Source organism: Canis lupus, chromosome 20 (assembly GCF_048164855.1).
Source record: "Canis lupus baileyi chromosome 20, mCanLup2.hap1, whole genome shotgun sequence".
NCBI classification, from domain to species: Eukaryota; Metazoa; Chordata; class Mammalia; order Carnivora; family Canidae; genus Canis; species Canis lupus.
Genome location: NC_132857.1, coordinates 43,001,184 through 43,124,072, shown reverse-complemented (window position 1 = coordinate 43,124,072; position 122,889 = coordinate 43,001,184). Strand labels below are relative to the sequence as shown.

Sequence of the window (122,889 nt, the reverse complement as noted above, 5' to 3'; positions counted from 1 at the left end):
ACTCAGTCATTTCACTCATATTTTCTTCAAGTTTGCTTCTTTTTCCAACTCAAATCTGCTTTTGATTCCTCTAGAAAATTTTCTTTCAGTTATTGTACTTTTCAGCTCCAGAATTACTTGTCAATTCTTTGTTACCTATCTCTTGATATTCTCATTTATTAATACATTATTTTTTCGAATTTGTCCTCAGTTTTTTGAGCATCTATAAGATAATTGTTGTGAGGGACGCCTGGGTGGATCAGTGGTTGAGTGTCTGCCTTCGGCTCAGGATGTGATCCCAGGGTCGCCAGATCAAGTCCCACATTGGGCTCCCCACAGGGAGCCTGCTTTTCCCTCTGCCTCTGTCTCTGCCCCCCCCCCTCTGTGTCTCTCATGAATAAATAAAATCTTAAAAAAAAAAAAGATAGTTGTTGTGATCTCTGTAATATATCCACCTCTGGACTTTCTCAGGGATGGTTTATGTTGGCTTAATTTCTGTACTTTGAATTGGTCCTTTCTATGTCTTAGGATTTTTTGTTGAAAGCTGGATATTTATTTAAGATTTTATTTTTAAGTAATCTCTATATCCAACATCAAATGCACAATCCTGAGATCAAGAGTCACATGTTCTACCAACTGAGCCAGCCAGGAGCCCCCAAAACTGGATATTTATTATACTGTGTTAATCCTGGAAATCAGCTTCTCTACCTGCCCTAGTGTTCGCTGATTTTGTGATTGTTACTTTAAAGCTTCTCTGTGCTTAGGACCAGAGAGATACAAACTTAAGATCTTCCCAGGTCTTTTCTAAGCAGTGACTTTCTAAATTCCCTGTCTCTGCAATTGATTTTGAATGACCTAGTCCTTAAATGTCTCGCTGCCAACAAGGGAAAAAGGGGAAAATGAATGGGGAAAGAAAAATAACTCTGGGTCTTTAAATCTCCTGGAAACCACTTGAGATGGTGGGTTTGGAACAATGAATGTTCACCACTGTGTTAACACCTCTGCAATCACAACAATAATCAGAACACAGACCCCTGATATCCTAGAAGACAGGGTCCTTATCACTCACTCTGGCTCCCACAAGCTGTGCACAAGCTACTCTGGGTTCATGTGCATGGCTGCCTTATCTTGGCAGTGAGAATGGGGCATAGGTAGCCAACTAATGTGCTAGGAGCTGAAATGTCAAAAGTTAACCACAATTTACGGTCTAAAATTTGCCCTGGAAGTTTCAAGTCTTTGAAGAGTCTGCAGTGCTCCAAAGTAATTACATCAGACAGACTGTGCTGGTACAATTATCTAGGTAGGAAGACAGATTCCTGGTTCTTCCTACTTTACCATCTTCCCTGACGTTGTGCCACATATGTATTTTTACTTTTTTTACCCTGAATTTTTATTTTTTTTGTATGTTTTTTTATTGGAGTTCAATTTGCCAACATATAGCATAACACCCAGTGCTCATCCCGTCAAGTGCCCCCTTCAGTACCCATCACCCAGTCACCCCATCCCCCCACCCGCCTCCCTTTCCACCACCCTTTGTTCGTTTCCCAGAGTTAGGAGTCTCTCATCTTCTGCCTCCCTTACTGATATTTCCCATTCATTTTCCCTCCTTTCCCCTTTAATCCCTTTCACTATTTTTTATATTCCCCAAATGAATGAGACCATATAATGCTTGTCCTTCTCCGACTGACTCACTTCACTCAGCATAATACATTCCAGTTCTATTCACATTGAACCAAATGGTGGGTATTTGTTGTTTCTAATGGCTGAGTAACATTCCACTGTATACATAGACCATAGCTTATTTATTCGTTCATCTATCGATGAACACCGAGGCTCCTTCCACAGTTTGGCTATTGTGGACATTGCTGCTAGAAACATCGGGGTGCAGGTGTCCCAGCGTTTCATTGCATCTGTATCTTTGGGGTAAATCCCCAGCAGTGCAATTGCTGGCGTGTAGGGCAGATCTATTTTTAACTCTTTGAGGAACCTCCACACAGTTTTCCAGAGTGGCTGCACCAGTTCACATTCCCACCAACAGTGTAAGAGGGTTCCCTTTTCTCCGCATCCTCTCCAACATTTGTGGTTTCCTGCCTTGTTAATGTTCCCCATTCTCACTGGTGTGAGGTGGTATCACATTGTGGTTTGATTTGTATTTCCCTGATGGCAAGTGATGCAGAGCATTTTCTCATGTGCATGTTGGCCATGTCTATGTCTTCCTCGGTGAGATTTCTGTTCATGTCTTTTGCCCATTTCATGATTGGATTGTTTCTTTGGTGTTGAGTTTAATAAGTTCTTTATAGATCTTGGAAACTAGCCCTTTATCTGATAGGTCATTTGCAAGTATCTTCTCCCATTCTGTAGGTTGTCTTTTAGCTTTGTTGACTGTTTCTTTTGCTGTGCAGAAGCTTTTTATCTTGATTAAGTCCTGAATGTTCATTTTGCTTTTGTTTCCCTTGTCTTCATAGATGTATCTTGCAAGAAGTTGCTGTGGCCAAGCTCAAAAAGGATGTTGCCTGTGTTCTGCTCGAGGATTTAGATGGAATCTTGTCTCACATTTAGATCTTTCATCCATTTTCAGTTTATCTTTGTGTAAGGTGTAAGAGAATGGTCCAGTTTCATTCTTCTGCACGTGGCTGTCCAATTTTCCCAGCACCACTGATTGAAGAGACTGTTTTTTCCAGTGGATAGTCTTTCCTGCTGTGTCGAATATTAGTTGGCCAGAGAGTTGAGGGCCCATTTCTGGATTCTCTATCCTGTTCCATTGATCTATGTGTCTGTTTTTGTGCCAGTACCACTGTCTTGATGATCACAGCTTTGTAGTGCAACCGAAATCTGGCATTGTGATGCTCCCGGCTCTTTTTTTCTTTTTCAATATTCCCCTGGCTATTCGGGGTCTTTTCTGATTCCACACAAATCTTAAGATTATTTGTTCCAACTCTCTGAAGAAAGTCCATGGTATTTTGATAGGGATGGCATTAAATGTATAAATTGCCCTGGGGAGCATTGACATTTTCACAATATTTATTCTTCTAATCCATAAGCATGGAATATTTTTCCATCTCTTTGTGTCTTCCTCAATTTCTTTCAGAAGTGTTCTGTAGTTTTTAGGGTATAGATCCTTTACCTCTTTGGTTAGGTTTATTCCTAGGTATCTTATGCTTTTGGGTGCAATTGTGAATGGGATTGACTCCTTAATTTCTTTCTTCAGCCTCATTGTTAGTATATAGAAATGCCACTGATTTCTGGGCATTGATTTTGTATCCTGCCACACTGCCGAATTGCTGTATGAGTTCTTGCAATGTTGGGGTGGACTCTTGGGTTTTCTATGTACAGTATCATGTCATCTGTGAGGAGGGAGAGTTTGACTTCTTCTTTGCCAATTTGAATGCCTTTTATTTCTTTCTGTTGCCTGATTGCTGAGGCTAGGACTTCCAGTACTGTGTTGAATAGCAGTGGTGAGAGTGGACATCCCTGTCTTGTTCCTGATCTTAGGGTAAAGGCTCCCAGTGTTTCCCCATTGAGAATGATATTTGCTGTGGGCTTTTTGTGGATGGCTTTTAAGATGCTGAGGAATGCTCTCTCTATCCCTACACTCTGGACCAGAGTTTTGATCAGGAATGGATGCTGTATTTTGTCAAATGCTTTCTCTGCATCGATTGAGAGGATCATATGGTTGTTTTTTCTCTTGTTGATATGATCTATCATGTTGATTGCTTTATGAGTGTTGAACCAGCCTTGCATCCCGGGGATAAACCCCACTTGGTTATGGTGAATAATCTTCTTAATGTACTTTTGCATCCTATTGGCTAGTATCTTGTTGAGAATTTTTGCATCTGTGTTCAACAGGGATATTGGTCTATAATTCTCCTTTTTGGTGGAGTCTTTGTCTGATTTTGGAATTAAGGTGATGCTGGCCTCAAAAATGAGTTTGGAAGTATTCCATCCCTTTCTATCTTTCGGAACAGCTTAAGTAGAATAGGTATTGTTTCTTTAAATGTTAGATAGAATTCCCCTGGGAAGCCATCCGGCCCTGGACTTTAGTGTTTTGGGAGGTTTTTGATGACTGCTTCAATTTCCTCCCTGGTTATTGGCCTGTTCAGGTTTTCTATTTCTTCCTGTTCCAGTTTTGGTAGTTTGTGGTTTTCCAGAAATGCGTCCATTTCTTCTAGATTGCCTAATTTATTGGTGTATAGCTGCTCCTAATATGTGTTTAAAATTATTACATATGTACTTTTAAATGTTAAATAAATAAATGTTATAGTAACCATTTTTAAAAGCAAAAAGAAATGCATAAAACCTCTAATAATATTTAATTTTTTTTACTATCTTCAAAATTGTGTATTTTATACTTAAGGAATGTATCAACTCAGTAATTTTCAGTGGTTGAAGTAAAATGTTGTACTGCCAAAACAATAACACATTTAAGAAAAAAATATTTTATATTGCTTTTGTTTTATAATTAACCTTAGTCATAATTAAACAAAATGGAAAATCTAATTCCCCAAGTGCAGTAGCCACATTTCACTTGCTCAGCAGCCACATGTGGCAATGGCAGCTCTAGACTCCTATCTCCAAAAAATGAGATTTATGAAGTGAAGTTTGGTTTGGTCTACCTTCTATCCTTTACCAACGGGCTTTCTATTATTTACTTTTTCAGAATGCTCACTGGATTAGGTTAGACACTTACCTTGTTAGACAGTCATGTGCAGAAGGCTGGCAGGCTGTAGCTCTCTTAAAGACCACCATGTAGCATAGGAATGAGTGGTTATATCTTCCAGGCATGAGTTTCCAGAAGGCATGGGAGATGTGTGAGTCATTTGATACTTGTCCTCCATTCTAGAAGTACCAGTGCATTCATAATCCAGGAAAAAAACCACCATTTCTTTTTTTTTCTTTTTTTTTTTTAAGATTTTACTTATTTAAAAAAAAAAAAAAAGATTTTACTTATTTATTCATGAGAGACACAGAGAGAAAAAGGCAGAGAGAGGCAGAGACATAAGCAGAGGGAGAAGCTGGCTGTCTGCAGGAGGCCGATGGGGACTTGATCCTGGACCCTAGGATCATGCCCTGAGTCAAAGGCAGACGCTCCACCGCTGAGCCTCCCAGACATCCCCAAACCCACCAGTTCTGAAGCGAGTAACAGGGCTGGCAGGAGCTTCAGCTTCATTTTACAACCCTGAGGAAGTTCCACTGTTTGTGGAGATCATGCTGTGAACATCCAGTGGTGGATACCAGCTGCTTGAGGGAAAACTGTTTTCAATATTGCTGAATGAGTGTGACAAAAAGAACTTCAGCATTTTTCAATTTTTCAGGTTTTTTTTAAATTTCAGATAACACAGGAAGGTGAGTGTCAGCAAACACAGGTTAAAACTATAAGAAGATGCCATTTCACACACATCAAATTGTTTAAAAAAAAATTCTTTGTCAATATCAAGAGCTGGCAAGAATAGGAAGTAAAAGGAACTCCCATCCAGAACTAGTGGGAATGTAAATTATTTCAGCCACTTTGGAAAAACAATTTGCCATCATCCAATCAAGCTGAAGGCACAGATCCCTCACCAGTACATGCAGAAGTCCCCACTTATCCATGGGGAATATTTTCCAAGACCCACAGTGGATGCCTGAAACTGTGGATAGTACTAAATCCCCTATATACTATGTTTTTTCCTACATGCATACCATTATAAAGTTAAATTTATAAATTAGGCACGGTAAATTAGCAACAAGAATAAAATAGAACAATTATAACAATATACTGTAATATAAAGATGTGATTGTGGTCTCTCTCTCATACTCTTTTTTTTTCCTATACAGACCTATCTATGATCAACTTTAATTGTTAAATCAGGTAGATTACTAAAAGATTAACGGTAATAATAAAACAGAACATTTTAATGCACTGTAATGAAAGTTTTGTGAATGTTGTCTCTCTCTCACAATATTTTATTATGCCGTACTCACTCTTCTTATGATGATGCTGTGAGATAATAAAATGCCTACGTGATGAGATGAAGTGAAGGGAGTGACACAGGTTCTGTGACATAGTGTTTGGGTACTACTGACCTTCTGAAGCTATATCAGGAAGATCATCTGCTTCTGGACCACAGTTGACCATGGGTACCTAAAACCATGGAAAGTGGACTTGTGGATAAGGGGAGACAATGTAATAATAAATGCACTTTTGTATCAACTCTTCTACTTGTTCACTTAATAGTCATAGATAGTGCAAGAACTTGATGGGTTAGAGGAAAAATGTAATGGTCCCCACCCTGCAAGACTGTATGATCTAGCAAATTCAAAGAGCTTATGTGCTTGTTGCTAATGTATCCTGACAATCACAACTGGCCTCCTTTATTCTAGCATGAAGTAATTCATTAGATTAGCAAAAAGGCTTGGAAGGGGTTGGGTAAACGTATTGATGGGTGGGATACAGAGGGGGGTATATAAAGAGTGGGACCAACCAGGTGGCAAACTGGATGACTAGTTTAGAGAGAAGGGTAAGATTCTCCAATAGAATTTTAAATATATGCTTCACCTATTATATAGTTTTGCTGAAAATCAGCCCTAAATCTTAAGAATTCTATGTCAAGGAAAAGACAGGTATCATCTTCTCATTTACCACTGGGAGAATTGACATTTTCCTGCTTACCTTGTTCAGATAAAATACATAGGTAGTATTTAGCCAGACTAATCAAGAAAGAAAACAGAGTAGTCAGATAAATGAAAGGAGATATGAAAGAGAAGTTACAAATGATACCACAGAAATATAAAAGGTCATAAAAGACTACCATGAGCAATTGTATACCATCAAATTGGACAACCTAGAAGAAATGAAAAAATTCTAGAAACAGAGGGGGACACCTAAGTGGCTCAGTGGATGAGGTCTACCTTCAGCTCAGGGCATGATCCCGGGTTTGGGGATCAAGTCCCACATCAGGCTCCCTGCGGGGAGCCTGCTTCTCCCTCGGCCTATACTATACTCTGCCTCTCTTCAAAAAAAAAATTCTAGAAACATAGTCTTCTGAGACTGAATCAGGAAGAAACAGAAACCGGAACAGACTGATTACTATTAATGAAATTGAATCTATAATCAAGAAACTCCCAACAAACCAAAGTCTATGACCAGATGGTTTCACAGGTAAATTCTACCAAAATTTTAAAGAGTTAATACCTATTCATCTCAAACTACTGAGAAAAATAGAAGAGGAAGGAATGCTTCCAAAATCATTCTATGAGGCCAGCATTACCTAGATATGAAAACAAGACAAAGAGACTATAAAAAAGAAAATTACAGACTAATATCCCTGATAAACAGAGATGCAAAATTCCTCAAAATGTTAGCAAACAATTAAAAAATATAATAAAATGATCATTCACCATGAGCAAGTGGGACCTATTCCAGGGAAACAAGGATGGTTCAATATACACAAATTAATATGACATAATCCATTAACAAAATGAAGGATAAAAATCACACTAGCATCTCAGTAGATACAGAAAAAGCATTTCACAAAATGCAAAAACTATTCATGATTATAACTCTCAACAAAGTAGGTACAGAAGAAACATACCTCTTTTGCCATATATGACAAACTTGCAGCTAACACTCTACTCAGTGGTGAAACCTGAAAGCTAATTCTCAGGAAATGCAGGTCTCCCTGGGTAGGGCTGGCTCCCTGGGGACATCATTATTTTATTTTATTTTATTTTTAAAGATTTTATTCATTTATTCGTGAGAATACACAGAGAGGAGAGAGAGAGAGGGAGAGACACAGGTAGAGGGAGAAACAGGCCCCATGCAGGGGGCCCGATGTGGGACTCGATTCCAGGTCTCCAGGATCAGGCCCTGGGCTGAAGGCAGGTGCTAAACTGCCTAGCCACCCGGGCTGCCCTGAGCCCATTATTTTATTGGTAACTTTTTCATCTAGCACCCTACTTCCTACCTTCCCTGACCCTCCCTGATTCTGAGGAGCTGTGGACCAGGCCCTTGCACCTAACATTTCCATTTTAATAGGTATATTGCTGAAAAGGCTCATGAGTACATGGATCTTGAAAGGAAGCAGTCAGGACAACTGAAGAACAAAACACCCAATTCCAGTGCTCGGCAAATGCAATTTATAAAATTCCTACTAATCCATATAAGCAGCATAAGCAGATGCTATATGGATTGTTCCATTGATCTGAATTAATAGCAACCAAATGAATCATCACAGTTAATTGACATGACTTGTCTTCTTTTGTTATTTTTATAAACGTTTTACTTAGAAACAGCCTATTGTTCATAGTAAACTTAATGGATGGTGAATATCAACTCAACAACTCAGGGTGTTTTCCCAAAGAGTCTTCCAATTGTTCCTTTGAAGAGTGAGGGGGCATTTGATTGTGCTAAGCCAAGAACTATCAGAATAGGTATAAATGTCTTACAGCTGATTAAATGGTGTCCTGGCAAAAGGAGATTTGTTCTGGTGTAATTTCTTGGACACTCTTCCAAAGAATGCTCTTTTTTTTTTTTTTAATTTTTTTTTTTTTCATTTATTTATGATAGTCACACACAGAGAGAGAGAGAGGCAGAGACATAGGCAGAGGGAGAAGCAGGCTCCATGCACCGGGAGCCTGACGTGGGATTCGATCCCGGGTCTCCAGGATCGCGCCCTGGGCCAAAGGCAGGCGCTAAACCGCTGCACCACCCAGGCAGGGATCCCAAGAATGCTCTTTCTACATGAGAACCCAATGACATTTTCCATTCTTTGAGAGGAGGGTAACAAAGGAATCATCTTCCTGCAGAAATACGAATGAGCCAGACTGCAGTCCCAGGTTGGAATTTGGCACTTTCTTCAGCAGCATGCTTAAAGCAGTCGAGCCCACGCAGAATGAACCTTGAGATACAATTAATCTTCAGACTTAAGGCCAGCAACGTAGAGTCTATTCCCATCCCCTCTCCAAATCAGTGAAAGTCCCCAAAGCTAGATATTAGGATGATTTGAACTAACAATCCTCATTCCTTGCTGAGAACATTCCCATCAGGTAGGAGCTGGGAGCTGTGGCTGAGTCGGAGGAAATAGCCTACACGTGTGGCCCCTTTCACTCTTCTGGGTGCTCTGCTTCTCATCCTGACCCCACACTCAGGTCTGTACCCACAGAACTTCCCTGCCATTTTTCTACTTCCATCGTGACCCTTCTGTGAAAGAATGCCTGGCTGGGGTTTGCCTGAGAAGCCTGCTCCTCCCCAGGAGAAGACTTCTGCTAGTGGCAAGCCTGACTTGTTTGTCAGACACGGAGATCTGCTAACAGCCTAGTTAGCTCATCTCTTCACATTGGAAGAGGATGCTAAGGAAGGTCTTTATGGAGACCTTCGCACCATGTTCCACCACAGTCCCCACATAAATAGTTTTTTTGGATGTTGTCCAGGAAGGGTGGCTCTATCCTGAAAGGAGGGCAAACTGTTCCGAGCTCCAAAAGACTTGCAGCTTTTTGACAAACTCCACAGCTTCAACCTGAGCTCCAAGCAATATCTAATATCCTCCATGAGAAACAAGACCACGGTAGATTTTTTGCAACACTTGCTTGCCTGTGGCTCTCAGAGACAGGTAGCATCCATTTACTTGGACAGTAATACCCCCCAGAAAGACAGTCCCCCACGCCCCCAGCCTTGCCCTCCTCTATCCCATCTGCACACGGCTGCCTGAGTAGTCATTATGAAACAGCAGTATGACCCGTTCTCTGCTCTCCATTAGTAATCATCTTGGGATACTCAATACTAGCTGCCACATCAGAAGAAAATCCAATTCTCAATAGCTTAACAAAACAAGGTTTATCCCTCAACTTTTGGAAGGCCCAAAGAGGCCAGGCAACCGTCCTCCACTTAGACCTACCTACACCACTTACACCTGGGATCCTCCCAGGCAGTCATGCAAGGAAAGAGATGGAGGAGGCCTGGGGCCCCTGCCTGCCTCCTCCCTTGGCTCACAGACCACCGGCCTAAACGCCCTGATCACCAGAGGAAGTTTTCATGAGCTCTAACTCCCTGCCTTGTTCATGGAGTATCTTGTCAACTTTTCTACCCTAGTACAGTACCTATAATGGCAGAGCAACATGAACAATGTACAATGTACGGTCAGGAAGTCTGAGAGGGTAGCCTCACAGGACCCAACCACCACACACTTTCTTTAAAGTGTTTTAAAACACCATGCATATTTGCACCCTGCTCCTTGTTACATCCAGGTTCATTTCCATATGATAGTCTTTTCTGACTTCAGAAAAATACTGCCTCTCAATTTTGCAATCCTACATCTTACATAACTGAAATGTAGTTCCTACTCAATATACCATTTTTTAATAGTAAAATGAACAGCAATATATCCACCACCTAGTTTTTTAAAAAGGATCTCTCCAGTACATTTAATGCGTGTATGCTGCTCCCCAATTGTATCCTCTTGCCTTCCCCATAAATAGAACTACTGTTCTGAATTGTGTATAAATCATTCCCTTGCTTTTCTTTATAGGAATACTACATATATACATATCCTAAATAGCTAATATATTGTTCAGAGTTGCCAGTTTTTTTACTTTTAAATAAATGAAAATCATTACTGCATATATGCCTCTGTGACAAGCTTTTTTCTGTTAAAGATTTTATTTATTTACTCATGAGAGACAGAGAGAAAGAGGCAGAGACATAGGCAGAGGGGGAAGCAGGCTCCCTGCGAGGAGCCCGATGCAGGACTCAATCCCAAGACCCCGGGATCACGACCTGAGCCAAAGGCAAATGCTCAACCACTGAGCCACCCAGGTGTCCCTGTGACAAGCTTTTTATATTCATTTTGTGTCATCCATGCTAGTAAGTGTCACAATAGATTGTTTATTTTCATTGCTCTATGGTCATACTCTAATATGATTATCCTTTCTACTGTTCAAGGGAATCAGGGCTTCCAGTCTGTGGATTTTATATAAAACGCTGCTCTGAACACTCCTGCTCATGTCTCCTGGTATAAACATGCACAAACGTTTCTTGAAAGCAGTGATTCCAAGATTAGAATGTGCTTCAGGATCACCTGGAAGGTTTGCTCAAGCATGTATTGCTGGCTGCAATCCCAGTCTCTGGTTCAGCAGGTCTGGGTGGCTGGAGAATGTACATCTTTAACAAGTTACCAGGAGATGCTGATGCTGCGGTCTGGGGATCACACTGTGAGCACCACTCCCTAAAGCAAATATCCAGGGACAAGTTACTATACTGTAGGTGATGCATGTGTTGAAGTTTTTTAGGAAACGCAAATTACATTTCCAAAACTGTACCAATTTACACTGTTGCCAGCAATGGATGAGACCCTGTTGCTCGAAATCCTTGTCAACACTTGAATACTGTCAAACTTTAAGATTTATGCCCACCGGATATGTGTGAAATGGTACCTCACTATGATTTAAAATTTTTTTTTAATTTTTATTTATGATAGTCACAGAGAGAGGGGAGGGGAGGGGAGGGGAGGGGAGGGGAGGGGAGGGGAGGGGAGGGGAGGGGAGGGGAGGGGAGGGGAGGGGAGGGGAGGGGAGGGGAGGGGAGGGGAGGGGAGGAGAGGAGAGGAGAGGAGAGGAGAGGAGAGGAGAGGAGAGGAGAGGAGAGGAGAGGAGAGGAGAGGCAGAGACACAGGCAAAGGGAGAAGCAGGCTCCATGCACCAGAAGCCCGACGTGAGACTCGATCCCGGATCTCCAGGATCGCGCCCTGGGCCAAAGGCAGGCGCTAAACCGCTGCGCCACCTCACTATGATTTTAATCTGCATTTCTCAATTTACTAAGGAGGATAAACATCTCATAAATGCTTTGCTCATTCTTTTTTCTTCTTCCCTGACTTGTTTATGTCTTTTTTTCTGACTATTTTGCTAATATGTTTTCAACCCTAAATGGTAAATTTACCTAAATGGAATTAGGTAAATCCTAATTCATGGAGGTGGAGTGGGGAAGATTTTTAAATGTTTTGGACACTAATTCATGTTGATTGTGTGCAAGTCCCATTTTCCAGCTTATAGTTTCTCTTCTCATATTCTTTATGGTGTTTGATGAAAAGTAGTTTTTAATATTAATGTAGCCAAATTAATCAATCTTTTCCTTTATGGTTCGTATTGTGTCTTTACTAAGATCTCCTTACACTAAAAATCCAGGTGTCCTTCCTTACTCTAAAATTTTAAAGCTACTTTCCCACATAGCAATCCAAAGAACTCAAGTAAATTCCACTAACCAACAAGTTTTCCTATGAAACTGAAGAATGTGCAACCTTTAATGATTTTGTAAATAGAAGCCCAAAGTCATATACAAAGTTCCGCCACTAAATACTATATTATATTCATTGTATATAACTACGTCACTAACCAAAGCCATTCTACCTTGGTCAGCTAGGGCTGTTGTAATAAAATACCATAAACTGGATGACTTGTCAACAACAGACATCTGTATCTCATGGTTCTGCAAGCTGGAAGCCTCCGATCATGGTGCCAGCATGGTCAGGTTCTAGTGAAGGCCCTCTTCTGGGTTGCTGACTGCTGATTTATCATTGTGTCTTCATACGGCGGAAAGAAAGAGAGCTCTCTGGGGTCTCTTGGATAAGGAGACAAATCCTGTTCATGAAGGCTCTATCCTCATGACCTACTCATGCCCCAAAGGCCCTACCTCCTAAAACCACCACACCAGGGTTTAGGACTTCAACATGAATTGGGGGGGGGGGGGGGGGGCACAAACATTCAGTCATCCTTTTTTTAACTTTTTTCTTTTTCCTCTCTGGCTTTCTTCCTTTACAGGGCCAATATTTCACACAGAACCTATGTGAACACAGAAAGTAAGGCAGATGCTGGGTAGCCAGCCAGAGTTATTCACTAGCCTTCTTGCCTCTAGGCATAATTCAAACCCCAGCACCAGAAAAATGACAAGTAAATACATGTCATGGCCACCACATGCTACATCCAAGACCTGAATGAAGTGAACCTCTGACCTTCCCATGCATCTGTCCAGGCCCTTATGTATGCTGCTCTCACAGCCTGGTGGGTTTCCACCACTTCAGCTCCTCCCATCATGAACCCCAAAGAGCACATTGGATGGCACAAACTTAGAACTGTCTTCTCCACAGAGTTGGAGGAGGGCTAGCAGAACACCTGCACCCATGGGCCCATGCCCATTCCTTCACAAGCAGGGAGCACCTTATGTGCAGTAAACTCTTGAAATGGATGTATAAAGTTTCAGCTCGGTGTTGTCCATTTAATACAGGATTGTGATTAAGCTAACATGCTGGGTTTCTACCTGGAAGTAGCTCTCTACCACATCTGACAGGTTCCATAGACCTTTATCACACCACAGGGTCTTTTGGGTTCTGTGATCCTTCTTAAAAGTGTTACTATTTTGTTGTTTTGTTTTGTTTTCATTTCACTGATAGGCTGAGCAATGACTACCAGCTATTCTGACTCACATGAAGACTGGGGTGCACACATTTGCAGTTGAAATTCCTACCACAGCGTTGCTGAATGATCTGAAGATAAATGCCAGGGTCTGTAAGAAGCTGTTCCTTTAAGATACACCATACATGACTTGTGCTTGAGAAACTCTGGATTCACTTATTTAATTGTGGGACAACTGCCTGATTTGAGGTCATATATGATTTGACTGTTTGCAAAAGTTTCAGATGAAATCTTCAATGATGAGGATTACCTATACCCTGACCTTCTCACCAGGCTTGCTGAGCTGACCTGTCCCCGTTAGGACAGTACAGCAGTCCTTGGGCTGCCTCCAGCAGCCCCTATGCTTAGCGGCAGGTCAGCTTTTCCCACAGGTTGGTCATACAACAGCTTCCCGAAACAGTTTCCAACCAGGATACTCTTGGGGAATTCCCTAAACCCATGAAGGAAATGTGTCTGGCTCTCAAGCCAGATGGCATGAGATAAACTACTGGGCTCTTTGGACGGATTTGGTTTTTTTATAGACCTTCAATGGCTCAGCCGAGACACATCCAGTTGGGACTGAGCAACAGACCCATTCCAAGGAAGCTGCCTTCTTATGCCGTATCCAATGAAGCTACACAAGCCTCCTGATGGCCAGCTGGGAACAAGCTTTGCTTTCCTATTTTGACCCCCTATAGGGGTTCAACCTATCACTAGACTGCTTAAGAAGAGCGTTTCATTTGCTTGTGGTCATTTTTGTCACTGATCTTTGGAATATCCTGAAGCAACATAAATGAAAAACAACAATTAAGAGTATTCCTAGGCACGTGAGTCAGCTGCTGAAAATGTAAAACTGTGCAGAGAGGAGCTCTTGCCGTTTGGCCAGGGAGAGCAGGGCATGCAGGACATTTCCCGCCAGCTTCCAAGGACCAGGTTTCAGCCTCAGCTGAGGAAGACTGGGCCCTCTCCCCGGCTGTAGTCCTCCCTCCATGACGTTATGCCTTCAGGCCCAGAATAGTTGAGAACGTTTGGGAAATTCACACTCCAGAAATACTTCCTTTTTTCATGTAGGCAAGATAACACAGGAGTGACAGTGGGTTACTAAGAATGCAGTTCCCTCATTATGTAACATGGACAAAAATAAAGAGTGTTCTGGGCCAAAAATAGGGCTGAGAAAGAAGAATGTGAATAAATAGCACCGAGAAGTCATTATTTACTCAAACTGTCAAATGGCTGAAGAACTTAAGAAAAGTTTTGATCTGTGTCCCATCACTTGTTCATCAGCTCTGACTAGCCGTGGAGGGAGCCGATGGCACTTTCCTGACAAAGGCTTAACACAAGCAGGTGTGTGTGTGTTCAGAGGAGGCTGCTTAAGGAAAGGTGAGTGGCACTGGGCTCATTCTCCTTCCAGGTCATTAGCAAACTGGTAAGACTGAGGACTCCTGGATGCTGTACATAATGGACATTTCCTCAGACATCGTTTTACCATGGGTCATGTAACAGAAAGGATGCAGATCTCCCTAGAGTGTGGACAGAGCAGTTTTCCTGGAGGTGTTGGGACAGGGCTACACTGCATGTGGCTGTGCTTGGGCTGATGACGTACCCCTCAGGTCAGAGCTGGGCATGCAAGACACGTCAGCCTTCACTAACCACCTCCCGAGCTTCACCAAGTCCTGTCGGTGTCACCTGCTGAATCTCTTACTCCATCATAACCATACAACTCAAGGCCACTGCCATCCCTTGTGGGTATCACTGCAGCTCGTATAGGTCCGAGTCCAATCCTGCTCCTCTCTCACTAAAAAATCTTTTTAATTCCTCCACTGTCACTCGACAAGGTCCAAGTTCTCACAGGGAAGGAAGACTCTGGAACCTACCACCACTTCCTCTGCTACCTTGCCTCTCTTTCATCTCACTCTTTGCCCTGGCCACACCAACACCGGCACCATGTCTGCAAGACTCAGATAAGCCCCTCAGCCTGGAATGTGTCTCAACTCTTTCCAACTTCCCACCCTAGTCCTCTGTCTTGACACGGTGTACTCAGCTATTAAATATGGAGCCTGTGACCCAAGGAGGGAGAAAGGGGATTAAAAGCAATCAGTTCATTTGATAAGATGGTAGGTGATTTTGGAGTCACTCCGTGCAACGGGGCTATTTGGGCCATCATCTCTAGGAACACTGGCTGGGTAGGTGTGTCCTCGCGTTAAACAATAGTTAACCAACCATTCATTCACCCCTAGTTGTACCACTTTAAAGTACAGTTCCTTTAAAGAGCTTGTCTCTATTAAATAACTACCTATACCATGCTGGGCATTTTTTAGATAGTATCTTGTTTAACTCTGTTACAATGTGTTGGGATACTTATTTTTGTCCCCATTTTGGCAGAGGAAGACTTTAGGTACCAGCCCAGTGTCTTCCGGGTGATCAAAGGTGGCAGAGAATAAAACTCATTTCTCTGGAGGGAGGCCTATGCTTTTACACATCATGCTCCGTGGCCCACCACAAACTAGAGATGGGCATCTGTCCCACTGGATGGCTTCTGAACGCTTTTATGTGTTGAATTATGACCCTGCCCCCTTCCAAAAAAGAAAGGCATGCTGAAGTCCTAAAACTCTAGTACTTCAGAGTGTGAGGTTTGGAAACAGGGTCACTGCAGATGTAATAAGTTCAGACGAGGTCATACTGGTGTCATAGGAAGAGGACAAAGACACACAAGAGAGAGGGCCATGTGACAACACGGGCACAGACTGAAGTTCTACAGCTGCCAGCCAAGGAAGAGCAAGGATGGCCAGCAACCACCAGAAGCTAGGAAAACGCAAGAAAGGATTCTCCCCTACAGGTTTCAGAGGGAGCCTGGTCCTGCCAGCACCTTGATCCCAAACTTGTAGCCTCCAGAACTGTAAGACAATGAATTTCTGCTGTTTTAAGCTGCCAGTTTGTGATACGTTGTTACAGAAGCCTTAGGAAACAAATATAGTGACTAATTCTGTTTCTCTTCCCTGGGGAATACTTCTTATCACAAGCTTAGAACTGCAGAGTCTCAACTTACCAGCTTTGAACCCAATTAGCGGCTCCTCCAGCATGAGCCAGCCCAGCCTGCACATCTCCCTCACAAGCCATTCATCCACTTTATTCTGGGACATGATGAAGACAAACCTGCAAACTTAAACAAAGGATATTCTATCATGGTTTTACCTGGGAAAAAATTCTAGCTTTTTATCAACTGGAGAGGGAAGAAATGTAGTTCCTTAGAAAGGCTCATCCAATTGGAAAGCAGCAGAGGGATGTGTGCCTCTGAGCTGAAATCAAGGTTTCTGTCAATAACTGTCAGAGGCCCCCACTACCGAGAAGGGCCACACAGAGGGGACAAGAGGAGTGCTCCCCACAGATCCATCACACTGGGCCACGGTCTGTCTTCTCTGACGAGGGGCCAAGTAGGGCCTTTTACTCAACCACCTTCCTTGGCTGGTAAGCTCACCCCAGGAATGCTCCCTGCAACAGATGAGTGTTCATTTGAGGAAGATATATCCGTGACCACCTGTCAGACATCACAAGCTGCCAAGGGAAAACTGCTGGCAAAGAAGGCATGCTAAAATGAACTAGCTTTATTCTGTATTTCAAGAATTAGCCAAGCCCATTTATATAGGCTGATGCCATGTCCCACTTCTCAGAGTTAGAGAAATGCTGGCAGCAGTCCTCTGACTTCCAAGAGCTCACGTTCTGAAATATTCTGGTTTCACAGTGCCCAATGGCCAAAAATTAGAGTCCAGATGATTCAAACATAACGTTGGGGCCTCCCTTGCCATCAAGAAGCATTCATCCATTCAGCATTTGTTGAGTGCTAAAAGCCCTATCCATACCCTGTGTGCCAGAGGAGAGGAGCTGGCAACAAGAGTGAGGCAGGGAAGACGGTTACAGTTGGCTTGGAACAGTGGCTTCATGCTCTTGCCCTCTATCCTACCCTACGTAACACTCTACCCCAGATACCCCATGCCCTCAAGCTCCCAGCAATGAACAGTGCACAGCAACCACAACCCCATCTGGTTTGAGTAGGAGTGCTAAATGCACCCAGCTTCCCTCCAGCCAATCGCTTCTCTACTCTTCCCAGTAAGAACTGGATTCCTTTCTGCATGCAATTGCTACTCTGCACCCACAGGTATGCAACAATCAATTCTGAGCTCTCATCTTATTTGACATCTCAATGGCATTTGACACAGTTGATCAACACCCACCACCTTCAAATATTTTCCTTCCTAGCTTCTGGAACATCACACTTAAGGTTTTCTTTCCATCTCAACACCTGCTCCTTTCTTAGTCTCCTCTGGCAGTCCTCCTCCTTCTTCCTGATCTCTGGTTCAATCTCCAGACCTCTTCCCAATGTCTGTGCTTAAGTACTGTCTATATCTAAATTTCTCACTTTACTGCAGAAGTTCTAATCTTTTCTTGAAACCCCAAAATGACATAATCACTTGGGTATTTTGTTATTTTGCTGTGAAACAAGCTGTTCCCAAACTTAGTTTAAAATAAAATCATCATCTCACCCCATTTCTGAGGGTCAGCAATCCAGGAGCAGCACAGCTGGGTACTTCTGGTGCCAGGTGCCTCAGGAGGCTGCAGTTCCTGAGACTGAGGAGAATCCACTTCCAAGCTCACTCACAAGGCTGTTGGCAGGAGCCCTCAATTCCTCCCCATGTGAGCTCTCAGGGTTGTTTCTGATATGTAAGTGGACTTCCCCCCCCCCCCCCAGAGCAAGGGATGAGGGGGGGGGGGGGGAGAGAGAGAGAGAGAGAGAGCATGCACACAAGAACAAGCAGCCAGAACAGGAGTTGCAACAGCTTTTATAACCTCATCTTAGAGATCAATCACGTATCAACACTTCCTCCATGTTCACTGGTCAAATGTGGGGGGTGGGGATTCACATTAGGGTGTGAATACCAGGAGGCAAGGATCAGTGGGAGCCATCTTAACGGCTGGCTCCACCACAAGGATCTAGATGCTCTATCAAAATTAACATATCCTAACTCAGAACCTTACACCACCCCCCAAAATGCTCTTGCCTCAGTCTTCCACATCTGAGTAAACGACTGCATCATTCACTCAGTTACTCAGGCCACAAACCTTCAAGTCATCCTTGGCTTTCTCATACCCTCATGCATTCCATCAGCAAATTTTGTGCATTGTTTTGAAAATATACAGCATACCTGCTTACGTTTTAGCCCCTCCACTGTGACCATCCCAGTCCAAACCACCAGCTCTCCTAAGGAGTTTCACTACTTCTACCCGTCTCTACAGTGTATTCATTCTGCAGCCAGGGTAAGAATTCTATAAATGTCAGATCATAATACCCCCTGCTGAAAATCTCCACTGGCTTCCTTTTCAATCAAGAAGCAAACCCAAATTCCTAATTGTGTAATTTGGTCCTTGAACCTTTGTCCTGACTTTCTTTCCTCCACTTCCTACCTTTTGCTTATTACTCTAACCACACTGGCCTTTCATCTGTATCTTCAACTTACCACGTTTACTCCCACTCCCACTTCAGGGCTTTACATGTACCATTCTCTGTCTGGAATCATCTCCCAGACTCTCACAAGGCCTGTTCACTCACTTCCTTCAGGTCTCTACTCAAATGCCACCATCTCATGGATGTTTCCTTATCACCTGTCTAAAAAACACTGCTGGGCAGCCCGGATGGCTCAGTAGTTTAGCACCGCCTTCAGCCCAAGGCATGATCCTGGAGACCCTGGATCGAGTCCCACGTCAGGCTCCCTGTGTGGAGCCTGTTTCTCCCTCTGCCTGTGTCTCTGCCTCTCTGTGTCTCTCATGAGTAAATAAATAAAAATCTTTAAATAAATAAATAAATAAATAAAATAAAAAAGCACTCTGCCTCCCCTTAGATAATTCGTTTATAGTTGGTGTCCCTAAAAATAGTATAAATAGTATCTATGAGGGTCTTTTATCTGCCATTTACTGCTGTATCCCCATTCCCAGGACAGTAAGTACCTGGCACATAGTTGGCACTCAACAAACATTTGCTGAACTCATGAATATAAATATAAATACATAGAATATCTGAATTATTATGGTGCTATAGGAATTTATAGGTGTGGGAGGGTCCCAGCGTGAGGACGCTTCCTGTTGATTCCACAAGCATTTGTCAGGCTATTTACAGCACATTACAAAGCACAGAGGATTTAAAAACAAAAAAACAGGGATCCTTGGGTGGCGCAGCAGTTTAGTGCCTGCCTTTGGCCCAGGGCGCGATTCTGGAGACCCAGGATCGAGTCCCACGTCGGGCTCCCGGTGCATGGAGCCTGCTTCTCCCTCTGCCTGTGTCTCTGCCTCTCTCTCTCTCTCTCTCTGTGTGTGACTATCATAAATAAATAAAATTTAAAAAACAAACAAAAAACAAAAACAAAAAAACCCAAGACACTGATATAACTGTGACTTTCCAATTTCTCATGAGATCCAGGATGTGTATATGGTCTCTTAGCCTCTCCAATCCATTTGCCCTGCTACAGTGCGGTCTGAAACCCACCATGTCACTCCTTTGCTTAAAACTCTTCAATGACTGGGGTGCCTTGGTCGGTTAAGTGACTGACTCCTGGCTTTGGCTCATGTCATGACCTCAGGGTTGTGAGATGGAGCCCCAGGCTGGACTCCCAGCTCAGGGCAGAGTCTGCTTAAGACTCCTCTCCCTCTGCCCCTCCCCTTTCCCCCATTCTCTTATGTTATTTCTCTAAAAATCAATCTTTAAAACAAACACACACACAAACCTCTTCAATGAGTCACGACCTAGCCCTGAAGATAAGGCCCAAACTTGTGGTAGTGCTGAACACAGAACTTCTCAGTTTCATGTCAGGTGACCTAACAAACATCATTTCTTCTCTTTTCACTCCCAGCAAATTGAAAGGCTGGCCATTCTCCAAAGATATGTTTCCTTATGTCTCTGAGTTTCTGCCCATTCTGTTTTCCCTACCTGTGACACTCTTCCCATCCCCTGCAGCATCAGGTCATATTTGCTACATAACAAACCACCTAACTCTCTCTTCCCTCATCAGGCTTCTTTGCAAATCTCAGGGTTCCCAGAGGAAGAGAGGGAAACCCTGAGGCACAAGTACTTTTCAAGTCTCCACCTGTGTCACACTTGCTAATACTCCAGTGACCAAAGAGGCATGGCTAACTCCAGACAAGTAATGTCCAAATATACAAAGTAAATTCCACTTCATGGGGGAGCAGCGGCAATATCACATTAAATTATCCACAAGTGGACAGGGTATAGTTCTTCTTTGCAAGCAATTTACAATATTTTCCCAACTCTTCATCAGCTCCTACGCATCTTCTGGTCCCAACCTAGAAATTACCTCTATGAAGATATTCCTGATCCCTAAGCCTGAGTAAAAAAACCTCTCTTATAATACCTTATTATTAGACACATTATTCACTAATAATGCATGTATTACTCTCTGTTGCTACTGAATGAATTTATACAATAAATGCTGGACCTCCAGTTCACAGATGAGTTGACTATACTCTCCATTTTATGGCAATGTAGCATCAACCTTCCCTACATGACAGAAAGGTCACTGAAAAGGAAGGAGTGTACTGCTATGTTTTATCTTTACTGCCTAGTATAGTGCCTGAAAGCAGGTGCTTAAAAATATCTGTGAAATAAACATAACTATAATAAAAGTAAAGTGGGGTAACTGCCACTAAAAAAGAAGGCACAGAGAGCGTTCTTGAGACCCCTGCAAGACTCAGCAGGCTGCAAATATTTAGGAAGATGTGAGACAGCATAAAACTAACTGAAATAAGACCAAAGCGCCCACCAGAGGAGAGAAAAGAAAAGTAGCCAGAGAAAGCAAGACTTTTCTTTTTATTAGATTTACAATGACATTTTAAAGTCCAACCTCTCTTTAAAAAACGTTTCTTTGCTTTAACTTCCTCACCGGAAAGCAGACAAATCCTGTCCTTGAAAGATCCATTTTCTACTTGATACAGTGCTCAGTACTCAGGCCTGATCTGTATGGTTTACCAGCAGCAGTCAAGTCCAGCATCTCAGAGAAAAGCACTGTGAAGGCTGGGAGGCAAATCAGGACCAATCAGGACCTCCCCTACTTCATATATACATATATACATATATATGTGCACACAGACATATATATGTACACTTTTTATTACAAAAATAATATAATTAGGTTTACACAGCTCTATTAATTATTTAAATTACAGAGGCAAAGTCTATGCTTCAGATAATCATTTTTTGTTTTGGATTAAAATGGGAAGTTTAGGCCTAAAAATAGATTTCAGACTGAACAGAGGCCAAATAGCAACAGAGACTTAATAAATCTTGATCACCACATAACTAGAAATATGTTGCTCTTATTCTTCTATTGGGTGCTATATATCCCCAACGATTATTTTCATTTTAACTAAAACACAAAAGCAAAATAGTTCACTGAAATAATCTTATATTCATTACATTAGCACATACACCAAATTATACTAACGACATGATAATCTCTATGTTCCAAAGTTATATTTGTAGCATGTGCTCATCTCTACTCCATTAAATATAGTATCTAGCCAACAATCACAAAAGGAATGCATGCTGTACCGCAAGAGATGGGAACAGTTTGCAGGTTGGCATCTTACTGCAACCAAAAACAAAACAAGAGAAACAAACCTTACAAGGTAAGGTATAAAACTAATTTGCAGTGACATTTAATATATAGTTATATCAGAAGGAATACATTTAGGTCATAGTTAACATGGAAAAACACATAAACTATGAAATTCTAGGTTTTCTCCTAGAATATTCAAAATACTCATCAAAAGTTAATTAGTACAATTAAATGGCCACTAGATGATTGAATAAACAATGTCATTTAGTATTTCAAAAACACAGATTCTGGGAAAAGAAGCTACCACCAAAATATCCAGAAATCCCAATTAATAGATACTCTGTTTTGCATACCTGATACTAACACATGTAACAAATGTGTTTATACAGACTGTGAATGCAAGGCGACAGCCTAAGAGATAGTCACGGGAAAGAATAAATGAGCACAAGCACAAGATAGTCACGGGAAAGAATAAATGAGCACAAGCCCACTTTTCCCATGGGAAAGAATAAATGAGTGAGTACAGAGAGCTCGTGTTGCTTTTCTGGTCCCTGCACATCCCCCCAACTCCTACCTAAGATCCCTAGTCAAACAAGGGCCATCTCTTTGGGGAACATATCTTTCAATAGCTCAAGCTCATTCTCTCTGACCCAACCAAGATACAAAAAAGCCCAAGCACGGTGCTGGAAAGTCTTTCAGATGCTGGTATGATTCCTGATCATGAGACTGGACAGGTCCTCTTCATGGCCTCTCAAGTTCTGACTGGCACAACCTTGCTCCCACAGGAGTGGTCAGCACAGTCTCTGAAGCCATAAATGAGGTTGCTCTAGAAGAATTAGAAGAAGGTGGTATCTGATGAAAAGGCACCTGCAAGTCTGAAATCCTCTTTGGTGAGAACACTGTACATGCGCTGAGGCAGAGCACGGGAGTATGGAGCCGGGCGTGGCACAGTGGTGCGCAAAATGAGTTCCCGGCCAGCAGGAGGGGGGAAGTCTGACACCGAGTTGTGCCTTCTCTCTTCTGGAGAGCCCATTCTCTTCAGTTCCTCCTCTGGTGGAGCCACGGCTGCAGCCTTGAACAGAATCAAATGCTAAATTCAAGAGCAAGTCCAATGCTAAACTTCGATCATTTTGAAGGACAGATGAATAAACATGACATATACATAAAAAAATGTTCTACATTACTCAGTAATGCAGTCAGCCATGTTATGATTACTCAAAAACACAGAAAAAGCAAGAAGCTTGAAACACTGCATGAGCAGCCAGAGATTACAAATAAACTGGTGACAGAGACAAAGAGATAATGACTGCCAAGCAATCTGCTTTGAAAAGTGAGGGCCATATTCCGACATCTGATGAAGAGGGAAAGTGTAGTACTGGTTTCTACACGTTTCTTCTAGCAACAACCCAAGTTCAAGTCTGATGTCCTCAGTCCAGTAAGGAGCTGCTTCTCCCCAGAGTCTGGGAAAATGGTTTTTATCTCCACTCTTTCATTTCTTTTTAAGGTTCACTTGACAAATTAAAACTGGGGACACTGGTTTTGTTTGCTGAGCGGCTAAGGTGATAAAGAAGTGATACAGGTCCATGTAATACAGCAATGGCCACAAAAGAGAAGTTCTTAGTATTAAAGGCATCTATTTTTTGCATTAAAATTGCATTAAAAAATCCAATTAGAGCTTTCATTTCAACCTTGATCAATATACTTTTTTCATTTCTCTAATTACTTGATTTCTTTCATAACACCATCAATATAAAAAAAAGAGTATTGTTTTGGCAATGGAAATACGAAATCATGTTATACTAAACATCAGCATGAAAGGTATGCCAAATTAGACTGTTAAAGAGGTGGTTAGTCTTAATGACCTTATGAAGTTAGAGGGATGGGAAGGAACAAGGAACTATGAGGGACAAAAGCTATTTTGTTACCTCATCAGAAGATTCAGTCAGCTTGAGAAAAGGTGAGAAAAGAAACAGTGATGAAAAGGAAACGAGCAAGATGGTTTTAAAAGAGCTAGACAAGAGATTTCAAGATCATTTCAGAGACAGCATGCACTACATTAAGGAACATGATCCTATCAAAAGAATATCAAGACAAATACACACCACATAAAACACACCTAGCTGTTATATTGAGCAGACATATCCTACTTCTCATGCATCTGATGGTTCAACAGGCAACGTACAGTGTCATTTAATGGGCAAAACTGATAAAACTGAGGCAAAATCCAATCTGTGGTTTATTTGCTGAATTCCAGTGGAATACACCACCAATTACAAATGTAATCAGAATGAAGTTTATTAAAATGTATAATTTTTTAAATGTATAATTTTAAGCAAAAAGTTCTAAGCATGTAAAATTGCTGTATGCTATACAAAATTCTCATTGAAATTTCATAATGTTCTAAAAGAGTTAAAATCTTGATTAATTAGTAAAATTGATATAAAGTGTCAGTTAATTACGAAAAGAAAAGTTATGTAAATAAACTTGAATGGTTTACATCAACCAGACTTTTAAGATCTGAGTTCAGAAATGTACCAACCAGGGATCCCTGGGTGGCTCAGCGGTTTAGCCTCTGCCTTTGGCCTAGGGTGTGATCCTGGAGTCCTGGGATCGAGTCCCACATCAGGCTCCTGGCATGGGCCTGCTTCTCCCTCCTCCTGTGTCTCTGCCTCTCTATGTCTATCATAAATAAATAAATCTTAAAAAAAAAATGTACCAACAAGGTGCTTGTTATTTGGATTAAAGTCTGCCAATTTCCTAAAAACATTCCCTACAAGGTTTGACAATTTGAAATCTTTTATAATTACATAATGTGGGAAAAATGTACAATTTCAGTATCCCTTAAAGGGGATTAGCTATACAAGGCCATTGAAAAGATTATACACTCCTGCATTTACTAAAGGAATAAGATAATTAACAGGAAAACAAGAATAACAAAGTAAATCACAGAATATAATCCTGTTTTTATAAAATATAGATGTATTTATATACACTACATGTCAAATGTTGACAGTGATCAGAGGGTAGTGAGATTAATGTGATTAAGTTTTCCTTTATAATCTTCTGTATTATTCTACATTTTACAATGAGCCTTTAGTGACATTCTGGTGGGGGGGGCACTATCTCCATTCTGGGGAAGATAATTTTGCTTAAATATTCACAAGTAATACTCTCAGCATTAAAAATAAAAATGCTTTAAAAAACAAAAAATAAAAATAAATAAATAAAAATGCTTTAATTTCAAGTTCTCTTAACATAGAAGCTTTTAAAAATGAGGACAGAGGAAAGAATTTCTGCAATAAGAGGGAAAATTCATATTGGTGGTGACAAGGAAATGTGGTTATTAGCTTCTGGCTAGTGAGCTGGTGAAAGATATATAGGAAGCAGAAACAAACTTGGTTCCTGATTTCATGCCAGAGACAAAAACAAATAAATCAAAGTAAGCATCTATTGTTTTCTAGAACTCTAATTTATAAGGAAATAAAATACTTGGTTTTAACTTGAAATTCTTAAAGTTAGGGAACAATCCCATAAATAATCACAGGTTTCAATTCCTGTTAAAAATTCAGGTCAGTACATCTGGCTATGAAACTGAATATATTAACTAGATATACTCCACACAGACTCCAAGGAGATTTTACAGTTTTTATTTCATATGTAAACCCATGAAAATTCTTGATTCTGATAATCACACTTTCAAAAGTGGGTCATTCTCAAGTCATCACAGTTCCAGACAAAGGGCAGCCTTATATTTACATATCTTCCTTGACTTAGAATTGGGTTACACCCCAATAAGCCCATCCTAAGTAGAAAATATCCTAAGTTGAAAATATATTTACTGAGGATCTCTGGGTGGCTCAGAGGTTTAGCGCCTGCCTTCAGCCTGGAGCGTGATTCTGGAATCCCAGGATCAAGTCCCGCATCAGGCTCCCTGCTTGGAGCCTGCTTCTCCCTCTGCCTGTGTCTCTGCCTCTCTCTCTTTCTCTGTATGTCTCTCATGAATGAATAAATAAAATCTTAAAAAAAAAAAAAAAAAAAAGGAAATACATTTACTATACCTAGCCTACCAAACATTGTAACTCAGCCTAGCCTACCATACCCAAGTCCAGAACACTCACTTAAGCCTACAGTTGGACAAAATCATCTAACACAAAGCCTATTTTATAATAAAATGTTAACTACCTCATATAATTTATTAATTATTGTACAGAGAGTGAGAAACAGAATGGCTATCTGGGTAGAGTAGTTATATTAACTGCTTGTCCTCGAGATCTCATAGCTTAGTGGGATATGCTGCTGTCCCTGCCCAGCATCACAAGAGGATTGTGCTGCATATACTACTAGCCTGAAAAAGGACCAAAATCCAAAATTCAAATGATGCTTTCTACTAAACACCCTTTTTTTTCCCCACCATCATAAAGCCGAAAATCCTAAGTAAAATCATCGTAAGTCAGAGACTGTCTGTAGTACACTCTTTAACACTTTTATCATAATCTTCCATATTAATGAGCCCTGACATGAAAATCATCTTAACCAGTAAACATGATCAGTACAGACAGTATCCACACAAAGTGTAACTAGCATCACCTTCATAAAAATTCAAATTTTAAGGGTTTCAAGATGTCAGAAAGTACTACATATTTTTTTGAACCTTTACTTTTAGTAGTAGCGGTAATAGCTAAAATAATCTTTGAAACTGGGCTTCCTTTCTGTGCTAAAGCCTGTTTCCGTAGTCCTAAACATCTGAAATCTTGCTCTTCCTTAGATCAATTCACCATGACGAAAATAGATAAACTAACTTCACAAGTGAAACTGTGAATCCATTTGTAGTACAAGGCATTTATAATTGGTAAAACTGATCTCTATTCTAATTTGAAAGTAGTCTACATTTTTTCCTACCACACAGCACTGGCCATTGCTAACCGAGTCCTTATGATATTCCGTAATAATGGATTTCAGACTCTTCTAACTTTGGAAAATTATATCCTAAAATATACTTATAATTTTGCTTACACATGTAAGAAAGCAAGCGGATTTCAAAGACTTAGAAGTCACTGTTGACAGTCATTGTTTTTTTTTAATGTTCGAACCCAATGCTCAGACTTCCACTCAGCAGCTATAAGAATCAGTCATGTGTGGGAATCAAAACAGCACCTTACTGAGTAGAGGTCTGGAGAGATCACGATCAGCCAATAAGGAAATTCACATACCCTTTGAGCATTCACAAACAGCTTGTGAATGATTTTGCCGGCATGTCCTCTTCCTGCACCCACGACTAAAACTTCAGGCTGCTCCAAAAGGCAACTCACAAACCTAGGGGAGAGAGGTAATGACAGGACAGAAGCAAGCTGCTTGGTTCACATGGTCAGTCCTCCCAATTATTTTTGTGGACAAATTCTCAAACTGATACTGGATAAACCTACTAAGGCTAGAGTGGAACTTTTATAACAAACAGAGCGACATTTGGAATTAAAACAGACAAATGATGATCTTACTGCTTTTCAAATGTTTTCATAACATTTTCAAAAAATTCATCTCTGGGGCTGGCTGGGTGGCTCAGTGGGTTAAGCCCTGGACTCGATTTTGGCTCAGGTCATGACTTCAGGGTCATGAGATGGAGCCCATGTTAGGCTCCATGTTCAGTGGGAATCTGCTTGGATATTCTCTCCTCTGTCCCTTCCTTACTCTCATGCACATTCTCCCTCTCAAATAAATAAATAAATACATACATACATATTTATAAAAACAAAAACCTCACCTCTGTCAAAGGGTAAAAAGAAACACTGCATCTATTCCTTTCAGACTAGAAACTTAGAAAATACTACAGTAAATAAAAAATTAAAACAATATTTGGGGGGTGCCTGGGTGGCCTCAGTAGGTTAAGCATCTGACTCTTGGTTTCAGCTCAGGTCATCTCAGGGTTGTGAGATCAAGCCCCACACTCAGCTCCACACTGTGTATGGAGTATGAGATTCTCTCCCTCTCCCTCTGCCTCTTCCCCCACTCCCACTTGCGCTTGTGCATGCTCTCTCAAAACAAAACAGTATTTTTGGACAACAAAAAACAAGTTATATGCATACAGCAGAACAATAATCCATATTTCTCATTTCTATTCTTTTAAAGTGGGTGTGTATATGTGTGTGCATGCATGTCTGCTTAAAATACACATTTTGCGGGCAAAGCCTCAACTATGCCATTATGTGTGGAAACACTACACCTCCAAATACATCACAGATAACATATGTGAAGCTATCACAGTCAAAGGCACCATGCCTGCACCACTAATTCATACTGCTATTTTAGAAACAATTCCCTTGGTTATTGCTTATTCTTCTCTTTTATTTATTTTTTTTTTATTATTCTTCTCTTTTAAAAATGAAGTTTTCAAGAGCAAAGATAGCTAAGAGAAAATTTCACTCCACAGAAGGTATAAAATTCCAACAAGAACTTGTTAAGAGTGATAGCACATGCCTTGTCATATTCTATTAATTATTCAGCATCAATAATGCCATTTCATTTCTGAAAAGGCTGATAAAGAATTTAAAGTTAATTCAATTGAATTCAATTTGCTAAAGTAACAAATTTGGAAACACTTTATCACAATTAAAACAACATTGTTCTTTCAACTACCACAGGTAAAAATGGACAGGAACTCATACGGACAGGTAATGATGCCAAGTCTCTCTCAGGAGGAAGACAAGATTGACCCGGTCATCTGTAACATCCTGGTGAGGCCATCTGGTCACTCTTTCAAAACATGTCCACAAGGTACACAGGATATGCACATTTGCTTTCAAAATTCTTGTTTAAAATTAAATAAATAACTAGGAATACTGAGCAGAAATATTTCAGAACATCTCAGACTGTGGTAATGGAAAAGTGAGAGCTGAAAGCAAAGCTCTGGTGCATTTCAAGTAACAAAGAGCGGCTAGCAGCTCTTCCACGGGAACTGCAGGCGTATCTCCAAGAGCAAACAAGGACATTAGTAGAAAGAAGACCTGGTAGACTTATTTCTAAATGTGGAAGGAGGGGAAATGCCTGGCAAATACCCAGAAATACAGGGGAGGTCAAAGTCTATGATAACCAAATATTTCTCTGTCTCTGGCTGATGCTTGTTACAAATAATACAAATAATATAGGGGTACCAAAAAAGAATCCCAATATTCTATTAAAATGTTCTAAAGAGAATGATGGCTTTTCCTATTGCAGACAAACGTTACTCAAATACCAATTACCTTTCAAGATCTTCTTTTTCCTCCTCTTGTTCACATTTCTCAGTTCCAAACTTGGCTTTCAGTGAGCGGGCTCTGGCAATTATAGCTTCTACATTAGTAATTTGATGGATGATTTCCTGATAGTGCAAAAGGGAGAGACATACATTGGAAAATAGCAAAAAGAAAGCAGCCTTTTAAAAATGTATCTTTAAAACAATCATTGCCAACTAGGGAGAACGCTTGGCAAGATCCTGACACTACAGCAAACTTACTTCCAGTTTCTTGTCTTCTGGATTGGGGAAGTGCAAAACTTTACTGGAATGGGTTATTATCTGCTTTATAATCTTCTTAACTGAAGAAATGTTTTCCAGATTTTCTATTTTTAAAAAGATCAAAGCCATTATTAAATAAGTCAGCAAAATATACTTTCATTTTGGAAATGAACTAATGACTAATCAAGTAAGACATTTACCTTCTTCCTTTACCTTGAGTACAGCTGCATGAATTACACAAGGTAACAGGTGCCGAGCGAGGTCTGCAGGTTTCTGTACTGCCAGATAGTGCAGCACCTGAAGGAGGCACAAAGTTACACAAATGATCAATGTAATTGTCAAAGAACTGAGTAGCCATTTATGAAAGAAGAAAAAATCCTCTGCACCACTGAACTCACATCTATAACAAGAGTTGACAAGAGCTCTCTTCTCTTAGTATCTTGCCCTACTCATCCAGGTAAGTAGCTACTACCCGCAATGGCAAGAACAACATTACTGAAAACAATTCAGTCTTTAATAAATATTCTCTCATTTTTTTCCTTGTTTCCAATATGTAATACATGCAAATTAGGAAAATACAAAGAAAATAAAAACAATCTGTAAATTATAGCATCTAGAGATAATAACAACTGTTAATGGTAGAGCATTTTCATTCCAGAATTTTTAAAGATGCTGATACACATATTAAGTAAACTAATATTAAGCATGTAAATACTGTTTTGTAACTTGGTTTTCTCACCTAACATTTCTAAATATTGATAGGGACCTTCCAGTAATTTGTTTATTTTACTGTTTTCCCAAAATGGAAATTGTTTTATTATTTTTCTAATTAAAAAAAAATACAGAATATAACACATGGACCCTAACCTTAAAGTCCTTTATTCAACAGGAGTAAAGATAAAAGAAATATAATTTCATAGCATGAATCTGGATAATAAATGCTCACAGATTTCAGAAATAGATAGATAGAAATATAATGGAAAAGTTTCCATATAATGGAAAAGTGTTTATATTCTGACTTATTTCTCTGTCCATTTAAACACAAAGATAGAAGCATATGCAATTTCTTAACAAAAATAATAATATACATACTATTTTATAACTTGCTTTGTTCATTTAATGACTTATAACCTTTATTTTTTGGCTTGGAGAATTTTGTGTGATCATTTTTTTGAATTAAGAAATAATACAAACCAGAGTATTTATAAGCAGTCTAAAGACAACATGAACACTTGTTTACACACCAAACAGCTTAAGATAAACAAAACATCACCAGCACTTTCCCAATTCCCATGTGCCTCCCTGATCATGCCTCTCCTTCTCTCATGCACCCCACCCATCAAGTAGCTACTAATTCTTTTGCTTGTCTACGTAGTTTTCTCACATATGTGTCTAGCCCCAAACAATATATTGCTTAGTTTAGCCTGGTTTTAATCTTCAGACAAATGAAATGTTTCTGGTTCAGCCCCTCAGTGACTTGTTCTTTATTCGGCATTCTTTCTGAGATTCATATGCTGATACATGCTGTAGTTTATTCATTTTCACTGCTGTATTAAAACGCTTCTCCACTGATAGACACCCCCCATCATTTCTGGCTATTACATACAAGGTTCCTGTTATATTATTGGGTATGTTTCCTGATGCAATGTAGAGGAATTTTTTGAGGGCATATACCTAAAAACAGAATCAGGATATGTACAATACCAATTGACTATTTTTTTGAAGTTATATTCCAAATTATTTTACAAAGTTTTCAAAAGATTTATATCTTTACCTAGAGTAATAATAGTTCCCAATGTTATACATCTTTGTTAACACTTACCATTCAACTTTGGTTTTCCGTAACTTATAGCAAAACAAACTTTCAAGAATACAAAATATATCTATACCCTTTGCCAAAACTCACCTTTTACCTCATCACACCCATCTCTTTCCTCTGTATATGTATACAATAAATATACACACACATTTTTTCTGAATAGTGTGAAAACATGTTACATACACCATGTCCTTTATCCCCAAAGATCTGTATTTCCTGAAATTAAGAAATGTTTTCTTATATAATCAAAAGTCAAACTATTCTGATTACATAAACTGCCTTTAACACTGATCAAATTACTTTTAATCTAGCCAACTATCCTTATTACAATTTCATCAATGGACCAAATAATGACTTTTATAACCTTTTCCCATCACCATACACAATCTAGTCAAGGATCTAGTCAAGGATCACACACAGCCTTTAGTTTCCATACCTCTTTAATCTCAACAAATCTTGAAGTTTTCCAGTCTGTCTTTTAGAACATGGACATTTTGAGTATAGTGCCCTCCCCTCCCCTTTCTGAATAACTGAATTTCATATTTTATTCCTTAGTTTTATATTTTTATTTCCTTAGTTTTAAAAAAATTAGATGCAATAATTTACATACCATAAAACTCACCACTTTAAAATGTACACTGCAGTGGTCTTTAGCATACTTACAAGTTATACATCACCATTATCTAACTGCAGAACATTTTAATCACCCCCAAAAGAAACTCATTACCCAACAGCAGTTATTCACTCATTTCTCCCATCTCCTAGACCCTGGTAACTACTAAACTAACTTTGTTTTCATGAATTTGAATTTTTTCTGTTTTCATGAATTTTTATTCTGGTATTTCATATAAATGGTATCATGTAACATGTGGCCTATTTTTGGATTCTTTCACTAAGCATAACACTTTTTAGGTTCATTTGTGTTATACCATGTATCAGAAATTCATTTGTTTTTATGGCTTAATAATATTCCATTGTATGAATTTGTCATACTTATCCATTCATCAGCTGATATTTAGCTTGGTTCCACTTTTTTGCTATTATGAATCATCCTGTCAGTATCTGTATATTCAATTTCCTCAGTTTTTATTTAATGTCCTTTTCCTATTCCAGGAGCCAATCCAGGATACATTATATTTAGTAGTCATATTTCTAGGCTCCTCTCACATGTGACACTTTCTTAAGACTTTCCTTGTCTAAGGAAAAAAATTTTTTTAAGATTTTCCTTACTCGTTTGAGAGAGTGAGCGTGTGCAAGCAGGGGGATGGAGAAGGGGACAGCAGACTGCACAGAGTGTGAAGCCCAAAACAGGGACCCTAAGATCATGACTTGAGCTGAAACCAAGATTCAGACATTTAACCAACGGAGCCACCAAGATACCCCTGACCTTGACATTTTTAAAGAATTCTAGTCAGGTTATTTTGTAAAAAGTGTCTCAATTGGAACTTCCTTGATGTTTTTCTCATGATCAAACTGGGGTTAGGGATTTTAGGAAGAAAGATGAGTTATAAAGTGCTACTTTCATCACCTCATATCAAGAATACATGAAACTTATCAATATGACTTATCCCTGTTGTTAACCTTGCTCACCTGGCTAAGATAGTATCTGTCAAGCTTCTGCACTGTAAAGTTACTCATTTTCCCAAATTTGCATACTGCACTCTTTGGAAGGCTGTCACTATGCACATCCCATGCTTATACAGTGGAGAGTTCTGCCCCATCTCCTTGTGGGCACAGTAGATTTGGAGTTCTGCATAGATTTGTCTCCTCTCCAATTCATTCAATCATTTATTTGTAACATCACAGACTCAAAGACGTTTATCTTATACTCTGAGTAGTCCAACAGTACTTTATTTTGTTGCTCAAATTGTTCAAGTATTGGCCACTGGGAAATGTTTTAGTTGGTCCCTGTGTCCCTTTAATATACACCAGAATTAAGTGTAACAGATTTTTTTTTTTTCTCTTTTTAGAACAGAAAGTTTCTCATTTGGGGTTTACCTAATTTTCCTCACGATTAGATGCAGAATATGTATTCATGGATCAATGTCTAAACGCTGTTGGATCCTTCAGAGTATCACATTTTGATATAGGCAATCTGCATCCACCCCTTATTAGTAATATTAATTTTGACCACCCACTCAAAGTATTGTCCCATTTCTCTACTATGTAGTTATTATTTCCTTGCAATTCTCCATTTGTCTTGGAGAGACACTTTTAATATATCTGCTGCTGAAGTGAGCACGGAGAGACACTTTAAAAACCATGCAAGTATGATACTCTTTACCCAAATTTCCACCTAGACATCTACTGAGGAGTGTCACTGGAACCAATCTTTACTATGAATATGGTTGTAAAATGAAGAGTTTCCTACTACAATGTATCCTCCATCTTTATGAAATGCCTCCCCTCTCTCCCATTTCTTTATCTACAAATTGCCAATGTGGACCCAGGGGTTCCAATTTTTTCCCAATGGTTTATAATTCATTACTGTCTTTAGTTATTTGCTATTCAAATTGTCCAGACTTGGCCAGTAAGAGTCTCTTCAAACTACCTCATGATACACCCCTATCTTTTCTTAAGCCACTCTTTATTTTCTGGTAACATATGATGTTCCACACTCATCTTATACCTTCCTTGTCCCAATTCTGAAACCTACCATTTCTCTGACGAAAGCATGGTTCCTTTTAATGAGTAATGCTCTAGAAAACAATATATATGTGTGCTCACTGCTACTGAGATGTCATTGATTCCAGACCCTTTAAGACAAAAAAACTAGGAATATATATATATACACACATATGTACATACCCACATACCTATCCATACTTTAGAAATCTATGGGTCCTTGCAATACCTCCAATCCCAATGCGCTGCCCTTTGGTCTTCCTTGCTTTCCTCAATTCTATGTTTGCATCTCATTTCCACAGTGAGAATACAAACTTCCAATAATATCAACACATTTAATTACTAATTTGCTCCAACAATAATCTACTTAAAAGTTTCAGAATTGCTTACCCACATCACTAAAAAAAAAAAAAATCTAGAAATAGAGTTCAAGATTTGTTTGCAATGCTCTCCCACCTTTCCCCCTACCTGAGTGTATACAATCAAACCTAACAATGTGATCAGAAATTATTGAATTAGATTCTCGTCCTAACCCTGACCCCATTTCAGTGTAGTTATTCATTTCAAATACACTTGGGATTAATCTATCTCAGCTTGCTTTCAGTTTTGGTCATTTCCCCTCTTTCCATTCTTGTTGATTCATTTTAATTTTGAATATATAAACAAGTAACATTTTTCCAGAAGTCAAAAGTATACAGAAGTATACACTTACCTAAATGTCACTCCCTCCCATATTCCTTTTACTCTATTTTTTCCTCCCCTTTCAACCATTCTGGGTAACTAATTTCACTGTTTTCTATTTTGTGAAGATAAATTTCTTTTTGTGAAGATAAAGAGACACGTTTTCTTAATCTTTTTACAGAAAATGAAGCATACTATGTATTCATCTGCACTTTACTTTTCTCTTAAAAACATATCCTAGACATTCCTATCACTTAATAGATTTTTTTCTTTTCTTTTCTTTTTTTTTTACCAGCTGCAGTCATCAGTTATGTAGATGAACCAATAAAGCTCCTAAGTTTGGGCATGTAGAGTTTCCAGTATTTTCTAATTAATGCAGGAATGAACAACTTAGTGCTTCTTTATTTTTGTACTGTTGAAAATATTAGGGTAAATTCCTAGAAGTGGGATTACTTTTGGGTGAAAGGGTAAATGAATATGTAAATTTTATTAACTACTGCCAAATTCCCCTCCACAGGGGGTTGTACCATCCTGTCTCTTACCAGTAATGTAGGAGAGCTGTTGCCTCAGGGCCTCATTGAGTATTTATTAAGCTGTTAAATTTTTACCAATAGATGTGTGAGAAATGGTTATCTCAGTGAAGTTTTTTAATTTGCGCTTTTCTCATTATGAATGAAGTTGAACATCTTTTGAAAGATTTAAGGGTAATTATCTTTTGGGGGGATGAGTAATCTCCTCATAATCTCTTACCCATATTTCTAAAGTATTTGGCCCTTTACCTGTTATATATATATATATATTATATATATATATATATATATATATAATATATATATATTTAGCTCTCCCAGTTTACAAATATTTTTCCCAGTTTATCATTTGTCTTCTGATTTTTTTTTAATCCATTCTTATGGGTGGTATGAAAAACAGATCTGGTTATTCATTTATCCCAAAACAATTTATTAAAAGGGCCATCTAGGGGCACCTTGCTGGCTCAATCAGCTAAGGATCCAACTCTTGATTTTGGCTCAGGTCATGATCTCAGGGTTGTGAAATGGAGCCCCCTCGTCAAGCCCTGAGTCAGGCTCCAAGCACAGCTTAAGATTCTCTCTCCCTCCCCCTCTGCCCCTCTACCCACCTCTAAAACATAAAGTAAAATAAATAAAAGCTCCATCTATACCAGTGATTTGAGAGGCTATCTTTATCATATACTAGATTTCTATATATATCTATGGACTTTCTCTTCTGTATCACTGGGCTGTCTAGTTATGCACCATTATCACATTATTTAAATAGTAAGGATGTGTACTATGCTTTAGTATATGGTTGAGTTAGTTGCCCTTCCTCTTCCCCTCATTCACTTACCTTATTGCTCTTTTCTACCTGTTTTTAGCTACTCTTGCATGTTTTTAAAATAATGCACCCATTTAAAGTGTACAGAGTTGTACAACCAATACCACAATCAGTTTTACAATATTTCCATCACCTCAAAAAGAAACCCACTAACAGTCACTCTTCAAACTCCTGAGTCCTAAGCCTGCATGTTTATTTTTACAAATAAATTTGAGTATCAACTTGTCTGGCTCCATAGTAAGGACTTTTGGTAACTTACTGGGACTGCATTAAATTTATAAATTAGAGAACTGACTTTAATGATGCTGAAACTTCCTAAATAAGAACAAGCAGTATCTATTTGTTCAAGTGTGTTTTTCAAGAGTATTGTGTTTTCTTTAATCATATTTCTAACATTTCTGGTTAAGTTTATTTCTAGGTATTTACCATTTTTTTCTCTTATAGTAAAGAGAAAATGTCATTTACATCTTCAGAATGGTTATTATTTGTGTATACGAATGCTGCTAGATATATATTAACCTTAAATCCTACTACCTTGCTGAATTCTTCTGTCTGAATTACTTTTATCACGAACTTTCGATTTTTTCTAGATATACTGTCACACCACCTATAAATAGTTCTTCTTTTCAAGTCCTATGCCTCTGCTTTCTCTATGCCTCTTCTAATTATAGAAGCTAACACCTTCAGAATAACATAAAAAGGAAGGGGAGATAGTAGGCACCACTGCCTCATTGCTGACCTTAGTGAGAATACCTCTAGGGTTCCTCCCACTAAGACACTGTGTTTAGGACTGAGGTCTATATATATTTTTCATTTTAAGAAAGTATCCACCTAACCTTATTTCTCAATTTCATTAGGAATGAGTATTAAATTTTATCAAAGACTTTTTCAGTATATATGGAAATGATATATTTTCTGTTTAAATCTATTAATGAAATTACTGTCGATTCCTTTTTTATAAATACTTTATTTAAATTCAATCTGCCAACATATAACACCCAGTGCTCATCTTATCGTGTGCCCTCCTTAATGTGTCACCCTCAATTTCGAAATAATTGTTGTTCCACTCAGTTGACATGTACTTTTTTTTTTTTTTACAGTGGCAAGAATCTGTTCACTTAGGATTTTGCATTCAATTTCTTAAGTATTACTGTTCTGTATGTTTTTTTTTTATATGCTACTTTTATCAGACTTAGGGATCAATGTTATAGTCAACATTTCTAATAAAAGATGGGGTGGGCAGCCTGGCTGGCTCAATGGTTTAGCCTCGGCTTTAGCCCAGGGCATGATCCTGGAGACCTGGGATCGAGTCCTACATCGGGCTTCCTGCATGGAGCCTACTTCTCTCTCTGCCTGTGTCTCTGCCTCTCTCTCTCTCTCTCTCTCTCTCTCTCTGTCATGAATAAATAAATTTAAAAAAGAAAGATGTTGGGAAATTTCCTCCAACTGCTATATACTGAAACAATTTAAGCAGCACTGGGAATATCTGGTCTCTCAACATTTAGATGAATTCCTCTGTAGGCCTGGTGGTTTTTTATGGGGTCATTTCTTGATAACTGTGTCTATTTCTTCTATGGAAACTGGTCTGTTTACATTTTCTGTCTTTAGGCATTTTTGATATACTGCATTTTTCTAAGCATCCATTTCATTTGGTTTTCAAATTTATACAAATTTATATACAGAATCATACAAAGTATTGGTTTTCTTTTCTTTTTTTTTTTTTTTTTTTACTATTTCCTCCATATTAGTAGTTATTGGCACTTTTTGTCATTTCTTATTTGGTATACACATGCTTTTCCCTCTCTGATTAAAGCAATCAACCATATATCTATTTTTTCAAATAAAAGCAGACTAATCATTTTTTCCTTCTATACTTCATCACTTTTATATTTATCTCTGCCTTCCTTTTGTTTTCTTTTGGTTTTATTTTGTTCTTTCTCTAACTTCTTGAATTAGAAATGTATTAATTCAGTAATTTTCATTCTTCTATTTTTCTTTTCTTTTAAAGATTTTTTATTTATTCATGAGAAACACAGAGAGAGAGGTAGACAGAGAGGCAGAGGGAGGCTCCCTACAGGAAGCCTGATGTGCAACTCAATCCGAGGACTCCCGGGATCATGACCTGAGCCAAAGGCAGACATTTAACCACTGAGCCACCCAGGTGCCCCTCTTTTATTTTTTCTTGATGCAAGTATTTAGATCCATGGATTTTCCTTTGATCACTCCTAAAATATATCTTAGAGGTTCAGATGTGTAGTGTTTGCATTATTTTTCAGAAATCTTAGTATTTCTCCTTTACCCAAGAGTTAACTAAGGCTTTTATATTTCCAGGTAGAAGGCCTAGTTTTTTGTTGCTGTTGTATTATTTTTAATTCTTAGTTTTATTGCAGAGATCATCATAGTACTGGTTATATTTCTATTATGAATCCTGCTGATGGTCTCTTTGGGCCCTAATATACTATCAGTTTTTGTGAATTTTCCACGTGTGTGTGAAAAGAAGGTACAGTCTCTATTGTCAAGGTGTAGTGTTTGAGATATATTTAAAAGATCAACCTTATTATCTTGTTTAGATCTTTCCTTAGTTTTGTCTACTTGACTGTCCTGTACTGAGAGGAATTTGTTCAACATCCTGTTATTAGTGTGTTTCAATCTGATTCTCCCCTTTCTCCTATGATTTCCTATTTTTATAGATGGCTACTGTGTTATCTAGTGTGTAAACATTAACAAATCTTGTATCCTCACTGAGAAATACCACGTTAAGATTATAAAGAATCTTTGTGTCATTTAATGCTTTTTTGCTTCAATTATACTTTATTTCATATTAGGATCATAACACCTGCTTTCTTTATTGCTTTCATGTACCTAGTAAGTCTTTGCCCAGGGTTAATTTGTGACCTTCTTTTTGTATGTGTGATAAAATAAAATTTAATTATATAATTAGACATTGGCAGAAAACTGAAAGAATAATTTGGCTATCCCCTTACCCTGATCCTATTTCTATTCTTTGTATTTTATTTTTTATTTCATTAGTTTTTTTAAGCATAACTAACATACAGTGTTATATTAGTTTTAGGTATACAGTATAGTGATTCAACAATTCTATCCACTCCTCAGTAATCATCAAGATAAGTACTCTTAATCCTCTTCAACCTTTTACTCTCAATCCTACCCATCTTTCCTCTGGCAACCATTAGTTTGTTCTCTATAGTTAAGAATCTAGGGCTTTTTTTCTCTCCTTTTTATTTGTTTCTTAAATTCCATATATGCACGAAATGATATGAGTATTTGTCTTTCTCTAACCTATTTCATTCAGCATTACATCCTCTGGGTCCATCCATGTTGTTGCAAATGGCAAGAGTTCATTCTTTATGGCTGAGTAGTATTCTACTGTAGATATATATAACATCATCTTTCTTCATTCATCTCTCCTTTTTTTTTTTTAATTTTTTATTTATTTATGATAGTCACAGAGAGAGAGAGAGAGAGAGAGAGAGAGGCAGAGACATAGGCAGAGGGAGAAGCAGGCTCCATGCACCGGGAGCCTGATGTGGGATTCGATCCCGGGTCTCCAGGATCGCGCCCTGGGCCAAAGGCAGGCGCCAAACCGCTGCGCCACCCAGGGATCCCTCATTCATCTCTCAATAGATACTTGGTTGCTTCCATATCTTAGCTGTTGAAAAGTATGCCACATAAACATAGGGTTGCATGCCATCTTTTAAAATTAGTGATTTCATTTCCTTTGGGTAAATACTCAGTAGGGGAATTACTGGATTGCATGTTAATTCTATTATTAGTTTTTTGAGGAGTCTCCATACTGTTTTCCACAGTGGATGTACTAATTTGCATTCCCACCAATGGTGTATGAGGGTTCCGTTTTCTCCACATCCTGTCAACACTTGTTATTTCTTATCTTTATTTTATCCATTCTGATTTTGTAGCCTTTTTGAATCACTGAAGCCTTGGTTTGTAGTGGAATTGGGTTTTATATAACTTACTATCCTGTACTTGATTGTTATCATGTGTGTTTCTCTATTTGGTGTATGTTCTTTGCTTTCTAAAAAAACTCTGCCAGTACTGAAGGTTTATATTTTTATTCTAGTAGGTATCTCCATGGTAATACTTTTTATGCTGTCCCTTAATTCCCTCCCTTTACGTGTTTTTTTTTTTTCCTTTAAGTGTTTTATAATCTGGTCTGACAATTTTAAATGGTATCCTCTGATTACCACCTATTATCTATGTAAGTCAGTGATCTCATTCTACTTTCCCCTCTTCTCTCTCCGTTTTTTGTCCCAACTTTTTAGATGCATTCTACTTTGTCCTAATACACAATATTTACATATTCTTCTACCCATATCCTCACCTGGTTTTAGTCTTAGTTCTAAAAATTAAATGCTCACCATTGGTCTTTTGCCAAAGTTTCTCCAGTTATATTTTGGTTAGATCAAGTTCATCCTCCTATACGATGCTGTTTAATAAGGCAGCAACTAGCCACATGCAGCCATTTAAAAATTCAGTTCCTATGGTATATTAGCCACATTTCAAGTGTTCATTAGATCCACATATGGCCACTAGTTGTTTGGACATCACAGCTATAGAATGTTTTTAACACCACAGAAAGTTCTATTAGACAGGGCAGCTCTAGTGGATTCCTCAAAAAGGGTGCATGTGTACAAAAATTTGCATGTGCAAAACCTCAGAGAAAATTTTCTTAGAGCTTTGATTATTTGGACACCTTAGTGAGATATAAATTTTTGGTTTGTACTTTTTGCTTACATTTCTTAAAAGTTCCCTTGCTTTTGGGAAATCTGACACCAGCCACTCTTTCCCTCTTATTTTCATCTTTTGCCAAAAGTCCTGAGAATCTTTCTTCCTTTAAATATTTAAGTTCTAATAGTTTTGTAGTGATTTATTTTGGAGTTCATTATTTATGGTGGATTTTCCCCTGCACCCAGTGAACGAGCCCTTTCAATATGCAAACTCTGGTTTTCTTTTATTTCCAGAAAGTTTTCTTGGATTGCAGTTTCAAATAGTAGTTCCATTCTAGTGTTTTGGTTTTTCTTCATCAAAGACGGATAAAATGAATATTATTCTTACTTTTCCTATCCTTCAACTTCTACTAGCTTCTCTTCAACTCCTTTTACTCATCACCCATTTTTGTTCTCCTGGCTGCTTTTGCTACTTTTGCTTGATGCCTTTTACTAAATTTAAATGTAAATCTATTCTCCTTTGGGCCCTTTGTAATTTAGTCTTTATTTTTGATATGGTTATCTTATTCTTCTCCTTCTATCCTGAGGTAAATCAGTTGTGGTTTCATTTCTTTGTGGGGTTTTTTGGTCCATTTCAGCTGTTAGTTTTAGTATTTCTGATAATATGATTTTTCATATCCCCCATGCTGGTTTGAGGAAATGTAACCTCATGGAGTATTACATTACAATTTTTTTCCACATCATGGTCAATTTTCTGGGAAATGCTTTCATTAGCTGAAATAATCAACTCTGCATTTTCTGCTATTTTTAAACAGTAGTTTTATATGGATATGGTCTGCTCTTTACTAATCCTAGTCATGTCACAGTTTAAAAGTGCCCTCTTCTGTACCATTTCTTTAATGGATTGGGGGTGGGGGCAATGGAGGTTGATAGGTCTTATTTCTTTTGCGTTTCTGCAGGATCCCTAATTTTCCCCTTAATTCCTTTTTTCCCATCATTCCTTTATCTCAAAGGCATATCATTCCTTCTCTATGTAACTGGTTGTTCCCAAGGCAGTGTCTCTCAGAGTGTCCACTTATATTCCTCCCCACTTCAAGCCCCTTCAAATCCCTTTAAGCTAAACCTGCACTGAGTATTTTGAACTGAGTATTAATGTTATGTTCTCTCTTTCTGGGGTGACTCTGTGCTCCATCTAAGTCTTCTATATCCCTCAGCTCTTCTTAAGACTCCCTGCCCCCAGTCTCTGCACACAGGCTTACAGCACTAGGAACTCCACTGAAATTTGGCTTATTTCTCAAAGTTAATTTGAAGGTCACTATAGTCTCTATGTATCTTAGTAATGCTGAAGGCATAGATTAATTTTCTTACTAATTTCATGGAGTTTTGGGGGACCTGGGTAGGAGAGTGTGTAGGACAATTTCTTATCAGATGGCTGTCACTATTCTCCAGAACTCCAAATGTTTAATAATTACAAAGCAGTCCACCAAATGATTATCCATAAGTTTTTGAATGAAGACTTATCTTAGAAACTTTTGTTGTATCTACTTTTTCACTAGAAAACTTTGCTGAACCTTGCTCTTATACATAAATCTTAATGTATTTCTTATTTTCTTAATAAATTTTTGGTGGTAGAACTGCTAGGTCAAAAGATGTGACCATCTTTAAGGCTTTTGACATATGCCATAAGACAGTCCAATGATAAGTATTCTATATATACACATTTTATTCTCTGGCCTATTTGCAACTACTTCTAAAATCTTTAATGTGAATAGCAGATACATAACAGGCCCATTAAATTTCAATGCTTTACTTCTCAAGTACATCCAAAGGTTTCACGTCTATTATAGTGAGTTTTTAAAATGCTGGAACAATAGTTAGCTTTCTAGTATTAGATACTCAAACCTCAGTTACCTTTTCTGCTTCCCGTGTATCATCAAAAAGTCTCCTCTGCCTTCTAGCAGGAATCGGCTTAGCAGTTTCCCAGGCTTCTACCCACATATTGCTTGGAATCTTCATTCGGGCACTCAGTTCTCCTTTCAGAACCATGTTGCCCTTTTCATCAACAACTTCCTCTTCAATATAATCCCGGGGTGAGTACCACCTCACAAAATCTTCCAGAAAACAACCTGGATTAGCTGCCTAAAATACGGCAAAAAAATTCAGCAGAATCAAATAAAAATCAACAGTTAGTGATAAACCTGTTCACAAAATCATACTTTCACAAAATGCTTATCTAATCTTTACAAAATCTAATATGTGACATGAGTTTGGGTATTTTCTTTAAAACAGGTCAGATGTTCAAAGTACCAAAAGCATTTTCTTTCATTGTCTCCATTTTACAGAAAAAGAAAAATTTGATGAACTTAGAAATAAAAAATTGATGTGAAATGAAAATAATTCTCTTAAGTGTATTATAAGTTATATAAGTTAGTTTAAAATTATAAGACAGTAACTACTCAATACTAGGAAAAGTATCAAATAAGCTCAAGTCAAGTAATTAAATAACACACAACATGAAAAGAATAATAATGCAATAAAAGAAAAGTTCTACTGTTTTTTTCCCTCAATAAATCAATACTGGCACTGCAATAAGTATCAGTGAACTTCAGAAATGTTCTATTCAGTCATCAAATTATTGTGCTTTATATAACAAATTACCATCACATAAATTGCTTTTGTCCTGGTAAGGAATTAGAATTCAAACTATTGCTTTTCAGGTTTCTGAAACCAACTAACTAAACTTTTATTTAGTGGGTAAATCTATAGAATTAATGATGATACATGCCAAAATTCATTAAGTAATTCTACATTCAAGCCTGGAAAAAAAAAAGTAGAGGCATCACAGTGTTAGTAAGGCATGGAGGTCTTTTTGCCAAGTGTCCAGTGATGTATTAGTAGAGTACTAAGGATGGAGTTAGATACACACACATTGACACATACACTCAAAGGATGTGTGCACACATTAAGCACATGCCTTTTTGGTTAAATTCTCTACCACAACATATACTTTCTGCTGAGAACTATTTTATTGCCTAAAATAGTTAAGTAATATAAACATTAACAAGGAAGTGCTAATAAGCAGATCATTTTCTTCCTTTTTTAAATTAACCTCTGACCAAAATGAAAATGGATATAAGAAAGTCAGTCTTAAATGTGAGGAACAAAACTGCCCTTTTCTCCTCATTGAGCTTACTGGCTATCAGCTTCACCATCCTTAACAATTTAAGAAATCCCCCTGAGGGATGAAGACTCAGAGGAAGTCCTTAACTGAGAGTCAACATAAATTTCTAAGGGCTATGGCATCATGACAACAAAAAAATGCTGTGAACAGCAATGGATCAAGATTGCTGCATGACTCAGGATTCATGTACAAAGATCTGGATATTAATCAGGCAATACCATACCCACATAAACACATCTTAGGAACTTGAGACAGACCTTGAGAAAAGAGAATGAATTTAAGAAAATAATACTGAACTCCTGTACCACAGAAGTTTAAAAAAAAAAAAAAAAAAAACCTTTCCTACAAAAATTCTTCCTTCTGCCTAGGCATACTGTACCAGACTGAACATACAGCTACCAGGAGAGGGTCAAGGCTCACTTCAGCTATGGCTTATCTTCTTTCTACCATTACAAATATGTACTCCAAGGGCATGCTCAAGAATAGGTCCTGTCCTTCTGGAATTCCGAGTTGTCGGTACCTCAGTACATATCAGCACTCATCCAAAGCTTTGCAGACTCTCCTAAGGGCCCCTAACAACAAATCAGCCCTATATAAAAGGGAAAGGCAACCATGTTTATTTTATTTTATTTCATTTTATTTTTTGCATGTTTATTTTAGAGTGACTATATTTCCTTAAATATATTAACTGATACACAGGCAGAGGCAGATGTGTAAGCTGGTTATTTGAAATACAATCTTTTCATTAAAACAATGTTTTAAAGGGATCCCTGGGTGGCTCAGTGGTTTAGCGCCTGCCTTTGGCCCAGGGCGCGATCCTGGAGTCCCAGGATCGAGTCCCACGTTAGGCTCCTGGCATGGAGCCTGCTTCTTCCTCCTCCTGTGTTTCTGCCTCTCTCTCTATGTCTATCATAAATAAATAAATATTTAAAAAAAACAATGTTTTAAGAGATCTGTAGGTACTCAAGTTAGTCTAAAAAGAGTCTAATGAACCCAATTTTGCTGAGGTAGTGTTGGAATTATATATATAGTACTGGAATAATATACATTATTATTTACAGAACCTTCCCACGAGGAGCCAAAATGTTTCTATAACGAAACCTTTTACAGTTCCAATTTGTAATTTCCTCTGCTGTCTCTGTAAGGAATGCTGTAGCAGGACAGGGATGGATAAATATGAAGGCAGTTAGAGGTCAGGTAAGAAAACAGCTGCTGCAGAGGTCCCACTATGCACATACACCCTTTTCTACCTTTTTGATTTAACACACGCCCTGAGAGCCAACTGTCTTCTCTTTAACCACTATACCATCTGTTTTAAAACAATATGTCTCTCTTTCTTGTCTCATGGCAGAACAAAATTCATAGGTTTCCCGTATCTTTTTAGTCTCTATGAAAAACATGTACCTACCTCTCAAGAGATTTACTGAAGACATTTTTTTTTTTTTTTTTTTTTTTTGGTAAAGATGGGGGAAATAAGCAGAGAATAAAAGCATTCCCTTTTACTGTCACTAAAATCTGCTAACAGGGAAGATAAAAGTGACATAGGTTTTCACAGGGTATTTATATTGGAAAAAATCAAACTTAGGCTGGCATTAGAGCACAAAAGCAGGACTGACTGGAAGCTAAGGGAATGGGGAGATGGAGGCCATCACAGGTAGCAGCAGGTCAAGGAGGAAAATATGGGCAAGGGAGACAGTTCAGAGTAGCAGCAAGAAGCACAAGGAAGGCCGACTACCTACTTGGTTGTTTTGTGGTTGTTGTTTTTAATATACACGGCTTTACCTCATCTTTCAAGAATAAGTAATTTGAAAATAAAATTTCTTCATCTCTGGGTTTTTAAGCTAATAAGCTAAATGTCACCATTCTCTGAATCCTCTATGTTCTAATACAGGCCTTATAATTAAAGTTAAATATTCTTCTCCAGGTAGCAAATGCCTACTCATCCTAAATGGTGACTCTTCTGAGAAACCTTCCATGACCCACTCTGCATACTCAGTCACCTTTTTGACATTGCCTTCACAAGTGAACTCATCACATAATTATTTACCTATCCCCCTCCAAAACCTCAATAGACTATAACTGAGGATAAACATTGTATTTCCTACTTATCTAATCACAGTGCAAGTCACAGAGCAGGCAATCAAAAGGTTTGTTGAATGACGCAGCTTATGTCAAATCCTAAGGGTTTCCTAAAAGCCACAGCTTAAACACACACAAAAGAGAGAAACATCCCAATGCATATACAGAAATGATTCAATTCTCAACTTTCAACTACTATTCAAAGATTGTTCCTTTCTTTTTTAAATTAAGAAGCAAGTCTGACTATGACCTTTAGGAGATAAATGTAGGTTGTTGTAACTACTGAGAAACCAAAACGTTTAATAAAAAAGACATTTCAGGCCTTCACACCACTTTAGAGAGTGACTTTCACAGCTTCATCCCAGAATAGCTCAAAATAGACTCCCGAACTCTGACAGTGTGACCTACCTTAAAAGATTCCATATCTGAGAGCAGACAGGCACTCTGCATGCGTGCTCGGAGGTGAGCCCCTTCTGCTGATGTACCCAATTTAGCTAGAACCTCCGACTGCTCTTCTAGCAGATCTTCTGTCATAGGTGCTGGTTCCTGTGAAGCACAAAAGGACAAAGCTCATGAACAGCTTTTTTGTTTTTTTTAGAAAAAGCAGAACTATAAAAATAGAATGAAGACAACAATTATACCAGCTCTAGCAGTCACAAGATCTATATTTTTAAAAATTCAGAGAAATTCACAAGTCTTTTGGAATCTACATACAAAATTAACAAATAATAAATATGACTCTCAGCATCCCCCTCCCCACAATTAACATTATGTTTCCCTAGATAAGGATTAATAAAAGAGGAATTTGGGTACACAGAACATTTTCCAGCCTATTAATGATAAGAAGTGAAGTCCTAATGATATGTTTATATATGCCATCATTAGTTACAACCATGTTTTTACTGTAACTCACAAAAGGAAAAAATTGATAAATATGAAAATTAAAATAAAGGCAAGTTAATTGAATTTCAACTAAAAGACCCCAAATAAGTTTTATGTTGGAAAAGCTGCTTTGAGTTCAGGTTCCAAAGATATTCTAATTATTAATTCCCACCAGAGGTTTTTGGATTTTTAAGAATCAGAGATATTATAGATGTTGATGGTAACCCCAGGTAAAAAAGAAGCTAAGGCAAATCTAAAGGAAGATATAACTGTAGAATCATTATGAGAGTGACAGAAAACATTCCAAACTGTTCAAAGGGGCTTAGGAAAGTTCTCTAAGAATTGATTCCATTCAATTTTATATTTGAAATGAAGCACTCAACAATCTAGAGACTAACCAAAGAAAGCTTGCCTGCTTCATTGTTAAAGCCAAAAAAAAAAAGGACTTTTCTATTCCTAGATAATAAGATAAAGCCCAGAAGAAGTGTTTAGTGCATCTTGCCAATAAATACTTTCCTTCTAGATTTTAAGAACTATAAAGCAGAGTTTTATAGCCTCAGCACTACTGACATTTTAGACTGGATAATTCTTTGCGGTGGGCTGTCCTATGCACTGTAGGATGTTTAACAGTGTCTATGGCCTCTACCTATTACATGCCTATAGCACTACTCCACCTCATGACAATAAAAAATGTTCCCAGGCATCACCAAATATTCCTGGGGGCAAAAAATCAATCCCTAGTTGAGAACCACTGTCGTTAAGATAAATAATTTTCACAAATAACCGGTCAAAAATAAAGTAGGAGCATGGTAAAGCTAAGGTATTCAAAACACAGAGCAACAAACAAAAAAAAGTAACTTTCTTCTATCATCTTCATTTTTGTAACAAATCTAAACGGGGCACTTTCATACACTGTTGAAGAGAATATAATGTATAAGCTTTTCTAGATGACAATCTGGAAATCAATACTGGCATTTATGATCATGCCCTCTGACCCAATCATCTACTTCTAGAAATAGCACTATAGCATTACTTAGAATAGTCTGAGAATTGGAAAGAACTTGAATGTATAGTGATAGGAAAATTGTTTAATACAGGAAAAATGGAAAGGAACTGCTCTAATAGTGATTATCTGTGGATTATGGAATTATGAGTTTTTGTTTCCTTTTCTGTACAATGAACACGCATCATGCTTAAAGTCTCACACTGATAGAGTTGAATAACAATAAGGCAATATGACACAATAGTTAAGAGCTTGGGCTCTAGAAACAAGGTGCATGTGTTTGAATCCCAGCGCTGTGTCTTTGGGCACACAAACTTTCTGTGACTTTCTTGTCAAGAAAAAAGTCCTGGCACATACTCAATAAATGCTACCAATTAGAGACAAAATATTTAGGTTTTAATTATAAGCTTCACACTGATATAAAAATATCACAAATTTAAAAATTAGATAAACCCCCAATAAAGAGGTGACAAGAGCAGAGGCTTTCAGTCTTTTCACTAGGAAGGAGCTACTTTTCATTTTCCTATAGCCCTGAAATCTCAGGATGACAGGAAAGGAACAGGACACTGAAAAGATGCTGATAACCCTCCTACCTGGAAATCTCAGGCCAACTATAAGTAAAGAAGAACATGACTAAGAGGAATATAAGCAGCAAGTAGCCAAGGACCATACACTTTCAAATCTACCACTTCTAAATATGCCCAAAGCTTTATCATATACATGACGCCATGTGATCACTGAGGTCAGAGCATTTTACAACTGACGAAACTGAGATAAAGAGATAAGTGCCTTACTCAAAATCAAGTTGCAAAACTACCACATGTCAAACTGAAGAGAGAATCTCAAACATCTACCTGAAGCTGACTTTGAGAACTACTAGTTTGGTTCAATCTACTGGTTAAGGACTCTTGCTCTAACAGATTCTCCACAGGTTTCTCTTCTAGGCCTGGCTCTAGAAACACTAGGTAAAGTCTAAGCTTTTCCTAGACATAAATTCTAGATTGAACTAAGTTTACATGAAAGAAATATGAAACTGTGCTTAAATTCTTATGGAGCAAGGATCTACATAGAGTCTTATTTTTGTGTATATAAAGCGGGCAATTGATTAATGGCACATTTAAAGCTAACTTCTAACGTGTGAAATTTTAAGTGTTTCAACTGGAATCATTTTGAATTCCAACCATTTTATTTAAGTACATATACATATACAATGATTATAATTCAAGTATGATTAACTTAAAGAAAGTAAAATAGACTAAAAATCTGCCTGATTTGTCTAAATGTAAGATATAAAAATGAATTTTTAAATACATAGGATGCATGTTGAGAAAAAAATAACTTTAAATTATTCAAGATTTAGATAATAAATTTGAATGTAGAAAATGAAGCATCTAAAATGAATGAGGTGGGGGCACCTGGGTGGCTCAGTGGTTGAGCGTCTGCCTTTAGCTCAAGGCAAGATCCCAGGGTCCTGGGATCGAGTCCTACACCAAGTTCCTGCTTCTCCCTTTGCCTATGTCTCTGACTCTCTGTCTCTCATGAATAAATAAAATATTTTAAAAATGAAAATATATATAAAATAAAATGAAAGAGGTGTGTATAGCTTTTTGAAAAAAATAAAGATTGAGCTTCCAGAATAACTTTCTTGGACTCTTCATCAACCCAATCAAACCAGGACAACATATATGCAACTAGTAATCTAAAAATAATGAATACTGTTAATTAAAACTTGGAAAAAGGGCAGCCCAGGTGGCTCAGCAGTTTAATGCTGCCTTCGGCCCAGGGTGTGATCCTGCAGTCCCAGCATCGAGTCTCATGTCAGGCTCCCTGTATGGAGCCTGCTTCTCTCTCTCCCTGTGTCTCTGCCTCTCCGTGTCGCTCATGAATAAATAAATAAAATCTTTAAAAAAACACAAACACACACACAAAAGAAAATGAGTGCCTAAGTTCACCAAAAGATACTTACAAGAATGCTCATGTATTTGTAATAGCTCAAACTATAAACAATTCAAATTCCATTAGCAGGTGAATTGATAAGCAAATTGTGGCATTTCACATCAAAGGAGTAAAAAATACACAAATAAGATTTATATAACAACATGGATGAATCTCACATATGGTAGTTTAAAAAAGTTCAATGCAAGAGAAGGAAATGTAGGATTCCATTTATACACCAAAGAGTAAGCAGAATATAATTTCCTTAATTCCATAATTCCAAAACTAACCTATGGTGAAAAAAGTTAGAAAAAAAGTTACCTGGAGGGGAGTATTGGGCTATGCTATCCAATACACCTGGCTATTTAGATTTAAATGAATCTATTAAAAGAAGAAATTCAGTTCCTCAGTTGCATTAGCCACATTTCAAGCACTCAATGGCCACAAATGGGTAATGGCTATAATACTGGACTGGAGAGACAGAAAACGTTCATTTCTATTTCACAAAAAGTTCTATTGATCAGTACTGTTCTAGGATGATGGGAATTTTCCATACTTTGACCTAGATGGTAGCTACCTGAATTTTTAAATATGAGAAAATTCACCAAGCTGTATACTTAAGATCTGTGTACTTTATATATAGTTTAAAAATCAATAAACCAGCAAATAAATGTCTTTTAAATGACTAGGAGAAAACATGTACAATATATTTAACAAAGGATTTATACCTAAAATATGAAGGACTAATATAAATCAATAAGAACAGGTCAGTAAGCTAAAGGAAAAATGATAAGCAAGTCAAAGAAAAAATGCCCAATAAACATACTGAATGATGCTTAAGTTCATCAAAAATCAGGGAAAACAATCTAAGACACTGAGATACTACTTTTGTCCATATATTGATAAAAATGTATATGACTGATAATATCCAATTGTTTATAAAAAATTAAATAAAATATGAATAGAAGTTCCATGAGTGAGAGACCGTGCCATTTGCTTTACTGCTAAATTCCCAAGTTCTAGATCAGTGATTGGCATACATTAGGCACTCAATGCAGCCTTGTGTGAAGAAGAAAGTGAGAAAGGAAAGCTAAGTACAGTATTCCCTTATTCCTATATATTTAACCACTGACCAGAAGGTAAAATAGGTACAGCCTTTGTGAACAGGAATTTTGTACATCTGCTTATCCAGCAAATCCATTTCTTACTTTCTTAAGAAACATTCAAATGTGAACACACAATATGAGAAAAACTACAAGAATTTATACTGTAGCGTGTAATAGCAAAAACTAGCAAATGACATATACTGTGCATTAAGAAGGGAATGGTTAAATAAACTATGGCTCTTCTATGACATAGAATGTAAGACAGCAATTAAAAAGGAATAAAGTAGATCTACATGTAATATCATAGAAAGATCTCCAAGACATCGTGGTTAAACAAGTTGTACACCAACGCACAAATTTAAAAACAAACAAAAAAGAGACTCCTGGTGGCACAGTCGGTTGAGCTTCCAACTCTTGGTTTCAGTTCTGGTTGTGACCTCAAGGTCGTGGGACTGAGCTGAGTGAGTAAAGCCTGCTTAAGACTCTCTCTCCTTCTGCCCCTCCCCACCATGCTCTCTCTCTCTCTCTCTAAAATAAATAAAATCTTAAACAAAAAACCAAAAATCTACAAAACTATGTATCATATGTATATACATGTATGAATATCAATGTACAGTAACAGACATAAGAAAATATAACCCAAATCAATCACAATGATGATTACCTCTAGAAATGAGAGTGGAATTAATGGGTAGTGGCTTTTACTTTTTCTAGACTGAATTTTTCACAATAAAACATATTCACATATTACTTATGCAAAAACAACAAAACTACTGCTCTTCCTTAGGTGTCAAGTTGTTGATGTTCTCCTTCCTAATGGTGTAAACTGGTTTCCAACTATATTTTTGAACAGATAAAACTAATATAAATGAAAGAATTTTTACTTTTGTTCTTTCTCTATTTTTGGATTTTGTCTTTTAAACAGCTGTGTACTCACCACTCATTTTAAGAAATAACAGATCACCTTAACCATGATGAACTACTATCTACCAAAACTTTTCTCAATTTCAGAAGAGTAATACTTGAAAGACCCAATAGTTTATTTATATTACAAATCTCAGATCTTTGAACATAGATTTTTTTTTTTTAAAGATTTTTTTTATTTATTTATTCATGATAGTCACAGAGAGAGAGAAGCAGGCTCCATGCAGGGAGCCCGACATGGGATTCAATCCCGGGTCTCCAGGATCACGCCCCGGGCCAAAGGCAGGCGCTAAACCGCTGCGGCACCCAGGGATCCCAACATAGATTATTTAAAGAATAACTCCTACCCGAAGCAATTGTTTCCTACTCGAATGAAGATATAATAAACAACAAAATAAAAACAACTAAAATCCAGGGCACCTGGGTAGCTCAGTGGTTGACCATCATCTATCTGCCTGTGGCTCAGGTCATGATCTCGGAATCCTAGGATTGAGTCCTATATTGACTGAAAAATATATTTCCTGTTGATGGACTCAGAAGATAAAATGAATTTTGGTGTTTTAGTTTTATTTGCTAAAAACTAAGAAGCTTCTCCCCCAATCTGTGTCTCTGCCTCTGTGTGTCTCATGAATAAATAAATAAAGTATTTTTTAAAAACCCAAACAACTAAAACTTAAAGAGCCAGTTGATATCCTACCTGGGTCACTGGAATGTAGAGAGGTTCTCCATTATGTAGCAGTGTGAGTTTTCCATGCTGATGTAGTCGTCCTTCTGGTTTTAAACTTGCCACCTCCTTAGGTCCTCCTTTCTTGCCACTCTCTTGTCCATTTCCCTTAAGTTCTTCGGTATCACTTAGGCATTCAAAAAATTCTTCTTCACTGTCACTCCAAGAATCCCAAGATTTTCCTATCTCTCCCTTTTCCTTATCCATGTCTTTTAGATTATCTGGCCCCAGCTGGTCTCCAGCTTTTCCAGTATCCCCTGGGTATATTTCTGAAGTATTTGTTTTTCTCCCCTCATCACGGGCCTTCTTTCTTTCAATACAACAATTTAGCATCTTAAGAAAAGAGAAGTAACATTTATATTTAAATTAGTTACAGTAAAGTAAAAATCTATCCACCTCTTCAATATTTAATTTGCCTTGTCCACCCCCTTCCCTGGACCCTGTTGTGAATGACAGTGACCACAAGTAAACTACAGCAGCACATTAGAAGAGCCTATAATCCATTATTACATTTAGTATTAGAATAAACTCCAATTAGATTGAGACCGTATTTAGATACTATCATTGGGAAATCCTTACCTGTAGTTTCTGATGTAGTAAACAACATCTTAGGTCTGGGGGTCCACTTGTTAATCTATCAAATAAAGTAGTGGGAAAGTTTTAGTAAAATGGCTTCAGATATGCAAATCTCTTATGCTACCATAAATTTTAGCCGTTTGATAAGAAATTAAATCTAGATTTCAACATATAAGATAACTGAGATGGAGCAAATAAAACTAAAACACCAAAATTTATTTTCTCTTCCAAGTCCATCAATAGCAAATATATTTTTTAAAGTATAATAGGAAACTAGTAATAGCTCTCAGGTTAACAGAACTTAAAATGAAAAAATGTCCCTAAATCCAACCCTGGAAGTAGCTAGCATACAGTATTTCGTATCATACAAAACAGATTACATACTCAGTTCTCAATTATTATAGTGAATTCTCAATGTAAAAAAACATTATTTCCACCTCTCTTTTGCCAAGGGGAGCCTGACATGCCTCTAGTCCTAAACCACTAAATTCCCCAAAATCAGCCAAAAGACAATCCAGCTAAGCAGAGACTGGCAAATGACATTAAAGTAAATATTTTTGGCTCAACCTCCATTTTATATTACTTGTATCATAATTCTGCTTTAGTATATGTAGATCAGCAGTAACCCAGGAAATATTGAAATATATGGTAACTAAACTCTTCTATTTCATTAAGTGAAACATCAACATACATTCTACAAAAAAATTACAAGTAATATTGAATATCTGAACTTATAAACTCTAAAAATGTTTCCTCTTCAACTATAAAAATTTTACATTCACTACAGAAGGCTCAGAAAATATACAAATGTATAAAGAACAAAATAAAAATATAAATTCACGGGATCCCTGGGTGGCGCAGCGGTTTGGCGCCTGCCTTTGGCCCAGGGCGCGATCCTGGAGACCCGGGATCGAATCCCCACATCGGGCTCCCGGTGCATGGAGCCTGCTTCTCCCTCTGCCTGTGTCTCTGCCTCTCTCTCTCTCTCTGTGACTATCATAAAAATAAAAAAAATAAAAAAAATAAAAAATATAAATTCACACACGTCAAATGTTAACATTTGGCTTTATTTCTTCCCAATTATTTTTCTATAAATATAGATCAGCAAAACTGAAAGCACTTGTTATACACAACATTCTACTTACTCCAAATATTATGATCATTTTTTTGTTATTAAAGATTCCTGAAAAAAGAAAAAACTTGTAAAAAATCCGTAACTTTCACTGTGGACATATATCATGATTGACGTCATTCTTTTATGTTTGGTACTTAGGTTGCTTCACCTTTTTTACCCTATTATAAATCTGCTACAATGAACACTCTGAATATAAATCATGCCCAAAGTTTCTTACCACTTTCTTAGGGCAGAGTTCTTTGAAGATGAGAATTAATGGGTCAAAAGACTAATTATGCTAACAAACAAAAACCTACATATACAAACAGAAATTGAAATTATTACCCTGGAATGAGAAAGTTGTTTTCCCATCTGAAACGCATTTCAAGAACAAATTCCTGCCAGAGATGTGCCACTCCTTTCAATCCTCCATGGTAGAAATTGATCATACAAAGACACAAAGCCAATTTGTATGTTAAACTGTCAGATGGTGCAGATTTGAACTGATTGTAGAGATTCTGAATTTAACAAAGCAAAAACAAAGCAAAACTTGTTAATAACATATTTACAGGTATAATCAATAATTGTGTGGAGGAATTTTAATACTAAAATTAACCTATCCTTCCAAACCAACTTTTATCAAATGTCTAATACATTACTGCCTAAATTGTTCTTAGGTAGCCCCATGTTTTCAAAATATCTGCAAGGATCAAAAAACTGAGGCTATAGTTTAGAAAACCTAAAGTTAGAACTTTCAATTTCTTCTGTGGAATCTTCAAGATGTACTCCAAATATGTTGTTTTAAAAAACTTTTCAGGGGATCCCTGGGTGGCTTAGTGGTTTAGCGCCACCTTCGGCTGAGGGCGTGACTCCAGGGTCCTGGGATCGAATCCCGCATCGGGCTCCCGGCATGGAGCCTGCTTCTCCCTCTGCCTGTGTCTCTGCCTCCCTCTCTCTCTCTCTCTCTCTGTGTCTCTCATGAATAAATAAAACCTTTAAAAAAATAAATAAATAAAAATAAATAAATAAAATAAAAAACTTTTCATTAGGGGCACCTGTGTGGCTCAGTCAGCTAAGCAGTTGCCTTCAGCTCGGATCATGATCTCAGGGTTCTAAAATCAACCCCCCACATTGGGCTCCCTGATCAACGGGGAGTCAGTTTCTTCCTCTGCTGCTCCCCTTGCTTGTGCTCACTCTCTCAAATAAGGTCTTTAAAAGATAAAAATTTTCAATTATAAATAAGTATACACTTATCAAAATTAGAAACATAAAATTAGAACTGTATAAACTGAAAATATATAGCTTCTGCTTTTCCTCATTTCATGAAATCCTACTTCCCAACAGTAACTACTGAAAATAGTTGGATTTATCTCTTTTAAACATCTCATTTCTCAATTTGTTAAAGACTTGGATAAGGAATACATGAAAATTTTACTTCATTTTACACATTTTACTTCATTAAAGTTTTCCACTCACTGTCTAGTTTTGAAACAGAGAAGAATCTATTGCAAAACATCAATCTGATAATTTTACAAAAAGCCTAAAATGAGGGAAATCCTACAATCATGCACAATATACCTACTTTTTCACTGTTTCCAGAAAAGTTCTTGCTACCCAAAATACATATCTATGACTAGGTACAACAGGTCATATAATTTGAGTGGAGGCCATGAGCTCTACTCAAATTTTCATAAGGTGATTTTTAAAGTAAAAAGATCCTTGGGGCACCTGGGTGGCTCAGTCGGTAAAGGGCCAACTCTTGATTTTTTGACTTCAGGGTCCTAGGCTGAAGCCTTACATAGGGCTCCATGCTCAGCAGGAAGTCTGACTGAGGATTCTCTCTTCCTCTGTCCCCCACTGTCCCCCCCCCTCCCAGCCCCATTCACAAGAGTGTGCACAAAGGCTCTCTCTCAAATATATTTTTTAAATAAAATAAAAAATTTAAAAGGTCCTTATGCTACTAATCTAGCAATACAGCAACCCCTTAGATTCAATGCATTTTGGGATGCCTGGGTGGCTCAGCAGTTGAGCATCTGCCTTTGGCTCAGGTCGTGAACCCACAGTCATGGGATGGAGTCCCACATCGGGTTCCTTGCATGGAGCCTGCTTCTCCCTCTGCCTCTGTCTCTGCTGCTCTCTCTCTGTTCTTCTCATAAATAAATAAATAAATAAATAAATAAATAAGTAAATAAATAAATAAATAAATAAATAAATAAAATCTTTAAAAAAATAAAAATAAATTCAAAGCATTTTAAATATCTTAATATTAAATTCCAACTTACATATTCTTCACTCTCTGATAGAGGATTATTGCTGTCTGTGGAAGAACTTCCATCTAACGGTTTCTCAGAAGCAGCATCAGGGAATAAGAACTTAGAGACAAGAAAAAAATAACCACATTTCAATCAAATTTCCTACTTTGTTATTTATAACTCATATAAACTCCATTTTTTAATGGTTTTGCTATTAAAACAGTAGAAATGTGCTTATTATACTGGCCAGTTGGCCAATAAAATATCAAACATTTTATGTTTTTCTCTGGAAATAGTTTCATTGATTTTAGAAATCGGAGATTTTTCTTAAAACCAGCTTGTTTTGTAAGCTAACCAATGTAAAAGCAAAACCTCTTCACTATGATCCAAGGTCATTAAATTTCTAAGTATCAGACAAAGCAAGAGAAAAATTTTAAACACCCATATGTTACAAGGCTCTATCAAGTTATATAGATCACAGGTTTTCATATAAAAAATATTAAGAATATGACATTTAAGACCGTAACTTTATAATACCCCTAGAAGGTGGGAAGTAGTCTAAACCTGTAATGACTAGTTTATCTTTTCTACATGGTTTCTGTTTATTATGTGTTTGTAGTAATGTTAAAAGAAGAAAAAATTCAGTGCATATCACAACCGAGCTATACAACTAGAATAAAATCTCTAAAGATATATATTAAGAAGGGGCCTTTCCCAGGGCGCCTGGGTGGCTCAGTCAGTTAAGAATCTGACTCTTAATCTCAGTTCAGGTCTTGACCTCTATCTTGGTTGTGGGTCAGGCTCTGCATTGGGGCCTGAAAAAAAAAAAAAAAAGAAGGGGCCTTCTCTTGCAGAAATTTATTCTTGGAGCACCTGGGTGGCTCAGTGGTTGTCTGCCTTCTGGCACGGGTTATGATCCCAGTGTCCTGGGATCAAGACCCACATCAGATTCCCTCCAGGGAGCCTACTTCTCCCTCTGACTGTGTCTCTGGGTCTCTCATGAATAAACAAATAAAATCTTAAAAAAAAAAAAAAAAAAAGACATTTATTCTCAGTCCTTTTATCACTCTTCTTCCTAAGTGTTTTGTGGTACTACTGACTTGTGATTCCTTTTACCATGCATACTTTGCCACATGTTACAGAACATGCACAGGAGATTTTTTCAAATTTAGAGGAACTACTCTGTACCACCTCCCACGACTAGGTACGTTTACAAACAATATCCTAATCTAAAAACCACTGTATAAGGTAACTATTACTGCCTCCTTACAGATATACCAGCTGAAAATCTGATTCTTTTTCAGTTTAATGGCTGGGGTGAAATTAACATCAAGTTTGCAAGTCCAGTATTCTTTTCACTGCACTACTCAAAGGTTGTTCCCAAGATTATCTGAATGCATGAATTGCCAGAAATATGATTATAACTATAATTATAGTAAGAACAGCTATCATTTATCAGAGACCTATTATTATATGCCAGGCAGATGACAAAACTGAAATTAAGTGACTTACTCAATATAATATAGTAAGGATTAACCCTAGTGTATGTGGTTCCCAGGCTGGGCTTATTCCATCATTCTATACCTAGGAGACACCTTAGCTCCTTCTAATACTTACTATAAAACCTTCCCTAGACTTTTGTGAAATGAAGTTTGCAAAAATACAGTTCTGATGTTGACCTTCTGCTCAAAATAATATTAAACTGCAAGATGAAGCCCAGTGTTTCAGCAGAGCAGGTTACTTGCTACCTCTCCAGCCTTGTCCCCAGCCACTCCCTGGGAAGCACCGTACAATATACCAAATATGTTCTCTCATAGCTCTGCTGTTCCTGTTTCTAAAACCTCTTCAAGATGCAACTCAAGTACCCCTCTTTATGACACCCTTCCTGATCCCCAGTGCCTAGATAGAGAGATGCACCCTCTGCTGTGTTCTCACAGCCAACTTGCCAGACTTCTCCCTTGCAACATGGTATTGTAACTACAGTTTCCTTTCCTTCTTTCCATTAAGCTAGTGGGAATTCTCTGAACATGAAGACTTTGTTTTACTCATTTTATATTCCCAATCCAGTGCTTGCCACATAGAAGGCACTAAACAGATAATGAATAAATGAGTATGCATACAGACATAAAAAGACACTACATTTAGTTACCAACAGAATAGTATTGAGGACATCATTATTCAGTGGTGACTCTTCTACACCTCTGTGTTTTCGTATTTTCTTCTTTGCAGTGTGTACCATATTTGAAACTGATAATTTATGAATTGGAACTGGTGCCGGCTCTGTCAACTTTGACAAAGCATGAGTTATATCAGCAATTTCTATAAAAAGAATAGAAACGAATACAAATTATATCACCAACCTTAAAGTGAAGAGTAAACCACTGATCGCGTAAAATATTTTAGTCACTCTTTTCACTAGTGTTACATGGTCTCAGAACTATAAAATTTTAATACATACATTCAGCTTTACATGCATTCATAATGACAAAGGTATAACACAAATTATTTTTCTCTAGAAGTTCAAAAATAAACCTCTAAAACCCCACTTTTCAAAATATCTTACATTTTTGGTAAAAAGAATGTATTAAATGTGCTTAGTATTTTAAGCTCAGGGTATAGCCAGAAAAGAGATGGTAGCAGTCTAGTCTATCAAAATTTGCTTTTCCAACTTAATTCAACTGTGAAAATAGATGAAAAGTTACTGGGAAAATGCCCCCAAAAGGGGTTAGACATTTGAGAGTAACTTAAAAAAAAAGGAAAGTAGGTCACCTCTCCCTTCTTCCTCAAATGTGGATCGACCAAGAATCTCATCAGTTGACTCCTTTCGACGGCAAATTTTAAAAAATTCAGTGACAAAATCACCTAAATAAAAAAAAAATGTTACTCATTTTTGACACTTAACTAAAAGACATCAGTCCTACAAACTAAAGTAAGTACACTTCTTTTCATAAAAGCTATAAATAAGATATAGTAGAAAAAGAAACCACTCAGTTTTTCTACCCAAGACAAAAATTAATCCTATTACAAAGGTAGCCTTGTTCTTCCCTTCTCTCCATGTCCCAGGATATTAAAAAAAATTTTTTCTTAGGATTCCTTCTAGAATGAAAGGAAAACTGTACCTTGTAATATTAAGCACTATGTGCCTAAAGAAGACTAATATCTGTTCTCAATGAGTTGCAGAAGTAACAAGAATATTACTATATGCACACAGTGCCACCCTAACTGCCACCCTTCTAGAATTGGGTCCATTAAAAAAAATTAAAATTAAAAAGAAATTCTGAAGATATATTTCTGGAGGATTAAGAATCATGTAGCATAAAGTTATGTTAGCTTCAGCTGCATATTTATGGTATGCTTCATGTCATCATAAGGGGAAAAGGTTTGATATCTTCTAAAGAACTGCAATGAGATGTTTATAGAAAGAAATAAAGTTTAGGAGGAACTATCATTACTAAAACTATTAGATAATACAAGAGAGCAAGTACATCTAAGTTTTAGAATTCATCAACTAGTTCTGAATAAATCTAGAACACTTTCTGGACTTCTTCGGAAAAGTAAGATAATCCTGTAATTCAATCAAATAAATTACATGATTCTAGTTAATTATATATGACTACAGCATCCTTTAATATATAAGCATAAAAAGTCAAAAGAGATAGGGTGGGATCATGGAACAGTAACTTAAAATGAGAATATTTCAAACTCTTAGGTCCTCTGCAATTATCATGGAAATCTGTAGATGAGGGACAATAAGGAACTAGAAATCAATTTAATAATTTAATAAATCAATGATTAAGCAAAAACTATTGAGCATTTACTATATGATAGACATCGTATTAAATGTGATATACAAACATACACATAATCTCATTTGATCATCTCAATAACTATGTATATACTATTTTTGTCTCTATTTTACGGAGACTTGAAGAAATTAACGAAACTTGTTCAAACTGGCAGACCTAAGATTTAAAAGAAGGTCCAACCAATTCTCAAACTCCTTATACCAACCTTCTACTGTCTGTCTAATACCCAAGACAAATACACCAATGGCAGGAATTTTACCTTATACATCTTTGTATTCACTATTATGTAGTTAGCAAAAAATGTTAATCAGCATTTAATGAATAGCATATGACAAATTTTAAAGAACCCAAGAAAATAATACTTTAGAGAAACACATCGTGACTGTCATCAATAAATATTCAGTAATTCCATTAGCTGAATGATAATGTATCCTATGGAGTGAAGGCGGCTTGTATGAAAACAGATATGAAATATCGTCATATGTACTAAATATGAGAGAAAAAGATGGAAAGACACACTGAGGTGCTGGGTTCAGAGACTTCATGAAAGAGATACATCTACACAAATGATAAAAGAAAGATAATGCCAGACAAGGGATATAATAATATTATCTAAAAGGCAAATTAACATTTTCAAAGTATTTCTATTTGTGGTATTTCACTTGATTCCTTAAACCTCTTTCCCTCTATCAGAAAATAGGTTTGGAGATGTGGTTCAACTCTACAGGCCTCTAATTAGACTGTCAAAATCAGTGTTCTTCTCATCATATATCACAGGTCCAGAGCATGGCAAAAGGCAGAAACTAAGATGCAAACTGCCATAAGAAGAAAAGAGAATAACATAAAAAAAGCCTTGGAAGAATAAAACTCAGATCATGAGAAAATATGCAAGAATTCTGAGGTATAGACCACTTAAAACTAAAAGATAAGCAAGAAATCCTGGCAGTGCTATTCAAGACTTACTAGGATTCACTGTTCCTGGGAAAGATTTCCTTGTTAATGGTATTAACCAAGAAGATCACAAATGTAAAAAAAAAAAAAAAAAGATGTACCCTTCTGATAGGTGAATTAAAGTATAAAGAATACATTCACAGTCTTCCTAATCTGGAACATGGGCATATTGGTGGGGAAAGAACATAAATTCAGGAAAGGAATGTAATGTAAGCATGTCTTACCCAGCAAACACTGAGGATTATCAGCTTTTCGAACTCTAACAGACCAATGGGGAGCCTGAATAGGATCCAAATCACTAAAATGAAGAACAATAAACATAAGATCCTAATTATGACAAACTGCAACTCATTAACTTATCAAAATGCAGTCTAGTTAATTACATGAAGGACAAGCAATCCATTTTGCCACCCTTAAACTTACAGTTACTCAGATAATAAGGCCATGTGGTTAAATTAAAAAAAAAAAAAAAAACCCCAAATATCGATCAATGGATCTTAAGAAATCAAAGTTTATAGACAAAAATGTACAAAAGGAAAACCCACAAGCAAAACAGAATCAAAACAAATATAAAAATTATAGTTCTGAACAGGCAATGTACACTGATAATCTAATAAAACAAATAATTTTAAAATAAAAAAGAAATGAGAAACTAGTATGCACAATGATCTTAATTGGCTTTTTATAGCACTAATAGTAAAAGCAGACTACAAAATTTGCACAAGATCAAATTTGCCCTATTTTCTCAATTAAGTAGATTATTATGTATCCATTTAATGGAATATTATGCAGCAATTTAAAAAATAACATAGATCTATATTTATTGGCATTAAATATGTAAAGATATATACTAAATAAGACAAGTATATAAATTTAAACTTTAAAAAGATACTTTCCCATGCAAATATTGACTCATGTTGTACATGTGAAACTAATGTTACATGCCAATTATATCTCAATTAAAAAAAACAAGGATACACCTCAAAATGCTATTTTTCAAGTAACAGGATTGCATGTAGTCCTTATTTTCTTCTTCATATCCATCTAAATTATCTGATTAAGAAAGCTCATGTTACTTTTACCACCAGCAAAAACAACCTATTTATTTTAATTACAACAAAAAAAAGTATCCTACTTCTCACAATTCTACATCATGCATGAGAAGGTACTAAAATGGTGTTCCTCTTTCTCCACATTCTTCCTAAGTAATATTTGCCATAATTTTTGAGTTATTTCCATTGCACAGGAGCACATGACTGGGACATTTTGTAATTTATGACATTTAATGTTCAAATATGACTCCAACATGTTCTAAAGACCATGACTTCTTCAAAGTAATTCATGAAATACTTCTAACTAGCTAAGAAAAGTTCAACAGAATTATGCACAAATCTCTGCTTAGAGGATCTGCTCAGAGACATCTTTGCTAAAACAAAAGTCAGACTCATATTGTGCAGGGTAAGGGGGATTGGTTAAATAGGTGATGGGGATTAAGGCATGCACTTGTGATAAGCACAGGATCCTGTATGGAAGTGCAGAATTACTATGTTGTATATCTGAAATTATATTACACTGTATGTTAACTAACTGGAATTAAAATACCAACTTAAAAAAAGAGAGATCATTCATTAACCCCAAACTAAAGATCATACCCACAAGGTCAGCAGCTTATAACACATCTCTAATACACACTTAATCAGTCTAAAAAGCAATCTTTAAAAGTAGAAAAATCAACCAATCAGAAAACTGATAAAAAGTTGCTAACCACTCAGCAGTTCATTTATTCTACTGAAATATTTGAATCTCAATATGCTACTCTTAACATACTTACGAATAAACATCATTATCCACAATGATACCTTCAGTCAGGTGAGGCCATGTAGTTGCTAAATGGAGTTCACTAAAATAAAACATAAAACATATCCAAAAGCTCTAATATTGTATGTATATCCTCTGACTTAGCAATTCTACTTCTAGAAATGTATTATAATAACCAGAAATGTATATGCAAGTATGTTAAAAGTCATGCTGTTTATAATACAGTAAAACAGGAGACAATTAGTTTTATTAGCAAATGGTAGCACACCTATATGAAGTTAATGTCTTGCATACATTAAAAACACATGTTATCCATATAATAGCCCAAAACTGTAAATAACCCAAATATCGATCAATGGATAAAGTGTGGTAATAACCATATAATGGCATATTATACACCAATAAAAAGCAGTGAAATATTGACTCATGCTACAATACAGACGAACCTCAAAAACATTTTGTTAAGTGAAAGAAGACACAAAAGGCCACACGCTGCATAACACAATTCATACACAATGTCTGGAACAGGCAGATCCATAAGGAAAGAAGGTAGATTAGTATTTGCCTAGCTAGAGGGCCTGGGGAGATCACGGGGATGATAGCTGAGAGGTAAAGGGTTTCTTTTGGGGATGATGAAAGTGTTGTGGAATTAGAAAGAGATGTTGGTTGCACAACTTTGGAAACACTAAAGACCACTGAACCGTACACATTGTATGGTGAGTATTATGGTACATGAATTATATCTCAATTTTGAAAAACTGAGATAGATCAGAGGTTAGCAAATGTTTTCTAACAAAAGCTCACATAGTAAATATTTAGGCTTTGGGGACCAAGTAGTCTCTGTTACAATCTTGTCTTTTCTTTTAAAACCCGAAAAAATGCAAAAGTGATTCTAAGCTCACTGGGCATACAAAAATAGGCTACTGGCCAGATTCAGTCCACAGGTCATAATTTGTTGACTTCTTAATATAAATAAATATTAAGTTTCAAAATGTTTTCATGTAAAATAAAGCAAGACACAAAACATATACAGGATGACATATATTTATAAAATATATAAACATACTGCACACAAAGAGTTATCTATATAGCAGGCCTGATACTTAGAAAAGGACTACCTGCAAGGTTCACCTTTGGCTTGCCATCTGGGACCTTGAATTTCATGGGGTTCCTATCATTCCTTGATAGGAGTGGCTCACTGTGCCTAAACTACTAGTGCAAACAATATGGTTTACGCTGAATACCTGTTTCCTTCTAGTACTGGACAGGGTGCCTATGTCACCAGCCCCAGATAAACACACCATGCACTGAGTCTCTAGTAAGCTTCCCTGGTAGAGAGCCTTTCATACATGTTTTCAGAATTCACTGCTGGGAGAATTAAGTGTGTCCTGAGTGACTACACTGAGAAAGGAAGCTAGTCCCTGGCTTACTATGGACGTATGTGCCTTTTCCCTTAGCTGATTTTTACACTGTATCCTTTCAATGTAATATACCATAGTCATGAGCACAGTAAATGGTGTGAATCCTCCTAGCAAACCACTGAACCCAAGAGTCTTGCAGAGACCAAGCTGTCATCAGTGACAGTCTATGGGATTGTAAACTTAGTGAATATTCTTTTTCTTGTAGAGATTTTGAACCCACTTCTTGGAGAGTAAAGAAGACAAAAGAGTCAATTACTTAATTTCTCTGATTTTTAGGGTACTCAACTGGCAACTCCAGCCTGCTCTACATTTTAGAATTACTGTGTTAACAGGGCCAGAATCTACAATATAGTACAACCGTGATTAATAACCGGACAACTAGCCACCCTTGGCTCAAGCCTATTTTCTGAGCTGGGTCCTATAATGGTCCCTCTGTGTTACCAAATACCTCTTGAGTAAGTTGATTTTTTGTTTGAATTAGTCAGAATTGACTACTACAGTTTACAACTAAGGAACTTGACTAGCAAACATGATTTTTGCCTCTTTTTACATTTTCTAAAGTTTCCTTACTTAGCATAAATTCATTACTCTAATAGAACAAATTTTTTAGGTAAAAAAATGGCTAGACAGTATGTGATATTAAAGGACATGAATGATGACAAGCTTAAAACTCTAAGCTCTGAAATACCTATAGGTATTAATCTCAGATTCAGTCCCTAAGCTTTTATGACTATGTTCTCTCCTCATCCGTAACTATACAACAATTTCTTTGACAAAGAGAAGACACTGAAAAATGCCTCATTTCCTCTTCTATCACCAAAGATTCCTTTTCAAAACTACAGTGCATGCCCACAGCATTTGTTAATCACCATGTAATTTATATAATCTACCATATACACCATCTCATTCCCAGATTATTTTTGTATTCTTCTTCGATCATCTATTTCTGATTCCTCATCATGATTTAGAATTAGGAAATAATTAATAACTAATTCCTTCACATTTCTATTACCAGGTCAATTTCATTTTCTCTCTCTCAAACTTTTTTGGGACACCTGGGTAGCTCAGTGGTTGAGCATCTGCCTTCAGCTTAGGTCATGATCCCAAGGTCCTGGGGATCAGGCTCCCCACTGGGAGCCTGCTTCTTCCTCTGCCTATGTCTCTGCCTCTCTCTCTGTGTCTCTCATGAATAAATAAAATCTTTAAAAAAATAAAAAAATAAAATTTTCCCTAAGCAAAATCTAATGAATGAACCAGTTGGAGGGCCACAAATATACCATTTCTCTCCCTTATTTACTATGCCATGATGACCACCTTCTTTTCCTTTGGGAAACTTGCCCAATTCTTCATGTATCAAGGCTCTTCATTCCATCTGCAATGGTCATTCTCTCTCTCTCTCTCTCTCTCTCTCTCTCTCTCACTGCCTGGCTAAATCCTCCCTGAGATATTTCCTTTGAGAACACTTTCCTAATGCATCCCAATCCAAACTAGTTTCTCATTTTACTGTTATTACAGCCTATATATTTCCTTCAAATTACCCCCAGTCTGTAACTGTACCTTTATTTAGGTGATTATTTTGTCCATTTCTTTCAATCAGACTGTAAATGCCAAGAAGCCAGAAAATGTTTTATTTAGTTCTGAATCTTCTTATTTCAGCATAGTGCCTGCCTGTCCTGGCACATATAATAAATAAGTATCAGCTACAAAAGATACTTATTTTATCTTTCCCTCCACTGATTTTAAGTTAAAAGTATTATTAGTTCTACCTCTACGTTAGAGTATTAAGAATGTACATATGTGCCTTTCTGGAAGTGATAATCTCCCCATGACAACATACCACTTGCAAAGAACTACCTTCATCCCTCCCTGGAAGAGAAGAGGAAGCACAAGAAGTGTCTGGTGCAGAATCCCAATTCCTACTTTATAAACCTGAAGTACCCACGATGCTACAAAATCACCACCATCTTTAGACGTGCAGTTTTGTGCGTTGACTGCTCCACTGTCGTTTGCCAGACTACAAGAGTTTTTAAAAGCAAGGCTTACAGAAGGATGCTCTCCTACAGACAGAAACAGCACTAAAAGCACCCTGAATCAAGATGAGTGGGAAACCATCCCAATAAACACATTCTGGATACATGCATGCATAGACACACACACACACACACACACGCACACGCACACGGTATGGATGTGTGCGTATATGGTTTTTAATTAACCAAATAGTTTAACTAAAATAAGACAGTTTTAAAATCAGCATTATTGGGATCCCTGGGTGGCGCAGTGGTTTGGCGCCTGCCTTTGGCCCAGGGCGCGATCCTGGAGACCCAGGATCGAATCCCACATCGGGCTCCCGGTGCATGGAGCCTGCTTCTCCCTCTGCCTGTGTCTCTGCCTCTCTCTCTCTCTCTCTCTCTCTCTCTCTCTGTGTGTGTGTGACTATCATAAATAAATAAAAATTAAAAAAAATAAAATAAAATAAAATAAAATCAGCATTATTAATGTTTTCCAAATATTTTGCTCTCAGTGATTAAATTTTCCAAGCCTTACATTTTCTTATAAAGCAAAATTTTCTTAAAGTTCAGTAGCTCTTCTAGAAAAGCAGTTAGGTAACCTAAGAGGTCTGACTTAAGTCTCTATTTGTACATTTGGAAAAAGTGGTCAGGAAAAATGTAAACATTTGTTAATTCTCTGTGATGAATACACGAAAGTTTGTTACATAGGACATTCTCTGTGCTTTTCAATATATAAAATGTCTCCCAAAAAGTAGGCCAAGAATCACTTCTATAAAGAATACTCAATAAATAGCATTATACACATTTTCTTTATTATTTCAAAGCCTCTTTTATTTCCAAATTACAGAGTAATAAAAAAATAGATGGACAGATGGTTAGGTGTAGGTCTGCTTCTGGTACTATACTCATTCCAGAAGGCTACAGTATTACAAAGCACAGTAAAATAAATATTAATAGAATTTAAAAAGTAAACTCCTAGGGTTGCTGGATGGCTTGACAATCAGTTAAGTGTCTGCCTTCAGCTCAGGTCATGATCTCAGGGTCCTGGGCTCGAGCCCTGAGTCAGGTTCCCTGCTCAGCAGGGGGTCTGCTTCTGCCTCTGCCCCTTCCCCCTGGCTCATGCTCTTTCTTTCTCACTGAAATAAATAAAATCTTAAAAAAAGAAAGAAATGGTCAAGTCCCATAATTCAAATGATAGATTCAAATTCCCACCTTATAGGATCTTCACAGGCACCAAATGGTAACTTGCCGAACTCCAGGCCTCCAACTTCTCCTCCTACAAGGGCATCTATATCTAAGCAAAAGAAACAGTTTTCCATTATCCAGCAAAAAATTAATAAGAATTTAATTTAGTGAGGTTAGTTCTCTGGGAGATCATAGATTTAAATGTGCCTATATCAAGAGCACATAAAGTTAGAGACTAAACCATCTTTAATTAGATTGCTTATAAAGGGATACCTGGGTGGCTCAGTGGTTTAGCGCCTGCCTTCAGCCCAGGGTGTGATCCTGGAGTCCCGGGATCAAGTCCCACATTAGGCTCCCTGCACGGAGCCTAATTCTTCCTCTGCCTGTGTCTCTGCCTCTCTCTCTCTCTCTCTCTCTCTCTCTGTCTCTTATGAATAAATAAAATCTTAAAAAAAAAAAAAGATTGCTTACAAAAAAGTTAAAATAAATAGAATGTTATAATAAAAGAACACACTGAATTCCTATTTGTAGTGTTTTATTCAAGCCATGTGTTCTACATTTTACTCTTGAAATATTCCTTAAATAATGCTTAAGAACATTAGTTCTGTACTTTTCTTTGCATTTTCTAAGAATGTGATTAATATCATCTAAAAGAAAGATTATCCAAGTATTAAAAAATTTAATCATCAACCTACATTTATCGGTTTTGCTGTCAATAATTTCTGAATGGCAAATTAGGTATCATTAATAAATTTTTATTTTTGTTGGTAGTACATGGAAATACTTTCAGTTTAACAAAGAATTTCCTTTCTGTTATGAATAGTATCTGAGATTAGAGGAGAATTTAGAAGGTAAGTCACTCCCCCCCTCACCAATTTTAAAGAACTAATAAACACTTCTAAAAGACATCCAGAGGATTTATTTCTCTTTGAAATAATTCAGATGGTTGCTTTTCATTATTTGCACTACACTGGGAATTTCACAAATTAGAGTCTATTGTTGTTTTATGAATATTCCCCAGATTTGCTAAAATATTGTTTGATAATTATCTACAACCTAACCAAATTAAAATTAGTCATTAAATATGGCTCAATTACTTGATTCAGTAAATTTTCTCAAGTCAATTTCATTTCTCCAACTAAAGAATGCTTGTAATAATAAAGATTACAATAACCAGATTTATTACAAGATGTGAATCTTTAAGAGCTTCAAAATATGTAAAAAGCATATTTTATAAATTAGTAAGCTAAAATTTTTTACTAGATCATAACTGTGCAGAAGTTTTAATTCAATTAAAAGTTCAGAAAAGGGGGTGCCTTGGTAACTCAGTCAGCTAAGAATTCCAGAGTCCTGGGATTGAGCTCCAAGTCAGGCTCCCTGCTCAACAGGGAGCCTGCCTCACACTCTCCTCCCTGCTCCTGCTTGCTCATGTTCTCTCTGTCACTATCCTTGTGTCTCTCCTCTCTCAAATAAATAAATAAAATCTTAGGAAAAAAAAAAAGTTCAGAAGTGGCTCAGTCGGTTAAGCACCTGACTCTCAGGGTAAGATCAAGCAAGCCCCATAACAAGCCCCACTCTCTCCCCATCTGCACCTCCATTCTCTCTCTTCTCCCTCTCTAAAAGCACAGTGTCTGGCCCATATTACATGTTCAAATCCATTCCTTCCCTCTGTAAGGAGAAAATATTAAAAATTTACGTGGCCTTCAGTTCACCGCGGAAGATGGTTCTATTTTGGTCTCCATTAAAAAAGAATCGGCAAAAATAAATAAATAAATAAAAAAGAATCGGCAAGAGAACATTAACAAAGGCCTTACTGGCAATCAAAATTATAATGCTAACATTCTGGCTCTTGGGCTTCTTCTTAGATCATCAATAAACTAAATCATCTTGGGAAATGTTAAAAATTGACTAACAATAGAGCAACCTTTGAAAAAAGGAAAAAGAGGGCAGGAATTAAAACCTTCACATAGAAACTGGCTACAAATTGTCTGGAGGGTATTGTCTGGGAACTAAAATTACCAAAATGAATGTTTGGGTCTTTCTTCTAATTTAATTATCAGCTTAGCTTTTATTTCCCTTTGCTATAGTTTAGATGTAATTCTTTTATTGTACATAGAATTTCAAATTATTCTGTGATATATAAATAAAATGCTGGTAGCACATATAACTACTAAAGGCTAAGGACATACTACATTAATTCCAGTATCATTCCAAAACTACCTGTTTTCTATCCTATACGTAACCAACTACCGGGGCACCTAGGTGGCTCAATAGTTGAACATCTATCTGTCTTGGGCTCAGGTCGTGATCCCAGGGTCCTGAGATCAGGTCCCACATCAGGTTCCCAGGAGGGAACCTGCTTCTCCCTCTGCCTATGTCTCTGCCTCTCCATGTGTGTCTCTCATGAATAAATAAATAAAATCTTAAAAAAAAAAAAAAAAAAACTACTTGGAACAAAAATAAATAGTAAAGAATATTGTTTTATTCTAATTTCTTTTTCATGGGGGGGGAGTAGACAAAAAAAATGTTTTTAGGTTGGTAAAATCCTTGTAATGATTTATAAATTTGCATTACATTTCTTATTAGTTATACTTGAATATAATTACACTTGTATGTGAGAGAAATACCCAGGAACCAAATCCTCACTTAATTAGACTATATGTCCAGTAGGGTGAACTTTTCTAGAACTTAGGTAATATGTTGTTCATACCTGCACCCCAAACATCTCAGGTTGGCTGGCCCATTATAGGCTTATAATTAATAATTACTGAATGAATCATATATTGCTTTATGGCTAAGCAGGTAAATTGGCTTTAATTACATCAAGAGGACATTAAAGTAAAATATTCTAGAGCTCTACACATCTTAAGTATATGTGTATATACACATTTTTTCCTGCTTTCCTTATTACATTTAGTACTCTTCTTCAAACTCTACTTTCCAAAAGGTTCTCAGCTTATGAGGTGGCTTCCGTTATTACATTCTAAAAAGATATTTAAGTCATTCACTACATACTAATTTGCAGTACATGATGCTCCACAGCAGGAGGATGCTTTATAAATAATAGCTTTCAAAAACAGATTGTCACATATCGAGTAATGCTGTCTCTAGGACAAACCTCAGAGCTTTTTTCAAGAGCAAAAAATAAAAATAAAAAAGATAAAGGCAATGAAATCAGCAATACTCCATTTAGAATGAATTACAAATATTTCAAACTTAAAACACTTAAAACCCACTGTTAAATAATTTCAATTTCCAAATATATTTTCTTTACCATTTATATTAAGTTAAATACACTAAATTATCTCACCTGGAGGCTGCTGAGGCCAAAAATACTGCTGCCAATCCTGAAGTACATATGTAAAGCGAATAGCAATACTAACTGGAGGCAAAGGAGTTAAAGGACATCCCTGGAAATAAATATAAAGAGAGTATTGTATAGCTTTTAAAAAAGTGTCTTATAAACAATGCCAGAGAGCAAATTACATGAACATGAAGCTGTTTAAACTATTAACTGGAGGACTCAATGGTTATGCTTCTGACTCTTGATTGTGGCTCAGGTCATGATCTTGGGGTCATAAGATGCGAGTCCCTTGTGCTGGCTGTGTGTTGAGCCCTTGTAGGTTCCCTGCTTGGCATGGAGTCTCCTTGCCCCTCTCCCTCCCCTTCTGTCCCTCCCCCAACTCACATGGGCTCAGGTGCACTGTCTTTCTCAAATAAATAAACAAATCTTTTTAAAAAACAAGTAAATAAACTGCTACCTGGAAACAAAATAAATGGTCGCTCTTGCAAAATAGTTTATATTAATGAATCAGTTAACAGAAAATTTAGATTCATTTACATTCATTAAAAATCATGAAAATCAACATCATCCAAACATTCTATGATCTCAGCTTCCCTTAATAATGGTTAACCTACATTAATGTGGAATAGGACTTAAATATAATAGGAATCACTTAGGGAGCATGTGAAAATAAAAATGAGAGAGTATTCTGCATATCTGACCAGTTACTAGGTGTTGCTGTTATCGCTGACCAGAAAGACTAAGACACATATAGCCCAGCAGCAGCATCTATAAACGTCACTATTAGCTTTAACCAAATACAAACTCAATCTATAGTCACAATACAAAGTGGCCGCCTCCAAAAAAGATAAGTCAGTTTTGGGCTGCTGTGTCCTACACAAGCAAGGTAAGATTCTGGCTGGTTAGGAAAAATAAGACTTGTTGGTCAAGTCTGAATATTAAGCGAGAGTTCATCCACAGTAAGATATGAATAGTCTAAACAAAATTGCTTTGACATAACCTCTGTTCTAGTTACATAGCAACATAGATAAATATAGAAGATAACCAGAAAGAAATAGCTAGGATCGAACATGATATAAAAATATCTTTGTGGGCCCTAAAAAGGTACACAAAATCCAAAGTTTTAAGGGGAGCTTAAGACACATGACTGCTGAGTTCCAGGTGTGAAAGGTGGCAGTGACGGCCTAGGATTACAGACTGCATTAAAACAGAAGTGGAAGTTCAACTCTGCCCAGAGTGAGCACACTGCATGACTGCTTAAAGGCAGACACTGGAAGCAGGGCACATCTGCTTGGTACAGTAGTTTTGTCAGACATTATGAGCTGGGAAGAGTTACTATGTAAGGGGGTAAATACTCTCATAATCTAAGCAAGCAATCCAGTAATTCCAAGACTATGCAATATTCCTAATATCACCAGAGCAACAGGCTCCAAGCACCATTTAAAAACCCAATTCTGAAATTTTCTACAGGTAGGGAGTAACCTACTTATAGCTTACAGAGCTGTAAGTTAGGATGGGAGAGAAAGTGAGCCTGCAAACAAAATTTCCACAAAACATGAAGAGATGTAGTTGTAAAGGAGACAGATACCAAGTCCACATTCGAGAGCATAAAACCATGAAATATAAAGAATAGTTGAAAAAAAAAGAATAGTTGAACAAATGTCTAAATGAAAAAAGACTAGAATGTATATTTTCAAATATTTAGAGGATTATGGCAGAATTTAAATTTTATGTACTCCAAAAGGCAAAACTGACCGCCCAGCCCTACCAAAAGGAAGCCTTTTCTAATAAATTATAGATGTATGTGAAAATGAAATAACCTTCCAGTGAAGGGTGAGTACTCTGGAACATTGTAAGCAAATGTTAAAGGGTAATTTTTATAAAGATAGCTTTAGAGAGACATTACAGAAGAGTCACACAATGGGTATCTTTAACTATGTAAAACTCTTATAAGTGTCCAAAGCAACTCTTAATTATAATAAGTTCAACTCTTGTCAAATCAATTCTGAGGGACGCATGGCTGGCTCGGTGGGTAGAGCATTTGACTCTTGATCTCAGGATCTTGAGTCTAAGCCCCACATAGCATATGGAGCCTACTTCTTAAAAAAATCAATTTTGAGAGATGTTTCTTATCTAGGTGAGTGAGCTTTTTGAAAGTTCTGCCAGATGATGTGATGAACTGATTGAGAACACTTTTTCAAAGAACGATTTTATTTATTTGAGACAGAGAGATCATGCATATACACACAGGGGGTGGGGCTGCTGGCAGAGGGAGAGGGAGACGCAGACTCTCTGCTAAGAAGGGACGTGGGGGGGATCCCTGGGTGGCGCAGCGGTTTGGCGCCTGCCTTTGGCCCAGGGCGCGATCCTGGAGACCCGGGATCGAGTCCCACGTCGGGCTCCCGGTGCATGGAGCCTGCTTCTCCCTCTGCCTGTGTCTCTGCCTCTCTCTCTCTCTCTCTCTCTCTCTGTGTGACTATCATAAATAAATAAAATTTAAAAAAAAAAAAAAAAAAAAGAAGGGACGTGGGGCTCAATCTCAGGACCCTGGGATCATGACCTGAGCCGAAGGCAGACACTTAACCAACTGAGCCACCCAGGCGCCCCTAGAACACTTTTTTTTTTTTAAGGTACAGCTAATAAACCATCATAATCTAAGTTAGACTCCAGAGATCAAGGTGGTGGCCCCTAGTTTCAGTAAAGAGAAGTTCAGCTAAATAAAGGACATAAAAGATCTACGAAAATAATGTTCACTACTGTTTTAGAAGAGGAATAAAGTATCAATATTTGCATCTGACCAGAAACATGACCAAAAAATATACAATTGGAGAGAGTTGTATATTCTGGTGAAAACTCTTCTGGTGAGAGAGCAAAGGAAAACAAATGGACAAAATATATACATACTTATCTTTATCAAATCTTTCCCAAAACATCACATGTAGAATGAAGCAGTACTTAAAGGATTTCAAAGCCCAGAAAGTTTTTTTTTTTTTTTTGGGGGGGGGGGGGGGGGAATTACATACCCATACATGGAACTCTCTGAAATATATGCTTTGATAATCTTTTAGTGGAGATAAACACAAGAAACTGTGCCTACCTCCACACTGAAAACATTTTCATGAAATTAAGTTTTAATCCTAAATATTTAACAAACCATACCTACTAAAAGAGAATTTCTGCATTTTCCTCATAATTTTTTCCTTTTTAAAACTTGTCAACCTTAAGACTGCAAAGCCAGCATAATTAACATCCCTGTGACTTTCACCAAAGTTCACCAATTATTAACATTTTGATACACATATATAAATGTAAATAATTTTTTGGCTGAACCTTTTTTTTAGCTGAACCTTTTGAAAGGAAGTTGTAGGTATTCACTTCTAAATACTTCAGCAGGTAATTACATAAAACAATTATCATACTCAAGAATTTTAATACTGGCACTATTTTCTAATATATACTCCATGCTAAAATTGTTCCAATCATATCCTTTTTGGCTATTATGTTTTGGTCAGAGATCTAGTCAAGGATTATGCATTGCAGTTACCTATTATGTCACTTTAGTCTCCCTTAATTTAAACAGCTCCCAATCCTTTTTTGCCAATCATGGTACTAACTTTTTAGAAGAGACTAGGCCAGTTACTTTGCAAAATATGGCTCATTTTGGAAATGAGATTGTTTCCTCATGTTTTAACTTATGTTAAATATTTTAGGCAGGAATGCAACACAGGTGATAATATATTCTATTCAATGTATCATTCTAGGAGACATCTTATTATCGGTTTGTTTATAAAGTATGATCACTTCGGTGAGATGGTTGTCAAGCACTTATTTCTCTAGGTAGAGGATCCAATCCCCCATTTCCTCATCTGGCTTTGTTCACTTTCTAATAGCTCCTCAACTTACTTTCTTACCTCAGAGTAACATACACAAGTCCTCCTTATCTGATAGTGTTTTTATAGAACCAAGGATATACTAAGTATATTCCATTTAGCCTTACTGCTTGCAGTCGTAAAACATAAGCCAGATTAATTTTTAAAAATTGAATCAAATAAAGATGGAGCAGGGGAGACAATTCAGAAAACAAAGTGTTGACACCTCAAGGAGCTCACAGTCAAAGTCCTAAACAAGCAGCTACCTGAAGCTGCTGACATTGCCAACAGCTGACCCCTGAACATGGATTTGACAATGCAGATCCACTTATAGATAAGCTTTTTACAGTATAATAATACTATAAAAATGTGTTTTCTCTTCCTTACAATTTTCTTAGTAACATTTTTTCTCCAGTTTACTTTGTTATAAGAATATGATATGTAATACACATAACACACAAAATGTGTTAATCAAATGTTTATGTAACTGGTGTGACATAATCAAGTTTGGGGGAGTCAAAAATTATAAGTGGATTTTTGTGCACAGGGGAGGGAGAGTGTCAGGGCTCTAACCCCTGTGATGTTTAAGGGTCAACTTAGAGGAAAAGGAGTAGGAAGAGATAACACAGTAAATAAATCTTAACAAATTGAACAATATTAGTTTAATTGTTTTTTTAGCATTAGTACACTAAAAATCTAACTAGATACTGTTTCTTTAAACAGACATAGTAATTTATGTAGTCAATTATATCTTCCTTCCAACTAATTACATGATGAATATTACAGAGAAATGTTTCTACATACTCAATAAAATTACTAAATTGCTATTTTTAACTGGATCCCAGATAAGATTGACAATATCAATGCAAACTCACAATCTTTGATTTGAAGATATCCAGCAGACCTGATAAATGAGTGTACTGATTTGGCACTTTCCGAAGATGAACCATTTCAAAATCAGTTCGGACACCATGACCCTGACATTCGCCCACATACATTCTTCGCCATTTATGATGAATTTGCACAAAGAGTGGCACCTGGCTGTAGGACACAATTAAATGGGAATGGACTTTAAGTTCATTAAACACTGAGTAATTCCTAAAAGTTTCCCTATTACTTTAATCTCAAATATTTAAAAATACTTAGCAAGGATCATTCATTAGACTTATAAGAGACACTATCAAGTTTCTTTTGTCTGTATACTAATAAGCTGAAGAAATAATCATCTAGTGGCACTTTATATTCAGAAAATTGTTTTAAAAATAACTAAGTCAAAAAAGGCACAATGAAAAATATTTTTGAATAGAAACAATCATACTGAGATAGGGAAACTGAAGGATTCCATAAAAATCTGCTTTTTGCTCCTTTTCCTGCTTCTATTCTTGCTAGGAACTGAACCCTCACTTTACACATGGCTCAGAATGCAAATAGTTTATGTTCTCCTTGTAAGAGATACAGAGTTGATGATTTCTCTAGAATAGATAACACCTAAGAAAAGACCAGGTGAGAATGACCAGACAAAGGTATCATATGCATATTCCAGACCACCAGCACTAGGTATCTCCATGCCAAGACACCCTGGCTCCAAGGAATAACAACTGGGCCCTCATCTTTGTTTTAACCAGTTCTCGGATGCCTGAGAGAATATGTATGCCAAACCATAATCCTCAACAAAAACCCCCAGACCCCAAGCAAAGATGAAGACTTCCTCTTTTCCTGAGTCTTCCAGATACCCTGTACCTGCACTCTCTCTATGCCTTTAATAAACTCTGCTTTCAACTCCTAATGGCTCAAGTTTTATTTTTATCCTGCACACATCCCAGGACCCTCTCTCTGGGTCTGGATCAGGCCTGCTGGCATTGGTATCATATTAGCCTTTCAAAGAAAAAATAAAATTTGATTCACAGGTATGAAATAATACAAATCAAACCAACACTGGTAGTGAAATATTTAATCACTTGACTATAGAGCCTATCCTTATTCACAGATATGCATGTATGAAAATAAGCCTACTCCCTAAAATTTATTTGTAACCCCAAAATCAATACTCTCAGCACTTTCAGTCATTTGCAGACAATACATAGAGCAGCAAAAAGTTTGAGTCACCTGAAACAGGCAATCTCAATTGAGGTCGAACAACACAATGCTCCATTTCCAAGTCTGAGTATTAGATTTTGTAACAAAATTTAAATAAACTGAACATTTGGAAGCAAAACAAAAAATAGTACAATTTAGTCTTCATGCAAATATTCATTGAATATTTCAGTAAATTTCCCTTTAGAAATGTACTCACTAGAGGTTTTGAGTTTGTCCTTCTACATGATATTCCAAAAGAATAATGCACTAGTAGGAATCCTAAGAATTTCTTTAAAAAAATCTAACTTAAGAACCATTTTCCTTCATAAATTATAATTAAAAGTAGTTTAATTCTTTATCTTGGCTTTTCAAAATGTCCACATACCAGCCAGTGTTTCCCAAAGCAATAGACACAGAACTCAAAAGAAGATTGCATTTAGATTCACTGAGAACTGCATCATGGTTTGCAGCAGGGGCAATCACCACAAACTCTCGGAGTCCATACCTTAAGAAAAAAAAAAAGAATTACTGTCATTAAACAGGGAAAATTTCAGAACACAAAACCATTATTTGAAAAATTCGAAAAAAATCTCCCTCGTGTTTAGCAAGTCATGTCTGAGCTATAGGTGTTTCTCTTTTTTTCAATGGCAACTGAACTGACAATAATGTGAATTTCCTTCATTTAGTAAAACACATCCATTATTCACCTAGTTCCTCTCAATTGACAATTGAAAAGCAATTTGCTGAAATCACAAAAGAAAAAGTATTAACAGTTTTGCCCTAAAAGTTAAGTTTCCAAGACTGAACTCTTGATTTAGTTAACTGCTAACATTAAGTATACTGATGTGGAAAAATAAAGTTTGATAGATTCCCTAAATGAGAGGAAAATAATTATCAGCCATCATGTATTTATACTATCTAAATGTGAAAACGTGGTTTACTTAATTAAGAAATTATTTTATTATTTTAAGACACGGAGAGAGGTTGAGAGAGGCACAGAGGGAGAAGGAAAGAGAGAATCTTAAGCAGGCTCCACACCAGTGCAGAGCCAGATGCCAGGCTCAATCTCACAATCTGGAGTTCATGACCTGAGCCAAAATCAAGAGTCGGATGCTTAAATGACTGAGCCACCCTGGAGCTCCAATGAATTCTTTTATTATTTTACTCAATAACACATTTTAGGTAGGAGTCACAAAATGATCAGAGAATGGCTTACTCTTGCTACAGTATCTTACTTACAAAAATGAGAACTTCTCATTTAGTTGTTAAGTCCTTTAAAAGCCACAAATTTGTGGCCAAATTTTACAAAAATATAAGGTCAAGTTAATTTTGACTATTTTTTTAATATTTTTTTTATTTTTTTTATTTATTTATGATAGTCACAGAGAGAGAAAGAGAGAGAGGCAGAGACACAGGCAGAGGGAGAAGCAGGCTCCATGCACTGGGAGCCTGATGTGGGATTCGATCCCGGGTCTCCAGGATCGCGCCCTGGGCCAAAGGCAGGCGCCAAACCGCTGCGCCACCCAGGGATCCCTAATTTTGACTATTGAAAATTCCTGTTCTAGTCATTCCTAAATGTATTCTTAATATTTTTGTAAATTAATTTATGAAAGGCATTACTCATTTGCCTATTTTAACTCTGGTATGTAGGGTTGTAAATGCTTATTTTTACGAACATTCTCAAGAAATCTCCCAGGGATAAAGATTTAAAAATAAAAACATTTCAACCCATAATCTGTTTATTGTTTAGATGACAAAAATTTATTTCATCTTCTCACCTTGCCTCCATCTTCCCACCCTTGAAATCAAATATTAGTTATGCAGAGATAGCATTAAATACTGGAAAGAATCCAGAGCTATGAATTTTAAACTCTAAAGGCTTTTAAAAATACACTTTTCTCTTTTTTTAATGTCCTTGGAAGAAAGAAAACAAAACAAGTGAACATTTTTCCCCATGTCATCACCCACACTAGAGTGAAACTACAGTCAACAGTTCTTGGTTATTCTTCCAGAAATAATCTATGTACTCACCCTACCCTCAAATAAGATTATATATGCTTTCTGTACCTCCTTTTCAAAGGCTAATTCGCTACTGATCAATACTCTGTCTCTAGTTTTATGCCACTGCAACAATACTACCGCTATTTCTACAAATATAACTATAGGATAAGCTCCTATAAGTTGCTGGATAAAGGAACATCTGTATTTTTTATAGCTGCTGCCAAATTATCTTCTCCCTCTCCACACACAAACTATGCCAGTGTATACTCCCAATAACAAATAAGCCAAACTGAACTACTTTCTGTAAATATGCAATAAAAGTAACTGTGTCCTCTATAGAATGAGGGAAAACATTCTCTAACTGGAATGTTTTCCCTCATTCTATAAGTACCTGACTGATACTTTCTTTGAAGATTTACCTCAAATACCACCCCATCACTCCTGTTAAATATGCTCTCTTCTCTGTATTGTAATGTATTTTTCCAGTTACTATTATTACCTTTGAAGAATCAATATCTATCACTGATTTACTATCTGTACTAGACCTATTTGAGGCCTGAGACAATGCCTTCAAGTAAGCAAACATTAAGGAGGGGCCTTAAAAAAATGAGAAAAATTAACAACAAAAAGCAACCAACCAGATTAAGAAGTAAACAAACAACCTAAATAGACATTAGTCCAAAAAATATATACAATAGAAAAATAAGCAAATGAAAAGATGTGGTCAACATCATTAATTATTAGAGAAATGTAAATCAAACCAAATGTAAATCAAACTCAAATGATATACGGCTTCACACCCACGAGGATGGCTATTATAAAAAGCAAAATGAAACAAATAACAAATGTTGGCAAGGATATGGAGAAATGAGAACCAATGAGCATGACTGGTACAAAAAGCAAAATAGTACAGCCACTATGGAAAACAGTATAATGATTCTTCAAATAGTGAAATACAGAACAGCAATTCCAAGTATCGATATATACTTAGAAAAGTTAGAAGCAGGGACCGAAAGAAATACTGGAACATGCCTAATCACAGACCTCATCCACAACAGCCAAAAGGTAGAAACAACCCAAATGTCTATCAATAGTTGAATGGATACACAAAATGTGATATATGCAGAGAGTGAAATATTATTCACCGCTAAAAGGGAAACAAATTCTAATATATGCTGTAACACAGATGAACCTTGAAGACTTGATGCTAAGTGAAATAAGCCAGTCACAAAAGGATGAATACCATATGATTACACTTAAATGAAATACATAGAGTAAGTAGTCAAACTTATGTAAAATGTAAAATGGTGGCTAAAGGGCCTGGCAGACTAGGGATTGAGCAGTTATCATTTAATGGGTACAGCATTTCAATATGGGATGATGAAAAAGTTCTGGAGATGAACAGTGATAATGGTTGTGCAAAAATATGCATGTACTCAACACCAGGGTATACTTAAAAATGGTTAAAATGGTAAATGCTTTATGTTTTATTACAACATGAATTATACAAATGAGCAAAACTGATAAATATTCTAAACAATAAGAAATATCAAAAAATTCTATTCAAAGGTGTTCAACCTTACTGGTGATTAGGAAAATAAAATTAAAAGAAGATATCATTGTTTACCAATTAAATTGGCAAAAAATACAAAATACTGGTATGATCTAGTATTGGCAAGAGTTTGGAACATGCTACAGGTAGTGGTATAAACTTTTAAAACATTTTTGGAAGACAAAAAGGAGGAATATATCAATATTTAAAATTCACAAACTCTGTACTAATTATATCTATTTTACAAAAACATTCATACAAATGCACAAAGCTATGAAGGCATACCTTTTGAAGGTACTGAAGGGTTCAATTCCAGACTACCACAATAAAGCAAGTATGAAAATCAAGCATGTACAATGACTTTTTGCTTCCTAATGCATATAAAAGTCATTTTTACACTAAATTGTAATCTGTTAAGTGTGCCAACAGAATCATATAAAAAAACAAACAAATACCTTAAATAAAAAATACTTTATTACTTATAAATGCTAACCATATTCTGAGCTTTCAGAAATCACAGATAATAATTAGAATAATAATGAAAAAGCTTAAAATCTGCAAGACACAGAAGTGAACTAATGCTACTAGAAAACCAGACTTGAACATATATACTTGCTCAACACATCCATGGTTGCTACAAACCTTTAAGTTGTAAAGAAAAATGCAGTATCTGCAAAATACAATAAAGCAAAGCACAAAAACGATGTATGCCTTTATGCGTTTTATGATGTTCATGGGTTAACAGATTTTATGATGTTCATGGTTAACAATTTAATTGTAAAAACTCAAAACAACCTTTCAACAGAAAAAGAAATAGGTAAATAATTACAGAACCCTCTAACTACGTGATACTTGACAGTCCTTTAAAAAAAAAAAAGGTATTATAAAAGTTTACTGACATAAAGGCAATCATGAAATGATTATATCAGAATATGTATGGTAAAATCTCATGAAAAAAATTCCTAAATCAAAAACTCAAAAATACATATATACATATAACTGATATACTCATAAAATACAAAGATGGACATACTCCATAATTCCCATGATTTCCTGTTTGGTTGAGACGTTTAAGCCCCCTTTTTTTTTTTATTTATTTATTTTTTTTATTTATTTATGATAGTCACAGAGAGAGAGAGAGGCGCAGAGACACAGGCAGAGGGAGAAGCAGGCTCCATGCGCCGGGAGCCCGATGTGGGATTCAATCCCAGGTCTACCAGGATCGCGCCCTGGGCCAAAGGCAGGCGCCAAACCGCTGAGCCACCCAGGGATCCCTAAGCCCCCTTTTAATGTGTGTGTAGAAAAAGGAGGGATGAGGAGGAGAGAATGGGAAGAGTAAGAGGGAGTAAAATGGTAAAATAAGTTTCATTAATAAATCTTTCTGTATCTTGTCTAGTAACTTAAATTTATTTATTATTATTTTATTTATTTGTTTGTTTATGAGAGACACAGAGAGAGAAGCAGAGACATAAGCAGACGAAGAAGTAGGCTCCCTGTGAGGAGCTGATGATATGGGACTCAATCCCAGGATCATGCCCTAAGCCAAAGGCAGGCGCTCAACCACTGAGCCACCCAGGTGTCCCTAGTAATTTAAATTTATTAGGCACTCAAACATATCAACATAAATAAAAATCCCATTATGACAATTTTTAATAATAGAACTATTTTATCTAACAGATTACATAGGTACATGTTAAATAATAAATATAAATGTGCCTTAGCATCACATTCTCCAACTGAGAAAGCTAAGACATTCATTTTTATCATTTCTAAGTTACATTTTTCTTTCTTGCTACGATAAAGATTACAAGCAACAACAAAAAGCAGTATTTGTTATACCTGTTGTTTATCATGCATAGGAAAATCATGAAAACACACCACCAACTTTGGTTTGTTTTTTTTTTTTTTGAAGATTTTATTTATTTATTCATGAGAGAGAGAGAGAGAGAGGCAGAGATAGAGGCAGAGGGAGAAGCAGGCTCCATGCAGGGAGCCTGATGCGGGACTCGATCCCGGGTCTCCAGGATCAGGCCCTGGGCTGAAGGCAGCACCAAACCGTTGAGCCACCCAGGCTGCCCAATACCACCAACTTTGAATGCTACCATTTTATATCTCTTACGTGTAAAGTTTCTTTCTTACTTTAGAAAGAAATCTATTCAGGGGTGCCTGGGTGGCTCAGTCAGTTAAGCATTTAACTCTTGATTTTGGCTCAGGTCATGATCTCAGGATTGTGAGATTGAGCCTCATGTCTGGCCCTGTGCTGGGTGTGGAGCCTGCTTAAAATTCTCCCTCTCCCTCCGCTCCAAAATAAAAGAAAGAAAGAAATATATTCAGAGCCTCTTCAAATAGTATAAAGAACATACACATAAAATAATAGATCACCAAAAATAGCAATGATAAATTTTTAAAAATTTTTGAACATATTTATACCTAGCATGTACAACATACCTGAGAAAATTTAAGTGTTCAATAAACAATTTGTTTTTTTCAATTTCATCCTCCCAGAGATCCCTGGACACTGCAATCTGTACCTTTAACTTATAATCTATTTAGATTAATTCTGATGATAAAATCTAGAAATTTTACACAGGATAGCTCCATTTCCTCCCCCCTTCCTTTGTGCAATACTCTCATTTTTGTTACATTTACATAGGTTATAAACCCAACAGTATAATGTTATAATTATTCCTTAAGCAATCTTATGGTTTTTTTTTAATTAAGAGACCATCCCTTTTATATTTACTAGAGTATTTCCAATGCTCTTCATTTCTTCTTGTGGACCCAAGTTACCATCTCTTTTGTTTTTTGTTTTTTTTTTTTTTCAATACGGACTATAAGGTAGGTCTCCCGGCAATGAATTCTTTTTTTATATAACAGCACTGCTATTTCATCTTTATTTTTTCAAAGATAGTTTTGCTAGATATAGAATTCTTGGCTGGTAGTTTTTTTCCTTCAACACTCAATATGTCACTGTACTGCCCTCTGGCCGCCAATGTTTTTGTCAGCAAATAGTACTGTTCTTTCATACATGAGAAGTCATTTTTCTCTTGCTGCTTTCAAGATTCTCTTTGCTTTGGGTTTCAGCAGGTTGACAACAATGTGTCTAGATGTGGTCTGCTGTGTTTATCCCACTTGGGATTCACTAAGATTCCTGGGTCCACAATTTTTTTTTTTTTTTAATCAAATCTAGGGAAGTTTTCAGCCATTATTTCTTTGAGTATTTTTTTTTCCTGCCCTTTCTCTTTATCCAGGACAGCCATTATTACATGTATGCTCTGGAACATCTGACACTGACCCACAGATTTCCTAAGTACTGGTCATTTTTCTCTAATCTTTTTTCTTTAGATTAGATTTGTTCTTTAGATTGGATAATTTCTATTAATCTTTCAAATCCCCACTCTTTCTTCTGCCATCTCAGATCTGCTTCTGAGCTCATATGGTGAAAGTTTTAGTTATACTTTCCACTCAAGGGTTTCCATTTGGTTCTTCATTATAGTCTCTACTTATTGAGATTTCCTATTTGACTCATTGACAGCATATTTTTAATTCTTTAAATATACTTCCTTTAATTCTTTGAACATATTTATACCTGCACTGAATTTATTGCTCAATCCAAATCTGGGCCCACTAAGAGTTGATTTCTGCTAACTTTTTTCCCACTTCTGTATGGGTCACATTTTCCTGTGTTGTTGAAAACTACATTTAGATAATATAGTAAAACCAAGTCTTGTTTAACTTTTCTGAGGATTCTTTGTATTTACTTATCAGATTTAAAAGGTACTATCTGCCTTTCCCAAGGTATTCAAATATTGATGTCTCTGTTCAATCATTTTATTCTTCTTAGCCTGGCTTCCCAGGGACTACCCACTGTCAATGTAGCTTAGTGGTAATCCAGTAATTGAGGCAAAGACTATGCTCAAATACCTGAGCCCATAAGACTTTCACTTTCTGCTGATCTGTTGGGTGGGGGGATGCTGCATTCAAATTTACAATCAGTTCTGAAGTTTGGGCTCTCTCACATCTCCTCTGCACACTGGGATGTATACAGAGTGTATCCAACCATTCTATGGCCCTCATATATATAGTATTGTTCAATTTGTTAACATTTATTTACTGTGTTATCTCTTCTTACTCCTTTTCCTCTAAGTTGACCCTTAAACATCACATGTCTTTTTGGCCATCTGGATGTCTTTTTTGGAGAAAAGTCTGTTCATGCCTACAATTTTTTAATTGGGTTATTTCTCTCTTGGGTGTTGAGTTGTATCAGTTCTTTATATATTTTGGATATTAACCCTTTATCAGATATGTCATTTGCAAGTATCTTTTCCCATTCCATAGGTCGCCTTTTAGTTTTGTTGACTATTCCCTTCATTGTGCAAAAGCTGTATATTTCGATACAGCCCCAGTCATATCATATATTTTGGCTACTCTTATAAAGTTAAAAATATACAGTTACCATATGACTAACAATCTTATTCTAGGTATTTAACCCAGTGAACTAAAAATGTACTTTCACACAAAAATCTGTTCACAGATATTTAAAACATAAAACAGCTCCATTCATAAATGCTTGAACCTAGAAACAACCTTAATATCCTTCAACAAGTAAACAAACTGTGGTATACCCTTACAAGAGAATACTACTCAGCAATAAAAAGGAACTAACTACTGATACAGAATTACTTCAAAGGATTTCAGAAGCAGTATAGTGAATGAAAGAAAGTAGTCTCAAATAGTTACTATACAATTCCATTTCCATGACATTTTTGAAAGGACAAAACTAAAAACATACCAGTAACAGCAAGAAGTAGTAATTGACAAGAAGAGTTTTTTGGAGGTTACACAAGTGTCGTATATCCTGATTATGGAAGTAGTTTTTAAAAACCTATACATATGTGTTGAAGTTCGGTGAACTACTCAGGAAAAAAAAGTCAATTTTACTGTATTGCTAATTTTTAAAATTAAAAAGTTTTATTTATTTATTTTTAAGATTTTATTTATTTATTCATGAGAGAGACAGAAAGAAAGAGAGAGAGAGAGAGAGAGAGGTGTGATAGAGAGAGAGAGAAAGACAGAGGGAAAAGCAGGCTCCATGCAGGGAGCCTGACGTGGGACTCGGTCCCAGGTCTCCAGGATCATGCCCTGGGCCGAAGGCGGTGCTAAACTGCTGAGCCACCTGGGCTGCCCCCAGAAAGTTTTAAAGTACAAATGTAAAGGCTAAAAAAAACTACTAACAAGTGGTTTTCATTAATATAAAGAAATATATCACTAACAAGTACTTCATTAATACACAAAAAGGTTTTGCTTATTCATTCAACAAATATTCTTAAACTATGGACTGTGTGTCAAACACAGTTTTAGGAAATAAATATTAAAAAGAGCAGAATGAATATACTTTGCCTGTGGAATGGACATGAACTGGAGGAGACTAAATGTCAGACTATAGTGGGTTACATAGTGTTCCTTCAAAATTCATGTCTATCTAGAAGCTTTTAAAAAAAAAAGATGAATGGAAATTATAAACAACATTCAGTTTGATAAACATACCATGTATCATTATCTGACTAAATCCTGACAATTATTCTTAAAGGTGCATATTATTTTTCTCTTTCCCAAAGTAGAAACCAAATAAAAAATACTAAGTAGGGCAGCCCAGGTGGTTCTACAGTTTAGTGCCGCCTTTGGCCTGGGGCCTGATCCTGGGGACCCAGGATCGAGTCCCATGTCGGGTTCCCTGCATGGAGCCTACTTCTCCCTCTGCCTGTGTCTCTGCCTCTCTCTGTCTCTCTCATGAATAAATAAATAAAATCTTTAAAAAAAAAATACTAAGTAACATGCCTAAAATTGACAATAAGTACTTGAGCTAGAAATTAAACATAAGTGTGTCTAATTCAATGTTTGGCCAAACAGTAGGTTCAATTAATGTTGAATTAATGAATACATGCAAAGTTATGCTCTATGACATCATGGTGCCTTTTGATGTATTTTTTCATTTTAAATGCATATATTCACGTTTAAAAGATCAGAAGAGAATCTGGATGGTTTAAATTAAATGGTAATGTATTAAATTCACTTATATTTGTTTAAGAAGTTTAAGTCCACAGTTTTTAAAAGATCAAGTAAAATTAAAGGCACATTTATTAAACAATATCCAATTTATTTGCATTTGCAATTAGTTTTCCTTTAATATGCTACATTCTACTTGCTATAGTAATCACACTAGAATGAAGACAACAGAATTAAAAGATATTATCATTTTCTCCTTTCTTAGAAATTCTTTAATAAAAAAAATCAAGGCGCACCGGGGTGGCTTGGTTAAGTATTCAACTCTGGATTTCAGCTTAGGTCATGATCTCAGGGTCCTGGAATTGGGTCCCGCATGGCATACAATCTGCTTAAGGATTCGATCTCTCCCTCTCCCTCTGCCCCTCCCTCTACTCGCACACACATGCTCTCTCTCAAACAAATAAATCTTAAAAAAAAAAAAAATCAAGAGACCAACTCACACCAACAGACTAATATAAAACCAGTATATAAATTTATTTTAATTAGATCTCTTTTCTTGACCATACTCTCATACTTGAGACATTTTGGTGGTGGTATGCTTCAATACCATTCCCACCAAACTAAGATAAAAAGAACTTTAAGAGTGATATACCTCATATTAATGTATCACATTTATAATTTAGATAGAAGTCATGACATTAGCATGTAACTGACATCAACATTTTATTTCAATTCAATTTCCAACAACACATATTAAGTTTTCTATGATATGTAAATGTTCTATGTTAGTCATTAGAATGATAGTTAGGCTCTACTCTAGATTATGAAATATATTGTGCAGGAAAAAGTTAACAGCAGGCCTGTGTCTACTATCCTTAGAATGGCCTGCATGCAACGCTGAACTTCAGCAGGCTCCCAGGAATTTGGATTTGAAGAGGGTTCTCAAAAAACCCTCCAATAAGAGTTATTGTACTTAAAACTGTTTATACAAATAATGTGTTTTATGCTAAACGTCTGCTCTCCTTCTGGGAGTCTGGAATTTTGTTATGTACCAGTCACAGGGTATCATCCCCCAAATAAAAACTCAGAACTGAGCCTCCCTGGTAGAAAACATTTCATTTGTGTTGTCAGAACTTGTTGCTAAGGGAATTAAGTATGTTCTATGTGACTCTATTAGGAAAGGACTCAGACACTAGTTCCTCCAAACTTTGCCTCAGGCACCTTTTCCCTGTGTTGATTTTGTTTGTGGACTATCACTGAAAAAAAAACTGTCAGAAGTACAACCCTATGCTGAGTTCTGCTTGTCTTCCTATCCAATCACTGAACGTGGGGGACACATTGGGGTCTCCTGAACACACATACTAAAAGTTACCTGAATAAAACATATACCTACCATCTTACCAGGCAATGTGCTCTTGGAGGAAAGTCATTATTCATACACAACAAATCTTGCATAGACTGTGGAATAACATCTACAAAAACATTTAATAATGAAAAAATTAGTATGTTCATTCTAAGGCAAAATTTTATAACATGACTGAAAAAAATCACATTATGTAACAGGTCTTGCTAATCCATGTCGTTTTACAATTGCTTAAAGATTTATATCTAGGAATAGCTCTAAGATTTGGGGTGAGATAGAGGTCTCTCTTTTATTTTTAAAAAGCCAGCTTCTAAAAACAAAAGTATTATTCCTATATGTATAATATTTTCCTTTCTTCAAAGTCATGACTCAAACGTTTCCTCATCCTTCCTAGAAAACCATGTTTTATCTGTTCTTTTTGGTGTGCCCCTGTCTCTACTTTTCTTCAAAATTCTTAAGAGTCCTGTCAACACCTTATCACTTATCACCTCCTCTGGCTAGTCTTTGCTGGCCTCTGGCCACCTTACGCATTCTTACACAACCACTAACCAGCTTCCCACTAACTTATTACCCATGTATCTTTAACACTTCTGTTGCTATTTATAATAATATATGACATAAATGATCCTTACTTATTCATAAATGTATAATAAATTTGAAAGTATAAAGAATATTTATTTGTTCATAAAAATATTTCCTTTTGCTCTATAGCCATAATTCCTTAGCAAATTTATATTTTGTTAATTTTCAAAAAGAATAGGAGAATACTAATGACTTGATGCTTTAGCTGAAGCAATAAACAATCCTAACAAAATAAAACTTTAGTGCTCAAATCTTCTGACCTGTGATAATATAGTTTTAAATGTGTATCTTCAAATTAAATGAATTGATGGTTTACTTTAACTTCTACCATTATGCATACACTTTCATCACAACCAACTGAAACTGCACACAATACATATACACCTGCAAAAATAACCTAAATCCATTCATCTTCTCTCATACCATAGTCCTCTATATGAGTTCACCTCAGAAATACTGATTCTAAACCTCCTTATTATAAGAGCTTCTCCTTGATACACAATCCTTCCTCAAATTAACAGACTTAAGATTTCTCTACCTTTAACAGTTCCCTTCATTAGCAGAATGTTGGACCTAGAAATCTCTGGGCTACTACCAGTTCCCACCAGTTGTATATATTCCTCTCATCCCCTTCTTCCTAAAGTATACAAATTCATATTCTGGCATAATTATTTTATTTTGATATATAATTGTCTTACATATGTGTGTATATGATCAATGCTATCTGTTCTAGTTTATCAATCTGAATGCAGATGCTATCTACTTGGTTTTGTTTCTAAGATGAATGCATATAATAAAAAAGGTTTTATAATTTTATTCCTATACAAAAGGCAAATATTTCAGGCCTATACTTACAAATGATAATCTGTTTTGACCAGAAAAAAGTTTTCTTAATTTACTTTTTCAAATGAAATATAATTGACATATAACATTATATTACTTTCAGGTATACAATATAATAACAATTGTATACACTGGAAAATGATCACAAGTCTAGTAAACATCTGTCACTAGTTAACAACAAAAATTTCCTTGTCATAAGAACTTTTAAAATTTACTCTCTGCGCAACTTTCAAATACACAACACAGTACTATTAACTATAGTTACCATGCTATAGGTTATTTATATCCCCATGACTTATTTTGTAACTGTAAATGCGTACCTTTTGATCCCTTTCATCCATGTGGCCCACTCCCAATTCTACCTCTAGGAACCACCAATCTATTTTCCTAACTATAAGCCTAGTGAGTTTTGTTTTTACTTTTGTTTTAGATTCTACATATAAAGAAGATCATACAATATTTGTCTTTCTCTTATTTCACTTAGCATAATGCCATTAATTGCCCCAAAAAACTTTAACACACATTCTGCATATTTATTTATTTTTATTTTTTTTTTATGATAGTCACAGAGAGAGAGAGAGAGAGAGAGAGAGGCAGAGACACAGGCAGAGGGAGAAGCAGGCTCCATGCACTGGAAGCCCGACGTGGGATGCAATCCCAGGTCTCCAGGATCGTGCCCTGGGCCAAAGGCAGGCGCTAAACTGCTGCGCCACCCAGGGATCCCTGCATATTTATTTTTTGAGTGAGTGAAGAAAGCTATCTGACTGACAGCTCCAAAACTCATACTTTTTCAATACCTTGGTCATTCATTATTACATGCAACTCTATCTCAAGACTGAAATTTTGGATGATTTGACCAATGAACAACTAAAAGCACCAATTACAGAGATTTGGAGCAATGTAACCTATGAGTAACCATAAATACCATTTACTGAGTACCTAGCACAGGCCAGGTAAGATAGGTGCTCACATTTACAGTATCTCATTGAATCTTTCCATTAATCCTCCAGGTGATATTATTTCATTTTGCAAGTGAGATAATACAGATTCCAAAAGGTCAAGCAGCTAGTAAGAAGAAAAACCTGAATTTTAATCCACTTGATCAAACTTACAAACTCTTTTACTTTTAAATCCTTCAAATCCCAGCTTAGTTGCTTAATTCTTCACTACATCTTCTCTGATCTGTTAAAACTGATCTTTTCTTCTTTGAACTTCAGTAGCATCTTACCTGTGCTCTGGGATGGCACCTATCATTTTCTATTTTCTACCTCTGACTACTGTTACTTATTTATAGACCATATCTCCTTTACAGGGATGTAAATTTTTTTTTAACTGTGGGTTAAAAGGGCACTCAATAAACATTTGCTAATCTAAGTAATTTTGAAATGAATGCTAGTATGAAAGTTCCTCTAAAACGATCATATTCTATTTCAAATGTAGTGAAACAACTTTGCAAATGTAAAACCTCTCCAGAGGGCACTACTTAATTAAGAGACCTAAATTCATAACTCAAAATTATAATCACTCTTACAGTCAAGAGTTTCAAATGTGTAGTTAACAATTTACCTTCCAATACTTCATCCTTTCCTTCTTTATCAGCAGAGTCTTGTACAAGATAATGATGAGTGACTGAGAACTTGAAGTCAGCAAAGGAAATTTCATCTGATTTCTCTTCCCATGCGCCAGAAGTAAATATACCCTATATTTAACAATAAAATGGAAGAACATCCATGTTTAAAAAGAAAATTCCCCCCCCAAAAAAAAAAAAGAAAATTCCCTTAGAATATTAACCATCAAATGATATACAAAATTATAATTTTTGAGTAATTTTTAAGATAAATATATAAAATCAAAAATACACAGTAAATCCCATGCTTCTTACATACAAAAAAAACACATCTCTACCATTAGCAGAATCTGAGTTACTTTTAGCTCAAAATGATAACATCTTATAAATTTTAAAATTTAGAAAAAATACATGACAATAAAACATACTATTATAAAAATCTCAAATCCAATAATATCATTATACAGTACAGAGCATTACTGGACATCAGAAACTGCTTAATAAAGAAGCAGTTTGTAGAATCAACTTTTAAGTGACATGACATTTGTAGCACTTACTTACTTAACATATTTTTGCAACCATGTTTACCAAGCTTTGTTATTCAGATATTTTCATCTAAATAGCAACTCCCTGACTGGAAACATTTTAATTAAAGTTCCAAAGAGCCCCCTCACTTATACAACATAATCATAAAAAAGGATTTTTCCCATAGGCCTCTTATCTCCCATAAGTACCACTTCCACAGGAGGGATATAAAGTCATTACAGCATAGCACCACTGTGAGGCAGGAAATACTAACCCAGCAACTTGCCAAGCACAGATAGTCCCAAACTAGACAGAAAATATGTAAGAAATGATTCTGGGAGTTACTGGGTTTTTATAAAAAGTGTTTTCATGACCATACCTAATATCAAAAATGTTTTATGTGTGTTCTTGGCAAATAATTCTAATTCTAAATGGAGTTAAAACATTGCTGCCCGCAATCTTTTTATTAAGAGAAAAATCACCATGTATGGTACATATCAAAAACTATAATTTTATATGTTGAGTTTCTCTAAAGTGAAGTTAACCTGTATTTAGACATATATGGCCCATACTAAAATTCTCAAATTGTAATAAGCATTATAATGATATGCATAAGAGCCTAGTATGCTATGTGGAATATGCACTATAAAGCAGTTAAGGATAAAACTAAGAACACGGAGAAGTCCAGAAAATAAGAGATAAGCTCATTGGTCAAGCTTGCAAAAAAGCTGAACTACTTTATTTAAAGGACATAAAGAAATATTATCTGACCCTAATTCTGGATTCTGGGAACTACTATCAACCTTACCAACAGCCATCTGAAAGAGGATTTGGTTGCATTCAATAAATAGGAGGCATCCAGGTTCTGTCTCCCAAACAGACTTCTGAGGATAATTAAACAGAAAAACAACACTCTAATCTCGCTCCTTCAACTCCAGTATGATGCAGTTCTTTGACACCATACTGATATTTATTATTAGAATCAGAAATAACAATTCTAGTTCAAAGTTAACCTAGTGATTCATCAAGAATAACCTCTGAAGTCCCTGATTAGACAATAAAAATAAGTATATATACTGGAAAGAAATAAAACTATCTGCATTCACAATGATCTGATATGTACCTAGAATATCCAAAGCAACCTACAAACTACTAAAACTAACTGATGAGCTTATGAAGTTGTGGAGTTCAAGATCAATATATAAAAGCCATCTTTGGGGATCCCTGAGTGGCTCAGCGGTTTAGCGCCGGCCTTTGGCCCAGGGCATGATCCTGGAGTCCCAGGATCGAGTCCCACACCAGGCTCCCTGCATGGACCCTGCTTCTCTGTGTCTCTGCCTCTCTCTCTATCATGAATGAATGAATGAATGAACGAATGAAAAAATAAATCTTAAAAAAAATAAAAAATAAAAGCCATCTTTTGGGACGCCTGGGTAGCTCAGCAGTTGACTGCCTGCCTTTGGCCCAGGGCGTGATCCTGGAGTCCCAGGATCAAGTCCCACACGGGGCTCCCTGCATGGAGCCTGCTTCTCTCTCTGCCTGTGTGTCTGCCTCTCTCTCTCTCTGTCTCTCATGAATAAATATTTTTTAAATAAATAAATAAATTTAAAAATAAAAAATAAAACCCATCTGTATTTTTATAAACAAGAAGCAAACACTTGGAAAATGAATTTTTTTTAAAATACCACTCTTACAACATCAAAAGTAAATTAACTAGAAATACATATGATGAAATATAAGCAAAGAACTCTACCTAAGAATGCTTCAAAACATTGACGAGCAATATTAAAGACCTAAAGAGAGCTAAATGTACATGGACTGGAAGATAATCAGCATTAAGATGTCATTCTCTTCAAACAGATCTATAAATTCAACATCATCCTAATCAAAATCCCAGCAGGCATTTTGTAGAAATTGACAAGCTGATTCTAAAACTAACATGAAATCCAAAGGACTTAAAATACCTAAAATAATTGATGAAAAATATATTACCTGATTTTAAGATTTTGCTATAGTAATTAAGACAGTATAGTATAAAGACAAACAGATCAATAAAACATAATAATTCAGAAGTACATTCACACTTATACCTCATTTTACAACAGAGGAGCTACTGCAATTCACTAGGGAAAGGATGGTTTTTTCAACAAACAGTCCTGGAATAATAAGATATTAACCTGGAGGAAAACAGAGAACTGTCTTTAAACCCTTGAGATAGGCAAGATTCCTTTGACAGAACACAAAAGGCACTAACAATAAAATTAAAAATTAATAAAATGAGGAATACTCAAATACATAAAATAGTTAATAACAAACATAAAGGAACTAATTGATAATAATACAATAATAGTAGCAGACTTTAACACAACACTCATCTCAATGGACAGATCAACTAAACAGAAAACCAACAAGGAAACAATGGCTTTGAATGACACAATGGAACAGATAGATTTAATAGATTAACTCAGGATATTCCAACATATAACAGCAGAATACATCTTCTTTTTAAGTGCATAGGGAACATTCTCCAGAACAGATCACATTTTAGGCCACAAAACAAGCCTCAACGAATCCAAAAAGAATGAAGTCATACTATGCATCTTTTCTGATAAAACACTATAAAACTAGGAGTCAACCACAAGAAAAAAATCTGGAAAGACGACAAGTACATGGACATTAAATAACATCCTACTAAACAATGAATGAGTCAACCAGGAAATAAAAGAAGAAATAATAAAGTACATGGGAAAAAAAGAAAATGAAAACGTAATAATGGTTCAAAACCTTTGGGACGTACCAGAAGCTGTTCTAAATGCGAAGTTTACAGCATGTCTACCTCCAGAACCAAGAAAAATCTCAAACAACCTAACTCCCTTACATGTAAAGAAACTTTTTATAAAAAGAACCACTAACAAAACCTAAAACCAGCAGAAGGCAGGAAATAATAAAGATTAGAGAAGAAATAAATGAAATAGAAATCTAAAAAAAAAAAAAAAAAAATTAAATAGATCAATGAAATCAGGAGCTGGTTCTTTGAAAAAAGTATCAATAAAATTGATAAACCTCTAGCCAGATTAATCAATAAAAAAAGAGAAAGGCTCAAATAAATAAAATCACATTTGAGAAAGGAGAAATAATGACATCAAAGAAATACAATTATAGGAGAATATTATGAGAAACTATATGCCAACAAATTGGACAACCTAGAAGAAATGGATAAATTCCAAGAAACACGTAAACTATCAAAACTGAAAGAGGAAGAAAGAGAAAATTTGAATAGACCAATAACCAGAAAAAAACTTAAATCAGTAATCAAAACTCTCCCAAAAAACTCAAGTCCAGGACCAGATGGCTTCACAGGTGAAATCTACCAAACATTTATAAAGTTAATATCGGGATTCCTGGGTGGCGCAGCGGTTTGGCGCCTGCCTTTGGCCCAGGGCGCGATCCTGGAGACCCGGGATGGAATCCCACGTCGGGCTCCCGGTGCACGGAGCCTGCTTCTCCCTCTGCCTGTGTGTCTCTGCCTCTCTCTGTGTGTGTGACTACCATAAATAATAAATAAAAATTAAAAATAAAAAAAAAAATAAAAAGTTAATATCTATTCTTCTCAAACTATTCCAAAATATAGAAGGAAGGAAAACTTCCAAATTCATTCTATCATGCCAGCATTCTCCTGATACCAAAACCAGATAAAGACACCACAAAAAAAATGTAGGCGAATATCCTTGAAGAATACAGATGCAAAAATCCTAAACAAAATTTTACCAAACTGAATACAATACATTAAAAAAAAATCATTCACCCTAATCAAGTGAGATTTATTCCAAGGATGCAATGGTGGTTAAATATTTGAAAATCAAAGTGATACATCACATCAATAAGAAGTAGTATAAGACCCACATGATCATTTCCAAACATGCAGGAAATGCATTTGACAAAGTACAATATCATTCATCATAAAAACCTCCAACAAAATAGGTTCAGAGGCAACTACATCAACATAATAAAGCCCATGTACAAAAATGCCACAACTAACATCATCCTTAATGGGGGAAAACTTAAAGCTTTTCCCCTACAATCAGGAAAAAGACAAGGATGTCCACTCTAAGCACTTTTATTCAACATAGTACTAGAAGTACCAGCCACAGTAATTAGACAATAAGAAGAAATCAAAGGCATCTGGGATGCCTAGGTGGTTCAATAGTTGAGCATCTGTCTTCAGCTCAGGGAGTGATCCCGGGGTCCTGGGATTGAGTCCCACATCGGGCTCCCTGCATGGAGCCTGCTTCTCCCCCTGCCTATGTCTCTGCCTCTCTGTCAGTGTGTGTCTCTCATGAATAAATAAATAAAATCCTAAAAAAAAAAAAAAATCAAAGGCATCCACATTGGTAAGGAACAAGTCAACACTTTCACTATTTGCAGATGACATACCACACAGAAGAAACCCAAAACACTCCCACCAAAAAATTACTAGAACTGATTAATGAATTCAATAAAGTTGCAAGATACAAAATCAAGGTACAGAAATCTGTTGCATTTCTATATACCAATAATGAAGCAGCAGAACAAGAAATTAAGAAAACAATCCGGGCAGCCCCGGTGGCCCAGCGGTTTAGCACCACTTTTGGCCCGGGGCATGATCCTGGAGACCAGGGATGGAGTCCCACGTCAGGCTCCATCCACGGAGCCTGCTTCTCCCTCTGCCTCTGTCTGTGTCTCTGCCTCTCTCTCTCTCTCTCTCTGTCTCTGTGACTATCATAAATAAAAAAAATAAAAAAAAATAAAGAAAGAAAGAAAGAAAGAAAGAAAGAAAGAAAGAAAGAAAGAAAGAAAGAAAACAATCCCATTTATAATTGTACCAAAAATAATAAAACACCTCGGAAGAAACCTAACCAAAGAGGTGAAAGACCCATACTATAAAACTATAAAACACTGATGTGGGATCCCTGGGTGGCTCAGCAGTTTAGCACCTGCTTTCGGCCTGGGGCGTGATCCTGGACTCCCAGGATCGAGTCCCGCATCGGGCTACCTGCATATAGCCTGTTTCTCCTTCTGCTTTGTCTCTGCCTCTCTCTCTCTCTCTCTCTCTCTCTCTCATGAATAAATAAATAAAATATTTAAATAAACTAAAAAGATTTAAGAAAATGAACTTTATTAACATAAACTTAAGCTTACCAAAGACAGGAAGAGAAAGACTGGAGAAGCCATGACTGGAAGAAAGACTCAAAATACATGTATCTGACAAAGAACTCACAACCAGAATAAGGATAATTTAAAAAACTAAACAATCTTGGGGCAGCCCCAGTGGCTCGGCAGTTTGGTGCCGCCTACAGCCCAGGGTGTGATCTTGGGGGCCCGGGATCGAGTCCCACATCGGGCTCCCTGCATGGAGCCTCCTTCTCCCTCTGCCTGTGTCTCTGCCTTGCGTGCGCTCTCTCTCTCAAGAAAGAAAGAGAGAAAGAGAGAAAGAGAGAAAGAGAGAGAGAGAGAAAGAAAGAAGAAAGAAAGAAAGAAAGAAAGAAAGAAAGAAAGAAAGAAAGAAAGAAAGAGAGAAAAAAAGAGAAAGAGAGAGAAAGAGAGAAAGAGAGAAAAAGAGAGAAAGGGAAAGGACCAAGCAATCTCATTTAAGGGGGGAAAAAGGAGCAAAAGACTAAAACACTTAGCAAAAGAGGATATAAACGACCAATGAATACAGTTAACTATGATAAATTAGTAAATACTACTACATATTAGTAGACATTAGTGAAATCCAAATTTAAAAACCACAGTGAGAGGGATGCCTGGATGGCTCAGCAGTTGAGCTCTGTCTTTGGCTCAGGGTATGATCCTGGAGTTTAGATTTCAAGTCCCACATCAGGCTCCCTGAGGGGAGCCTGCTTCTCCCTCTGCCTATGTCTCTGCCCCTCTCCCTCCCTCTCTCTTATAAATAAATAAATAAATAAATAAATAAATAAATAAATAAATAAATAAATAAATATATAAATAAATTCTTTAAAATAAAATAAATAAAAATAAAAACCACTATGAGATACCATCTCACACCCAATGGGATGACTAAAAATAGAAATCTGGCAATGCCACGTGTCAGAAAAAATGTGGAATAACAAATCTCATACACCAATAAGAATATAAAATGATACAACCACTTTAGAAAAACAATTTGGCAGCTTTTAATCATACTAAACATAAAACCTACCAATTCCCCTCCTAAAAATATATTCAAGAAAAATCAAAGCATATGTTCATAAAATTGTTCACAGTGGTTTTATTACTAATAGCCAAAAAATGGAGATAATTTAGATATCCATCAACAGGAGAAAGGATGAACATGTTATAGCACAATCATGCAATACAAAAATTACATGTGCTATAACAGATGGAATTATAAAACATTAGGTTAAGCAAAAATCAAAGTCAGACAAAAAAGTGCATAGTGTATGATTCTAATTATATGAAAATATCTGGTAAAAGAAAAAAAGCACTATAGTTACACATAAGACTGAATGGAGAAACAGGAATCTTGTTTGAGATGATGGATGGGATGATGAAAATGTTCTGTATTTTTATTTAAATGGTGTAACATAGGTACATGTATTTTTCAAAACAAAATGTATACTTGAATTCTATACATTATACTGTGTGTAAACTACAACCCAACAAAGCAAAAATCAATAAAGGATCCGAGTTAGAAAAGAGATTAAGGGGAAAGGGGTGCAAATTTTAACTTCTGAGGAAAATGTGAGAGGTAGGGAGAGGAAGATGCTCTTTTTCCAAAAGAAAAGGTAATGGCAATAATGCAAGAACAACATGTTCTAAAAATCATCATAATTTGACCCAACAATCCTTTCCACTTATCTTCCAACTTACTCAGTAAACTTTAGGTAACTAAAGTTGGAACTAAGCTGGAACTCTAGAGACCGCAAGACCTCTCAACATGATGAAGATATATCTCTTAGTTGAGCCTTTCTCAGTATCTGACCCAGGCTATTTTAATAGCTTACCACTGGTCTCTGTATCTCTACCCTATAATCCTTCTTCTACATGGTTACCTTCCTAAAATGCCAATCTGATATTGTTCCTCCTCCATTTAAAATCCTTCAGTGGGGGGATCCCTGGGTGGCTCAGCGGTTTGGCGCCTGCAGTTGGCCCAGGGCGTAATCCTGGAGTCCCGGGATCGAGTCCCACGTCAGGCTCCCAGCATGGAGCCTGCTTCTCCCTCCTCCTGTGTCTCTGCCTCTCTCTCTCTCTCTCTCTCTAAGTAAATAAATAAATCTTTAAAAAAATAAAATAAAATCCTTCAGTGGTTTTCCATAACCTATACAGTGGCCTCTAGATTTTAATAATGTACTTTACCAACACATATTCTGGAGTATAAATCTCCATGTGTGTATATTTATATTTGTAAATTAATTATTGCTATATCAACAAATTATGCATATTATACATAAAACAGTGTCATTAAAAAGAAATGTAAAGGGATCCCTGGGTGGCGCAGCGGTTTGGCGCCTGCCTTTGGCCCAGGGCGCGATCCTGGAGACCCGGGATTGAATCCTACATCGGGCTCCCTACATGGAGCCTGCTTCTCCCTCTGCCTGTGTCTCTGCCTCTCTCTCTCTCTCTCTGTGACTATCATGAATAAATAAATAAAATCTTAAAAAAAAAAAAAAAAATCTGGTACTTAACCCTCTTCTTTAAAAAAAAAAAAAAAAAAGAAAAGAAATGTAAAAACACAACGTAATTAGAAAGTTTTAACACACAAATGGTTCAACACAGTCCCCTCTAACTGTTGCATGTACCTATACTGGTAGAAATACAAAGCCCACAAAATATGGCCCCAGTCCTTTACAGCTTTATCTCCTGAAGCCACTTTCCATTTATGCTGTGTTATAATTATGCTTAACAATCAGAGGTGTGCTTTCTCTTTCATAACTGTGCATAGGCTATTTCTTTTATAGCATACTTTTATTTATTCAGTCTTAAAAACTCAAATGTTAATTCCTGTGGAAAATCTGTGTAGAAGTGCCTGGGTGGGTCAGTTGGTTAAGCGTCTGCCTTAGGCTCAGGTCATGATCCCAGGGTCCTAAGGTTGAGCCCACATCGGGCTCTCCAGTCAGCAGGGAGTCTGTTTCTCCCTCTGCCATTCCCCCTGCTGTGCTCTGTGGCTCTATCTCAAAAGGAAGGAAGGGAGGGAGGGAGGGAGGGAGGGAGGGAGGGAGGGAGGGAGGGAAGGAGGGAAGGAGGGAAGGAGGGAAGGAGGGAAGGAGGGAAGGAGGGAGGGAGGGAGGGAGGGAAGGAAGGAAGGAAGGAAGGAAGGAAGGAAGGAAGGAAGGAAGGAAGGAAGGAAGGAAGGAAGGAAGGAAAAGAGAGAAAGAAAGAGAAAGAAAGAGAAGAGAAAAGAAAGGGAAGAGAAAAGAGGGAAGGGAAGGGAAGGGAAGGGAAGGGAAGGGAAGGGAAGGGAAGGGAAGGGAAGGGAAGGGAAGGGAAGGGAAGGGAAAGGGAAAGGGAAAGGGGAAGGGGAAGGGGAAGGGGAAGGGGAAGGGGAAGGGAAGGGGAAGGGAAGGGGAAGGGAAGGGGAAGGGAAGGGGAAGGGAAAGGGAAGGGAGAAAATTTGTGTGGATTATCTTCAGGCAAATTAGTGATGTTGTCTCAATGTCTTATTCAAATCACTAGAATTGGTGATTATTGCACCAGAATTATTCCAATCAATTTTTGTTCTTAAAGATTTTATTTATCGGGATCCCTGGGTGGCGCAGCAGTTTAGCGCCTGCCTTTGGCCCAGGGCGCGATTCTGGAGACCCAGGATCGAATCCCACATCGGGCTCCCAGTGCATGGAGCCTGTTTCTCCCTCTGCCTATGTCTCTGCCTCTCTCTCTCTCTCTCTCTCTCTCTGTGACTATCATAAATAAATAAAAATTAAAAAAAAAAAAGATTTTATTTATCTGACAGAAAGAAAGCACAAGAGGAAAAAGGTACGCAAGATTGTGACCCTAGCCAAAGTCAGACACTTAACGAAGTGAGCCACCCAGGTGTGCCACTAATTATTTTTTATATATATATTCCTCCACTAGATTGTAAACAGCAAAGACTATGCTCCATTCTGCTTTGCAGCCCAGAACTCAACGTTGCCTACATATTTAATAAGTAGCTTAGGAATTACCTTTTTAAAAAATATTTATAATAACCCCCATGTATCCCAAAGATGCTAGGAATATGTAATATATTTTAAATATGTGAATATGCTTTAATATTTAAATATACTTACAAATGTTTATGAATATAAATACATAATATACTTGGATAATATATACCCTGTGATTTATTCTAACAACATGAAATAGCACACAACCCAATCCAAAAGGTATTCTCTCTGACTTAAGCTGACACATGTGACATCAGAGTACTCATGCTGTGTTCTTTATGAAATTCATTTTCTCAGTGCATGGGTTAAACAGAGATGAGTCAACTCACTGCCTCTCTGGATGATTTTCTCTAACATCTAAGCACAAGTCATCTTTAGGATTTACTTGCTACCAGAATCTAATTTCATCTTAAATGGCCTGTCACATAAAACATAATCCTCCAATTAAGGGATCCCCGGGTGGCGCAGCGGTTTAGCGCCTGCCTTTGGCCCAGGGCGTGATCCTGGAACCCTGGGATCGAATCCCATGTCGGGCTCCTGATGCATGGAGCCTGCTTCTCCCTCTGCCTATGTCTCTGCCTCTCTCTCTCTGTGACTATCATAAATAAATAAATAAATAAATAAATAAATAAATAAATAAATAAACAAACAAACAAACATAATCCTCCAATTAAAATATATAAATTTAACAATTGTTTAGCAAACTTAAAACTGTTTCTTCTACTACCAAATACAACCCATTATTGAAAAGAAAGAAAAATATAGTAAAGCATTTAAAAAAGTGAATTTTTTTCCATTTCTTTTTTTGAGGACAATAGACCAATGGTTCTCAATCTAATTAGATTTTAAAATCACTGAAGAGACTTAAAAATCTACGGGTAACTAGACTCCACAATAGACCAATTAAATTAAAATTTCTGAGGATGTAGCCTAAACACTAGAATTTTTCAAAAGCTCTTCAAGTGATTCCAATGTGCAGCCAAGGTAGACAATCACTTGGTATAGAACTAAAAATTAAAATTTTCATCCACAGGTGTAAGAAATCCTTTTGACCATATACAGTATTAAAACACTCCATATGAAAAGTAACTTAAAATTGATCACCGATCTAAATACAAGAACAAAAACTACAGATACCATCAAGAAAGTGAAAAAATGATAAATGCTACAACATGAAAAATAGGGAGAAATATTTGCAAATTATATAGTTCCTAAGAGACTTGTATCCAAAATGTATAAGCAACTCTTATACTGAATAAAAAGACAATCCAATTTAAAAATGCGCAAAGGTGGGGATCCCTGGGTGGCTCAGTGGTTTAGCGCCTGCCTTCGGCCCACGACATAATCCTGGGGTCCCAGGATCATCCCATGTCGGGCTCCCTGCATAAAGCCTGCTTCTCCCTCTGCCTGTGTCTCTGCCTCTCTCTGTGTGTCTCATGAATGAATAAATAAAATCTTTAAAAAATAAAAATAAAATAAAAATGGGCAAAGGATCTGAATAGACATCTCCCTAAAGAAAATATGCAAATGGCCCATAAGAACATTAGTGTTCATACCAACAGCCATTGGGCAAATGCAAATCAGAACAAGAGTTCTCTTCACATCCACTAGGATGGCTATAATCAAAAAGATAACAAGCATTGGTAAGGATGTGGACAGATCAGGACAAATACATTGCTGATAAAAATGTGAAATGAAGGGCGCCTGGGTGGTTCAGATGGTTAAGCATCTGATTTTGGCTCAGGTCATCATCTCCAGGTCCTGGAATTGAGACCCACACCCCCTACATCGTAGGGCTCCCAGCTCAACAGGGAATCTGCTTCTCTTTTTCTCCCTCAGCCTCTCTCCCTGATCGTGCACATGCACACACTATCTCTCTGTCTCAAATGAATAAATCTAAAAAAAAAAAAAAAAAAGAAAAAAGTAAAATGATGCAGCCACTTTGGAAAAAACTTAAGTAGTTTCTCAAAAGGTTAAAAATAAAATTATAACAGGGGTGCCTGAGTGGCTCAGTCGGTTAAGGTCTGCCTTCCACTAAAGTCATGATTCCAGGGTCCTGGGATTAAGCCCCACATTGAGCTCCTTGCTCAGCAAGCAGTCGGCTACTCCCTCTACACCCCTCCCCCTCGCTCGTGCATTCTCTCTCATGCTCACTCTCTCTCTAATAAAAATCTTTAATAAAATGAAGTTACCGGAACACCTAGGTGGCTCAGTGGTTTAGTGCCTGCCTTCAGCCCAGGGCGTGATCCTGAAGTCTTGGGATTGAGTCCCACATCAGGCTCCCTGCATGGACCCTTTCTCCCTTTGCCTGTATTTCTGCCTCTCTCTGTGTCCCTCATGAATAAATAAATACAATCTTAAAAAAATAAAATAAATAAATGTTACCATATGAACCAACAATTATACTCAAAAGAAATGAAAACATACACATAAAAACTTATACATGAAGGGTCACAGCAGTATTGTTTACAATAGCCAAGAAGTAGAAACAATGTAAATGTCAATCAACTACTATAAGGATAAATAAAATGTGGTGAATCCTTACAACCAAATAGTATACAGCAATAAAAAGATGAAGAATAAATGCTATATAATATGGACCAACCTTGAAAACTTTATGCTAAATGAAAAAATCCAATATACCAAAGGCTACATACAATCATACAATTATGATTCCACTTATACAAAATATTCAAAATAGGCAAGTCTACAGAGACAAACAGTAAGTTAGTTGTTACCTCAGGATAGGAGAGAACAGTAAGTGACTGCTAACAGGCATGGGGATTCTTTTGGGAGTGACAGAATTGTTTTAAAATTGATTGCGGTCATTGTTATACAGCTCAGTCAATATAAAAATCATTGAATTATACACCTTAAACTGGTGAACTTTATGACATACAACTGATACCTCAATAAAAAATTTAGACTGAGATTTTCTTATAATCACAGTATTTTACAACTATCTACTCTGAAAAACATTCTAGGCAGTTTCAAATCTGAATGCACAATTATCTTCGTTAAAAATAAAGAAGGAGGACATTTGGGAGGCTCAGCGGTTGAGCGTCTGCCTTCAGCTCAGGGCTTGATCCTGGAGACCCGGGACTGAGTCCCACATCGGGCTCCTTGAAGGGAGCCTGCTTCTCCCTCTGCCTGTGTCTCTGCCTCTCTCTGTGCGTCTCTAACGAATAAATAAATAAAACTTAAAAAAAAAAGGGGGGGGGGCACATGAATGGCTCAGTCCATTAAGTAGTTGGCTCTTGGTTTCCACCCAGGTCACCCAGCTCTGCGTCCTGGGGTGGAGCCCTGACGCATCCAGCTCCACATTTGGCAGGAAGTCGGCCTGGGGATTCTCTCTCCCTCTGCCCCTCCCCCTGCTCACATTCATGCTTGTGTGCACACTTACTCTAAAATAAATAAATTAAAAAAAAAAAAAATAGGGCAGCCCGGATGGCTCAGCGGTTTAGTGCCACCTTCAGCCCAGGGCATGATCCTGGAGACCCTGGATCGAGTCCCATGTCAGGCTCTCTGCATGGAGCCTGCTTCTCCCTCTGCCTATGTCTCTGCCTCTCTTTCTCTCTGTGTCTCTCATGAATGAATAAATAAAATCTTTAAAAAAATAAAAAATAAAGAAGTTTTTTTTAAATTCAGTGAACACTTCATCCATTTCTGGATAAAATACACCAAGTCTTTCTCTAGTCATAAGTGACTCTAAAACTATATGCTTTTCAAGCAGTTTTCCTAAAACAAAACAAATATGCTAGTAGGCTGGCAAAGTAAATAAACACCTGGTAGAGTAGTTGCCCCTCATCCATGGTTTCACTTTCAACAGACACATATAACCACAATGTGGGTCCAAAAGTGGATGACCCTCCTTCTGATAAATCGTCAGAAAATCAATAGAAGGCTAACTAACTCTACATCATGATGTCTATGTCATTCATTTTACTTCATCTCATAACGTAGACATTTTATCACCTCACATCATCACAAGAGGGAAAAGAGGGGTGAGCATAGTACAATAAGATATTTTGAGAGAAATATTTACATAACTTTTATAACAGTATACTGTGTTTTTTTTAATATTTATTTATTCATGAGAGACAGAGAGAGAGAGAGTGAGAGGAAGGCAGAGACATAGGCAGAGGGAGAAGCAAGCTCCACGGAGGAGCCTGATGTGGGACTCGATCCTGGGTTTCCAGGATCATGCCCTGGGCTGAAGGCAGATGCTTAACCACTGACCCACACAGGTGTCCCTACAATGTATTGTTATAATTATTCTGTTTTACTATCAGTTGTTAATTTCTTACTGGGCCTACTTCATAAATTAAACATTGTTATATGTATGTACATATAGGAAAAAGCATCTACAGCGTTCAAAACTATTCATGGTTTCAGGCATCCACAGGGCTTTTTGTAACATATCCCACTTGGATAAGTGGGAACTACTACAAAACTCAATTCCAACAGATAATCTGATGACTCCAAACAATAACTCTAAAAGCAAAAATGTGAAAGAACACATTTAATCTAGAAAGCTGACATTACATTTTCCACATATTTTGTAAAAAGGAGATTTGTTATATTTGAGGATTTGTTTGTTGTGAAATGGACAGAAGTATGTAATGAGTGTATCATGGCAGTTTCCAGTTCCTTGTATTTATTATACAATCATGGATACTGGCCATGACGACTTGAAATTAATAAATTATATCTAATCTCACATACAAACACAACACCTCCCCACCGCCCCAAAACAGTCATCTATATACCTTCCACTCTTCACAGGTAGCCTGGTTGGCCCTCAGTCTGGATCAGGATCATTCCACTAAAAGCATAGAAGTAGAGAGGGGAATGACATTAAGGCTCAGTCCAAAAGCTCTTCTGCATGGAACTTTGACTTTAGTTCCACAGGGTTATTAAAAACCCTAACAAAGGAAATTCGCAAACAAAGGGGAACTTGTTATTAGTCCCTCTTGGATCAATAAAGAGCCATAATTCATCCAGAGAACATTCAACTACCTAAGAACTCTGACAGTAAGAGATCCTAAGAGGATAGAGCCCACTACAAGTCAATCACTAACAAAAACAAGCTTTTCCAAAAAAGAACTAGCCAGTAGATTTAAGAATCCATAAGATACGTTGGTTGACACAAATAAGTCTTCTTTATAGGCAACAAGTACTCTTCATGGCCACCTCTGGCACTCTGCTCTAACAGGAGTTAGGGCCTATCTCCACAGGCAGAATTTACGCTTATCCAAGTCAGCATGGCTTGTAATTTAAGCCCAAGCATTTTATCTCTTGATCTGACCTCTTCATCTGTAGAGATGACCTTCTCATTTGTTTATACAGTATTTGTTTAAACAGTGGCATGGGCCCTATATCAATCTAAAGTTCAAAATGTAATGCATGATATATACACAGAAAATTTTACTTCACAAAGAATGCTATGCTATAACTCAATGGCAAGCAAAAAATCTCTTTAAAATATACAAAAGAAAGTAAGAACTAGGAAATAATAGAACTAAAAATGTCTGAAGATACCTCTAATCTATCTCAGGTTAAACCTGAGCTTTTTCAGCCAGAATATAGTACATAAAACTTCATTTCTCCCCAGCTTAACTTCTAGGAGCTCTAAGGAATCAATGAATCAATTTTATTAGAAGAAGTGTTAAGTAATTCTCTGTGTTTATATTCTACTCTGCTTAAGCAACTATCATTTTAAAGCCTCTGGTGAATATTTCTGAGAGAGATGCAGCAGCAAAAGTAGCAGCAGCAGCAGCTAACACTGAGATGGCATAGTGCCACGTGGGGTTATAGTAAGCAATAGAACTAGATTTCCAACACAAGCAGTGGGACTTTAGAGCCCACTCTTTATCACTAGGCTCTCTCCTTAAAAATATCTCCTGACTTTTTATATTACAATAGAAACTTTCATACAACAAAGAACTCCAAAAACTTTCAATTTGAAATAGGAAATATGATAAAATGCTAATTTTTTCCTTCTGCATAATATTCAGGAAAGTTACATACACTATAGTTATTATTGAAAGGAAAAAGAGGACACCTGGATGGCTCAGTGGTTGAGCATCCGCCTTCAGCTCAGGTCATGACCCCAGGGTTCTGGGATGGAGTTCCACATCAGGCTCTGCACAGGAACCCTGCTTCTCCCTCTGCCGATGTCTCTGCCTCTCTCTCTCTCTCTCTATTCTCTTGAGAATAAATAAATGAAATAAATGGAAGGAAGGAAGGAAGGAAGGAAGGAAGGAAGGAAGGAAGGAAGGAAGGAAGGAAGGAAGGAAGGAAGGAAGATGGAGGAGGGAAAAAAAAGACTAAACCTTACCTTAAATAATCCTATTCCTAAAAACATTATAGGTAACTGAATGCTGCTTTCATTTTGATTTACTTCAATTCAGAAAACTATTCTCATCACTGACTGATCCTCAACTATCTAATTTGCAAAAACTGTCTTTAAATATGGTATATACATACACTGGAATATTATCCATAATTATTCATAATATAATTCATAATAGCCAAAAAGTAGACACAACTCAAGTGTTCACCAATAGATGAATGGATTAACAAAATGTGGTATGTACATAAAATGATTATTACATCATAAAAAGAAAATTCTGACACATTGCACAACATGGTGAATCTTGACATTACGCTTAGTGAAATAAGCCAGAAACAAAAGGCCTAATAAATACTACGTGATCCCACTTATATGAGATACTTAGGTTACTCAAATTCACAGCAACAGAAATAGAATAGCAGTTACCAGGGGCTTAGAGTAGGCGAGAGGAAGTTACTGCTTAAGGAGAATGAAGTTTTCAGTTTGGGTTGACAAAAACTTCAACAATGTCAAAGTACTTTAATGCCACTGAGTTTTACACCTAACGGTAATCTTGTATGTATTTCACCACAAAAAAAAAAAAAAAAAAAAAAAAAAAAAATTTAAATCAACATGATTTACCACATTTAGAAAACAAAATAGCCACATGATTATTTCAATAGCTACAGAGTAAAATTTCAAAAAATTAAACACTCGGTGATCCCTGGGTGGCACAGCGGTTTGGCACCTGCCTTTGGCCCAGGGCACAATCCTGGAGACCCGGGATCGAGTCCCACGTCGGGCTCCCGGTGCATGCAGCCTGCTTCTCCCTCTGCCTATGTCTCTGCCTCTCTCTCTCTCTCTCTGTGTGTGTGTGTGTGTGTGTGTGTGTGTGTGTGACTATCATAAATAAATAAAAATTTTTTTAAAAATTAAACACTCATTCATGATTTTAAAAAAATTAAAGCTTTTGGCAAACTAAGAGAAAAATTTCCTCAAACTTATAAAGGACACCTATGAAGAACTTAAGATGTTTTTAATGTTGAAGCACTGAGCATTTCTTCCCTTACAATGAGAAAAAGGCAAGAACGTCTGCTTTCAACAGTTCTCAACATCTTACTAAAAGTCCTGGTTAGGGGTACCTGACTGGCTCAGTCAGTAGAAGTGTGCACCTCTTGATCTCAGGGTCGTGAATTCAAGCCCCATGTTGGGCACAGAGTTTGTTTAAAAAACAAACAAACAGAAAAAGACTACCCTGATGACACTGTGCATAAATGAGAGGGGTCACTACCTGTTTTAGTATTTAAAAAAAAAAAAAATTCCTGGTTAGTGCAGAAACAGTAAGAAATAAAAACGACAAAAATTGAAAAAGAAGTAAAATATGGACACATATTTACAGGCAACATGGTTACGAATGTAGCAAATGCAAAAGAATTAACACTAAGATTATGGACCTTTACTTTAGCCAGATCTCATGATACAAAGTCAACATAAAACCTATAAATACAGAGACCAAACTGATGGTTACCAGAGGGGAGGTCAGTGGGGGGAATGGGCAAAATGGGTGAAGAGGAGTGGGAGACACAGGTTTCCAGGGATGGAATGAGTAAGACATCGGAATAAAAGAAACCGCATAAAGAATATAATCAATGAAACTGTAATATGCTGTATGGTGGCAGATGATACACGTGAGCATAGTATAATGTATAAACTCATCAAATCGCTATGTTGTACGCCTAAAACCAATGTAACATTGTATGTCAACTATACTCAAAAAGAATTTTTTAAAGTCAACATACAAAATTTTACTGTATGTCTATGTGCTAATGAAAAATGAAGCTAAAAAATAATTCCACTTACAATTGCATACAACATAAAAGACTTAGTAATAAATTTAACAAAAGACAAGACCTCCACCAAAAACTTTAAAGCACTGCCGAGAAAAATTAAAGACTTAAATAAATGGAGGAATGAGCCATTTTTACGATTGGAAGCTTCAAGACTGTCCAAATGTCACTTCTCCCCCAAAGTATTCTATAAATTGAACACAAACCAAATTAGTTCCAGCATAATTATAATCCTTTCTAAAGAAATTGAGAAGCTCACTCTAAAGTCCATAATAGAAACATAAAGTACCTAGAACAGACAAAACAATCTTGGGAAAACAACAAAAGCTGAAAATTTACATTAACTTCGGGACTTACTTTAAAGCTATACAGTTCTCAATTGAAGACAATTTTGCCTCTCAGAGGACATGTGGCAATGTCTAGATACATTTTTGGTTGTCATCATTGGGAAAGTGCTATTGGCATCTAATAGTTAAAGAGTCCAGGGATACCATTAAATACTCTATACTGCATGAGGCAGCCCCATAACAATCTGGCTCAAAATTTCAATGCCAAGGTTGGGAAACCCTAAACTACAGTAGTCAAGACAATGTAGTACTGACACAGTACTATCAAATAGATTAATGAATACAGATTCCAGAAGGTAACTCCCTATGTCAACCGTCTTGACAAATTTAATGGAGAAAAGTGTTTTCAACAGAGGGTTCTAGAAAGATATCCATATGTAAACAATGAACCATGATTTCTCACTTCAAACCATATACTTAGTTCAAGATGGATCCCGGACCTAAAAGCTAAAATGATAAAAAGGCTTTAGAAGAAAACATAAAAAGAGTATCTTCACGATTTAGAAAACTACTACCTGAGAAAAGACTTAAAAGCAGAGTACACAAAAGAACTAAAAGACTCCTATAAATTAATAAAAACCCAAATCAATTTAAAACACGGACAAAAAAAAAAAAAATAAAACACGGACAAAAAACTGAATAGACATTCCACAAAGACAGACAAACAAATGGCTAATAAGCACATGAAAAGTCAATCATGTTAATATTCATCAGAGAAATGCAAATGAAAACCAGAATGAGAAATACAAATAATTCTACAAACTACATACCCACTAGAACAACTAGAATTTTTAAGACTGAAAACAAGCAATTGGTGAGAATGCAGAGCCGCCCAAACTCTCATATACGTACTGCTGCTAGGTGAATAATATGGTACAAAAAACTTTAGCAGTTCCTTAAAAAGTTAAACATATACCTATCCTGTGACCTAGTAATTTCACTCCCAGGTATTTATCTAAGAGAAATAAAAACATACGTCTCCAAATGTCTCATACAAGAATGTTCTGCTTTATTCATAGCTAGTATGTCTGCCAACAGGTGAAACTGCAGTATATTCATACAAGAGTGTACAACTCAGTAATAAAAAGAAACAGTGATTCTTGCAGGCACAAAGAAGCCAGGCACAAAGAGTATCTACTGTATGATGCCATATATATGAAATTCAAGATCCAAGCCGAAAGTAATCTGCTGTTTAAAAAAAAAAAAAAGAGAGAGAGCGAGAACAGCACCTGCCTGGGGAACAGCAGTGAGGAGCACCGGGATTAACTGGAAAGGGTTGCTAGGAACCTTTCTGGGGTGATGGCAATGTTTCCCAAAGTTCCTGAGTGAGGACCGCTGTTACACGGATACAAACATTTCTTCAAATTAAGCAGTTTTGCATACTATACGTAAATTTTATTTTAAAAACTTTTAAAAATCTAGTAGGGGGTGGAGAGTTGGTAGAGGTACTACTGAAATAAGAAAATATAACATTGTTGAAATTGAGTGACGGGCAGATGGGAGTTGATCACACTATTTTGTCTATTTTATAAATGTTTGAATTTTTCATAATTAAAAAGTTTTTTAAAATTTCTCAATTCTCCCATCAGTGGAGGAAGAGAATTGGTAATCACTGTCCCCCTTATGAATTAAAATCACTTCAGTCACTGTGTAAACTTTCTTTTATATGCTCAATAATCTCTGTTCTTTAAACTATTCATCACAGTTAACAGCTCACCTTGCAATCTAGTCATGTTTTCCCTAACTCATTTATTTACTACCATCTATAGGGAGGAAAGGGTTGGAGAGAGTCAACCTTCCTTTAACCCATGCTGGCAGTATGCTCTATACGTGGAATACAGTACCCAATTTATATGCCAAAATTGAATTTAGCATTTAAAATTTTAAATCTTATTTGCTTAGTTATTTATCACTTTAGTTCCTCATCAGAATTTATGTTCAATGGCAGTATGGATCTTGTCTTATTCATTATTTCTTCAGATCTGGCACACAGCAGATACTTAGTAAATACACATAAATCAAAGTATTAAGGCATATAAATAACATCAGAGCTCACAAATACCCAGTTTAGCTCTCTTTTTAGTGCTGCAAATCATTTCCCATTCCAGTAGCCACCTTGTTTTGCCCTAATTTTACTGTCAACTATATCGTTACGCTTGTTTCAAGTGAATAGAATGATCTGTTTGAAAACTTTACATTTTCTACTCAAAAATGTATTCATAAAAAGATTTTAATAAATCAATTTGTATCTCAGCACCTTTCAATGATGTTTTTTTAAAGATGTGGGATTTCCACGTGCAATGTTACTTTTTTTTCCTTATGCATATGAATCAAGAGGAAAATCCTAATGCTTTGATAGTCTCAAATTCTGTTATCACAATAAAGCTTAAAAACCCTCATAAATATTGAGAGTCCCCTACCAAGAGATAAACTGCAGTTAATAAGACTTAGAATAAAAACAATCAATTTTACTTCAAAAAATTGTCTAATAAAACAAAGCATCTACATAAGCTTAAAATCAAATTGTTAATTCCCTTTAGTGAAAAACAGAAAATCCAGGTTTGTTCTCAGAGTATATTCTTTAGTAATTATTTGGGGTATGGTTTATCTTAGATTAGAATTAAGTATCTTAATATCCAGCAATACCTTAGATTAGAATTAAAACTCTACTTCAATTTTGAATGTTTTCTTCATTCTTAAATATCCTCAAAACATCCATAAGGTTAAAAAAGGGGGTGGGAGGGAGACAAATACTATTAGTGGAATTGTAAAGTACAAAACTTGAGTGAAAAACCTGCTAATAACACCAAGTCAGTTAAGACCAAGATTTTTCCTCATCAGTTAGGCAATATACTCTACCCATGAAGCTGGTAATTGCAATGTTTCTCTGACCAAACAAAAAACTTTTAAAAAGATTTTCTAACATTCTAAGGGAGAAAGAAAGAAGTAAACATGAGAAGAAACAGAAAATCACTCACAAAGAATGACATTATACATATAAAATTTTATTTAAAAATAGTTCATAAATGTCTTACATATGTTTTTTGCCAGATTCAAATCCAAGTTCTTCCAGGTGCCACTTTATGTTCATAAATCATACAGAACTTTAAAAAAAATTTAATTCAATGTACCAAATGCAGCAAAGGGCTTAAAAATAGAAGTTTCAAAGTAAATACTTATTTAGAGACACCAGCAAATAGATCTGACCTTTTCAAGTGGCTTTCCCAAAGAGTTTCCAATCAGTTTCCAATCATTTAAAACTTCTTCAACTTTGGAAATAAACCTAGGGAGGAGTAAAAAAAACAAAAACAAAACAAAAAACAAAACAACTTTCTGAACATATAATAACCTTTTTTTTTTTAAACTATTATTACACAATTTCTTTAAACAAGTAGGTTTTATATTTTAACATTTTTATCAGAAAAGGCTCAGTAAGGTTTGTATTATTAGCCTAGGGATGCCTGGGTGCCTCAGCAGTTGAGCATCTGCCTTTGACTCAGGGTGTGATCCCACAGTCCAGGGAATGAGTCTTACATCAATTGGGCTTCCTGCATGGAGGCTGCTTCTCCCTCTATGTCTCTGCCTCTCTATGTCTCTCATGAATAAATAAATAAAATCTTAAAAAAAAAAAAACTGAAATGTATTATTAGTCTAATTTATGGATGTGGAATAAATGCGGAAATAATCTTCTCTAATCCAAGAATTCTTACATTTTAATGTTTTTTAAAGTTAACCCCCCCCCTCAATGTGGGACTCAAACTCACAATCCCAAATCAAGAGTCCCAAGCTCTGCCAACTGAGCCACCCAGGCACCCCAAATTTTGACTTTTTAAAAAGTCTACAGCTTACCCAACATAGGCATTCTGCTTCCATAAAATATAAATTAAGCATATATCTCTCTACATTAAAATGAATACAAATTTGGAACAGAAATCAAAACTGAGAGACTAAAAGGATACTATTAAAGATAACTATGAAACCAATAATTTTTTCCCTACCCTCAAAATAATTAATCTATTTAAATTAACTTTTCCTTTGAAGATATTTAAGAATATCTTAAATTAAGATTGATCTCTCTCTTCCCCCAAAAGAAAACATCCAGGAACTTTGAACTTTGCTCACTAAAATAAACCATGTTGGGTGCCTGGGTGGCTCAGTCTTTTAAGCATCTACCTGTGGCTCAGGACATGATCCTGGAGTCCTGGGATAGAGCACATGCCTCCCCCACCCCCATGGGTCTGGCTCCTTGCTCGGCAGGGGGCCTGCTTCTCCCTCTCCCTGTTTGTGCTCTGCCAAATAAATGAATAAAATCTTTTTTAAAAAATTAATTAAATAAACCATGTTTTAAGAGACAGCTGGCAAGAAACTTCAAGTAGATTTGTCAGCTTTAATAACTGACAGCTTTTAAAACTAATCGCTATCTAATCTTTAAATCTACTAAATGAGGGGCGCCTGGGTGGCTCAGTCTCTTGAGCATCTGCCTTTGGCTTGGGTCATGATCCAAAGTCCTAGGATGAAGCCCCACATCGTCAGGCTGCCTACTCCGTGAGGAGCTTGCTTCTTCCTCTCCCCACTGCTCATGCGCTTCTCTCTCTCAAATAAATAAAATCTTTTAAAAATCTACTGATGAAGTGGACCTATTAAAGAGAATGAAAGAGCATTGTGTGGCTCAGATGGTAAAGCACCTGCCTTTGGCTCAAGTCATGATATGATCTCCAAGTCCTGGAGACCTGCACTGGGCTCCCAAGCTGAGTGGTGAGTCTGCTTCTTCCTCTCCCTTTGCCTATCACCCCACTCATACTTATTAGTGCTCACTCGCTCTCTCAAATGAATAAAAATCTTTAAAAAAGAATGAATTTTGACTAGTGACATAGTCAATATCAGCAAATTAAAACTGTCAAATCTCAGTAGTAGCGTTAAAAGACTCTTTCAGAAGACTTTATTACACTAAGAAGCTAACTTCTTATAGAAGTATGATGCAATCTAACAGCAAAATTGCTCTCCAAAACACCTACATCATATTGCTAGAGTAATAGAGTTAATTCTAGTCAAAATATATTCACAAGCATCAGGTTTTTTCCTTCAGTGACAATATAAGTTAATATTTACATTTGTTTTAAGACAGTAATGATAGTAATGATAAATCTGATTTTTATGATTTAAATGAACCTTCTAATTAATTCCTCTTTAAGACTAAAGGCAGTATTAATATATATACTAATCCACCTCTGGGTAGTTTCATCAAAAGGCAATTATTGGTTCTGAAAATAAATAGAAAAGTTAGCATGTTTACAAAAATAAAAGGAAATAAAAATTTTAGATGTATCCACTTGTGAGTACAAATGTGCATGTGAGGGATGCCGAGTTGCCACAGTTGGTTAAACTGCCAACTCTTGGTTTCACCTCAGGCTGTGATACCAACATCCCGAGATCATGCCCTGTATCCGGCAGCAGGGAGTCTAAGACTCTGTCTCCCTCTGCCCCTACCCCACTCTCTCTAAAAGAAATAAATGAATCTTTATTAGAAATGTACGTTGTATTTATAAAGGCAAAAAACTGGAAGCCACCTAACTATCCAGTTGGAGCAAACAGCTGGTATGTCCACTGAATGGATTAGTATGCATCCATAAAAAATCATGTTTGAAGACCATTTGAGGAAATAAGAAAATGCTTATTTCATATACTAAATGAAAACATGGAAGCTACAGAAGTATTAATATGTTTTGATACAAAATGTTCACAACACATTCAGATTAGAAGAAATTTTCTCAAAATATTAAGTCTTAGAATTTTTTTATTCTGTGAGGATTATAATAAAAATCATTGAAAATAATATTGCTTTCACAGAAAGAGCACATTAAAACACTTATTTAATGAATTCTATCAGTACTACCTAAAAGAGAAAAATTGCAGTCTACTGAAAGTGTTGAGATTTGACTAGAAAAATGTAAAAACTTTATTGCTGAAAGCTTTCAAAATCACAGTTGAAGGGCCGTTTCCTCTAATTCTGCATTCTATATTAGGTTCCTTTGTTATAGGCATTGTAAGACCAGATTTCTTTCCCTTCTCAGCGCTTATTTCAATTGTAATTACAGACTCATTTGTATTAGATTCATGTCTGTCTCTTCTACTAGACTTTACGGTAAGAGCAGGAACTATTTTTATTGACCACACCTCTACGCCCTGCACTGTATTTGACACATAGGCACTCAAAAAATATTTCTGCAAAGGACAAAAGATTAAAGAGTTGGGGGACTCCTTTTTTGGGGGAGGAGTCCATTCAGTCCTCTCAATAAACTGTCTTTATGGCTCCTAACATATTAACAAGAACCTTCATTCACACATTAAACCCAAGGTTTAAGAAGACTCCAAAGTCTTTAACATTTTCCCATGTGCTATAAAACACTACTGTAGCTCTAAAAATGAGCATAAAAACCAAAACCCAAATTTCCTACTTTGCGGTAGTACTCAATACTGTGTTAACAATTATCTCCATACAAGGAGCTAAAGGAGTTAATATTGCACTTCAGGATACCTTAAATATTTGCTAAGGGAAAATAATCATGTTTCCATTCCATACTCCTGATGCTTCCTCACCCCCACCCTCCAAGATTCAGGTGACATTTTTCTAACTACCTTCAAGACATCAAGTTATTATTTCAAATTCAACTGGTCTAAAACTGTACTCTTCCCACTTTCTTATCTTCATTCTTTTAGGCAAGAAACTCCAGTTGCATGTTTCTTTCTACTCTAACATTTCATCAAGTGTATCTATCTAAAAATCTTTTTTGAAATATCTAACAATACTCCTTTCTACCCTCCCTTCCTCTCCAGTCTCCAAATCACCAATCTAACTATTGATCAAAGTAACTCACCAGGCTTCATTTGACTTAATCTCCTGAAACAACTCTCATCCTATCACTTTGCCACTCTAAAATCAAGGGTGTCTCACCATTGTTCTTTAATGGTTCTCTCCAAGTGTGGTCTCCTGACCAGCAACATCAGCATCACCTGGGAACTTGCTAGAAATGCACATTCTTAGGTCCACCTCAGATATGATCAGAAACTATGATTCTGATGCACACTAAAGGTTGAGAATCCCTGATTTTAAAAGCACTGAGTCTAGAGATTTCTTTACTCAGCTTTGAAGACTGTCCATGGACTGTCTCATCTCATTAATCTTATTTATTTCCCTTCAATAGATAGCCTTTACTCCAGTAAAGACATCTTCATGAAGTCCCAAAGGTTCATTTATACTCATCTCTGCTTATATTAATACCTTCTCAAATCTAACCAACCACTTTCCACTTTCAATATCCAGCTCATTTCCTATCTTTTCTATGAAATTATCTCCCCTAATTGTGATCCACAATATCACCCTTCTCTAAACTTTTTATAGTTCACACCAGCTGGCTTACAATTTAATCACTTTCTGTTTTGTGTAACACATAGATCGAAGGTTTTGTTTTGGTCTTTGTTCTTTTCCATTAGTTTAACTCTAGACACAGAACACCTGTTCAATAAAGCCCTTGCCAGTATGGCTACGTCTTACTGACTTTTATTTTTTGGAGCGTACCACAATCAAACTATTATTCCACCAGGGATTGATTGATTGATTTTTTTTTACTTATGTATTTATTTGTTTGTTTGTTTGTTTGTTTAGTAGGCTCCTTACCCAGCATGGAGCCCAACACAGGGCTTGGGGACTCCTGACCTCAACATCAAGACCTGAGCTGAGATCAAGAGCTGGCGACTTAACCAACTGAGCCCCCCAGGCGCCCCTCCGGCAGGAATCTTTAATATTTTCCTCAGTCGTTGAATGACATAACATGCGCAAATCTCCTCTCCCAACCCGAAAGATTATCAAATGTTGCAACGAACTAAATACTGACTGACCTCCACACCCAGAAGGGTCTCTGTGACACCAACCTGAAAATTTCTCATTCTCAGCTATTACTCTTTCACAAAGTGGGCTTTCAGCTCATTTCGCTCAGCTGTTCAGTGAGGTGCGATGGGCACAGGAAGCCTGGGCACATTACCCACGGAAATGCAACGACTTGAATCAGAGAGTCCCCAAAACCAACTGCAGCATTATCTTAAAAGGTCATTCTAAAGGGCAGGATGGAGACGGTGGGAGGGCGGCACTTGGACCACCGCCAGCACCGCGACGGCCTCCTCCAGGAAAGGGTACACCTATGCCCACGAGAGGAAAGCGGCAGCTGCCAAGTGTACGGCTTAGGGTAACAACAGGAGTTAAACGGAAACGAAACCAGCCACGGAAGTGGTGGCTCGGGGAACTGTTTCTGCGGGTGGGCGACCACGGAGGTCTGAGGAAAGGGGTCTGAGAGCCAAACAAAACTTTTTCTGAGAGCCGAGTCTCAGGGGTTGGGCTGACGGGGGCGGGCCGCCGCTCGGCAGACGCGAGACGCGGAAGAGGCGTGCGGTGACCGGGGACAGAAGCCGCAGAGCCCGCGGCTCGCCGGCCTTACTTCTCCCGCATTAGCGGCGTCACACGTGGTCTACCTCGGGGAAGCGGCCAGGGGACGCCGCGGCCCGCGGTACTGACAACCACTGACAGGACTCACTCACCTTTCCCATTCCGAGGCAGTGGTGAAGTCCGTGATCTCAAATACCTCGGACTCGGGCTACCGTAAAGGAAAAGAAAGATAAAGAGAATGAGCCCCCGCGCGCTGACACGGAGGAGCAAACTTACAGACCGGGAGAGGCAGGGAGCAAACACCTCACCTCACTGTCGGCCGCCATCTCGAGGAGCGCTGGGAAGGGCGCTGGGGCTGCCGGGAAGGACGAGAGCGGAGGGGGCGGGGCGGGCAGGGGAGGGGGCGGGGCCTCGGCGCAGACCCGCCCCGGAGGCCCCGCCCCCTGGGACTGAGTCCTGCCCGAAGTCCTCAAAGGCTGAAATCATTTGATTTAAAACAGGCAAAAAAGAAAACCTTGGAATTGGAAATCTTCCTGTAGAGTAATGAATTCAGACAGAGAACAGAAGCAAGGAGGGAAGACAAGGCAGGCCCTAGATTCCTGTGAATAAAGTATTAAAAAACCTAAACCAGGGGCAGCCCTGGTGGCTCAGCAGTTTAGCGCCGCCTTCCGCCCAGGGCCTGATCCTGGAGTCCCAGGATCGAGTCCCACGTCGGGCTCCCTGCATGGAGCCTGCTTCTCCCTCTGCCTGTGTCTCTGCCTCTCTCTCTATCTCTCATGAATAAATAAATAAAATCTTTAAAAAAAAATAAAAAATAAAAATAAATAAATAAATAAAAAACCTAAACCATGTTGAATTTGTTTTCCTTCAACCTCTATTTATTGACTGCAAGGCACAAAGCTAGATGCTGTAATATCCACCCTCCTCCACCCCCCTCAAAGAAGTTACAGTTTAGTTAAGTCATAAAATAGAATCATTATGAGGACGCCTGACTGGCTCAGTGGTTGGGCATCTGCCTTCGGCTCAGGTCATGATCCCGGGATCCTGGGATCGAGTTCTGCATGGGGCTCCCTGCAGGGAGCCTGCTTCTCCCTCTGCCTCTGTCTCTGCCTCTCTGTGTCTCTCATGAATAAATAAATACAAGTCTTTTAAAAAATAAAAATAAAAAATAAATAAAATCATTGTGTTAGTTATCTGATATCTGGGAAGAGCAACATACCGTTCAATGAATACTTCACTTTTTTTTTTTGAATACTTCACTTTTTAAGCCACTGAAGAACAGAAGGAGTAGCAGCTAGCAGTTAACAATTATATTTCATAGATACTGAAGTATACATCATGAAATGATACCATGTCCAGGATTTGTATGAAACTAATGGGAGGGAGAAGTGGGTAAGGGGAGAAATAAAGCCAAATCAGCTATATGTGGATAGTAGCTTAAGCTAGTGATGCGTACATGGGTGTTTATACTATTCTCTCTATTTCTGTTAGGTCTGAAATTTTTCATAATTAAAAGGGGAAAAAGGTTAAATTTCATGTAATGAGTTTTGCAATCCACAAGAAGGAATTTGTTGGTAGAGGACTAAGAAATTCAGCCTCAGTGATTAAAAATAATAATGATAATCTTATGGCTCAATGAGTTCAAGTGTCCAACTCTTGTTTTTGGTTCAGGTCATGATCTCAGGGTCGTAAGATTGACCCTGCTAGGGGTTCTCCACTCAGCAAGAAGTCTGCTAGAGATTCTTTCCCCCTGCCTTTCCTTCCCCCCACTGCTCCTCCATTCCACCCCAACCCTGCTTGAGTTCTTTTTCTCTCTCTCAAGTAAATAAATAAATAAATAAATAAATAAATAAATAAATAAATAAATTTTTTAAAGTTTTAATTTTAAAAGTTTAAAGATATAAAAAATTTGGTGGGGGCACTTGGGTGGCTCAGTGGTCTAGTGTCTGCCTTTAGCTTTTTAGATCTGCCTTTAGATCAAGTCCCGTATCAGGCTCCTTGCAGGAAGCCTGTTTTTTCCTCTGCCTATGTCTCTGCCTCTCTCTGTGTGTCTCTCATGAATAAATAAATAAAATCTTTTAAAAGTTTTGGTGATATAGGTAGAGCATATGAAAAAACTAAGGTGAGAATTTTGACAACAGTTATTACTAGTGCCAAACTTTGAACCCCTTCTTCTGATGTTCCTTCTAATTTCTATCTACTGTATCAGTGGAGGGTTGTGAGTTAACTACTGCAGCAGTCTTTCCCGAGATCTGAACTTGCATCCTCCATTCATTTACAAGCATCTATTAAACAGCTAACTAGAAGCCAACCACTGTGCCAAGATATTAAAATGTATTGTAGATATGGTCCCTGACTTCAAGGAGTTCAAGGTCTGGAAGGAAAATGGGAAATTCGCTGCACAACAGAATGAAGAGGTGCTACATGTATCAGCATTAGTGTTAGCAATGTGGAAGTCAATGGTCATCTTGACAAGAAGAATCTTGAAGATGAGCTGAAGAATAAGATGAAGAATAAGATTAGTAAAATAGGACTCATTGCAAAGGATTGTGGCAAAGATTAAGTTCTACAAACCTATGTAAAATGGTTAGCACAATGTTGTGGCATATATAAGATTCTTATAAGAATAAGACTGCGAGGGGGGTCCCTGGGTGGCTCAGCGGTTTAGTGCCTGCCTTTGGCCCAGGGCATGATCCTGGAGCCCTGGGATCGAGTCCCACGTCAGGCTCCCTGCATGGAGCCTGCTTCTCCCTCTGCCTGTGTCTCTGCCCCCCTCTCTCTCTTTCTATGTCTATCATGAATAAATAAATGAAGTCTTAAAAAAAAAAGAATAAGACTGCAAGTGGGAAAGGCTTCTAAGCATGTCTAGAGGATCAAAGGTGGGGAAAGTCTGATCCATCCAATAAACCAAAAGAAAGAGGGCACCTAGAGCAGTGTTTGTGTTGAAGTTGGATAGGTAGAAATGGGCTAGACCATATAAAGCCTTCTAGGCCAGAGATGGACTTTATTTTTTTTAAGATATTTATTTATTTATTTATTTATTTATTTATTTATTTATTTAGCAGAGAGGGGGTGCACAAGCAGGGGGAGCTGCAGACAGGAAAGAGAAAAGCAGGCTCTCTACCAAGCCGGGAGCCCAATGTGGGGCTCCATCCCAGGACCATGGACTCATGACCTGAGCCAAAGGCAGATGCTGAATCAACTGAGCCACCTGGGCACCCCTGGAGTTGGACTTTATTTAAAACACAATGAAAGTCACTGAAACGTTTTCAGCAAGAGAGCAATAAAAAAAAAAAAAAAGAGCTATTTAAGAAAATAATACAGAAAAAAAAAAGGCGGGGGGAGAGCCCTGGGCAAATGGGGTAACCGGGTGATGGACATTAAGGAGGGCACATGATGTAATGAGCACTGAAGGGTTTTTTTTTTTTTTTAAGATTTTATTTATTTATTCATGAGAATACACAGAGAGAGAGAGAAAGGCAGAGACACAGGCAGAAGGAGAAGCAGGCTCCATGCAGGAAGCCCAACGTGGGACTCATCCCAGGTCTCCAGGATCACGCCCTGGGCTGAAGGTGGCGCTAAACCCCTGAGCCACCCGGGGGCTGGCTGCCCCTGAAAACATTTTATATTTAGAGAATGGGTAAGGAAAAGAATCCAGTGAAAGAAGGAGGAAAGGAATGGCTTGAGAAATAGGAAAGTAAGGAAAGAGTGATGGCAAAAACCTGAGAGAGGAAATGTTTCAAGACGTTAAATATTGACAGCCGCTGAAAAGCACATGTGACAGGAATATAGGATCAAGCGTGATTGATTGTTGTTGCTTCTTGGGGTTGTCCTTTGTTTGTCTTTAAGGCAGAGAAGAGCAGATATGTTTGTGTATGGATAATAATCTATGAGAGAGAGACTGATGATGAAGGGAAGTGGGAGAGTTGAAGTTCCTGATAAGGAGAGAGGAGGAAATCCAGAGCTGCTGGTTACACAACTCCAGGGGGCGCCATTCACATTGCATTGAGAAGTCTCACTTCAAGAGGTGCCCCCCACCCAGATCACCTTTCAAGTAGCACTCTGTGGAGTTGTGCAGAAAGGTGGAATTCAGAGCAGGTATACCATGAGGGAAGGAAGGCTAGGTGGTTGGTTAGGTTGGCTTTTTCTGAGAAGGGAAAGAAGGGAATAAAAAGATTCCTGGATACAGATATAGACACTGGGAGATTTGTTCATGTGAAAGAATTACTTGTTCACTTTTTAAGAGTCCCACCAAGTGAAATAAGTGTGTAGGTTTTAAGGTCAGACAAATCCAGGTTCAGCCTTTTACTAACTACAATATGACTGCAGGCAACTCTTCTAAACTCCACTGGCTTCATTAGTAAAATAGGACTGTTACTGCAAAGGATTGTGGCAAAGATTAAGTTCTACAAACCTATGTAAAATGGTTAGCACAATGTCGTGACATGTAGTAGGCGATCAACTGTGGTGGTAGTGTTTTATAACGAATTTACTATAAAACCAGAAAGTGCTACTCACATTAAGGCATTAGGGGTTTTTTTCCTCCCTGCTTAGCCATGAAGATGTTTCAGTACACACCAAAATGAGAGACTAAAAAATCACAAAGATTTTCCTGCATGAAGTTAAACTTTAGAAACTGTATGAAACAACCTCATCGGGTTGCTAGGTAAAGTTTTCTTCCAAGATATTTTTGGCTTCTTGTCTTCTCCCTGGAGAAACTTTTAAAATAAGTTATTTGTTAAAGCAAAGTGTGAAGCCAAGATGCTAATGATGTAAAGTACCCAGGGGAGACACATTTTTATTAGATTTTCACTGGTGCATGAGGCAGAAAAGATTGTTTCTTCAGTATTAAGAGCTCTTTGGCCACACATCCAAAGGCAAGGTTTTTCTGTTGCAAGCACATTTCCTCATTGGCAAAATTTTCAGTTATTTCAAGGTGTTAACCAATAATAGCCAGGGGGAGAATTTTGATGCTTAGGCAATTTAAGAGATTAGATGCCTGGAAAAAAATCACCCTTGGCTTAGTCCTCAGAGGAATGTGGGGGCATAACAGTTTAATTAGGTCTTAGTGAGACAGCAAACATTGAGAGGAGCAACAGCAGTGGGGCTACACCATCCTCATCTACCTGGATGTCTGTGCACGGAGAACAACTACAATAGAAGGTACAGCTGGAAGACAAACACATGCTATGAAAATAAGAAACTCTCCAAAGAGAAATATCCAAGGCAACATCCTTAGACAACATTTTTTCATTCATTCAGCAGTATTTATCACAGGACTGTATCATAGTCCTGGTCATAGCACTGTGGTCAATCCCACAGAGAGATTCAAAGAATAATCCCTGCCTTAAGGTGCTCACAGTCTGAGATAAGACATAAATATGATACAGCTTAGAAAGGGATGCATGATGGTTAATCCAACTTATTCAAACTCCTTTCAA

General features: G+C 37.1%; 1 protein-coding gene across 7 annotated transcripts; it reads right to left on the bottom strand.

The window, feature by feature from the left end:
* Nucleotides 1–21,246: 21,246 nt before the first annotated feature.
* RAB3GAP1 (RAB3 GTPase activating protein catalytic subunit 1) lies at nt 21,247–117,832 on the bottom strand. Of its 7 annotated transcripts, none has more exons than XM_072789029.1 (25): nt 117,757–117,832; nt 117,601–117,656; nt 112,219–112,294; nt 90,815–90,947; nt 87,854–87,932; nt 77,287–77,406; nt 75,701–75,866; nt 70,963–71,062; nt 67,680–67,761; nt 63,048–63,116; nt 61,441–61,514; nt 59,229–59,321; nt 58,609–58,778; nt 56,490–56,579; nt 54,553–54,725; nt 53,097–53,151; nt 52,491–52,850; nt 46,352–46,489; nt 42,595–42,822; nt 29,700–29,796; nt 29,500–29,603; nt 29,249–29,364; nt 27,224–27,326; nt 23,939–23,959; nt 21,247–23,085 (listed from the first exon to the last, which is right to left on the bottom strand). In XM_072789029.1, the coding sequence occupies exons 1-25, from the start codon at nt 117,772–117,774 to the stop codon at nt 22,849–22,851; spliced, it is 2,958 nt and encodes a 985-aa protein (XP_072645130.1). In that variant the 5' UTR covers nt 117,775–117,832; the 3' UTR covers nt 21,247–22,848. The 7 variants fall into 7 exon arrangements, with proteins under 7 accessions (XP_072645130.1, XP_072645131.1, XP_072645136.1 ...); XM_072789030.1 differs by having other exon boundaries at nt 67,680–67,755; XM_072789035.1 differs by lacking the exon at nt 117,757–117,832 and adding an exon at nt 105,253–105,308 and having other exon boundaries at nt 117,601–117,658.
* Between the last annotated feature and the right edge of the window lie 5,057 nt (nt 117,833–122,889).

Excerpts from the sequence above, each read along its gene's own strand:
- RAB3GAP1 (XM_072789029.1), bottom strand. Across the intron at positions 75,867-77,286 it reads GCTTTGGGAAACACTGGCTG|CCAGGTGCCACTCTTTGTGC; the intron begins GTATGTGGACAT and ends TGTGTCCTACAG. Across the intron at positions 29,604-29,699 it reads ACTCAAGGTAAAGGAAGAAG|AAAATCTGGAAAACATTTCT; the intron begins GTAAATGTCTTA and ends TTTTAAAAATAG.